Below are 129922 nucleotides of genomic sequence, written 5' to 3'. Positions count from 1 at the left end.
AATCTTGACAAACACATCAGTGACTCAACAGGGAAGTGTTGCAAAGCTGTAGTCCAAACACTGGTATTAATTTCAGAGGCCATTAATGCTATTAAAAAAGGAACTTTTGCTAACCAAATAATGGAATGCCCTTAATTACTTTTCAGTTCGAATACAGTCCCTGACACCCTGAACAGACCATTTTCTTTCTTTATGTAAAGTGACCATAGAACTTGGCAACAAAGACTTTAAGTATTAAACTCCCAGGTATGACAAGACATCTCAAATTCAGTTATCACTGCAATTGAATGGTAAAGATAGAGAATTTACTTATAAAGGAATGTAACTATCTGTTACATGTCTGCTGTAGCTCTGTAGCTTTACAAATCTGGTGACTTAGTTTAAATCAACTCTTTTTTTTTTTTAATTTTTTTTTTCAACGTTTTTTTATTTATTTTTGGGACAGAGAGAGACAGAGCATGAACGGGGGAGGGGCAGAGAGAGAGGGAGACACAGAATCGGAAACAGGCTCCAGGCTCCGAGCCATCAGCCCAGAGCCTGACGCGGGGCTCGAACTCATGGACCGCGAGATCGTGACCTGGCTGAAGTCGGATGCTTAACCGACTGCGCCATCCAGGCGCCCCTAAATCAACTCTTTTAGGGCTCCTGGGTGGCTCAGTTGTTTAAGCGTCTGGCTTTGGATCAGGTCATGGCCCCACGGTTAGTGAGTTCGAGCCCCATGAGGGGCTCTGTGCTGACAGCTCAGATCCTGGAGCCTCCTTTGGATTCTGTGTTTCCCTCTCTCTCTGCCCCTCCCCTGCTCATACTTTGTCTCCCCCTCAAAAATAAATAAACATTAAAAAATTAAATCAACTCTTTTACTTCTACTTCTCATCAACACATAAAAATGGCACAAATGGAAAGATAAGTTTCAAATCTATAATTAAATTGCTCTGTCACCATTTTTATTGGCATACTTTTTAATGAGTTTTTCAGTTGTTTAAATTCATATGAAAATAGGGGCGCCTGGGTGGCGCAGTCGGTTAAGCGTCCGACTTCAGCCAGGTCACGATCTCGCGGTCTGTGAGTTCGAGCCCCGCGTCAGGCTCTGGGCTGATGGCTCGGAGCCTGGAGCCTGTTTCTGATTCTGTGTCTCCCTCTCTCTCTGCCCCTCCCCCGTTCATGCTCTGTCTCTCTCTGTCCCAAAAATAAATAAAAAACGTTGAAAAAAAAAAATTTTTAAGAAAATCAATAACAAAGAGTTAGCTGTCTATGTGACCTTTATTTGGAGCCTAATTTTTAAAACTTGTGTGAAAAATAAGGTGTTTGTGATTTTGATGAGTTAATTGGGAAAGTGAACCCTAAGCAAGTATTTAACATTATTATGGAATTTTTAAAGAACAATAGTATGATTTTTTTAAAAAAAGAAGAATGCGTGGACGGTTTATTACATTTCATCATCGTCTTAATCATCGAACATTTGTTTATCTTCTGCTGTATCTAGAGCTCTGTGCTCCAGATAAAGTAGTTGATATTGGGTCATTACCAGGTAGTAATTATTCCACCTCTGTTTGAAGATCATGCCAAGCTCAACTGAGTACTTTTAATTTAAATTCATTCTTGAACACCTGCCACTGTATTCCAAGCATATTTGAATGTCAAAATACACTCTTTATAAAGTCAATTATAATATGTGTTTGTTGTTTTGCAGTAATTCACTTGATGTGAATATGTTATGCAACTTTAATATCATCACCAAAGGACCTCGTAGTGAATGCAACAATTTGGCCTTAGTTCTTTTTTAATATATATATTTCATTTATATCAAAGTAATACATGTATATAGTTCTTTATTTTATGTTTATTTATTTATTTTGAGGGGGGGAGCAAGAAAGAGCATGTGTATGTGTCTGCTAGCATGTGAGCGGGGGAGGGGCAGAGAGCGAGGAAGAGAGAGAATCCCAAGCAGACTCCCAACGCTGGGCTCAATTTTAGGAACTATGAGATCATGACCTGAACTGAAATGAAGAGTCAGACACTTAACCGATTGAGCCACCCAAACGCCCCGATATGTATATAGTTCTTAAGAATCGATAACATGATAACAACTTTAAAGAAAAGCAACAGCACTTGCTCCTTTCCCACCTCCCACCTGAAATACCCAAGTATCTGTCAATGATCTACAGTCAAAGGCCACCAGAACACAACTATCATCGAATAGATAGAGCTAATTACTCATTTCAGCAACAGAGAACTCACATCACAGGGAGCCGTGGGTTATCTAATTTAAAGAGACTTATAGGATTGGGTTTGGGGGGAATTTCTTGCTCTGCATAAGAATTTGTTTAGACATGGGAACAATGCAGGGCACCTGGGTGGCTCAGTCCGTTAAGCATCTGATCTCAGTTCCGGTCATGATCTCACAGTTTATGGGTTTGAGTCCCTCATGAGACTCTGCACTGAAAGCTTAGAGCCTGGAGCCTGCTTCCGATTCTGTGTCTCCCTCTCTCTCTGCCCAACCCCGCTTGTGCACACTTTCTCTGTTTCAAATATAAATAAATAAATAAATAAATAAATAAATAAATAAACAAACAAACAAATAAATAATGAAAAAAAAGAAATGGGAACAATTCTATGATTGGATATTCCACTAAATCTTCTCTATAGGGATGGAAGACCAGAGAAATACTAAAGCTTAGTTGGTAAGAAGCAGCCTCAGCCACATGAGCTGAAATAGGGACATGTTGGGTATTTTGTGGCTAGGTCAGTGCTCATATCTTGTCTGTGTTTAGACATGATTATAAAGTGGTCTTCATTGTGTCTTGATTCATTATAGTCACAGAGTGTCCTTGTATGATATTCATGTTCTGTGAAATGTTTTATGTTCAACAGGAGAACACCAGAGCCTAGCAGTGAATGTCAGGCGGGTCCCTAGCAACACTACGGCCCAGCAGATAGCCCTGGACTAGCCCCTGTGGGTCAGGAGTGGCTTTCCTCTCTCCCACATCACATTCAATTTTTTAGCAGTTTCTTCTGGAACTTACCTCCAGATTCTTAAGTACTAGTTTCCTCTTATTCTTAAAGTTTTGATTTATTTTTAAATATTTGACTTCCTGCTATAGAAATAAGCTTTTTTGGGGCACCTGGGTGGCTCAGTCAGTTGGGCCTCTGACTTCTGCTCAGGTCATGATCTCACAGTCCATGAGTTCGAGCCCCGCATCATGCTCTGTGCTGACAGCCCTGAGCCTGGAGCCTGCTTCGGATTCCCTCTCTCCCTGCCCCTCCCCAGCTTGTGCTCTGTCTCTCAAAAATAAAATAAACGTTAAAAAAATTAAAAAAATAAAAGAAAGAAGCCTTTTGGTCTCTTATCTATCCCATTTATACTCATTCTCTACATACATGCCTCCTGTCGCCATCCTGGTATGTGCTGATATCACCAATATTACTTAAAAGTAATTATAGTTATTTTTGTTTTTATGGCTATGAAAATATTACCCAGAGCAGTACTGTACAGAATACTATGATTATATATCCTTTCCTTTAGAATTTAATTTTATTAATTGTCTTATTTGATTTGATTTGCTCAGTTACCAATAATTCTTCCCCTAAATTCTCCAGTAGAATTGCAAAACTTTTCTTTGAATGGTTAAAACATCAGATAGTTCTTTAGTTCCATTTTCCTCTTGTAGACAGCCCTCCTGAACGCTCAGATGACTGAGGGACCCTGGAGCTATTTTTTTTTAATTAATCTCTACACTCAACGTGGGGCCTGAACTTATAACCCCAAGATTGAGAGTTGTATGCTACACCAACAGAGCCAGCCAGGCACCCTTCGACTAGGAGTTCTTGAAGCCTATCACATTGCTGTAACATTGCGACTTCCCCTTAAGCATTTAATTTGTTCCTCTCTTTGCTGGCTTTTCTATTTCCCAAGCCGTTTTCTGTCTGTTCACTCTGCTGTTTTTGATGGACACAACCCCTAGTAACTTCCCAAGAAAGTGTATACAGGAAGCAAATTTTTTGATATGTGCATACCTGAAAATGCCCACCCTGCAAAATATTTTCTTATTTTTTTCCAGTTTTATTAAAATATAATTGATAGGAGGCTTCATTATGTAGGCATAATTGATAAAATCATTGGCCAGTAGTGATTGATTTAAACTCCAGCCCTTCTAGCCTCTCTGATGGTAGGATTATGAGGGTGGGACTGAAACTTGCAACCCTCCAGTCTCCTGGTTCAACCCCTGACAACCAGCCCTCTTCCAAAGGGCTATCCTATAGCCACTTCATTAATATAACAATGGCCACCTTATTGCTCTCACCGCTTAGGAAATTCCAAAAGTTTTAGTAGCTCCTGTCAAGAAATGGGGTCTAAATCCTAACATACATTTCTTCTTATAAATCGCAATATCACAATATGGCTACATGATTTTCACCATAGCGTTAGCCAATCCTTCCATCCCATCACATTAATTACCATTTCTTTTTCGTGTCACTGCACACTTGCATGATAGTTTGGGGGAAACAGAATTCTAAATTACAAAGAGGTTTTCCTCTGAATATTAAAGTCACAAATCTGTTATTTTCTAGGTCTTCATGTTGCTGTTGAGAAATTCAGTGCCTTTTGATTTAAACGTAAGCCTTTTTCCTTCTTCGGAGGCTATTAGGATCTTTGTCCTTGGTGTTTTGAATATTCATTATGACATGACTAGCTATGCCCTTTTTTTTTTTTGCATGTATTTTGCATGTATTTTTTTTTTGCATGTATTGTTTGCATGTATTGCCCTTTCAATCTAGAATATGAAATTCTTCAGTTCTGGGAAACTGTCTTGTATTATTTCTTTGATATTTTATTTCTTTCAGTCTTTTCTCTCCAGGGAAAAGACTTATTATTTGGACCACCTGGATGAATGACCTTAACCTCCTTTTTTCCCTCTTGTCTCTTTGTCTTTTTGTTTGACCTTCTGGGCAATTTCCTCAACTATTTATTTCTACCCGTATACCAGTTTGAAAAATTTCTGTTTGTTATCCTATTTTAATTTCGGTGAGTTCTTTCCCCTTGTCCAAATGTTCCTTTTTTTAGAAAATCTTTTTGTTTTGTTTTGTTTTGTAGATGCATTATGTTCTCTAATCCTAGACTCTAAGGATGCTAATTATAGATTTATTTCATATTTTCTCCTCTTCCCTATGTTAGCTCTATTTTCTCAAATTTTTTATTCATGTTTGCTTCAGTGTCTAATGTCATAAAAGAGGCTTTTTCAAACGCCTGACTCACTTGTCTATTACTCCATTCTTTTTTTTTTTTTAATTTACATCCAAATTAGCATATAGTGCAATAATGATTTCAGGAGTAGATTCCTTAGTACCCCTTACCCATTTAGCCCATCCCCCTTCCCACAACCCCTCCAGTAACCCTCAATTTGTTTTCCATATTTATGAGTCTCTTCTGTTTTGTCCCTCTCTCTGTTTTTATATTATTTTTGTTTCCCTTCCCTTGTGTTCATCTGTTTTGTCTCTTAAAGTCCTCATGTGAGTGAAGTCATATGATTTTTGTCTTTCTCTGACTAATTTCACTTAGCATAATACCCTCCAGTTCCATCCATGTAGTTGCAGATGGAAAGATTTCATTCTTTTTGATTGCTGAGTAATACTCCATTGTGTGTGTGTGTGTGTGTATGTATGTATGTGTGTGTGTGTATATATATATATATATATATATATATATATATACCACATCTTCTTTATCCATTCATCCATCGATGGACACTTGGGCTCTTTCCATACTTTGGCTATTGTTGATAATGCTGCTATAAACATTGGGGTGCCTGTGTCCCTTCGAAACAGCACTCTTACTCCATTCTTAAAAGTGAGGCATTAGGAGAAACTTCCAGTAACTTCTTATGCCTTAGATGGGGTTTATGACAGATTGGGTCCTTCACTGTTGATGGGACATGGGGTCAGGGATGGGGGGTGGGGAGGAGCACCAAAAGTTTCACTATTAATAGATTTTTCTCTTTGGATGTTCAATTACTCTAGAGAGGAAACCTCTAATCTTCTGCCTGAGAGGTTATGCCTGCAGGCCCCTGTTCTTGGAACTGAGCAGAACGGTCACGGTCGCATGGGACCTCACTATTTAACATTGTCAGATTTCTCTTAACCCATGCCATCATAGCACTTCCTTCCAGTTCTTGGCGAGGTCCAGGCCTCCTACCTTCCTGCTGCAGTTTCTTCATAGAGAAAGTCTGTAGCTTCTGCTGTGTGGGAGAGAGACGTATCTGGCTATTTGGAACAGAGGAAGGGATTTAGGAATCTACCTGCTCCCCAAACTGAGTTCCAGTAAAAACTGGCTTATGCCCCCCCTTCACTCTCACTGTCAGAGGTACTAGATGTCTCTAATTCCTGGTACCTTCTGAGATTACATGGCATGAACTGGCCTATTTTCGCCCCTATACATGCTCTCTTTGCCTGTTAAGTCCTTTACTTAGTCCAGCCGCTTTTGCTGTTCCCAAAGTTTGTTGACATCTTTTGTCTGTCACAGTATCACCCATTCTCTCTGTCCTTTAGGGATTATACATTCTCTTACCCTCTTCAGTGGCATTTTGGGAGAAGCAGAGATAGAATATATATCTAGCCTACATTGTTTAACCAGGAACCTAAGCTTCGAATTTTACTACTTATTCTCTAAATACTCTTAAAAATTGATAAGCACACTGGGAATTCTGTAACAAAGGACTGGGGGAAACAAAAACAAAACAACTACTTTTCCTTTTTCCTTCCACACATCATTCAGTTGTATGAGCTTGTCCTAATCAGATAAAAGATGAACAGAAATTCAACAAGAGTTTTCGAATGGGGCAAATTTAGTCTGTGCTCACTGTACCCAAATCTCTGATGGAGCCAGCTACAGGCACTCAAAGAAAATAACAAAATCAGATAACAGGACTTGTAACAGTGACTCATAGTACCTTATGCCTATGTAATCCCTTTGCTTACATCTGATTTATCAACCCTGGCTCACTCTAATTTCCATGGAAAGTAGCATACTTTATCACACTTCAAACTGTGTTGTCCTCACCTCCTGACTAGTATCAACAGGTTGTTCAGTCCATTGCAGAAGTTTCTTTCTCCTGTAGTACACAAGTGACCATCCACTTCACTTGAATTTCATCTCTACTCACCGTGATGCTTTTCATGTTAAGGAGAACTGTTGTTTTTCAACAATACAATGTTGCATAGGAATTGAAGGCTGCCTGCTAGTTGCTTTAATGTCAGTGGAAGCAAAGAGTTCTCAGTAAAGAAAGTAAAAGATAGTCTTAGTAGTGATAAGAGCTAGTAGCCACAGTGAAGATGCTAATCAAATGTTCAACCCACCAAGATAAATGTTAGGAGCTAGTGTCTGTGGATGTCACAAATCTTGATTGCAAATGTCAGTTCTTTCCATGGTTAGTGACTTCAATTACCTGGAAACAAGATGCAGGAACATGCAGATGCTTGTTTTAACAAGTAAATGTAGCAATGGCCAGTGGTAGGTCTGACTTTGCAAATATTACATGTACTTGGGAAGTCAGACAGAGAACAAGTTTGGACTTGAGGATAGCAAATGTCAATGAGGCTGAAGAAAAATGTTTTTGGGTGATTTTTTTTAATCCCCCCTGCCCTGAGAAAGAAATTTACAACATATCTAGAAGGAAAAAAAAGTGTATTGGTGTATTGGTCCAATGTTCAGCATTTCACTATCAGTTTTACTCAACAATTAAAACGTGCATAGTATAAATCTCCATTGATCTCTTCTACTTCCAGGGACTCATCCATCACCTATTTGCTGATGACATTCAAATATGCCAATATTATTCTTTGTTTTTAATTTATAGTACATTTCAAACTGTCCTAAGCTATCTCAAACTCAGCAAATCCAAAATTAATCAAATTATCTACTCATCCAGTCTAACGTTCTTCCTAAATTCCTTAGCTCATTGAATTGTTCTCTCATTTATTTGCTCATCTCAACTAAAACGTTTTAGTCTCATGCTCTCTCCAAGCACAGTGATTCCACCAATGGCCAATAAATATTTCTTAAATCAATGAATGGATTTTCAATGCTTTTGATTCCTCTCCCTCTAATGACTTAGTGAGTTCTAGTCACTTGACTTCAACCCCCTTCTCAAGACATCTCCTTCCCTGCCTGTACTGTTGCTGCTCTAATATGGGCCCTCAAGCCTTCTGCCTCCTGGGTCTCTACCATCTAAACTGTCTGCAGCACAACTTTGGTCATATTTTTAACTTAGTTTAAAAATACTTAATTTCTCTCTTTTGCCTGCCAAACAAAATTCCAACTTCTTCTCCTGACTCTCCTCAGTTATTAGATCCTTCTTTCATCACTTTCTCCAACTTGTTTTTGAATCTTCCTGTAAAGCCAGGCTTTCCCATGTTTGATTGCACTGGGTCATTTCGTGCCTCCATGCCTTTGATCATGTGATTATTTCTTACCCTAGAATGTTCCTTTTCTCTATCTTCTAGCCTGCTCAAATCCAGACCATCCTATAGCTCCTAATCCAAAACCTCCCAGGCCTCTAGATGGACTTACTTTTTTACTCCTCAAAGCTTGCATGACCTTTTTATGTACATGTCTGCTCTATCTCTCACAAAGTCTGAGTTGCATTTTCATAATCTGCTAGGTCCCAAGTCCAAAAAGGCCCTCTTGCCTAGCCCTTAAGCCCGGCCCACAGAAAATGTTATAGAAAGTTTTCAGAATTGGCATTGACTGAAAGCCATTATATACACTATTACTGAGGATTACATACATATTTCAGGAGTTAAAGGGAAAAAAAGTAAAGAAAAGAAAAGAAAATTGAAGCAGAAAGCGTTTAGTATTGAGAAGATGGTGAAAAATATTAAAACAAAGTGGCCCATGATGTATGAACTGATATCTCAAGAAGAAATCACCTTTTCAGTGAACCGAGGTTCACAGAGGCCCTCCTCTCGCGGCCACCCTGCCACCATGCTTCATGCCGTTCCCTTTCTTTTCCTGAAGACTCTTCAAACCACAGGCAGCGTGGGCAGTAATGAGACCTGTGGTTCATTCTTTATTCTTTATTCACTGGGTTTTCTTTCCCTATCTTGTCATCCAGGCATCATGAGTGTGGCTCTAAGAATCGCAGTGTCAAATGAGAAAATGTGATGGCTTGGGGAGAAGCAGCCTGGTCCTCCCTTTGGAAAGCTTTCACTTCATCCCAGTATCTCTGAAAGAATATGAATCTGGAATGCACTGCCCTCTCCAGGTGCTATGTTCTCTCTAATCAGGGGAGGGGGATTGGAGAGGAGGAAGCGGGGGGAGGGGGGATTCCTTGGCACCCCCCCCCCAGGTTCTCTTGTATCAAGTCCTGTATTGCAATGGCCTCATATATAATGTGCTACCTGAAACATCAGTAGTGGTGAGAAACTGTTGTATGTGAATTTTAATTATACATGGTGAAGAGTCCTTGCTAGTTCAGAGAGAGCCACTCTTCATGTTTGCTTTATTTTAGTGAAGGGGCATTTTATCTAATTAGAGAGAAATTATCACAGAGGAAAGTGGCCAGGCACCTGTCTCAATCCCACTGCAGGCTTGCTGTATAAAAAGGTACTAATTTGACTTACCTAACCAATGGTAATAGATGTACTCTAGCAGAGGATTCTGTTTTTAAAGCTCTTTATTATAAAAGAATTATAAATATATGCTAATTAGAGAAAAATCGTAAAGACCCTCCCTGTAACCACATCCAGCTTCAACAATTAAGTAGCAGCCCATCTTAACTCATCTCAACACCACTCCAACACTTCCTGATTGTTTTGCAACAATTCAAACATCATATTATTTCATTCATAAATATTTTTAATTATCACATAGGAATCTTATTGACAATACTGTTAAACAGTTTACCTTTGATTAATAAAGTTCTCATCCCACCATAGAATCTATATTTTTTTGCCTCAAAACTTGAAAGGCACATAGGGCTTCTCATATACATATTGAATGTGTAAAACTTCCATGGAGAGTGGGATTGTGTGAGCTAGCTCTATCCCTGTGATTAATCTACTCTGTACACAATGGCAACCAGGGTGTGGGAACGCCCCTCCTTTGGTCACCTAGTAACTTTTCACTGGTCAACAAGAAGCTGAATAAACTATTATGTTGCGAGAAAGTGCCTGGCTAGCTGACTTGGATCATCTCCTAGATTTTAAGAGAAGTTCCATTGCCAAGTTTGAATTCGCTAAACCTTCAAGGCTTTGCTGGCAGAAAAGAAGCGTTCCACTCTTGGAGCATAAATGGATTCAGAAGACATGGGCTCAGGTAAACTAGGCCAAATATTGAAGCAGATTTGGAGACAAAATCTGATGCTAAAACAGGCCCTCCTGGGAGATAGCCATTGTGAAGGGGCTGGAGGGGCCACTTGGATAGCCACAGTGGTCTTTCTGGGGCAAGAGCTCAGTGGGGCCCTTCACCAACTCTTGGAGCACACTGCAGGGACTCTGCGCTCTACCTGCCAGCAGCTGTATGTATTGCTTGACAAGGAGAATCAGTGTATCTGGAAACAAGGCAAGTATTTCTTTTTATTCTTTCTCTAAGAAATGTTGATTGAGTAGTCACTTTAAGAGGTACTAAGGAGCATGCGAAGAAGGCTAAGATAGAGTCTTGTCCATAAGGGACTATTCGGGGAAATAAGGTAAGACAAATGCACGATACTGCAAGAGATATCAAAACTAGTTCCATTCGAGAAATAGAAAGAAAGTACATTAAGAGTTCAGAAGCTAGAATGATTCCATTTTTAGAATGGGAAATTGGGAATTTTGCTAGATCAAATGTTGTATTTTAAGCTGAAGCTTAAGTGGGGTGCCTGGGTGGCTCAGTCGGTTGAGCGACTGACTTCGGCTCAGGTCATGATATCACAGTTTGTGAGTTCGAGCCCCGCGTCAGGCTCTGTGCTGACAGCTCAGAGCCTGGAGCCTGCTTCAGATTCTGTGTCTCCTTCTCTCTCTGTCCCTCCCCCACTCATGCTCTGTCTCTCTCTGTCTCAGAAATAAATAAACATTAAAAAAATCTTTTTTAAAAAATAAATAAGCTGAATCTTAAGGAATGAATTGGATTCATGCAGCTGGAAATTAGGAATCTTGAAAAAGCATTCCAGGCAAGGGTATTATTAGCAGGATCCACAATTAAGAGTAGGAAAATTGGGGTACCTGGGTAGCTCAGTTGGTTAAGCAACCAACTTCGGCTCAGGTCATGATCTCATGGTCTGAAGGTTGAGCCCCATGTCGGGCTCTGTGCTGACAGCTCAGAGTGTGGAGCTTGCTTTGGATTCTGTGTCTCCCTCTCTCTCTGTCCCTCCCCCACTCATTCTCTCTCTCTCTCTCTCTCTCTCTCTCTCTCTCTCTCTCAAAAATAAACAGTAAGAAAAAAATTTTTAAGCAGAAAAATATTCCTGTTTTGAGACAGAACAAGCAGTTTTTCTATATTGGAATATGATGAAGTTCTATTTGTAGAATTATTTGAGCTTGAATCCATTAATTATAAAAACAGTAGAAAGACTGGGGTGGGCTGGGCTATAGAATTGGACACTCCCTTACACACACACTGAGAGGGGAGCAGGTTCTTGGGAATAGTCCCAATTATGGGTGCTGAGAAGTATGACAGGAAGAATATTGTATCTGATGAATATGATCTCAGACAACAGTTACTCTAGATAAGAAGATGGGTGGTATCATGAAATCGAACTCTAAATAATATAGTGTCAAGGTAAGTGGGCAGGTCTCATCAATCAGGCATCCAGGGCAGATAATGTTAAGAAATTATCTAGAAGGCAGATGGTAGGCATTGGGGAAATCTGCCCAGAGGCAGCATGATCCAGACAATGGCAGCTGGAGCTCATACCTAGGACTCTAGTCTCTGGAGCGAGTCGAATATGGTCTTAGGCAACATATCAAGACAAATGCTTATTCATGGAAAATGATAAGGTCACAGCTACCAGAATAGGAGATCAAAATAAAGGTGGTCTTGGGTACAAGACAAAAACACAAGTTGTGAGAATTGGAGCCCAAAGATAAACCTAGACTTGTAAAAGGATGATTTAATGATGATTCTTAAGATACTGACCTATGTATGGGGCCCTAAATTACACATTCCTTAGTTCAGAATTGAATTCTAAAGATTGGAGAACTGCTAAGCCTGCAAGAAGTGATCAAATGACCTGAGCTATGAGCTATGACCTCAGAGGAGGGATGAACAAAGAAGAGAATGGTAGGACATGGGGATGGAGTAAAATATTATTTCAAATAAGATCACGAGGATCTTCACTAGCGTGAAGAGGTTTCACTTGGTTTAGTAGTCCTTGAGTAGCTAATGCAGGTTCTAATCAGAGAATCAGAAGCTGTACAATTAAAGCTATTCTTTGGAAGGCTGATTAGAAAACTGTAAATGATCACAAGCTCAGCAGGAAGAATAGTATAAATTTAATTTCATTCTTATAGCAGCCAGAAAAGTACCTAAAAAAGTATAGTTTCTACACCAGTAAAAATAATGTAGCTATGGTATGCCTGCTACTCAAGTCTCCTCTGAAGTGTTTTGCTGAATTTCAGGGAAATACTTTAAGTGGATCACTGATAAACAATATAGTACCTTAAAAGGAGAAGGAACAAGTCTCAAAGTCATACTAGATCATCAAGGAATGATTGAGGGAAATGTTGAGTTCAGTTGAATAGTTTTGTCGCTGTGTAGGGGAGATCATGGTACCCGCCTGCAAATATTCAAAGTATTTTCATGCGCAGAAGGTATTAGACTTACTCTTTGCCACTACAGTAAAAAACAATTTGTCCCCAATTCCTAGACATGTTAAAAAGAATGACAGTTGTACAAATGACTTCTCCTTCAGGAGGGAGATGGGCTTAAATGACTGGTAAGGGTCTTGGTAGGCTTGTAGTGTTATCTTGCCATACCTCAGTGGAGAAATATAATTTGTTTCAGCTTTGTATTTTATTCTTTTTATGTATCTGTGTGTGTGTGTGTGTGCGCGTGTAGAAATGACTACTTTCATAGACTGCCTCATGAAAATAAATGAATATTTGGGGAGCACTGCTACACTTCTAAAGAAAGAAGAAAAGGAGATGTGTAATTTATGCGGCATGCATGATGAATGTACCCCACTGCAGACAATGTCCACCATTCACGATATCAAAGAATCAGACATTGCTGCAAGAAGGGAACAGAATGTCATAGAAACAGCTACTGTTTCTTCCACAAATGGAGAGCAAAGTCATTATACGAACCAGGTCCAGTTAAAAAAAAATAAAGCACATATGAATTCAGACTTAGTGGAAAAAGAAAACAATACATCATTGAATGAAGATATAACAGAGCAAGAGGAAACAGAGAACAAAATGTTCCCAGATAATGTAGAAAATGAAGATGATAAACAAACAGAACACATGACTGTTGAGAACGTAAATGGCAACAGGGAAGAGACGCATGACATAATCCAGGCAACAGAAAGAGAAATACAAGAGACCTCAGAGAACCAAAGAGAAGAGATTACCACATCCTCAATAACATGTGATATCTCCAGCAGATATCTGAATAGTCTCCTTTCCAATGATTCAGAGAGTCTAAAGCAAAAGAATAACATAATGGAAAAGGAGTAAGTAAATGTAATGTGAGTGGTGCTTATACAATGCCTACTGATACGTGTGTTTCTATAGTGATTATACGTAGTATTTATACATGACTAGAATTTTACATTTCCCTTTCAGATCATCTCCAAAAAACATTACAAATCAATAATTCAGCTTAAATTACTCTTAGCAACATTTATATGGCAGCTATTACTAATTTTTTTTTATAGTTTTAGGAAACAAACACTCAATGTTTCTTTAGAGGGAGAGGAGTTGACTATATATGGAAGCAGTTTAAATGAACAATTGTCCAGAACCTGAATGGTATTCTAAATCACTACTCTTTCAATTATAATAAAAAGAAACTAGGAGATTACAGAGAGTTCATATACCGGAAATGCATTTTCTAGCCTCAGATTTGTTTTAGTTATATCCTCAAATAAATCCTCACATGTATTTTATTTATGAATTATCATAAATTCTTAACCTGTATCTGTAGTCTCTAGGGGGCATGGGTAAGCTTTAAGCAGTTTTTAAAACTAAATGTGTATTTTCATACCTATTTTATCTCTTTGAAGATGGTTCAAAACTTTTACCAGATTCCCAAAGAGCCCATGACATGTGAAAGAATAAAAGTGGAAATTGACTGATATACTTCAGGAATTATCTCCCCTATACAAGGGAATAATAATCCCTATTTGTCCAAATAAAATAAAATATTCACAAGCCATAGTTTTCTAGCAAATAAATATCACATCCTTGCAAGGCAATGGAGAAGAATGAAAACAATCATTGCTTTGGGAATCAGAAAGACTTAACATTTTATATCCTGTTTTATTACATAATAGTTCTGTGACCCTGGGCAGCTTGCTTCATCTCTTAGCCCTATTTTCTTCTTTGTAGAAATTATATATACTTGCTGGGATTATTTGGTAAGGTCAAATGGGAAAATCACGTAAAGGGCCTAGCACCGCGTCGCTTTGTAGCCGCTCACGCTGGCCTTCATGTTAGTATATAATCGATCTCACTCTCAACAACCCTCACTTTCTCTACCTCCCACACGCTTCCAAACTTCATTTAACCCCTCTCTGCCATGACGTGTGGTGTTGTTTTCAGGTGTACGATACCGTTTCCAGGACAGCACCACAACTGAGTCAACGACCTCAAGCAACTCATTTCGCTACTTTGACCTTACCTATCTCATCAGTAAAATGAACAGGTTGAGTTAGGTTAGCAGTGAGGTCCCTACATGGCTGAGAATCTAATGAATTTTGTAGATGTCATAGGAGTGCATTCAATGCATGAAAGACCCCCATAGTTTCAAAGAACTACTGCCCCTGCAAAACAACTATTAAGTTAGTTAATATGCAGTTACCCACTTTACTGGAGAAAAATATTAACACTTCATATTCTTATATTCAGAAATGACTCAAAGCATCAACTAATGAGTCACTGCTGAACCACTCCCTCTAACACCTCCCTAGGTGTTCCCTGGTTAGTGATTTCCTCTTCATAGCATCCAAACCAATTGTGCTTGGCATGCATATTTATAAAGATGATGACTCCTTTAAATCCCTCAGGCTAGAACGCCATCAGATCACTTAAAATATGTATGTCATGAACAAAATCTTGCTGGGAATCTGTTGTGATTCCTTGCTGGATAGTTTTCTGTAAGAAACCTATCTCTTCTACTGTTGTCCTAGTATGTATAGACTCAAAGGGAAACAAGACTAAAATAAACCAATCTGATTATTTTAGCTGCTGGACTAGATCTATTTGATTAAGCCTAGAGGAAATGGAAGCATTTATAGGTCTCTTCACTCATTTCATCTGTCTTTTAGAAGAGTGTATGCAGATCATTTCCAGGGCACAGAAGAGAATCATTTTTGAAGTTATACAAGGCTGAGTCACTGTATTCTCTATTAAACAATTCCAAAATTGTCTCTCATTTTCTGAAGTACCATTGTTACTGTCATCAGAGAATATAAAAACAGACCAATGTACTGGGTAATTTTCTTTCTAAATTTACAGGTTCGGAAGTATCAATATAAATGACCCTCCCTACAATTTCAACATGTTTTGTTTTGTTTTGTTTTGTTTTGTTTTTGATATCTATGTTAAAGGGCACTATTAAATCCGATCTACTAATAATTGAAAAATGGTTAAAACCTTATTATTCTAGAGCTGGGTATGAATGCTGCATTTTATACTGATCGTCTTATATATTTTCGCATTGCCAACATTTCAGTCATTTCACTGATGAGAAATGTGAAGTAACCAGAAGAGGAGAAACTACAGCTGGTAATTTTAATGTAGAGATCTAACGTTTACCGAGCACATATTTTATGCTAACCCCTTATTATGAGAAGTTTAAATATTTTATCTCATTCCATGTTCACACCATTGTGAATTAGGCATTAGTTTCAGTTTGTAATGGACAAAGAAGCCAGTGCTTTGGAGTGATTTGAGAATATTATGTTAGAACATGTGGGCATTTGTACTAAAGACAGATGGATTCTTGTATTGGTTCTGTAGCTTGCCATTGGTGTGATTTTCAACACATGAAATTTTCTAAGCCTCAGTTTCCTTACCTGTGAAAGGTGATGACAGTAGTACCTGCCTGACACCCTAGTGTAAGGATTAAATGAAACAACGTGGGGACCCCTGGCTGGCTCAGCAGGTAAAACATGCAACTCTTGATCTCGGGGTTGTGAGTTCAAGCCCCATGTTGAGTGTAAATATTATTGAAAAATAATAAAACCTTGAAATAAAAAAAAGAAATAATGTGTAGCCTAAAATCTGGTCCATAGAGAGAGCTGACATATTAGCTATTTTAATAATTATTATTGGTATTTGGGCACCTGAGTGGCTCAGTCGGTTAAGCATCAGACTTTTGGTTTTGGCTCAGCCCGCATCTCAGTTTCTGGGTTCAAGCACTGTAGCCATCTCTATGCTGTCAATGCAGAACCCACTTGGGATTCTTTCTCTGTCTCTCCCTCTGGCCCTCAAAATAAATAAACATTTAAAAAAATAATTATTGATATTTAAGGTCAAGCAAATAGTAAGGGACTGACCGATCTCAAATCTGAATGTAAATGTTTAAGACTCTAAAATCTTTGGCAAAAGTGATAGTTACAATAAGCAAGAGTATAACAAATGGTCAGAATAAGTGTTTGTATTGATTCTTTGAGGATTGTAAATATTCTGCTTCTAATTACCTTGATTAATCATAAATTCACAGTATTTTTGTACCTTTATCAGTGTTTCACAAAAACATAATAAACATCATCATTTGATGTAATGTGTTTGGATAATTCCAATAGCAGATATGTATTTTATATATATATATATATATATATATACATATATATATATATATATATATATATATATATACATATATTTGTCTCCTTCCCTTAAATTCAGTAAATGATTCAGGTATATGTTCTTGGTTTATCAAAAAGAATTAGCAGTCTTCAGATTCATTTTGTAAAGTGAACAAAACTGAGAAATCAACCGCCTAAATAATAGTGGTAATGTCAATAGTAACAATAGCTAATATATATAATATACAATACCAACTATGTCAGGCATAGCTTTCTAGTTACTTAACATATGCTAGTTTATTTAATTCTCACAGCCTTCTTATGAGACAGTCTGTGAGAATAAACTGAGTTGAATTGTCTTACAGTTGAATAAACTGAGGCACAGGGAGGTGGAGTATCTTGCCAAAGGTTACAGAGTTACTAAGTGGAAGAATTGGGATCCACACCAAAACAACGTGGCTCTCGAGCTTGTGCTCTTATGTATTTAGCTATACAGTACACAAACTAAATAATTGCAAAAATTGTGTCTTTTTTTTTTCCCTGCAGGTATTTTGATATACTGAGTGATACCAGCCCCCAAGTGTCTTGTTATATTACAGCACCATCAAATGTTCTCCAGCATCTAGAATGCCGGATTATTAATAGCATGAGTTCTTTAGTAGTGAGTGATAACGAAGAGTTGGTCAGTAATGTCATCACTGTTGAGTGCTCAGATGTAGAAAAGGAAATTCCATTTCCAATATGCATTGCAATTCCATTTACTGCACGTTACAGGGGAAATTACAGAGACATCATGGTGAAAGTGTCTGACGTAAACCTTGGATCAAGTTACCTAACTCCAAATTCACTGGAAGGAATGAGAAGAAGTTACAAGGTTGGTAAACCATTGGCTATATCTACATTTGCTGTTTGACTCCTCTACTAAATATTAGTCAGGCTACCAGATTGTGTATAGATATAGATAGATTGTGTAATAAGTGGAAAGGCTGATTAGGTTAACACCAGTCAATTCACAATTTTTATTTATTTTTTGCTATCTATAAAGATCAAAGAGCAGAAGTTATTGACCAAACTTAGGAATGAAGAACTTGTGTCTAGGACCCAGCAAATGTATTTTCACCTGGAAAACAATACCAAAATCATGGCTTACTCAGCTTCATGCCCTAGACTAGCATTAGACTAACATTTCTAATGTGATGGACCTCTGTCTAAATTTAAGAAGATTGGTATCCCCAGATAATACTAGTTTTATTTTTATCATTCATGAGTTGGGAAAATATGTTTAAAAAAATGAACAATTGTGTGTGTGTGTGCGCGCCTGTGCCTGGCGATAGTTATTAAGTCTATAAATTGTGTTTTGTTTATACACAGAAGACAGTATATGTGGTAGTTAGGATGTGGGTTGTGGAGGAAGGCTGGCTGGGTTTGCAGAAGGGGTCCTACACTTTCTTGCTGTGTTAGTGTGGGTAAATTATGTAACCTTGCCAAGACTCTATTTCTTTATCTGAAAATGAACACAATAATAGTGTCTACCTGATAGGGTCATAGGGATCAAATGAGTAAATGCACTTAAGATAAAAGTAGCCTATAAACATGTGTTAGGAGTTAATAAATTAGACTTTATTGTAATAACTCTGAACTTCTCTACTGTCACAAATTCTTGTTTTGAAGACAGAATATAACAATTGTTAAATTAGCATAAAGTTGACGGGAACTAAGGTTAAAGATTTTTCTGTGGGCCACCGAATTTACCATTAAACAAAATATTTTTCTTCTTAGCTTTAAGTAAGTCATCATTATTTGAAGACGAGGGCAAGGAATCAACGTTTAAAAATTCCACAAAACAAGAAATTCTTTATAATACATCTCTTCTTTTTCTGATTTGGGACTTTTCTGAGTTACAAACAAGGTTATACAGTAGAATATGAAAGCTAAGCTTGTTCTAATTATTTATTCCAATTCATGTCCCTGATACATTTTATATTTAGCCTAGGAAGACTGCATGTATAATAGTCTGATCAGCATTGCCCTTGATTGTGGCTTTTTCATCTTGACCAGTCTACGTGACTGACATTATAAAAGCAAAAACTGTTGATAGTGCATGTGACTTTCACAAAATGGGCAGGCAAGATGTTTAGTAAATGGATAATCAAAGCAAAAAGGAAAACAAAATAAGAGGTCTGTCCTCTACTAAAAATACAAAAGTATATGCTTTTTATAATTTTCCAAGGGTAGTTATCCCCATTCTTAGCTCAAAAATTTTAAACTCTGGAGTCCTTCCAAAATTTTATGTGGTTCATCCAACATTTAAGAATGCTAATTCTAGAGTCAGATAAACAAACCATCATCAGACTTCTGTTCATGGCAACTCCCATGCTTAAAAACACTTCTGGTTCCCAGCATCTGCCAAATGTGCAGAAAATGCACAGCCACCACCACCAGCTCTGGGAAGACTTTTCTTTCTTACTTCTCACCATTTTCCCTTCAGCCAATGAAGACCATTCATCTTGCCCTTAAGTTTCCCGATGACGGTTTCGTGACGTGATATTGTGAAATGTCTTCCTCAGTTTTTAAATGATAGATTATTTTCCGTTGTGAGTGTCCCTGAAATGTTTGCTTATGTGTGTGTGTCTGCATATTATCCACTCATGCTGGGGTGGAGCCGGAATGGGGGGACACATGAATAGACCAAATTACCAATAGACCAATAGAGCCTTCCTCCTCATTTTAAGCTTTGGTGGTTACACGAATAGATCATTTTGCTTTCCTTCATGTGCTCAGTTCCCTTTTGTATGATAAAAAAAGCTTCAATATGTGACTGCATATATGCATTAAAAATGTAAATGTCAGTATATAAAAAATAAACACAAATGTCTCTTTCCAGTTTTTTTTGTTTTTTTGTTTTTTTTGTTTTTTTTTTTTTGTTCCCACTGCATGAAGGGGAAGAATAGAAAAAATGGCTTTGCTAAGAGATTGTGAGCTGTCAGAAGGAAGAATTTGCTGACGGTACAGGTGCTTTAGTGTTTGCATAAACTACCCAAATAATGAAATTTGGAATTTCCTAAAACAGTGTTGAATTTTCTGGATAAAGGCCAATATCTATTAATTTTTTTAAGTCTATTTCTTTATTTTGAGAGAGAGAGAAAGAGAGAGAGAGAGAGAGAATACCAAGCAGGCTCTGGGCTGCCAGCGCAGAGCCCAGTGCGGGGCTCAAACCCACGAACCATGAAATAACGTGAGCTGAAATCAAGAGTTGGATGCTTAACCAAATGAGCCAACCAGGTGCCCCTAAAGGCCAATATTTAAAGTTTATTCTGGTAAACATAGGATTCCACAAATAGTTAATATTTATGAAAACACTAAATGTGATTGTTCATTCACTATACATCTTGGGGGGGATTTAATTTAAATTTAAAAATATATTTATTTCTCTCTTTTCTATCACGTAGTCCAAATTTGAGAAACTAATATCGACTTCCACCTCATCTCATGAAATGACCAACCCTTTGGTGTTAATGAAATCTTTCTCAATTGTGAGAGATTACAGGGACAGCAGATAGACTTTTTTTCTTTTTTCTTTCTTTTTTTTTTTTTTTTTTTTTTTTTTCGCAGCAGAGTATGTACAGCAGATACTCCCTGAACAGTGCTGCATTAATGTCCTTTCATGTCCTCAATCCATACAGGGGACTTGTGCTGAAGTCAAAGTGTACAAGTTGGGTATCTTTTCTGTTGTGTCTTGTTTAAAGAAAGAGTCCTTCACAGTAACAAAGAAAGGCCATACTCTTAAGCCAAGCATGGATTCCCGAGTGTCCTTAAATTACCCTCCAGGAGTTTTTGGCTCATCAGTACTGGTACAATTAAAGGTAAATGCTAAAAACTGGTAAGTTTCTTCTCATAGATTTTGTGGGTCATCAAACATAGTCCCAAAAGGATAAAGAAGATACCACTATTTAATATAACAGTAAATGAATTCTTCTTATACTTTTCTTTTTTATCCTTTTTGTCTTTTATTTAAATTTTATTTATTAATTTATTTCAATAATAGAATTTAGTGATTCATCACTTAAATATAACACCCAGGGCTCATCCTAACAAATGCCCTCCTTAATGCCCATTACCCATTTATCCCATTGTCCTACTCAATACCCCTCCAGCAACCTTCAATTTGTTCTCTATATTTAAGAGTCTCTTATGGTTTTCCTCCCTCTCTTTTTATCTTATTTTTTCTTCCCTTCCCCATGCTCATCTGTTTTGTTTATTAAATTCCACATGGTGAAATCATATGATATTTATCTTTCTCTGACTGATTTATGTTGCTTAGCATAATACACTCTAGTTCCATTCATGCTGCTGCAAATGGCAATATTTCATTCTTTTTGTTTGCCAAGTAATATTCACATATATATACATATATACACATATTCATATGTATATATATATGAATGTGCCCCTTCAAATCAGCATTTTTGTATCCTTTGGATAAATACCTACTAGTTTAAGTGCTGGGTCATAGGGTAGTTCTATTTTTAATTTTTTGAGGAATCTCTATACTATTTTCCAGAGTGGCTGCACCAGTTTGCATTTCCACCATCAGTGCAAAAGTTTTCCCCTTTCTCCACATCCTAGTCAACATCTGCTGTTGCCTGAGTTGTTAATTTTAGCCATTCTGACAGGTGTGAGGTGGCATCGCATTGTGGTTTTGGTTTGTATTTCCCTGATATTGAGTGATGTTGAGCATCTTTTCATGTGTTTATTAGTCATCTGGATGTCTTCTTTCAAAAATTGTCTGTTCATGTTTTTGCCCATTTCTTCACTGGATTATTTATTTTTTGGGGTGTTGAGTTTGATAAGTTCTCTATAGATTTTGGATAGTAACCCTTTATCTGATATGTCATTTGCAAATATCTTCTCCCATTCTGTCAGTTGCCTTTTAGTTTTGTAGATTGTTTCCTTTGCTGTGCAGAAGCTTTTTATTTTGATGAGGTCCCAATAGTTTATTTTTGCTTCTAGTTTCCCTTGCCTCTGGAGACATGTCTACTAAGAAGTTGCTGTGGCTGAGGTTGTTGCCTGTTTTCTCCTGTAGGATTTTGATGGCTTCCTGTGTTACATTTAGCTCTTTCATCTATTTTGAGTTTATTTTGTGTATGGTGTAAGAAAGTGGTCCAGGTTTTTTTTTTTTTTTTTTTTTTAATGTTTGTTTGTTTGTTTATTGAGAGAGAAAGAGCATGAAAGGGATAGGGCAGAGAGAGAGGGAAATACGGAATCTCATGAAGGTTTCATGTTCAGCACAGAACCCAATGTAGGGCTTCAACTCACGAACTGTGAGATCATGACCTGAGCCAAAAGGAAGAGCTGGACGCTTAACCGACTGAGCCACCCACCCAGATGCTCCTCTTATATTTTTAATGACCTAACATACTGTGTTATCAGTGATAAAGTGGGGATTTAGAGCATAATGAATCTCATTCCAAAGTACATCCCTGCTTTATTTGAAAGCTTTCTTAGCTGTGTGTGTGTGTGTGTGTGTCTTGATAATTATTAACAAAAACATATGTTGAGTATCTATGATAGAATTGATGCCAGAATTTGGGACATTCATGATTCAAAATTTGCATCTGAGAGGATGGCAAAAAAAGAGGCTAACCAATTTAAATATTTATGATTATGAATATTTGGTTATATTTAATTATAAAACATCCCTTTTCGGGAATGAGGATTTAATATATACAAACACCATTTGCAAAGTATACACAAGATATGATAGAGCATCAGTGCACATTTTAGAAGATACACTTTCTCAATATTTTCTGTTCTTCCAGTCTAGACTCTCCCCTCATGTTCTCCTGTTTCTCTCAGTTATTATAAGTGGTTAACGGAGAAGAAAAAATAGGGGAAAAACCCATATTATGAACTATGTATTCATAAGTATTTTCCATAAACTTTGAAATTTTAGAATTATGCTAGCTATTTTTATTAGCCACTCTTGTGTGAGAGGAAACAAATATAGTCTTGTTTTTCTAGTTTCTAGTTTCTTGTTGATCTAACAGCAGTTCTAATTAGAAATTACGTAAAATGCCTATTTTGTTTTCTAGGTCATTTTGTTGCCTACAATGAGTGTTTCTCAGTTATTTATAACATTGGACAAGGAATCTAAATTCAGAAAGACTTTGTAAAAGGGGGGCCAAATGCTGTGTTTTTTAATAAATTAATTCAGTGTTGCTTCCAGTCAACAACACATAGAGAAATACATAAAACTAGATTCTGTCAAATTTTCAGAAAATTGGCTTAGAAATGTGCTGATACTTTGCATCTTTTGCTATCAAAATATAGGAATATATGCATTTTTTTCCTTATTTAGGTCCAACCAGTTGACCCATCTTTGGTGGCATATTTAAAAACACAGCAAGATACTTCCTACCCGGTGATATCAACAAGCCCGCTGATCCACATGAAGCACCCTTTGGTACATCCTTTCCAGAAGCCAGTCACTGTATTCCTACCTTGTTCTCCACACCCTGATAAAAAAAATCTTGCATCTGAGATAGATCATAAAAGAATGGCTAGTGCTACTACAAAAAGGATCATACCACTGTACCTCAACCGGTGAGCTAAATCCTTGTATCTCTAACTGAGTTGATGATAAACAAAGAAATGTAAATAATTTAAAAATGTAATTTGATGCCATATATTTAAAAATCATTATTGAGGGGCGCCTGGGTGGCTCAGTCGGTTAAGCATCCGACTTCGGCTCAGGTCACGATCTCGCGGTCCGTGAGTTCGAGCCCCGCGTCAGGCTCTGGGCTGATGGCTCAGAGCCTGGAGCCTGTTTCCGATTCTGTGTCTCCCTCTCTCTCTGCCCCTCCCCCGTTCATGCTCTGTCTCTCTCTGTCTCAAAAATAAATAAACGTTAAAAAAAAAATCATTATTGAAATATCATGTAACATTTTACTATAGATATAAAATATTGTAGACCCATGAAAGGTAATGATTTTAGACCCACAAAAGGCCCCAATGTATGCTATGTGGTAGGGTAGACACAGAAGAGGTAAAATTAATCTTTGCTTTCAAAGAAATTATGACATGGTTAATTATAAAGAAGTGGTACAGTGATTTTAACTTCTATATTTAAGAGTGTGCTCTTAATATAGGAAAAAGATTAACCTGAACTTTTCTAAAACAAAATTAAATTTGAGTTTGTATTCGCCATATCGGTGGAATACAGGTGGATAATCCCTTAATTTTTATGATTACGCAAAATCCCCACCAATGAGACAAATATACATATTGAGTTACTTGTCAGAAATGACATTGGCAATGAAATGCTAGCCTATTTCAGAAATGACATTGGAGATGAAATGCTAACAACAAATAGGTTACACAGAATAATCCCGATCTTAATTCCTGTTCTTTCATTTAATGCTTATTTTTTCTTTTCTAATGAAAAATGTAGAAGGGAATGTTTCTGTTCTTCACTTCTGAAGGAAATACTTTTTTTCTTTGAAAAACGAAAGGGAGAAACAACTTCAGAGACTTAATTGAAATACTATCTACTATTAATTGAGAATCTACTGTGTACCAGATTTCCTGTGTATATGGTCTTATCCAGTTTCCCCCACCCCACTTTATCTCCATTTTATTAGTGAGAAGACTGAGACTCAGTGATATTAATAACATGTATAAGTCACTATACCTACCAAGTGACACAATCTTGGACACCCTTGCATATCTCTGGATTTATTTATGACTCTATGTAGCCATCCTTTATTAAGTTTGAAACTGCAAGGCTGGAAACTGAGATGTGGATTATTTGTCCTTTCCCACAATGTTTGCGATTTAGGGCAATAGTAGAATATTAGGTTGAGGCTGGGAGAGGAAATTAAACTTTCCCTTGTGTTAGATTAAGTGAGAGAACATAAAAATAGACATGATCCAGTTATATATACTTTTGCTACTTGGGATGGAGATCTATTTATCTATCTATCTGTCTGTCTGTCTGTCTATCTATCTATCCAACCATCCATCCATCCATCCATTCATTTATATCTATGTAGATATAGATATATAATCTTCCAAATGGCAGTTTAGTTAATCCATGTTCCTGTGTACCAATGTAAAGTAAGATTTAAAACCAGAAATATCCTGAAGCTTCAAATTTAAAATGTACCAGTCTCATAGATTAAAGACATGCTATTTTAAATATCCCCTGAGATACATATATATTTTTTATTTGTTTTTATTAATTTTTTAAACATTTATTCATTTTTGAGAGACAGAGAGAGACAGAGCATGAGTGGGGGAGGGGGCAGAGAGAGAGGGAGACACAGAATCCAAAGCAGGCTCCAGACTCTAAGCTGTCGGCACAGAGTCCAATGTGAAGCTCGAACTCACTTACCATGAGGTTATGAAGTGAGCTGAAGTTGGATGCTTAACCGACTGAGCCACCCAGGTGCTCCCATATATAGTTTTAAAGATAAGAACTTAATCCTAAGAATGGATTCTTACCAGTAACCTGTTGCTGGAACCTAGTATTTCTACTATATATAGAGGGTGGATGGCAAAGGATTAATAAAAATAATTTGTGACTGATATGTATTTTCCATCATAAAACAAAGCAGATCCATTTGCAATAAATATGATAGAAAAATAATTAGTTTGTCCCTGATGGTCTAATCCCCTAGTCTGAGAAATAGAAATTTATCCCTGTAACATACAGATACCATTTTTGGATCTGATTAGATCAGTGCTCCTTTGCCCCTCTTTTGCTATATTTGCACATGCCTCAGAAATGACAGAGCAGAATGCAAAGAGAAATTGGAAGCAGCATACTGCATTGTCAAAAATGAAATTCCCACAGGTATAGAGATAAGAGCAGAGGCGAGAGGAGCCCCAGTAGAAATCATGCTGAGGGTGGCACATTTTCATACATTTAATTGATTCGAAACATTTGAAATCCAGTTTTTTTCAGGTAGAAGATTACACAGGGGTACTCCAGATAAATTATACTCAGGAAAAACGATTAGACACTGAAAATTGATTTATAAATTATACACATGGATCTGCTTTCCAGATCTGAGAAAGAGATTCAAGTGGCTACCAAAGCGAGTGGACAGATATTCATTCAAGATTAAGGGAAAAAATACAAAATCCTACATGATTTCCTAAGGAAAAAATTGTAATATTAATCAAAAAGATTTGAAAAGCGGAATAAAAACACCAAAGAACATACTATGGAAATAAAGAAAGACAGCATCATTCTGACATTTCACAGTAACTTGAATAATGAGAATCACAGTTACCTGCAGAGTATTTTAGAAATCCGTTTTGTAAGTGTAGTATGATCCAGTAAGCAAAATTTCTGAGAAACAGAAAGCCATCAGGATAGACTAGAAAAAGACAAGAGGACAACAGGATAAGATACAAAGATAACAAGCAGAGATGAAAAGGGACGAGTGTTTGATAAGGAGTCATTTGAAGTGATGTCACCTAATAATTACAGGTATCATCAAAGGAGCAACCAAAACAACCATAAAAGAAGCAATAATCAAAGGCATAGTTGAATTTGATTTTCTGACGTTGATTAAAGCCTTGACTTAGAAAGTGCTGATTGATTACTAGACACAATTTATGAAAAAAAAAAAAAAACCCATACTTAGGCATAACATGGAAGATTTGAAATGCACATTTAAATAAAACATAATTCTTTAACAATCTGTTTAGCAGAAGCAGATTAAGTAAAAAGGAATAAAATCAGTCTTGCCTCAATCTCATTCATAAAAGTACAAAGCAAAAAGTAAAAAGGAAAAGTTTATATGGCAAAAGGATAACAGAAGGAAAACAAGAAAACAGCATGGTGATATTAAAGAGAAAAGATGATATAAATAAAATCATCAGTTATATTAAACAAATATAAATGGAGTAAACATAATTTATACTGTTGTTCATCTTACACAAACCTTTAATATTCTTTAAAAGCTTCTATGCTGTATTTGAGATGATTTCCTCATATATTTTACCTTTTTTATATTTTGCTATTATTTATTTATTTATTAAAGTAAATTAGGTTTTCTTTTTTATTTTTTTCAGAGAGAGAGAGAGCAAGTGGGAGAGAGGAGTAGAGAGAGAAAGGGCGGGAGAGAGGGGCAATGGGAGAGAGAGAGAGATAGAGAGAGAGAGAGAGAGAATCTTAAGAGAGAAAGAGAGATCCTGGGATCATGACCTGAGCCAAACTCAAGAGTCAGACACTCAACTGACTGAGCCAACCAGGCACCCTTACATTTTTACTGTTTTTTTTTTTTTTTTAAATCAGTAGTTTCAACTGTTCATTTCAATCATTGTAACTCTCATTTCTAAAAAAAGAAAAAAAAAGATATCGATATATTTTAAAAATCTTTTGTTCTAAGATGCTCTGTTTTTTCACTATGCTTTCTATTTCTTTCGTTACCCCCTTAATCATTGTAAACATACTCATTTTATAGTTTTATTGAGATTATTCTATCACCTACCTATTAGCATGATGTTTAAAATTATCTATTAGCCTGGTGTAATCTAGTACCTTGTCTATATGCTAATTCCATCCTTAGAAATTCATTTCCAAGTATTGATTATGATTTTTAGATCAACTTTTCTTTTCCCTCTCCCTCCTGCCAGAGCAGCTTTGTGTGTTTGTTGCTTTCTTGAGCCAATATTCAAAGAGATTTTGGTTGTTTTTATTGTTTCCCATTTTACGGCCAGTGCTGCCCTTTTGGGATTCCAGTTTTATGACTGAGTTAGTTCCAGCTAATAGTTAGAGGCTGTATCTGATGTACCCGGTAATATATTAAGCTCCAGCCCCCACACACCTGGTGTGTATGCACAGTTAGTGGGGCAGGGTGTGCGTGTGGAGGAGACTGATGAGGGTGGGAGCTTCCATAGAACCAGTTGGTCATGTTCTGTGGGGAGAGAAGAGAATTCCAACTTTTTGAAGTGTGTTTGTTTGTTTGTTTCCAGATCTAAGGGATTTTTTTTTCCAGCTTTTGAGTTCCTCTACTTTCCTGTGTGTGTGTGTGTGTGTGTGTGTGTGAGAGAGAGAGAGAGAGAGAGACAGAGACAGAGACAGAGAGAGAGACAGAGATTTTGTCCAGCATTCCTGTGTAGTGGGAAGATGGCCATTTGTCATCAATTCAGTTGGCCAAAGTACTAATTTCTTTTTTTTTCCCTCCATCTCTTTGCTCCAGTGTATGGTCTTTCTGCTAGAAAATTCTTTTTCTGTCATGTTTAGGTGAAGAACTCTGGTTTATTCTGTAAGTAGTAGCTTAACTGTGTCCATATCTGTCAAGACATTCTAAGATCTCTAGGAGGGATTGATTTTTCCTCTCTTTGCGTCAGCCACGTTCTTTGCGCACATCCTGTGTCATACTATAGTATCATTCTCCTTTCCATTAATCATCACTCAGCATAAGCATAACATTGTAGGTGTTAAAAAAAGTTGTGTGAGTTAAATAAATTAATGAATACATTTATGGAAATGTAAATAGTATTAGTAATCCTATGCTTTTTAACAACACTGAATTAGTGTTTTATACTATGCTGTTGCTATTAGTGCTAGATATGGTAGATGCATTTCTCTCTCCAGTAGAGCATATTAAACAATAAAATGAGAACCTGTGTCAACTATTTGTTTAACATTCTTTCATGCGCTTGCTTTGGCAGCACATATACTAACATTCTTACATCAAAGGGTGAAAACAGTTGAACATTTTCTATGGAAATAGGAACACAGTGAAGCACTCCATGCTTCATAAAATAAAAAAAAAAAATGGTAAAAACTAGGTGAGGCCAAAACATGGTCTAAATATGAAGAATTAGTGGTCTTTATTACATTACATTCCTCTATGTCTGAATGGTTTCTGGGGGAAAAGATGAGAGTCATTTAATTATGAACCAGAAAAGATTTCTTAACAGTGGTGAAAGGTGAAATTAATTTGTTAAATAAAAACTTATTCCATATTATATAAGAAATGCTTTAGAGAGTCAGATGGGTAAATATTTTTGCTCATGAAAAATACTATTTCTACATATTGCCATTGGTTTTAAGATTATTATGTTCAAATGTAATATGTGAGTCTTATATGACAATATCTGTAAAATATATGCATCATAGGGATGATAATAAAATGAACACGTTGGTAAAACTACCACATAACTTAAGAAATCAAAAAGAAACCATCACAGAAGAACAGAATTGGAAGACTGACACTATGTGACTTCAAGACTTACTACAAAACCACAGTATCAACAGTGTAGTATTGGTGAAAGAATAAGCAAATAGACCAGTGGAACAGAATAGAGAGCCCAGAAATAGATCTACATAAATATAGTCAATGGATTTTTGACAAAGAAGAAAAGGCAATGCAATGCAATAAAGACAGACTTTTCAACAAATAGTGCTGGAACAAGTAGAGGTCCACATTAAAAAAAAAAATGTAGACAACACTTATGCCTTTCACAAATTAACCCAAATTGGATTATAGGCATAAATGTAAAATGAAAAGCTACAAAACTCCTAGAAGGTATTTTCACCTAATTGCACCTAATAGGTGAAAATCTAGATGACCTCGTGTATGGCAATGACTTTTAGATACAACACTAAAGGCACAATCCACGTTAGAAATAATTGATATGCTGGACTTCATAAAATTAAAAGCTTCTGCTCTGGAAAAGAGAATATTAAAAGAATAAGAAGATGAGCCCCAGAGTAGGAGAAAATATTTACAAAAGGTACCTCTGATAAAGAAATGTTATCCAAAATACACAAAGAACTCTTAAAACTTAAAAACTTGATTAAAAAATGGGCCAAAGACCTTAACAGACACCTTAGCAAAGAAGATGTATGATTGGAAAATAAGAATCTGAAAAGATGCTCCACAGCATATGTCATGACTGAGATGCGAATTAAAACAAAAATCATACAAATACACATCTATTAGGATGGCCAAAATCCAGAACACTTACAACCTTAAATGCTGGTGAGGATGTGAAGAAGCAGGAATTCTTATTCATTGTTTGTGGGAATGCAAAATGGTACAGCTATTTTGGGAAACTTGTGGTTTCTTACAAAACTAAACATACTCTTATCATACTATCCAGCAATAGCACTTCTTGATATTTATTGAAAGGAGTTGAAAACATGTCCACACAAACACCTGCATATGGATGTCATATAAGATTTATTCTCAACTGTCAAAACTTGGAAGCAATCAAGATGTCAAGAATGGATAAATAACATCTGTACAATAGAAAATTACTCAGTGCCAAAAAGAAATGAGCTATCAAACCAAAAATACATGGAGGAATCTTAAATGCATATTGCTAAGTGAAAGAAAACAATCTGAAAAGGCTACCTACTGTATGATATATACTGTATAACATTCTGTAAAAGGCAAAACTATGAAGACAGTAAAAACGTCAGTGGTTGCCAGACATTGGAGTGAAGGAGGGACAAATAGGCAAAATATAGAGGGTTTTTATAGTGGTGAAAATACTTTGTATGATACTATTATGATGGCTACATGTCATTCTACATTTGTTCAAACCTACATAATGTACAACACAGAGTTAACTCTAATATAAACTATGGTCTTTGGGTGATCATGATGTATCAATGTAGGTCCACCAATTGTAACAAAGGTACCACTTTGATGGGGGATATTGATAATGGAGGAGGCTATGCATATGTGGAAACAGGAGGTAAATGGGAAACCTGTGCATCTTCCTCTCAATTTTGCTGTGAACCTAAAACTGCTATAGAAAGAAAGAAGAAAGAAAGACAGAAGAGAAAGAAAGAAAGAAAGAAAGAAAGAAAGAAAGAGAAAGAAAGAGAGAAAGAAAGAAAGAAAAAGAAAGAAAGAAAGAAAGAAAGAAACTATCCTTGAAAAGTTTCCAGTAATGCCTATTTCTACTTGTAGAACCTTGGGATATAACTTCTTTTCTTTAAAGTTTATTTATTTATTTTGAAAGAGAGAGAGAGCACAAGCAGGGGAGGGGCAGAGAGAGAGAGAAGAAAGAGAGAGAATCCTAAGCTGACAGTGCAGAGCCCCACACAGGGCTTAAACTCACGAACCTTGAGATCATGACCTGAGCTGAAATCAAGAGTCCAACGCTTAACTGACTGAGCTACCTGGGTGCCCCTAGACAGATAGATCTTTTTTATTTTGGAAAAAATCTTCTGAGTGTCTTTCAGTGGTGTGGCATTAAGGCATTTATCTCAGAACAACATACCAGGGCACTGTTAGACCTGAGAAAGGCAGCTTGGAGTGGACATCTGTTGCTTTGTCTACCCAGCCACTTTAATTTTTGGAAATTGTACCACAAATTCTGGAAAGTGTTCTTTCCATCCATGTGGATCTAATGGGAGTTTCCATGTTTTTTAATGTCCTTGTTAAATATAATTGAGCACTTGACCCAAAATGGGCCAATTATAATTGCCCCAATGCCTGGAATTTTGGGTACAGAAAAAGTTTCACCTCAAGAAAAAAGCAAAATCAGTAATTCTTGAATAAACAAATTTATTTAATGAAGATTATATTTTATGGAACTCTTGGTACATCAGAATTTTCTGTGGACTGTGATCAAATGCTAGCCATTGCTAGACAATAGGAGATGTGAAAGTTTGCTAATAGCATATATAAAAGGAAGAGTTTATTTGCAGAGTTGTCAAGAACAGCTGGGATAGATAAGGATGCTAGCAAATCATTTAATTTCAAGAGGAGGTATAATCTATTATCATATTAAAGTCTAAATGTGAGATTATGGATGTGTTAACTATACGGTAATAATCATTTTGTAACATATCCATGTATTAAACCATTACATTTTACACCTTAAACTTACACAATGTTATATGTCATGAAATCTAAATTTGATCTTTATATCATTGAGGACTCTTTTGATTTTGAGTGTCAGAAAAGCAAGCCCAAAGTTTTAAGGAAAAAGGAATTCTTTGGTTCATGTAAACAAAAAGCCTGGGGATATATTTATCTTTATATACTTCTTCAACCAGAAAGAACCTAGTCTCTCTCTTCTCCTTCTGCCCTCCTCTGTGCCAATTCCATTCTTTGACGTGCTTGTCCCTCATGCTGGCAAGACAGTTCCATCTTGCTATTCCAAGTTCAGTAGAAGGTGAAGCTCCCCATGGATATGCATAAAGGCCCTGAGAGTTATTCTCACCCTAAATCAGTTACAAACCCATCACTGAACAGATCACTAGGACTGGGAGGAAGATGCACTCTACAGGGTAGGCTAGGCTAACAAAAACTTGAATTCACCCGGGGCTGATGACAACAACCCATATCTCACACATGCTGTGTTGTCCTCAAAGGCAGGCTGTCTCTTGGTTATCCTCACTCCAGTACCCAGGCTGAAAGGCAACCACTTTCTGGCTGCTGTCATGGGTAGCAGAAGAAAAAGCTTTGAGTAGATGCACATGAGCAATTAAATGCTTGGTCTCCAAGTGACATTCACTGTTTATTAACTAGAACTAGTCATATGGCCCCCACTCAATCACTGGGGAAAGGAAGTGCGATCCTATCACGTGCTCAGAAATCAGAAAAAATGGGATTTTTTTTTAAAGCAAACTTTGTTAATGAATGCCAAATGCACTATATGCCTCAGGTTTTAGACCCACCTGGACGGGAGAGTAGGGTTCAGTTCTGCTACTGCTGAGAACCTGTAGGTCCCCAGAAATGTTTAGACCACTGGGAGAAAAAAGTTAGGAGTTGTCATCAGAAAAAAAAAAAAAAAAAAATCAATCATGCATTTAATTAATTTTCTAGTAAATGACCAGAGTTTTGGATTCAGTTTCAGTGTATTTTCCTGTGTTAATAAATTATTAACTTCTGGCGTGCCTGGGTGGCTCAGTTGGTTGGTTAGGCTTCCTATTGTTGCTTTCTCATGGTTCCTGAGATCAGCTCTCCCCTCCCCCCATCGGGCTCTGTGCTGATAGAGCAGAGCCTGCTTGGGATTCTGTCTCTCTCCTTCTCTCTGACCCTAACCCACTTGTGCTGTCTCCGTCTCTCTCAAAATAAAATAAATAAATTTTTAAAAACTCCATAAAAAATAATTAACTTCCATGTGTTACAAAATTTACTCTATTTGTGGTTTTAAACCAAAAGCCAAAAACTAAATGTTATTTCTTCCCCTATTCTCCATATTTTAAACTGGCTGATTCCCTGAAGGAATCAATAGAATCTAAAAATTTCAGAGTAGACATTTTAAATCAAGTTTAGTTCCTAATTTATGGCTTATTGGACAGCTCAACCTGTAAAAACTAAGGTGGTTTTAGAGCCATAACTAATCGTATTCACAAATAAGGATGTGGGATTCACACTTGGGTCTTCATTCTTAGTAACTAGCTAACATGGTTTTTACCCCTTGTGACTTGTACTATCATTAGACCTCCCCCCCGCCCCCCACGATGTTCAGTATCAAGAACTTTTCTTCCTTTCTGAGGAACAGGTATCCATTTATGAATTCAAGAAAAGAGTTTATTGTCAGGCTATTCCATCTCTAGGACTACATGGATTCTTTCATTTTGATTTCTCTCCTTTTGTCTCTTAGCATCTCCTCTATTTTTTTTTCCTTTATTAATACTCGCTGTGCTAATTATTTTTATAGCCCAGGGTGCCGTAGCTAAATGACAGCAGTGACAAGTTATAATCTCTGGTCCTCTTAGTCAAGTTCCGAAGAAAAAAGATAAAATTTGCTGAGTGTTGAAACTTGGCCTACTGTGAGTAAATTCAGCTCTGGTTGGTGGAAGGTATCACATGGTACATTCAAATGCAGGTTGAAAAGGAAGGGGGACTGTGCAAGAAAGCTAATGGGCTATGTCTGCTGTAGGAATTAGGATAAAAATATTAATTCAATTGATGTAGATACTATTTAACTCTATGATGTAGATACTATTGTTACTCTCATACTATAAATAAGGAAACTGAAACAGAGAGATCAAATAACATGCCCATTGGTCATATAGTTAATAAGATTCAGATCCACCCAGGATTTGAAAGTAGAAAGTCTTGCTCCAGAATCTGTGGTCTTACCTGTTAGGTGCCCCCCACTACTCTTGGCTCCCCTGAAGCATCTGGGTTTTCACCAGTGACTTTATTAATGTTTTTGGGGTGTTCCCTAAACTCTCTTGCCAGTAATAAAATGCTTCTCATTTTCCAAAGTTCACGTCAAATATTAACATTTTCACTTTGCAAGCTTCCCTGAGCACCTTCCTTCTGTTTTCTAAACCACCTTGCGCATTCCCTTAATTATCACACCGATCACCTTGCCCCATATTTGGGTAATACTATAATACTGTACTCTTCAGGAGAGTAAGGGCTATATGTTTCTTATCTTTGTGTTCCCCGTGCATAGAGGAATTATTGGCACATAGAATACACTCAATGTACTGTTATTGGATTATTTGCTTACTGAAAGAATTAATGCATTAAATAAGATTCATGCTACACAAATTTTACCAGTTTCTCCTCTCCTACCATTGTACAGGACAAAAAGCACTTCCATGAGGAAACCTGGGAACAATGGCTGTGAATCTTTGAAATTACTGGGATTCAGAAGTGGAGACAGTGGTTGGTTTGGGCTTGATAATGTTGTAGTGAGAACCATGCAGAGTGGCTTGATATCATTTGAATTGCGCGAACATTTAGAGAGGTAATACAATACCTGTAAACAATACAAGTTGACGGTATTATATCCTGATGAATTATAAGTGATGCTTACTGAAATGAAATTATAGGATTAGGTTTTTATGCCTCATATAGGAATATAAATAGTTCTTCAGGGTGTGCTGAAAACACAAACCAGAATTGATATGAATATGCTATCTATAATTTCATTCATGATAGTTTAATAAGTGCTTTTGGAAATCACTCATAACTTAGATTTATTTTTAGAGACTTCCTTTAACTCCAAAATAGTTTTAAAACAGCACTTTTATTTATGAAATTCCATGAAGACAGTAATTAACTGTTCATACTATGCTAATCTCATAAGCATGTATATGTAAACTGAATTTGTTATTTCCGTGCCCTTATTTTGCCTTCCTCATTTCCATGTTTTCTAGACAGCTAATTATGAGAAGAGTTTTAGACAGTTTTAAGGCTCATGAGGAGCAGACACTCATAAAGAGAAGGCAATCATATGTCTAAAGATATTTACTTTTATTTCAAAATGGAAGATCTTACTACTACAGTTGTCTCAGGTCAGAAGCAGAGTTTAATATGAGGATTTATTGATTTATTGAGGGAGAACTCTTAGGTGAATCCTGTAAGGGAATGAACAAAATGAGTAAGGCAAGGGAATAAGCTGAGAAAACCTATGGTTTCAGCAGAAGTTTTACCTCAGCCTGGTACTCCGGGAAGCTCAGGAGTGTGAGTACCAAGGAGGCAGGTATACACCCCTGCATCAGTGAGTCCTTGTCTGTGGGTGCAGGGATTCTCTGGCTGAGGGCGATCATGTAAGGCAATTTTTGTGGAGAAGAGTTGGGGGATGTGTGTGAGGCGGTAAGGATCCAGCCCAGAGAGGGATGCCTATATTAGTCTGCCAGGCTGCCATAATAAAGTCCCACAAACTAGGTGGCTTAAACAACAGAAATGTATTGTCTCATAGGTCTGGAGGCTGAAACTCCAAGATCAAGATGTCAGCAAGATTCATTCCTTCTGAGGACTGTGAGGGAAGGATCTGTTCCAGGCTTCTCTTCTTGGCTTGAAAGTGTCCATTTCTATGTTCATGTGACATTCTCCATGTATGCACATTTCTGTACCCAAAGTTCCCCTTTTTATGACACCAGTCATATTGGATTAGTGTGTATCTAATGCCCTCACATTAACTGGATTACACCTGTCAAGACCCCATGTTGAAATAAGGTCACATTCTGAGGTACTGGGGATTAGGCCTCCAACATTTAAATTTGGGTAGAGTGGACAAGACTCATCTCACAACAGGTCTATTCATAACGATTCTGACACCACAGTGACAGAGAAAATATTTTAATCTCTACTTAATTATGACATCTATTCTTTATCCTGTTGGTAGTAAATGAATTATCTTGATTATCTTTCTCTTCTATAGTTGGAAATTATAACCCTTGATGATGCTAGTTAAAATACAATTTAAAATATGCTGCCATATTTAGAGCTGATCTGACCCTGGGGGATTTCTTGGTGAACATCTGTTTAGAACTTGGTTTGGTTTGAATGGTTTCCTCACTGCCAGGAGGTTCATTAAAGTCATTCAGGAATCTAACTAGTTGGTTATTAGAACGCTTGATTTTATTTATTTTTTTTTTAATTTTTAATTCTTCTAATGTTTACTTATTTTTGAGAGAGAGAGAGAGAGTGAGACAGAGCGCAAGCAGGGGAGGGGCAGAGAGAGATAGAGACAGATTCTGAAGTGGGCTCCAGGCTCTGAGCTGTCAGCACAGAGGCTGATGCAGGACTCGAACCCACAAACTGCGAGATCATGACCTGAGCCGAAGTCAGACACTCAACCGATTGAGTTACCCAGGGGCCCCATGATGTTTTTTGTTTTTTAACGAAAGCTTGGATGATAATGGGTGTTATTTGCTATCAGTGATACTTTTGAGACTGTATGCTTCCCTCATGTCACGCCTCTTTGCTCCCGCGCAGGTTTATTGTGCTACACCTTTCTTCCGTTGTGGAAAATAGCCTCTTGGTTTCTTTTGTGAAAGCTCTAGAAGAAGCTATGCTCAGCACCACTGCCTGTGTTGTACTCTGTCACCAGAAAGACAATCCACATAAAGTAGTCATTCTAGTGGTTCCTTCTAAAGATTTAAACCAGGTGCTTCGGAACTTGCGCTTGGAATCGTTCAGTGGCCCTCCAGAGTCTTCACGTGGCTTCCAAGTCAAAGAAGGAGAACAAATTCTTTTAAGATTTACTGGAAATATATTTGCTTCAAGTAAGTACAAAGACACCTTTTTGTATGCTCTATGGGCTAGCAGCCACAAGCTTCTGAAGGCCTTCGTTAAACTTGTATCACCGAGGAAAACTTCAGAGAACTGAGGGGAGGCTTATGAAAAGTAGGGAAAGAAAAAGACTTATTTGCTTTTTGCTTCAATCTCTTTCTTCCCTTATTAGGGATGCATCTTCCCTTACAGGCTGACTCTAGAAGGTGACACTCTTCTAGAAACAGTCTTCTCCGTGAATACTCTTGAATCCGAGCGAGGATCATCTCTTTCATACACCCTTGCAATTGCCTCCTAAACGCTCCTCTGTCTCCACTAAGAGCCATGTGAAGTCTATTTCTACACAGGAACAATAGTGATCCTTTAAAAATATAAATCATGCCTTATTGCCCTCCCCCCACATTAAGCACTTGACAATTATCTCTTATTCTACTTAACATAATATCCAAACTCTTTCTTATGTCCTACAAAGAATCTAATCTGGGATCAGCAGACTGATCACGACTCCCAAGAGATGTGTGTCTAGAACTATATTCCAGTATGATTGTCTTATTTATACTTCCACACATTTTATTTTATGTATTTAAAAGTCCACTCTGAGAAACAATTGAGAGGTTTCACCAAACTCCAAAAGGGTTCATGGCACAACAGTGGCTAAGAACCTCTGAGGTAGATGACGTACCTTGCTTACCTCTCATCCTCATATTTTTCTAGGGCTTTTTTTTTTTTTTGCTTCCATTATAAATCATACCACAATGTGAAATTATTTTATTTATTTGTTTACTTACTCTTTGCTCATACGCTTATGTTCTTCCCCGGAATGTAAATTCAGGAAGGTACTGGCTACGTCTTTCCTGCTGTGGATCCCTGAGCTTAGAAGAATGCCTGGCCCAGGAAAAGCTTTCAATAGGAATGTAGTGAATGAGTGAACCTATGGAAATACTAAGACCAACAAACAGGGTGAATGAATACGGGAGGTTGCAGGATAAGGTAGGAGAAATGAGGGAAGAGATCAGAAAAGGATATAAAATAAAGAGAAGAGGAAGAAAAAAGGAGAACACAGAGAGAAAACAGCTGTGTGAGAGAAGAAAGAAAAAGATTTTTCGAGAAGTTGCCATCCCCCCCCATTTTTTTTTTTTTTTTTTTAATTCAACTGCTTCTCTGTAACTTATTTCCTTGGGATGGAATAGAATCTAACAGGTAATGTATGTAAAGGTGAAGTGTAGGGGAGAATTCAGGCTTGGGGTTCATGGGGATTTCCGGCCCAGGAATCTTGCAGTAGAATTGACTTGAAGTAATATTCTCTGTTCACTTATAAATCGACACAGATCTCATTGATTTTTAATGGTGCCTATTTTCTCTCTGATTCTGGAAGTTAATCCAAGCTCTGTTGGCTCTTTGTTGTCACAAAAATGATGCAGCTTGAAGCTGAGGCTGCCCTTTTTCTGTATCTCAGAAACGAGACCCAAAGTGTCCCAACGTGAACTGTCTCTTTCACTTGCGCATGCGGAGTCCCAGCCGTCTGAGTCAGCTGGCAGGACTTAGTGAGTGAGTAACGAGGGTATCAGAAAAAGGGAAAGAGAAGGGTGAAGAGATGAAGGAAGGAAAGTACTGGGCTTCTGAAGCAGAAACCACAGTGTCCACCCTGGAACAATCTCTCTAGGAGACAGTAAAAAACTGGAAGTGTCCCACCCAAACTAAAGATGCCAATGACTTTCCTGTAATATTTAGGACAGCAGCTGTGTTTACCTAGTGCCATAAACAGGAGTGAGTTGCTATGCTTCTCACAGGCAGTGGTACTGAGGGTAAGAGTTCTTGAGGTTAGCCAGCCTGTGTGCAAATTCCTCCATGTAAGGAATGGGGAAGGACTCATCTTCACTCAAGGGAAATGAATCAGGCACGATGCCAGGTTTGTTTCTGCTTTGCCTTTCCTAGAGACCTATGCTCGGATCTGCGGCCTCACTGGATTTTTCTCCATCTAAGGGGAGCAAGATGCTCAGGAAAAAATGGACACCTCATCCTTTCATTAGAGCCTGGTGTGAATCTCAAAAAGGCATTCAATCAGATAATGCCTGCCTGGAGGGTTCTCCACCCCACCCATCTACCCCGCCCACCTCCAGTTATCTCTTACTGTACTTTCATATCTCACCTTGATGATCATGTTTAGAAAAGTGTTCCCCATCTTTTCTGATTATGTCAGTTCTTATCTTACTCTTTTGTGGACATGACCATAGATACAGTCTTTATTCATTTAATTGTTTGATGGGTGTCAGTTTCTCTGACTATTGTCCCATGAGAACAGGTCTTGTCCTGTTAGTGGTCACTATTCCATTCCCAGCACCTAGTGTGGTACCTAGCAATTCCCAGCACCTAGTGTGGTACCTGACAGCTAGAAGTATTTGTTGGAAGAATGAAGACAAAAAATTGGGAAAGATTAAAGTTATTTAAAAATTTAAAAGTATTAAAAATATTTAAAATTTTAATTAATGGATCCAGACATCTGCCCTTTGAGAAATGTTAAACATTTTATATTTATTTATATAGAATACATATAATTCTTTTGAGTGAGGTCATGCACCATTTACTTTACTTCTACGAAAAACTAAGATAGGTGTCCCGCTTGCTTTTTACATCAGCCTTTGGTATTCTTCTGAACATAAGCTAGAGTATGCCTTCATTCTCCAGGTTAGAGCTGTTAATTCAGACTTAAACTTTCCACTACAAGTCACCTATACCCCCCAGTGCTCACAGAATCCAGAGAGTGCTGGGAAATAAACAGAAAATTTTATATAATGACACTTTAGCATGACCTGTAACATCTACTAATGCCCTGAAGAGGTTTGTGTGTGTCAAAGTGGCCCTGAATGCCCTTTAGCCCAGAGAAGTGACTTTCCCAGAAATGTGTAGGATGTTGGGATAACCACCCTTTTATTCATTCAATGAAAATTCCTTACCCTTGTGTGCATTATATTCTACTAGGGAGAGACAGAGGAGCAAATAAGTAAATAAAATGTGCAGTGTGGTGGGAGAAAAAGTGCCTTATAGAAGAATAAAGGAAGGAAAGGACATCAAGAGTCTCACAGAGAGTGGCAGAATTGCAATTTTCAATAGACTCATGAAGGAAGCCATCTTTGAGAAAGTGACATTTGGACAGAGACTTGAAGAAGGTGAGAAAGGAAGCCATAATCCTATAGCAGGGGAGTCTGTCCCAGGCAGAGGGAGTACAAGTGCTACTTAGCAGCGGCAGACGCCTACCTGACATGTGTGAGGAACAGCAAGAAGGCTGAAATGGGTGGTAGACAGGGTGTAAGAGCAAATGTGTAGGAGAGGAGATGAGTACTGATCATTCCTTGAAGGCAACGAGTTTGCCTTTTATTCTGAGTGAAATGGGCAGCCATCTTGTTAATAGAAGAGTCACATGATCTGAGTCAGCTCATAGAACAGATTTTCAAACAGTTATAATCTCAGAGGCAAAGGAAGGATTGGGGAGACAAGTTAATGAGCCATTGTAAAAAGCAAGCAAGGAATGATGGTGGCTTAGGGGTAGAGGTGGTAGAGAGGTGTTAGAATACAGAAATGCCCTGAATCAATGGTTCTTGTAAGATTCATTTGGTTCCCCATTTTGCTACCTTTCACTTATCACTTACTCATCTGATGTTTCTAAGCAAAAACATATATCTCTACATTTTTACTTTCTATGTCATCTTTGAAAAATATTCCAATTCCCCTCATTGAGAACAAAAGATATCTCTATGAGGTATGCCTAGTAGCTCATAAAATATAAATAAGTTTTGTATTTCTTCATATGACAAATATTTATTGAACAGCTACTGTTCCAAGTTCTTCTAGGAACTGTATACATAATACTGAGGAGAAAGAGGTTCTCAAAAGGTCAGCTAATGGTTGATTTCATAATTTTGGAATGCAGTAAATGGATTTTGTTTTTACTTCTCCTCTAAATATGCCAATGTGGGAGGGAAAAAAAAAGTAGAATAGTGCAATTTCGGGGTGCCTGGGTGGCTCAGTCAGTTAAGTGTCCAACCCTTGATCTCTGCTCACGTCATGATCTCATGTTTTATGAATTTGAGCCCCGTGTTGGGCTTCTCCACTGACAGCATGGATCCTGCTTGGGTTTCTGTCTATTTCTCTCTGCCCCTCACCTGCTATGCGCTCTCTGTCTCTGTCTCTGTCTTTCTCTCTCTCAAAATAAATAAACTTAAAAAAAAAAAGAATAGTGCAATTTCTTTGTGCTGCTTGTCCCCCCCTACCCCCCGCCCACTGTGACAGGGGTATTCAAAATATAGTGCTATGTCTTGGCAACAATGAAATTCCAACTTAAAAACATGTAAGGTTTCTATTTATAACACTAAAATCATGCTATTTATTACTGTAAATCCTCAACACTTTCATCTTCATTTCATATTTACATTACAGATCTTTAGTTTAAAAAATTAACTGGCAGTGAGAGGCAGATAAATTTAAGATCTAAATTGAATCAATGTAGCTCTGCGTCACCTTCAGTCTTTATATCCTGCATATAAATATTCTTCATGAATAATTGTGTACACGGCAGGGAGTATCTTTCAAAGGACAGAAGAGATTTATTAAGTTGTATTCTATTGGGACCAAAGTAGCAACTCCAGTAGCATGGCGAAGTTTGCCAGGTGTTATTCTAGTGATCTAAAAATTCTAATTTATCTAATTTACTAGATGACATTTTGGTGACTTCAAACATTTATCTTTTTTTTTTTTTTTTTTTTTTTTAACCAGCAGGAAACATTCAAGAAGGCAAGCCATGGCTTGTCATTCCTTTCCTAGGACGTCCTAGGGATCATTCTGTTCAAGTAGCCAGGTTGTCTCTTAAATACAAACTTTTGCAGAGACATACTCTAGCACCTTTCCTAACCTGGAGTTATTCAAATTCTAGATTTAACTGTGTGCTTTAGAGATTCACCAAAATGACCTCTAGCAGTCCAACATGGAGAAAAATATTGGTGTCATCTACATCCCTTATTGAACTCTGATTTCATTGGGAAGGTTTTCTCAAAGTGGGAAAGCTTTTCACGAGAAAGAGCTCTGGGTCGTCAATGTTCAGGCTTCTAGGTGTAGGAGGAAGCTGCAACTTAGATATAAAAGCTTCACATTGATATATTTGAAAAAAATGTGTTTTTTGTTTTTTTGTTTTTACCATACAAATTCAAAAACAGTTGAAGGGTCCTGCTTCTTTCTTATCATTTGCTATTATTACTATCATTTGCTGAGCACTTATTATGTGCTACGCCTTGTGCCAGTCATTTTATCCATGTTATTTCTTTTCATTCTCAGAACAATCCCAGAAGGTAAGTTTTATTTATCTTGGTTTAAAGATAAGTTAAGCCTCCAATAAGTTCAGAGATGGGAAAGAACCAGATAAATATTACAATGTAGATAAGTAGCTGGGGCTGGAGCTGGATCTGGATCTCAACATTTGAAACAGTCTTATCTTGACTGCTACAATGTAGCTTACATTTAAATTTTGCTAAGGGTAATGCGACATGTCTTAGGGAAAATGGCATCGCTATTGGAATGGCAAGGTAAAACTGTCATGGTAAAACCCCATGAGTGAAAGGTTATCTTCACTAGAGCTCTTGTATTTTCAGCGAGCAGTTGAGAAGATATACCCTTATTTTGGGGAATTAATCAGGTTTCAATAAAAATTTCAGTAACATGAATCTAGTAGCTATTTCATTTTGAAGTTTAGCTAGAACACCTCTATTTTTCTTTCCATTTATTTATTTATCGAGAGAGGGAGTGAGCACAAGTGGTGGAGGGGCAGAGAGAGAGAGAGAGAGAGAGAGAGGAAGAGAGAGAACCCCAAGCAGGATCCTCAGTGTCAGTGTGGACCCAACGCAGGGCTCGATCTCATGAACTTAAACCGTGAAATTATGACCTGAGCTGAAATCAAGACTTGGACTCTTAAGCCACTGAGCCACTCAGGTGCCCCTAGAACATCTCTACTTCTGTGATCCTGGACATGTTTTGTATCTGCACTGTCCATAAGTGCATATGTTGTTATGAAATAGACATATGTTGCTATGAAATATTTGAAATGTGGCTAGAGTGACTGAGGAGTAAATTTCCAATTTATTTAATTTTAATTAATTTCACCATTAATTTTAAAAGCCACATGCTGCTAGTGGCTACCACATGTCTAGAATGCCTATTGTGAGGTCATGATAGGGTACAGTATGCTATGAATAGTTAGGGGAGAGACAAAAGACAATTACTGAAAGATAAATGTAATTTTCTAACCCCAGAAAGAACGGAATATTTTCAATACTTTTTTGTTAGAGTAAAATGGAATGGAAAGAGAAAATTAAAGATTATTAGGTCTAGAAGCAGCCAGAGAACACCTGGTCCAATTACAGATAAGAAATCTCTGGGGTACCTGGGTGGCTCAGTCAGTTAAACATCCGACTCTTGATTTTGGCTCAGGTCATATCTCATAGGTTCTTGAGTTTCAGCCTCGTGTCGAGCTCTGCTGACAGCACAGAGCCTGCTTGGGATTCTCTGTCTCCCTCTCTCTCTCTGCCCCTCCCCCACGCAGGCTCTCTCTCAAAAATAAATAAACACATAAAAAAAAAAAAAGAAGTCTTTTTAGTAATCTACAGTTTCAGTCTACTGCTGCTAATATTTTGGCAAGAGTCAGTGATACCAAAAAAGCTTAAATTGTATTAAAAATGGAGTAAGAGTTTGGATTTTAAAAATTTAAATAAGGCAAAGTGGTATATCTTAGTAGCAACAAATGCATTTCACTTCTTTTTAGGCAATGGAAAGGATTATGGAAAAGATTACAAGCTTATTTTTCATTTACAAAGAAAACCCAGGCTGGAACTCCAAATCAAAGAGGTGGATGAATTTGGAAACTATAGCTGCCCTCATTATAAGGGCACCATTGTAGTTTATAAAGTACCTAAAGAAAAGATAGTCCACAACTTGGATCAATCTCCTATACTGGATGAAAACCTTTGTCAGTTGCCAATTTGCAAATTGCCATTGAAGTTGCCAAAGGTAAGTTATTTTACTTCTCTAATTACCATATTTTGTTAACTCTTCATGATTCTCCACCACAATCTATACTTCAGGCACATGGATACGCAAGGTGAAAAGGGAAGGCAGGAATAAAGATAAGGAAGGAGTGGGTATATAATTTTAGAGTGGTGGAATACACTTCAGGATTTTCACTTCCTTTCATATCAGCTTTCTTTAAAATTTTTTTTTTAGCGTTTATTTATTTTTTGAGAGACAGAGAGAGATAGAGTACCAGCAGGGGAGGGGCAGAGAGAGAGGGAGACCCAGAATTCGAAGCAGGCTCCAGGCTCTGAGCAGCCTGACGTGGGACTGGACCCATGAACTGTGAGATCATGACCTGAGCCAAAGTCAGATGCTTAACTGACTGAGCCACCCAGGCGCTCCAGGATCTACCCAGGTGCACCTCAACTTTCTAATAGCAACAAGTCAAGTTGATGCGGTCTTGACAACATGTTCTTAATGATTATAGAAATAATGTCATTCATTTTCTGTAACTGCATAAGAATAACTGGGAAAGAACTTATGAAAACACAGACTACATTTAACAACACAACACTTTTAGGAAATGTCATGTGGGGAATGGGAAAACAACATCAAAATATTTTCATCCAGGCTTATAAAATCCTGTACACTTGTTTTAAGAGTGAATTACTCTTACCTAAAATTCTTATTCTTTTCAGGAAAGTAGGATTGAATTGTTTCTCCTAATAGGTCAAACAAATAATCTTATTGCTGTATATACTATTTTCTTCTATGATCCAGGATTTAGTCCTTCCAAACTATATTCTTAATGAGAAATATAATTGAAAAACTCACTTTATCACTTCAAAGAGTAAATGTATTCTTTAAAGATGCTAAAATTACGTTTTCGTGGTTTTACTTTTTACATTATGAATAGTAGAAATGTGTGTCATGCCATTAGATATGGTACTGATTTTAAGTTAATCAATAATTAATGAATTTGACAGATATTAATTGAACTCCTGAAATAGGGAATGTATTATGCTAGGCATTATGAAAAATACAGAGATATAGAGAATAATACATGCCCTAAAACTGTGTTGTCCTAAACGATAGCCACTAACCATATGTGTCATGTGTGGGGCACTTGAAATATGGCTAGTCCAAACTGAGAAGTACTGTAAGTATAAAGTACAGACCAGATTTCAAAGACGCAGTACAAAAAATATAAAATAACTCATTAATCATTTGTTTATGTTGATTTTGTAGAAATTATAATATTTGGTTATGGAGTGAAACAAAATACATAATAATAAAATATAGATATAAATAATATAATAAAACATATTATTACTTACTCCATAAAGTTAATTTCACCCATTTAAAAAACATTTTTTTATGTGGCTAACTAGAACCTTTCAAATTGCTTGTCTTTGTCAAACTATATTTTTATGGCACAGTATTGCTCTAAATGATTTACAATCCAGCAAAGTATGTAAAATCTGTACAGTTGACCCTTGAACAACTTCGAGGTTAAGGGCACCAACCCCTGCATAATCAAAAATCTGAGTATAACTTTGACTCTCCCAAAACTTAACTATTATTCTCCAATAGTTGATTGGAAGCCTTACTGATGACATAAACAGTTGATTGACCCATGTTGTATATTACATGTTTAATATACTGTATTCTTACAATAAATGAGAAAAGAACATTATTAAGAAAATCATAACGGATATATCCAAATACTATATTTTAGTAGGTGGGAAATCATAGCTCCCTCTTATATACAAATCAGCAGAAGTAGGTGCAGTTTAATATTTTTACCCTATTATCAACTTTTAAAATAAAACTGAGACAGAAGGGAGCCTGTTTAAGATTATCCAGATTGGAATGAATTTTGTGACTTGAATATACTAGAAAACGGGAGTTAGACCCTCTAATGAGAGTTGTAAAGCGTAGTTGTGGGCCACGTCCCAGACTATTCAAATAATTTACTTTTCTGTTTAGAGTCATATCCGTGATTGAGACCAAAGTCTGGGAGGGGGGTGGGGCACGACGTGGGGGTGTGGGATTAAATAGCCAAGGTGCTATTTCAAGCCTGACAACTTCATTCTGTTGTATATTTCCAGTTGTGTTAATCCTAAAGCTACTCTAAGAATCTGTTTTCCATTTCATAGTAATTTTCACTCTTTCTAGATGTTATTTTCTCAGCATTTTTCAGAAATCTGCTTCTTGATAGAAAATTATCTTTCTGTAGATATAACTCGATTTTAACTTAATTTCACTAATATGCATGTTTGGAAGAAAAGTAAAATTGCTGTAAAGGACAAGTCAACTAGTATTTGTGGTTTAGATCTTTGTAGCTTTATTTTATTATATCTTATTTTTTTCCCTTTGGCAAAAAAAGAAAATCATAAGGAAAATGCATTTGCAGTAATGTGATGTATTTATAAATAAAAATCAGTGTATAAGTTGACCCAAGCATTTCAAACCTGCGTTCTTCTAGGGTCAGCTGTATATAAAATCACCTTGTAAGATAGTAAATGATTAGACTAATGGGAAAAACAGTGTACTAATAGTTGTTCAGACGAGGAAAATAGCTTTTCCGGAAGCTGGTACCAATAGGAAATTCATGGTGGTTATGGCATGTTATCTGAGCTTTGTAAGTTGGTAGAAATTTAGCCAATGGAAAGGAAGAAAAAATATGTTATGATGATGGAATGGAATGAGTTGGACTTCGGGCGGGTGGTAGGCGTAGCTTAGCATGAATTCATAATTCATGTAATAACCATTATAATAATGCATAATGTCCCAAAAGTCTTTCAAGTGCTTTACATGCCCTATATTATTAAATTCACACATGAGGCTTTACCACTGTTCTCATTTTATAGGAAACTGAGGCATAGAAATTTTAGTCAACTTGCCCCTGGTCCCATAGCTAAGGAAGTGTCTGAGCTAGGATTCAAACCCACAACATCTGCTTCCCACAGGTGCAACCACTGTCTGCTCTTGTCTCTTGAGCAGATAAAACTAGGATTTAGATAACCTCCCGGATATAAGATGGATTTTAGGACTTCCATGTTCACCCCTGAAGTTGTACAATAATTTTATGTGTATTATGCCTTAGTTTAAAGGTGATATTAAAATTAAAAACTGATATGGCATGGATTCTGGCTACATTGAAAGTAGCCATATCAACAGAGGTGCTGGGTTATAGAGACATTAACTCTTTACTTGCTGGTTTGGGGGAGATTCTGGGGTTCCTGGGAGGCACTTGCAGGGTAGCAGAGTCTACTAAACCATTTATACTTAAAATTATATTTAAGAACAGTGTATCTATATAGGTGTGTACCCACCATCAGTTTTTCCTCTGTGCATTTTCACTTCTGTCTTAGGGCCTTTGTACTTGTTCACTATGCTTAGGGCTCTCTTCCCTCAGTCGAGTAGCTGGTTCTTTATCATTCAGGTTCAGCTCATAAATCACCTCCTATAATTATCCCCCCCATCTCCTTACCTAAAGCCACTCTTTAACCCATTAGCCCTTTAAAATTTACTTCATAACACTTACTATTAATTGAAAGTAATAGAGTCATGTATTTGTTCGTGAACTTTCCATTGGCCTTTGCTCCTTGAGAAAGCAAGCTCCGCGAGTGAAAGACCTTGTCTCCTTGTTCTGGCTGTACCGTGGGTGACTAGAACAGTGCCTGGCACATCATAGGAACTTTAAATATTTGTGACTGGATCAAAGAGGAAAGGTCTGTACCATTTGTTAGGTTCTAAAAATTAGAATTAAAATTAGATTTTAAGAACTATGGACTTAATACTCCAATTCTCTTGTCCAGTGGTTCACAGCCTCATTTATAAACACTTAGCTGGTGGGCCAAGGAGTTGATTTGGATCAACACGAAGATTTGGGAGCAGAGCAAGAGAGGAAGGAGACACTGGGGGCCTTCTCCAGGTAGCTCCACTTAACACATTACCTCCTAAGGTCACTATGTTGTTCAGCTGCTATAGGGAGATCGGCGGGAGACAAATAAGGAGGCTTAGAATTTTCTGGCAGGAGGTGGTGAAGGCCTCACTGTGATAGTGGCAAACAATGGAAAGAAAGCCCCTTATGTAAGGGAGGACAGACTTGAAGTCCAAAATGTGATACAAATTCAGCTCTCAGTTTTTGGTATTTTCTCTGATTTCATGAATCAACTGGCCAAATTAGCCAAGCCATACAATTTAAGGTTTTATATGGATTTTGCTCAGTAAAAGTCTGTGTGAGTGATTGTCTAGGTCTTTTGCACAAGTTCTTCCTCTGCCTTGATTCTGCTTGCCTGAACAAATCCTACTGGTCATCCTTTACAGCTCTGTTGAGGTGTGACTTCTCCCAGGAAGCCTTCCTTGATTTCCCCTTTCATATCGACTTTGATGTGCTTGGTTTCCACAACGCCTGTACCTCCCCTATTGCTGCAGTTACCATATTGTATTATCATCACTTGTTTCTCAGTAGATATATATCTCTCGGTCTTTTTGTTTGTTTTTGCCCTCCTAAAGAGTCTCTCTGGACATCTTTTCCTCTAATCAACCCTCCCCACTAAATTTTAATATCACAGATACAGAGTATGCATATTTGTATTTTATAAACTAAAAGTGTAAAACATTTTCATCTTGCCCAAGAGCTAATTTTCTTTCAATTTGCATTGCCAGTGTCAGGCATACAGTACATGCTTGATAAATGTTTGTGAATAATTAGAGGGATGAGACGATTTCTTCAAATCTTAAGACTGACCAGTTTTGACACTGTGGATCTTGAAACTGTATGGACATTTAAAAAAGATGTTTATTTATTTATTTTGAGAGAGGGAAAGAGAGCAGGGGAGGGGCAGAGGGAGAGGTAGAGAGAGAGAATCCCAAGTAGGCTCCACGCTCAGTGCGAGCCTGTTGCTGGGCTTGATTGCACAACCTCAAGATCACGACCTGAGTCGAAATCAAGAGTCTGGCCCTCAACAGACTGAACCACCCAGGCGTCCCTGGCTTGCTTAAACATAGTACATTTTACTCCGCTGATCTTCATATATGAATCTACTGCTCATAGCCTTTGGTCCTTCCTTTTTCTTCCAGATGGGTTTGTATAGGGCTATCCAGATTCACCCTTTTGGTCCTTTTACATGCTTAAATCTTTACTAGAAGTTTCTTGGGTTCAGAAAAAAATCTGTGGCTATACAAGCTTTTCTCTCTTTTCAAAGTAATATACCCAAATGGGAATTGAAACCAGACCTTTAGTCTGTGAGGACAGATTTCTTCCAAAAAGTTCATAATTAAAAAAAAAAAAAATTGACCTCAGCTTCACAGTAGTAGAATACCCTCTTTTTCAGGAAATGAAAATATCCCTATTATATGGAGCTTGGCATTAATGAACACTACATTATGCACACATTTGTACATGTAGCATAAATTACATGAAGGCATTTGTCAAAATTAAAAGTGCTTTTCACACAGAAGATAAGTAGTAACTATTTAGATGTATGTATATAAACATACACATTCACATACACATAATTATAATCTGTGATCTTAATGTACTGCCTGATTCCCAAAGATGTGAAAACATAGGACCCATTACTTCATGCTTGTGAAGGACTCTGTCTCATCCTTTAGCCTCCAAATTCCATTCATGCATAGATTAATTCATTCAACAAACACTTTTGTACCCCATGGACCAGACATACAACAGTGTTCCTTTAGGTACGGTCTCTTCCTCTTACCTCTCCACAGATTATTGTCAACCCAGAGGGCAGAATGAGCCTCTAAACCATCAGTCAGATCATTTTCTGACTTTGCTCCAAACCTTGCAATGGCTCCTGGTTTCACTCAGAGTAAAAGACTGTGTCTGAACTTGACTCCCATTGATGCTAAGACCTTCTCTCCCCCACTCTTCACTTGTTCAACTCTCGCCACAACACCCTCTTGATGTTCTTGGAACTTGCCACACATGCTTCTGCTTCAGATCCTTATGTTAGTGGTTCCCTGGCCTGGAATGTCCTTCCATCCATCAGATACCTACGTGGCCAACACCCTCACCTCCTTCAGTTCTTCGATCAAATTTCACCTTCTCTCTGAGGCTTACTCTGATTCTATTTCTTATTGCAATGTACTCTTACCCACACAAACCAACAATCCTGGTCCTCTTTAACTTGCTCTGTAGTTTTGCTTTCCTCTAAAGCATCGATACCTCCTAACATTTATTTCCTTGTTGATTATGTTTATCATAGGAACACTTACTTCACCACTAAAATGTGAGCTTCTTGAGGGCAAGGACCTTTATCTGTTGTCCATTGCTGCACCTCAGGGCCCTAGAATAGTGCCTGGCATAGGTTAGGTGCTCAGATACATTGGTTGAATTAACTTTCAAATAGAGCTTGTATTTTCAATACCCAAAGTGCGAAGAGCAAAGTGAGAAGTGCCGAGAAGGAAAGTGAATTAGCATCAGAGGGTTGGCAGAATTTGTAATATATGCTTACAGATGTGATAGCCAGCACAGGCCTCACTGTGGAGCCCCTTCTGGGCCAAAGAGTAACAGTGACAGGAAGCTCATCTGCCTGTGTGGCCAAGAGAGCACCATGGTGAGGGAAACAACATGTTCCCAGACTGCCATGGGCATGAGATTTTAACCAAGGACTCCGTAGCAAATGCTCATGGGAGGAGCAGAGAGAGGTGATTAGGTTTGAGAGATAAAGAGGATCTTCATGATAATTCCATTTCAATCTAATCTTCCGAAAATGGTCACATAATCAATACATGTGAAAATGTATGAAGGAAAAGAGTAAGGATTGGTCTCTAAGTCTTTCTAAAGTTGTGCTTCCAACTTTCTTCTTTTACAAAATATTGAAGGAAACTCAGTTCACACCACGTCTATGTGTGCTTTGGCAGAAACAGGGCAATTTCAAAAAACTGTCAAAGATTCTTTTTTAGGTGGAAGGAAGTGGTGTGTGCGTATGTACTTCTGAAATCACGTCACAAAGGTAACTGTGCCATTTGGTTATTTGTGCTAGGTTGAGTTGTGACTGCCTTTCATTCTTGTTTGTCTGCTGGGAGGCTTTGCTTTGAAGGAGAGGGGCGCTCTGGGTCTGGTGGCTGTTTTCTGTGGGAGGCTGTCAGGGCCGTAGTTTTCTAGTCATATCTACCCTACATATTTACGTAAGCCATCTGTTGACCCAAGTTTTGCCTAGTCTGAACTTCCTCTTTTTAAAAAAAAAAAAACTGAACTCATGACATGTGATTTCTAGTAAATAATGATACTGCTTCAACACTTGCTTTCTCACCACATGAAGTAACTTGCGTTGTCAAAGAGAGGAAGCAGGCAGAGGCAAGTGCACCATTTACCTCATTAGAAGTGATATACTTCACCTTCTCACCACTTCAGATTGCCATCTCCCTGTCCTTTCAGGAATGACATGTTTTTCAGTGATTTTTTTCTAGGCATATGAGACACTAAGAGACGATCTCAACTACAAAACTGTGAAGACCCCAAGCTATTGAACATCTTTACACTCACAGCCTCTTCAATTCTACTTAGGCTTTTATTTGTAATAATTTACAAAGTTGGATTAAGGCTCAAGAATGGAATGGGACTTAATAGTCCATTGCTAGCTATGAATAAAGCAGATTTTTTTTTAAGTTTTTTTATTTTGAAAGAGAGAGAGCAGTATGAGTGGGGAAAAGAAGAGAGAGAGGGAGAGAGAGAATTCCAAGCAGGCTCTGCACTGTCAGCACAGAGCCCAATGTGGGACTCAAATTCATGAACCATGAAATCATAACATGAGCGGAAATCAAGAGTCAGACACTTAACTGAGTGAGCCACCCAGGAGCCCTGAAGAAAGCAGATTTTAAAAGGTGTCTGCTTTTAAAATAAAACTGTGCAAGAGGAATCAGAGTTTGTTGGCTTTTGCATGTGAGTGTTTGGGGGGGGGTAGTGGAGCGGAGACATTGTAAACCTAATGGTGATTTTGGAATTTTCTGTAACTTAGTTTCATGCTTTCTATATTATAGTTAATTATAATAACATTTATGTTGCTTTATGCACCACCCCTGTCAATTATGGAAAGAAGTCATTAAAATCTTGGTAAGGAGAGATATCACGTCAATTTTCTTTCTTAACCTGTGAAACGTTTACAAAGCCCTCTCTTTACAGTGTTGTAAGTCTGGCTCTCCTTGGCTCTTTGCTGACATGCCCTCTGTGACTGCAGTCTTACCTTCCTCTGAGCCATCAGAATGGCCTTCAAAGACAGTCTTGACTATGTCACTGAAAAATCTAGTTTATATTGTACATGAGATGTTTGAGGGTGAAAATGATCAAAACTGGTTTAGTTAGAAACAGGATCCTTTTCTGGAAGCAGCTTTGCCCACCAACTTAATCAGAAGAGCACCTTTCCCTTCTCTTGCCCTTCTCCTTCCTATTCATCTACCCCTTCCCTTTTCTTTGTCCTCTCCCCTCTCCTCCTCTTCTCCCTCACTCTTCTCTATCTTCCCCTTTCTCTTTATCTGTCCATCTTGACCCTTCCTCCTCATTCTTCCTCCTTCATGGTCTGTTCATACAAGGGAAGGTTTTCTGTGCTCAGCAGGCAGTATAATTAAACCAGGAATTGTGCCCTACAATTCTTGTGCCCAAGAATTCTTTTATAAAGCAAACTCATATATTCTTGTCTCTCTGGGAAAATTTAACAAAAAAAGTAATTGATGTGTTTGCACTTATTCTCTTAAAATAATGTTTACTGAGCAAAAGATGATGTTCATTAATTCAAACAATTTCTAGCTTATGAACTCCAACCATAATGTTTTTGTGTAGAAATGTCAGTCAACATGTCAAATACTAATTAAATACCAACTATATATGAGATACTATGTAGGGTCTAAAAGATAATAGTAATATTGGTCAAAGTCCTAGCGTTAGGAAATTACAGTCCAGTTCAGGAAATAAAGCACAAACACTTTAAACATTATAAAACAATGCAAGAGATAGATCATAATAGAATACAACAATCTAGTAATATCACAGGACAGACACTGGTGATTAACTGCAAATGAATGGTGGAGATGTTAAGTGCCAGGACATTTCAGAGAAGGGAGTGATTTCTGTGGCCGAGGTAACCTGGGACACTTCACAGAGCAAGACAGTTGTAGAGAATGCTTAGGTCCTGGAAAGGACAGAGAAAAAAGCAGCAAGTTCCACACAAGAAGGATAGCTTGAGCTGAAACTTTGAAGTGGCAAAGCAGATGATGTGTTTTATGAAAGGACAATGTGTAGATCTGTGTGGTCATTGGAAATAAATTGGGGAAAGATTATGGAGGGCTTTGAATGCCTTGATAAGTCAATCAAATGTCTCCGTGATATTTTTACACAATTTGTCAAAATTTGTCGAAAGAATGGGATTGGTTTCATGATACAAAGGACATGTGTGAAGTAGAGATTCAAACCAGAAATCCTTAGCGTATAAGCAAACAAAAATATCCCTTGGCCACTGAGGATGGAGAAGTAGGTATCTTATTAATTGATAACTAAGCTAATCTTTTATCCTATAAATAATTGGAAAGTGTTAACCAGGAGGGTGACATGATCAAATTTCATTAGCGTATCATTGTGACAGGGTATAAGAATAACTATGAAAGAGATGAGTTTAGCAACAGTAAAATAGAGGGCTAACGAAATAGTCCATGGGAGAGGTGGCCTGATATTAAGACCATGGTGGTAAGGATGGCAGGCAGAGAACAGAGTCAGAGAGCAATTTAGGATTGGGGACCAACTGGACTTGGTGGTAGAGTGAATTTGTGTGGGGATTGGGAGGTAGCAGGACATTCAGAGAAAGTTGCGGGGAGGGTGGTGCTTCCTAGGGTGCCTCCTAGGACACCAGTTTGAGTGATGGTCCTGTGATACAACATAGAGTTTCACTGACTTTAGTATGGAATTGCGTTCAAACTTGCATTTCATTTCCGTTCCCCCTGATATTGCCCTAAACAATAGATGGTTGTTACTTCCTTTTTGAAGGCTTACCACCAGCTCCCTTTACTGCTCTACATCACACCCTGGCAGGGTGGTTTTCTCAAAGACAAATGTGGTTTTATCAGTCTTATACATAGCATATAAAGCCCTTCACAAATCACCACAACTTACCCTTCAACCCCTTCATATTACATTTACTCAAGTGACATTTTTTCTCCAATGCCACTTAAAGACTCATTTCTTTTACACATTATGGTCTTAACTACCTCAGAGGCTCTTCCCACAGCTGCCCTTGGGACAGCACTGACTCCACACTTAGCTCTAAGATCATCTCTTTAGAAGAAGCACAGTTAGGTAGTGGGCCTCCTCGGGGCTGGAGGCATAACTCGCTTAATTTTGTAAACACATCTGGTAAGCATTCAATAATGTTTTGTCGAACTATTTAACGAATAAGTGAACGCATTTATTAAATAAATGAACGCTGGGGAAATTGATAAGACAAATGAAGGAGCCTTAACAGCTGACAAAAGCTTTACCTGTTTCCTTTCCCAGCTAACAGTTAACATTTAGCAAAAGCCTGTGTCATGCCCTCAAAGGAATGACTAATATGGGGATTTTACAGCTGTGGTCAGACCTGGAAGATGTTTGTGGCTATCCAGGCCTTTCCCGGTAACATTCGTATCACTCTTTCTGGTAGAAAGTCTACTCCTATCTATAAGCCAAAAAAGAAAAAAAAGAAACAAAAAAAAAAAAAAAAAAGAAAAAGAAAGAAAGAAAGAAAGAAGAGAAAAGAAAAGAAAAAGAGAAAAAGCAAAACAAAAAATCATCAGGAAGTTAGAAAACAAATTCGAAATTGGATATTAGAATCTAATTCTAGAATCTTGAAATCAGAACACACTAGAGAAAAATAATGCTCAGAGTTGAACAGGCACTTTGACAGGTCTTGAGGATTGACCAAAACTCTCTGGGATTGTAATTTAAAAGTGGAATAATAGAGAGAGGAGGTAGAACTTCATAAAAGTGTTAACAGTGCTGTGTATGTTTGACTTGTTCGGCTGCTTTTAAAATGAAGTGTCTCCCACGTAGCTGCATTTATAGATCAAAGGCGTCTGCTTTTGCCAGAATTGCTTGGAATAGTGGGCAAAGTTTTAAGCATATTAAGAGTAGTTACCATTTACCCAGTGTTTGCTATGTTCCAGGCATATTTGAAGTGCTCTGTATATTTTGTGTCACTAAAACCTCACTGTAGTTAGGGTACAGGTACCGCTTTGCCTATTGGTAGATACAAAAAATGAACACGGAAACATTAATTTCTAAATTATATTTATCCGTTCCAGACTGATTTTGACAACTTTTCTTTATTGACTCAATGTATATACTACATATATCTTCTGAATTATCCAGAACCTTTCTCAGTCTATCTGTAGCCATCTCTGAAAGCCTCTTCCTTCTATCTGTCCAAGCTCCTTAAATCAGTTGGGGTTTCCTGAATTGGTCTTTCTGGTGATCAGGGTCCTGAAGCTGTCTCCTTTTGTGACTGACTCCTTCAAAGGCTGAGAGATATTTAATCTCTTCCTCTTGACAAAGCCACAATCAAATTAAAGCCTTAAAAAGAGCCATTTTCCAAGGAGCAATTGAAAAAAAAAAATAATGAAAATAAAACATAAGCTTGGCTGCAAGCAAAATATGCATGGTTTTAGGACTAAGAAAGACCGGAGCTTAAACAAAGGTACGGATTCGGGTTTCTTCTGGGATTGGTAGTGGTCTGATTTCATTTTGAAAAAACTTAATTTCTAGATTTATCTCTAAGTTAGACCGCTCTTGGTCAGCTCTTCTTGTTCTGATCTCGGTTCTTTCTCTCTCTTTCTCTCTTTCACTTTAATCTTACTTCTCTGTGGGTTTATGCTGGTCTTCAGATTTCTCTACATAAAGGCACTTCCTTTTATTGTGTGGGCCAAGCACTCTGCCTAAGCTTTCAGGAAGTTCTACACTGACTGTGCTGTTACAACAATATCAAGATGAAAACAGCAAGAGGCTATGTATTGGCTGATATTGGTGTCTTTTAATTTATTTATTTTAAAAGCCTGTGTAGAGAATATTTTGAGGGTATCGGAGTTATAAATCATCATCAAAAAGCAAGGGGCGGGGATTTTCAAAAGCACACAAAAATAGAGAAAATAATAATGAATTTACATCGACCCATCATCTTCTGCCATTCTTGTTTCCTCTAATATCCCTGGGTTTTTTTCTTTTTTGGTTTTTTTTTTTTTTTTTTTTGGATATTTTAAAGCAAATCACAGATACTATGTCACTTTACTTGTAAATAACTCTCTCTGTTTCCTAAGAGGTAAGGACTTAAAAAAAGACCACAATACCATTGCTACCCCCAACAATATTAGCAATTCTTACTTGATTTTCTCTTTTTATAATTTTCTCTTTTTATAGTTAATTTGTTCAAAAACAAGGTTCAAGAAATGTCCACACATTGCATTTGTCTGTGTCTCTGCCACAATTGGTTGAATTTTCAGCGTAGCTCGTGTGCTTGATTTCAAGCTACCCTCCCAGCATACTTTGCGGGTAGGAACCATCGTCTCTGTCTCAGAGAGTGTAGTAAGCGAATTTCAATGACTTGCCTCAACTTGCACGACCTCACAGGGCCAGAGGCTGTGTCAGGACCCACTTCAAAGTCATTCCCGTTTCATGTAGTCCCATGTCCCTTTTTCCCTGAGCAAGCCAGATCCTTGCTTACATTACATCTGCCACTTTTATTACGATGTCATGCTGCCTCTCATACCCTCTGCCCCTTCAGGGTGTTTGGCAATTCCAGACTTTTCAAAGAGCCAGACTGGCTGTACCTTTTGTCGAAACTAAGTTTTGGAATAGAGCAGCCATAGACTATGATGGCGGTTTCCTTTGCTATTTGGAATTTTTCAGAAGCAGATTTTCTCTGTCAACTTGGTGTTAAATGCGCAGTCACTTCTGAACAGCTCAAAAAGGTCTTCTGTTTAACTCACGGGTGACATCAGTTCACAGAACCTCCTTTCCAGAGCAGAGATCATCACTGTCCGTTTAATATGATGAAGGCTCCAGCTTTCTCTGGCTTAGGTCATGAGTTCACATTCCTTGCTTTTTGTTGGTGATTTATAACTCAGATACCCTCCAAATATCCTCTACAGTTTTAAAAGAACAAAAATACATTACATATATGTTTATAGCAAAAGATGGTTCCTAGCAAATAAAAGGGAGTGTTCAGTTATACTGCTTTTTTCTAAATTTTGGAATTGGAAGAACTTTTCTTTTTGAAGGACGATAACATACCAACTTGAATAAAATGGATTCACATGGTGAGAGAGTTATTCTCTTTCTAATCCTTTCCCTGATCTTCTGAGTAGATCTCAGGTTAGTGTTAGCATATTTTCACATCTCTCTAACACAAAATCTCCCCTGTTAACAAGCAGAGAATAATTCTTAGGCTCAGAAATCTTGGCTGGCAACAGAATTCAACAATATTGTTTAATTGTATTCATTTTTAAGATTTTCATGTGGTTATTTAAGTGAAATGTTTTTTCCACTTATGATTCAAATACGGGTTCCTTTTAAAACTGTATTTTGTAGGTTGGGTGCTTGGGTGGCTCAGTTAGTTAAGTGTCCAACTTCAGCTCAGGTCATGATCTCGCAGTTTGTGGGTTCAAGCCCCACATTGGGCTCTGTGATGACAGCTCAGAGCCTGGAGCCTGCTTTGGATTCTGTGTCTCCCTCTCTCTCTGCCCCTTCTCTGCTTATACTTGCTCTCTCTCTCAAAAATAAGTAAATGAACATTTTTTAAAAACTGTATTTTGTAGGTTAAAAGCAGTACTTCTACAGAAAAAAATTAAGTAATGACAGCTATTGTTTTGAGCACTTATTACATACAATGTCCTGCTTTAAGTTACCTGATAGAACCCAGGGTTTTCAGGGTGCCTGCCTGGCTCAGTCAGTAGAGTGTATGATTCTTCATCTTGGGGTTGTGAGTTTCGGCCCCATGATGACTGTAGAGATTACTTAAAATAAATAAAATAAAATAAAAAAGAATTCAATGTTTCTGTCAATGACACTACGAAGCAGGTCCTATTATCATGTTGTAAGTGAGGAAAGCGAGGCACGAAGGAATACTTCCAGATCACAAGTTTAATAAGTAGAAGGGTTAGGAGCTGAGCAGAGCTCTTTCCCTTCACCTAATACTGGCTCCCAGTCTGGAGCAGTAAAGTGGATATATATAAATGGTGAGTGTAACACAAGAAGTACTAGAATCGTTCAGAGAACATCTTGCCTTACAACCTTCACGTTCCATACACGTTTTAACTTACAGGCTAAAAATAAATGACCTGTATTCTTACAAATGTTATTTTACATATGATATCCAACTCTTAGTGTGTACATTTTTGGTCAAACTATTTTACCTCTCTACACCTCAGTTTTCTCATTGTAAAGTACCTCATTGTAGTTGTACCTAACAACTACCTCACAAGGTTATGGATATAGCAGACTATACCAAGGTCATATGATATACTTTACATGGCTGCGGTAATTACCGGTACATGATAAATAGCACAAAATAGTAGCTGATATCATTATCTGGAGGCAATAGTATTTACTGTTTGGGTTAGGGCTTTCGACAGACCCAGGTTTTAAGACCATGTTACCTCAGAGAAGTGACATCTGTGAAATGGGGATGACAGTTATTGAAATTCTTGTCATGCGTTTGGAATGAAATGATAATAGTTACCTGTTTAGCCCAATTCCTCTTACATTGCTTTGGATCTCTAGCATTCCTTTTCGGTTCTTTCTCAGAAATTCCATCTCTCTGCTTATATTCCCCATCTGTTCTTACATGCTGTTCACTTTTTCCATTAGAGCCCTTAGCACATTACTCCAAGTTTTCTAAACTTTTTGGCTTGATAATTCTAACATCCTTGACGTATCTGGGTCTGGCTCTGACACTTTTGTTTCCTCAATTTGTGGTTTTGCCTTTTAGTAGATCTTATCATTTTTTCTTGATAAGTGATCCTGATGTACTGGGTAAAAGGAACTACTTTAAATAGGCCTTGAGTAATGTGATTGTAAGTGTGGGGGAGGGGAGCTGTTCAATAGTCTTATGATGAGGTCTCAGTGTTCAATGAGCCTGCACCTCTGTCTATGAACTTCACATGTGCCTCTTAGCCCACTTCCTAACTTCCCCAGCCTGTGGAACAGGATGGCTACAGGGGGTTGGAGTTGAGTAGTTCCCTTCCCCCATGGAAAGTGTTAGAGGGACCAGGGAGGCAAACCATAAGAGACTCCAAAATACAGAGAACAAACTGAGGGGTGCTGGAGGGGTGTTGGGTGGAGGGATGGGCTAAATGGGTGATGGGCATTAAGGAGGGTACTTGTCGGGATGGGCGCTGGATGTTATATGTAATGATGAATCACTAAATTCTACTCCTGAAATGAAACTAAATAAATAAATTAAAATTAAAAATTAAAACAATAAAGTTAAAAAAAAAAAAAGTTAGAGGGACCTAGATTTGGGTATTTCCCTTCTCCAGGGTCAGTTAGGCTCTAATAAAACCCCAGCAGATCAGGCTCTGGTTATACAGTTTCTACTAAGGATAGACATTGTTAAGAAGAACAGAAGTCTCTGGTATGTTTCAGAGCGGTTCATTTCCCCCTATCCCTGCTGGAAGTAAGGGGGATTTCTCTTAGCTTTCACCATGAGAACCTGGCTGAGCTCCTGGAGGTAAAATTCATAAAAGTGTGTCAGTCTCCCTTGACTGGGTCCCTGTGAAGTTTTTAACTCTTAAATTTGTTCACATTAAGCCTCCAGCAATTTGTCAAGTATAGTTCAGGCTTCCTTACCTGGCACTGATCTAGAGGCAGTTTCTACCGATGGGTTTTTCTCTGGTAAGTTGTAACATTCTGTACTCAGCTGTCAGTCTCTTCAGGTATGGGGACAGAGGTTCGTCCTGTGACCTCACTTGTCTGATGGATCTAAAAAGAGTTGTTGATTTTTTAGTTTGTTCAGCGTTTTTTATGTGTTAGGACAGAGTGGCAACTTCCAGCGTCTTACATGACTGATTGGAAACTGGAAGTTTAGCCCAGTTCTTTACACCAGTACATCCTTGCTCAACCCTGGTATTAGCTCCGATTTGATTTGTAATAATGTTGGACCCATAACTGCGGCACAAAGTTTTTTGCTAACGTTAATCTTTTGTACCAGATTACTTCTTTGATCAATATTCTATCTAAGTTATTTACAAAGCAAAGCCATTAAGAACTTTATAGAAGTTGTACATTATAAAGGTTGAGAATATACAGTTTACTATTATGATGCAATAAAGGAACTCAAGTTAAGCAAATGGCAGTAATTAGTTACAGAGACCTCTATGCAAGATAAATACAGAGTAAGAGTAGGCAGTGAAAACCAGTACTCAGTTATATTATCTCAAAGGCTTCTGATAAAATCTGTGCTAAAGATACACAAAAACATTCTAATTATATATACTTCCTTGATCTATACTTTCACTTGCATATCTTCTAACTACAAAATAAATGACCAATTTACCAGAAACGTCTGCAATATGTGTATGGGGGTGGGAAGGGTGTGGAGGTTAAGGCTGGATGGAGGAGTTGTTGCCACAAGATGTCATGATAATTAACCAGTGAAAGTCTCTTTATGCAAAAGTGTCTTAGAGTAAATAAAAAATAATATCAGCATGGCATTTTTGTTTGTTTGTCATATTTCACTGACTCACATTGATCTGCGGTGCTTGGTGGCATCCACAGGAGATGGAGCTTCAAATGTCAGAAAGTTTTCACATTACTTTACATAAGAACTCATTCTACCATAGGGACCCTCCTCCCACCCTCCAAACTAGCAGACAGGTAGAAATTAAAGAGAAAATCTCTACCTCTTATTTCTTTTTTTCCTACCTCTTATTATTTCTATATCTTCCCAATAGCAATGGTATTATTGTGGGTGCCCTTACCATTGGCACCACAATTTAAATAGGATACAATTTAAAATAGGATATTGCTATAGGATTCAAAGATACCGTCATATTATGTCACAGTTTCCACCTAGCACTTCAAAATATGTGTGAAATAGTGGGAAGAATCCATAGTTGTTCTGACTACCCCCCCTTTTAAAATTTCACATTAAGTTTTGTGGATTATTGTGGTGATCCCTGTAGGAATTTCCCCCCAGTGTCCTTACTGAATGAACTTCCTAATTTGATGCAAGTTTGTCCTAGGCTGGGAAGTGGGTGCACAGTGGTGACTTAAGTTATCAAACAAATCAGTCCTAAAGCCAATCCAACATGGCAGTTGTTTGCTCTGCATTGTCTGTCACTCTGCTTTTCATGCACACGTTTCTAGAGTGAGGTTAACTTAGTGAACACGACCACCATCCTAAGCATCCTGAAAGCACAATATAATGAGGGTGAATCCTGGCCAAGATTGAAACATTATGCTTCTTTCTAAGTCCTGTCAAAGACTAGATGGGCAGCAGTGGCTGAGCCCAGATTGGCTGTGAGACCACAGGGAAAGGGATGGTCTCCAGTGTTTTTATGTCATGGTAACACTCAGATCAAGTCTTGCTATACAAAAAGCTATAACACTCAGATCAAGTGTTACAAGTATGGATCAAGTATACACAAAAAAGCTATACTTACAGGATTAGTTTTAGTTACAAATGGATTTTTGGGCAATCATCTCTGTATTGGAATTTTGGAGGTATATAAAGCCTCTCTGCATCCAAAATGGGTCTCTAGTTCTGCCAAGAGAGGTCTGACAAAAACAAGTAACTTTTGTGTCCCACTATGTTCAAGGAACCCAGCCAAGCTATTCCATTTTATTTCAACTAAAGTTTATTATTTTATTTCACTTAAAATTCATTATAAACCTAAGAAATAGATAAGATAATGACAATAAATTTAAAGTTTAGGAAACTAAGGCATGGATTAACTCTCAGGAGCCAACAATTACCGAGGTTGTCTAGTCTCACCTGAGAGCTCGTGTGCTAGAGCAGCCTCGTATTAGGGAAAGAAAGCACCAGCTTTAGAGTTAATCACAGCTGGGTTCAGCCCTCCACTCACTCTCTGTGAGATCTCAGCCGTGAGACCTCAACCACTCTGGAGTCTTTGTTATCCTCACAGATCACAGAGGAAACCAGTAAGAGCTCCTTCATTTTCCTCACAGTGCTTTTGGAAAAGATAGATCAGATAATCAAGAAGAAAAGAATTTGTAAATAACTTTGAAGCAGACTCAATTCTGAGAGTTTCAGCCTTGCCTGATAAATGGGTACTGAGGGCTTACCAGCCCAGAAGATTGTTTATGTGAGTGTTGAGGTAATTTCTGGGTAAGAAATTGACCTTGTTCATTGGGTCTGAAGTAATGAAGTAAATGAGATATGACTTGATAGAATTCTATTTGCAGGGGTCAGGGTAAATTTGCCTAAAACCACACATACATCTTCATATAAGGTTGGCCCTTGAACAATATGGGAATTAGGGGTGCTGCCCCCTGCACAGTTGAGAATCCACATGAAACTTTTTTTAAAAATGTTTGTGTATTTATTTTGAGTGAGAGAGATGAGAGAGAGAGAGAGAGAGCGCCCATGCAAGCAGGGGAGGGGCAGAGAGAGAGGGAGAGAGAGAGAGAGCCACGCAGATTCTATGCTATCAGCACAGAGCCCAACATGGAGCTTGATCCCACAGAACTTTGAGATCATGACTTGAGCCAAAATCAAGAATCAGATGCTTAACCAACCGTGCCACCTAGGTGCCCCAAACTTAACTACTAATAGCCCACTGTTGATCAGAAGCCTTACTGATAATATAAACAGTAGATTAACACATATTTTGTATGCAATATATATTACATAATGTATTCTTACAATAAAGAGAGCTAGGGAAAGGCAAATGTTATTAAGAAAATACATTTTCCGAAGAGAAAATACATTTACTATGCTGTGCTATATTTATCGAAAAAGTCCATGTACAAATGGACCCATGGAATTCAAACCTGCATTGTTCAAGGGTCAACTGTATATTAATTATATAAATATATTTTATTAAATACATATAAATATATGTTAGATACTCTATGTTAAATACATAGCATATTGATATATATTTAAAGCATCAGATGTTATCAGAATGGAGTGCTGTAGCTATTAGTGAAATCTCTTTCTCATGTCAGCCCCTTGGATTCAAGATTGTGTCCTAAAGGGAAAGGTTTTAATTTAAAAACAGAAGACCCATTTCACTGACCTCTGTGACACATCGGGGCACAATCAACATCACTCTACTGTCATGTAACACGATGGGGAGGGGACCACTTTCTTCATCCTATCACATTTTACCACACGACGTACGTACCAGGAGGGGGCAGGGTGGCCACTAGTGGAGAATTGCTTTGCTTAGGAGAAAACGAGGGAAAACCATGAGCTGCATATGGAGCAAATTGGGATCCGGCAGAACAATGGCAGGATAGCAGTAGAAAAAACCCGTGGTCACCACTGATGTCCAACAATGTGCCCCTATGATACCTCCGGAGCACAAGTGCAATATGGGTAGAAGCCATCATGGCACACTACATGGTAGGCCCAGGAAGGGAAACAGTGATGCCTGTAAGAGCAACATGGATGGGCTACATTGCCTGACATTGTGGGGTTACTAGGACAACACTGTAGCTACCAAGAGAGTAAAGCCTATGGGACTGCCAGAAATACTTAGAGTGGCCTGTGTCAGAAGCTAGAGTTTCTGGATGAGGAGATGGGCACCAGAGCTAAGTCATCTGTGTGACACCTGCAAGGTAATTTATGAATTAGAAATTATTATTCTTGCTGCCTTCTTATAGTGTTCTGTAGGTAAGAAACAATCAGAATTTCACTTTGGTCCTGATACGATATGAGAAATCTTCATCACTTTTTGGATAAAGGTAGTTCTTTCATTCTTCTGGGAATCCATTAGGATATATTTGGGGGACAAGTTGATAAGTGATGTAGGTCCTACTTGATAGTGTTTTTCTAAGTGCAGCCACCATACTTTAGTGTCAGAAACACCCAGTTCACTTGTTACAAATATGGCCTTATCTGAGACAAATTGAATCAAGCTGTATACTTACTTCTTTTTGCCTTTTTCTTCAGAGTAATTTTCATGAACACTAAGGTTTGAGAACTATTGCTTTATTTTCTCAGTGAGAAGATAAATCTCCTAGCTGAGAGAGTGGAAATTAGGGGAGAAGTAGAGGTCTTGCAAAGACTGGTAAAAGTTTGAAGTATCCTCTGTAGGGAACACTGGATAAATCTTCAGGGATACATAAAAACGTGGCGGAGCAGCCCTGGTCCCAGCTGAAGCTGCAGACCTTACATTTAAGATGATAATAATCCTCATGGATTGTCCGCAAAGCGTCTTCATGGTTATCATGTATTTATTGAGGGCATAGTGTGGCAACCATTTGGTAAATATGAGCATTGATATAAAAGAGGATACAGAAAAGTATATAATAGTTTCTATGAGCAGCGTGTCCATGAAGAGGTATTAAAAATGATTGAAGAAGACAATTGAGGTGATATAAACCTTATTTAATACTTCATGAAGTAGACAGTCTCAGAGAACTACAAAATGGGGTGGAAGGCAAGAAGCTTTTATAGGATGAATAAAAAACAAGGAGAAACAAATGGAAAATATCTGATTGGCTGGAGCCATGGGGTCAATCTTGTTTAAGGTAAGAGGCCCAGAGTTGGCTTGATCTTTGGGGATTGGCTAGCTGGATATAGTGCATTTCTGGTCAAGCAGAACATTTATAGGGACACAAAAGTTATCTCAGTTTTGGTTTTCTGACATAGTAGTTTCTGACCCTGGGAAGAAGCACCTCCATCAAGGGTCTAAAAATGTATTTAAACAGAGGCACAAGTCATGTCTTGAAAGAGGCCCCAACATGCAGAGCTCGGATTGACAGCGAAGTCTCCATTTTGTTGACGCTTCTCTACTCACATTGATACTATAGTTCTTGAGTAGCAAGAAAAATGCAACCGTTGGTCATCATCAAACTGTCAGAACCAGAGAGAGTGGATGTGCTGGAGTCTAAGGAAGATGTCAAGCAATTTCTGCTTCCAGTCATCAGCAAGATGCAAGAGCCTATTACATCTTGCACTAGAGTGCAGTGGAGAGCTTATGTGCAGAGTTAGTTGTGGAAAATGGGCAGTCTACTCATCCGAATAAAAAAACAACTGAAGGCCTCAGAGGAAAGCACTCTGAATCATCTTTAGAATCCAAATGATGGAGTTGAGGATTGAGTGACTAAACGATGCAAAGGCCAAAGATAAGGCCAAGGAGATTCTAAAGATGGCAGTGAGGTGTTGATCAACCTAGTTAGTCTGTGTTAAGGTGCTTTGCTCTTTCTTGTGTGACTGAATAGCTTCCTGGAATTTTGGGTCTGTGTGTAACACATGATACTTAGAATTGGATTTCTCCAGCTCTGGAGGTGCTGAAGGAGCTACATTATTTCTAGAAGCCAACTCCATGAAACGACTGCTAAAAAAGCTGAACAAGGGACCAGACTTCAGCTGGGGGTGTGAATGGGGCTGATATGGCTAGGATGGATGGCTCAGACGAAGGAGCAGAAGATAGTATTATCGATAATTTGAGACTTAAAATTCTGTGTGAGGCCAAAGAAGGAGAGATGTGTTTTGTCCAAAATTTTAGTTTCATGTGACTCACTAACTGAGGTAACTGGTCAGTTTGTTTGGATAGCCTGACTCAGCTTTCTTTGAGATAGAAACTGGAATAGAACATAAGGTCTTGGTATTCTCTACAAGTTGATGGAATACCCTGGTGCATTTTTGGGGATTCTGGGCCTCAAATGAAAGAAGTATTTATAAAGACCCTTGAAGGGTTGGGGGAAAAAGTGAGGACTGTCTACATTGGACCCTACAATGGAGAGGGAATAGGTATCTTCAAGGTTCCATAAGTAGTCCAGCCATAAGTTAATTTATGGAGCAGATGACAAATATTTGGGGTCGAAACCCTACCATGAAGGGAAAAAACTGTTGCCCTGTTAATAAAACTATTCATTTTCTTGAAAAAGAAAAAGGATACAATAAGTATTGAAAGCCTCATTGGGGAGGGAAAACAGGCATTTATGAATGGCATTAACAACACCACAAGATAATATTAAGTTAAAAGATATATTGAGTAATAGTGTGTAAATTCTCCAATAAGAAACCAGGCACTAGAGTAGCTGATAAAATAGGTGGCATTTGGTGCCTTAAAAATATGGTAGGATTTGTAGGAGATCATTCAAGTCAAGAGAAGATATCATCACATAAACAGTTTATACTACCCCATGCATGCAATACCATTTACAGCACTGTGAAGAATTAATATAGGAACAAGATACCTTATTGGTTCCCAAAGACATTACAATCTAACAAACAGAGCCCAGACTGATCATGGCAAGTTCTTGGAGTGGTGAAAAGCACAATGAAGGGAAACTTTTGAAGGTGCTATGGGAAATAATGTGGGGTAAAATAATAAACAAACAAATAAATAAATGGTATGCTTCGTTTCAAGAGTTAGTAACAGGGTTGTATTTAGGCAACATGGAAAGAATAGTCAGCAACTGAGTCTTAACAACAGTGGCCTATAAAACTAGACCTAACACCCATTTCAGGTGTGAATACTTTTCTTTGGTTCCAAAAAAATTTTAACCACTTTTAATTTCATGAGGCCTGTGCTTCACCTAGCAGTATAAATAAGACACATCTGTATATATTTGAGTTACTAATAATTTTACATTGATGGCTTTGAGAAGTTCATAGGGAAGGGAAAAGTGCTACCCACACCCGACTACACCCTTTTACAAGGTAGATGTGTACTAGGGAGAGCTTGGGAGACAGGTTTAGATTTTGCCAACCATCTTCCTGAGCAGTGACAAGTTGAAGATGGCATTTAAGAAATTGCATTCAGCAAAATAAAATACACAATATTAACATATATAGCAACCCTTCCTTTAGCAAATAGTAAAACCTGAGAAAATGCAACAGAATGACACCTGTGGATTGGAACAGGGAAGAGAGAAAAGTAGGAAAAAATTAGAGCCACTGCCACCAAGGAAGGCATCCAGGGATCCACACGTAGATACTGGGGATCTGTGGGAGGGAACACTACGTGGGACAAGCAGAGACTCCCCTTTCAGCCGGGACCTGACCTTGAGCACCAGTGAGATTTGAAAGATGGTGAGCAAGGCAAAAATAGTGCAGAGACAAAAATCATGCAAACAAAAGAAAAAAAAAAAAAGGAAGGGAAATGGAGGGAAAGAGAAGGGAACACTAAAAATCCCTGATGAAGGGGCAGGGTGGGAGACCCAGCATAGTGCCTTCAAGTGTCCAAGAGTCCGAGATTTCCATGCTGCTACAATCCACTCTTTCTAAGGTTGAGCCCCAAAAGAAGGACTTGGCTTGAATTTTCACGTATGGGAAAATAATACATATATTTAAACACTAGAATCACTCTCAGTGCATCATGATGCTATGAGACATTTCTGAAGAAAGAAGGACAGGGGTAGGAGGTCATTATTTATACAAAGAAAAAACAGTATCTCTTGTCCCAGGCTCAATGCAGGCCATATGCCCTTTGATGGGAAAGAGAATCTGTTTCACTATTTAAATTGCTATTTCTCAATTTTTTTTGAGAGGTTTAAGCATATAGTTGATGTTTCACAAGTTATGTCTGCTTATTTTGCAATTCGGTAGTATTAGTATACTTGAACTTTTGCTGTTCTTATATTTCCTAATATCCTCCCATTAAAACTTAAATTTTTTTTAATGTTTATTTATTTTTTTTTGGGGGGGGGTGCAAGCAGGGAGGGCAGAGAGAGACAGAGACACCAAACATGAAGCAGGCTCCAGGCCCCGAGCTGTCAGCACAGAGTCTGACACGGGGCTCGAACCCACGAACCGCGAGATCATGACCTGAGCCAAAGTTGGAGGTTTAACCAACTGAGCCACCCAGGTGCCTCAAAACTTTTTTTAATGTTTATTTATTTTTGAGAGGGGGGAGGGGCAGACACAGAGAGAGACGTAGAATCCCAAGCAGGTTCCAGGCTCTGCTCCATCAGCAACAGAGTCCGACACGGGTCTCCAACACACGAACCGTGAGATCATGACCTGAGCCAACGTTGGACGCTTAACTGACTGAACCACTCAGGCACCCCTCCCATTAAGACTTCTTAAAGGAAAATGTATACACATGTTTATATGATGTATGTGACAAGAATACTCAGAAAATGTGACATTCACATTTAATCCACTTGTATTGAAATCTTCCTGTGAACCAGTGTGCGACGTGTTAGCATAACACACTTAGATTACCCTTGTATCATTGCTGTGAAGTAAGCGCTTTAAAAAAAGTTTTTATTTTGAAGATATGTGAGGATTGCCTTTGACCAGGCACTTGGCAATTCAGTAGTTTAGAGAGGAAAATATTCAAATGTAAGAAAAATTTCAACTCTTACATTAAATGGTAGAGGCATTTGCCTTGAGCGCGTTCTTACAGGAGTGAGGCATTTATAGCTAATGACATTTTCACAATAAAAATTGATGGCATTAAATATCGTATGAATACATCGTCATTAAAAATTAACTTTGATTACAGGTCTTAATTTTCTGAAATTCTGTAACATATTAGTGTGTATGCTTTTATACGTGTGTTATTTTGACCATTTGGACGGTATCAATGAGAAATACTAGCTTATCAACAACTTCATTGTTCATACCAGTACCTTAGGTAGGATCACTGAAATATTCTTTTAAAAAAAATTTTTTTTTTACATTTATTTATTTTTGAGAAACAGAGAGAGAGCATGAGCAGGAGAGGGGCGGAGAGAGAGGAAGACACAGAACCTGAGGCAGGCTCCAGGCTCCAAGCTGTCAGCACAGAGCCTGACATGGGGCTCGAACTCACGGATAGTGAGATAATGACCTGAGCTGAAGTCGGACACTTAACCAACTAAGCCACCCAGGCGCCCCTGAAATATTCTTTACAGTGAACGCATGCAAAACTTGTTTCCATTGTAAATCACTACGGTAGCAGTTTCTGTCATGAATGCTTGTGCATGTATGTAAATCTATGTCAGGTTTTACAGACCACCTTCTAAAAACCTACATGAAACTTGGAAAATTATTTGTAGAAGGTATTTTTTCCTTCAGTATTATCTGTATGTTCCAAATAATTAAAAGGTAGTTAAACTTGCTCCTTGGAAAAAAGGTTTTTATTGCAAAAATTATGGATCCATAGGAAGTTGGAGAATACAGTACAGAGAAGCCTGGTTTTCCTCAGTGGTTACATTTTACATAACTATAGCACAATGTCAAAACCCAGAAGTTCACATTGATCCAGTGTGTGTGTACAGTTCTAGACACTGTTCTAGACACATTTTATCACATGTGTAGGTTGTGTAACCACTGCATTCAAGACACGGAACTATTTTCTCACCACAAAGATCTCCTTTGTGCAACCCCCTTTATGGTTGTCTTCCACCATCTGTAACTCCTGGCAATTGCTAATCTATTCTACATTCCTATAATTCTGTAATTTCAAAAATTTCATATAGATGGAATCATAGAATATGTGATCTTTCAAGACTGGAGTTTTTCACTCAGCATAATTCCCTGTGGTCCATGCAAGCTGTTGCCTGTATCAATGCTCTGTCCCTTTTATTATGGAATAGCATCCCGTAGTGTGGATGTGCCTTAGTCCATTTGACCGTTCACTACCGCAGAAACTTTTAGGTGTTTCCAGTTTGGGACTGACACAAATAAAGCTGCTCTGAACATTTGTAGACAGGTATTTGAGACTTTTTTTTTTTTTTTAATAAATCACCTTTCAGAGCTGAGATAGGAGAAGCAAATAAATTGTCCAGAGCACTGAGAAATTTTCCAAACCCAGGTGTTGTTACTTTATCTCCTGTGCTATTTCCATGATCCCCTGGTAACTGAGAACAAACCGTTCTGCAGACAGTGGAGAAAAGTAATGATTATATATTTGAATATTCTTGAAAAAAATGTTGGTTTTAGAATAATATCTGCTCAAAAACATGATTATTTTTAGCATCGTGTATGCACATTGATTCACTCATTCATTTACAAAAATTACTGTTTGAGTTCTCAGGCCCTGTGCTGAGTGCTGGGACAAGGTGCCTTCCCCATGAGGGCTTTTACAAAATACTGCATTTGTTGCACAGAGGTAGCTTGCTTTATGTTTGCTGCTTTTAAGAGTTTCAAATTTTATTTCATTATATTATATTATATTATATTATATTATATTAATTATATTATAATTTTATTTTTTAACAGCTTCAAATTTGAAACTGGAAAATATTTATTCAGAGTTAATGTGACTGCTATAATAATATTTAAATATATAGTTTTAAATTTGCTGAAAGATCTGGGTTAATATATTTTGCTTTATCATTGGAAAGCAATTCTGAGCATGCATGCCTAAATACAGAATCTATTTTTGCAAAGTGTGCAGTTCAGTACTCCTTTCAAACAGAGGTGAGGTTCAGATGGATTTTTACTTGTAGCTTGTTCACAAATTAATGATTTCTTCTGCTTATTCTGTGTTCCTTTCCTCCAATAGCATAAAAAATTAATCAGCCGTCCACAGAGTACCAAAAGAATTTCTACAGATCCTGTAGGTAAGAAATATTCGCTTTGTCCTCATTACAGTGGTGCTATTTTTCCTCTTATATTTTATATGTATATGAATCATTGTATACAAAAGGATAGAAGGAGTGACTTTGCACAAACAATCATAAACAACAAATAAATGAGTTTTCCTTTGGAAGTCATGTGCACATAAACCGTGTGCACAAAACATTCTTAAATGTGAATGTAATTAAAATGGTTAAAATCTACAAGAAATATGAACCTGCTAAGTATTATTTTACAAAGATACCTAGTAATTGCTTAGTTTGGTAAATAACTACAGTTTGTTCTGAAATGTTTTCTATTAAATTGTGAGTTAAGATGTGGTCACTTCAATTCTACATTTGAGGCCAGTAGATTTTAATTTTCCTTTACATTTATTTATTTTTGAGAGACATAGACAGAGCACAAGTTGGGGAGGGGCATAGAGAGGAGATACAATCTGAAGCAGGCTCCAGGCCCCGAGCTGTCAGCACAGAGCCCGACGTGGGGCTCGGGCTCACCAACCGTGAGATCATGACCTGAGCCGAAGTTGGACACTTAACCAACTGAGTCACTCAGGAGCCCCAAGGCCAGTAGATTTTAAAGAGAGGTATATTGGTATGAAACCACAAAAAGGAAAGAAACATCTAGGAGTTGATCATGGTTATGCATTATTCAGTTACATAACAGTGATAAAGGCTTCAGGGTAGAATTTAACATTTTTATTCTGCTTTAGGCTTTGAAACAATTCATTTTATAATGTTAATGGTCACTAAGGCAATACTTTATTGGCCTTCAAAACTTGAGTATCTTTCAACTACCTTGTGTCAGGCCCACGGCTGATGGCATAGCATTCCATTCAGGGGTCACCTTTGCGAATTTGTACAGAAAATGTGCAGGCTTTGCTGAATTACTTTAAAAGTGAGGATGGGCATACACCTTAGGGTTATGCACCATCTCAGAGGCAATAAAAACCGTTTTCAAAGAAAGAGCAGATGATGTGGCAAAAACAAAAGTAAACGTACCAAAGCCAAAACCAAGAAAACCCAACCACAAATCTAAAAAAGCAACAGTGGTAGATGAAAGCCTGGTAAGTTTAGTCGTGTTGCTAATGTTTGAAGAGTTTGATGCCCACAGAAAAGCGTTCCCTCTACTATTGTCAACAACCGCCAGAGACCACAAGGCTATAATCTTTCCTATGTGTACTAGGAAGTCCTAGGTTGCGACAGTGCGCCATCTCTCAAAACCAAGCTGCTGAGGGAAGGATGGCGGTAGATGAGGTTATAGCAGGCTAAAACTAGAAGTTTTAAATGCCAAGTTAAGAAGTTCAAGCAATAGGAGGAAGCTACGTGACACGTATTAACAAGAAATGGGTAAAATCAGATTAGACTTTGCAACCGTCTAGGAGTTGATGGAGGACTAAGGTGGGTCAGCACTGGTAGCAGGGATTTAGACTCCTGGTGCCTGCAATACTCCAGAAAAAGAGAGGTGGGACATGACTGAGATTGTCAGTAAGGCTGGTCAGGAGGGGAAATATGTGAGCTATATTTAGAGTTAGGACATGGGTGTGGGGGTTAAGAAATAGGCATTGAGAAATTTGAATAATGTTACATGTTTCAGCTTACTCAGCTGAGTGGTCATATTCACTAACAAGTGCACAGAGTGAAGAAGGATCAGGTGCAGACAGAAAAAGCCCAAAGCTGATTGTGACTTTAGAAATACGGAGCTCGGGTTGGCTGTGATATATACTGGTAAAGATAATTAGGAGATGAATCGTCCCAGGGTTTAGGGAAACAAAGCCAAGGATGAAGATATACCAGGGCTGGTATATTTCACATTAGAGGAAATGGTTATGAAAGTGAATGTTGATGAATTCATTCAGGGGAGAGGACAGAAAAAGAAAAGGCCAGATAGAGGAAGTAGTAATTCAGCAGAATCATGAGGAAGAGAGTCAACGAAAGGGAAAGAGAGGTGCGGAGAATGAGGGCAGGCCACGGAACCCGGGGGAGGGAGTGAAATGCTTTCTGGAAATCAGAGAAGGTGCAGACTGAGAATCGTTTGCTGTGAGATGTAATTAGGAGAGCACTAGGAAGACCAGAAAGAAAGGATTCCGCAGAGTTTTAACAGACGGGGAGAGGAAGGCCTACCCATGTAGCCTGAGTATATTGCATGAGGGAAGCAGAATGTTGGTTCTAAAGTGACAATGGAGAGTGAGGGTGCGTTGGCTCTGTTTCCTGAGTAGTTTTCACACCAAAGTGGCATGATTCATAGTGTGTTAAGTGCAGCGTATGTGAGTAGGTATCTACTCACAAAGGAATCGTTGAGTGAAAGGTACACATGCAGAATGCTTACTGACATCAGACCAGACAAGAGTTGGGATAGTAGTACGGGCTTGGGCTGGGGCACAGAGGCAGGAGGATAGGAGGACTTAGGGGTTTCACTGGGAGTGATAACTGGGAGTAACACAATGGAAAAAAAAAGATAACAACCAAACAATAGAAAAATGGAATCATGAGTTTAGGTGGTAGACCTAACCATCTTCCAGGATGTATTCAGAGGAGATGTTTGTGGTTCCAAATAGTTCAAAGGTCAGGGGAAATGTTGGCATAAAGGACCTTCTACAGAACTGCTTTTGGGATTGAATCTTGGGGAGTTTGTGTGTGTGTATAGTTGGGTGGTGATGAGAGGACTGTGTAGTGGGTATAATTTTTTTTTTAACTTTGTTTGCTTATTTATTTAGAGTGTGAGTAGAGGAGGGGCAGAGAAAGAGACGGGGAGAGAGAATCCCAAGCAGGCTTTTTCAGAGCAGAGCCCAATACCGGGCTCGATCTCCCAAACTGTGAGATCATGACTTGAGCCCAAATCAAGAGTCAGACACTTAACTGTCTGAACCTCCCAAGCGCCCCTCTGCTGGTATAAGTTATGTATCAGATCGGTACTAATTAAGAAAAATAGTTTTGAACCTAGAAGTATCCTTTAACATGGTGCTACTTACTCAAAGTATGGTTGGGGACCCCAGTGCCAGCATCACCTGGGAACTTGTTAAAAATGCCAAATTTTACCCCTACCCTAGTTTTACTTCATAAGAGTCTCTGGGGCAGTGCCTAAAATCCATCTCAACAAGCCCTCCTGGATCTCAGGGGAGTTAAAACCTGAGGAGCATTTCTAGTCCCCCTGAAATAGGTGATTCCCTCCGGGAGAAGACCCCCGAAATGGCAGGGATCCAAAGGCTTTCAACAGTGGGCCGGAGAGTTTCCAAATCTTTCCACTGTTCAGAGGCCAAAGCAGAGAGCCCTTAGACTTCCCATGCACAGGTGTGGATGGTTAGATAAACACATGGCCCGAGAAAGTGTCCTAACCCTGCGTGTCCCTGTGTGCCTGACAGAAGCCCTATGGGATAACTTGCTGTACTGGCTGGCAGAGGAACTCTCCGAAGAAAATGCCACCCGCCTCTCCTCCTCCCTCCCTCTTCGCCACAGCACCGTCCAGCTCATCAAACTGAAGACCCCTGGTGACCTCACAGAACAGATCCATGAACTTCTTTGCTTCTGGAAAAAATCACTCCCAAATTCCACCGATAAACTTCGCCTGCTGGCTCGTCATCTCCGCAAGATCGGCAGGAATGATCTTTCCGAAGAGCTCAGATTCAAGTGGGATAATAGGTGTTCCCTGAGCCACAGCACTGGTTTGATACAACCTAGTAAAGCCGGGTCACTCTTTCTTTTGCCCTAGAGAGGGGTCATGGTAGGTTTTAAGGCTTTTTCTGCCAACATTTTACTGGCGGTTTCCAAGTAAAGTTGTTTGAAAGGCGTCTTTTTGATAGCTGTGCTATTTGAGACAGGTGGAAAAGCACGAAGCAGATCATAAAAGGCGTTCTTGGGTTTGAGGGCTCCTCTGTGGTTCAGAGATATACATTCTGCAAGAATTATTGTCTTGAGTTCAGCCAAATTTAATAGCATTTGTGATAGAGCTTGCTCTGTTTACATGTTAACAGTTGAGGTCGTTTTCTAAGTGGAAAGGAAAGATAGGCTATACAGAACCCCCTTTTTTATCGTTATCTACATAAAAGTAAACTAGTTGTGCCAGACTCCAAGCAACAAATTCACATTATGCACATGCTGTAGAGCCTGCAGCTAACAACACAAAATAAACTGGGTTGCAGCGACCTGATGCTGATGATAGCAAATCAGTAAGAAAACAGAGAAGCTTGGAATAAATTAAAAATAGAATAACATCCACCATCCGCTGCCACCAACTTTTCTTTTCTTAAAAAGGTATCTTGAAATAGGGAAAATCTCGTGTTTTATTAGTAGTGAAATGAGGCAGTGCAGAGAACATGAAGTACCATTGGAAGAATTCAGGGCCTTTTTACCTTTGGAAAACAACCTACTCTTAGATCAGTTTTCACGGAAATCTTTTTTTTTTTTTTCATTTTTTTAAATGTTTATTTATTTTTGTGAGAGAGAGACAGAGAGAGCACGAGCGGGGGAAGGAGCAGAGAGAGAGGGAGACACAGAATCCGAAACAAGCTCCAGGTTCTGAACTGTTGGCACAGCGCCCGTCGCAGGGCTCGAACTCACAAACTGTGAGATCATGACCTGAGCCGAAGCTGGACGCTCAACTGACTAAGCCACCACCCAGGCGCCCCAGTTTTCACGGAAATCTTATTAAGTAAGCCCTTAAGTAAGACTCATCGTTAAAAAAAAAGCTGTAAAAAGCCACAAAACTAAAAGAAAAAAAAATAACAATTACCAAAGCCCCTCCATCACTGATGAACCCTGTTGATGTCTAGTGCATAAGCTTTGAGACTTTGGGAAACCTGAGGCTTTAGCTTTAGCTAAAACAACGTGATATGAATGGGGTATGACATGAGTATTACCATTTCATTCATACAAAAGCATCACGGCCTGGGCTTGTCAGCATCAGTAGTGATTAGCTTTGATTATTAAATACGAGAAGAATTAATGAAATCACATGAAAAGTTAAACACTTATAGGGCTCTGAATTTCAAACACCAGATTTCCTTCTACAAATTAACCAAGGAGTTAGATTCCCATTTGGTTACACATTGAAAAAGAGGATTCCAATTTTCAAATACATTCCTGTTAAGAAACACTTAGTCAATGTTGTACTATTTTTACATGTTTCCAGAAAGGTACAATATTTTCCAGGTGTCCTTGGAATGAAGAAAACAGATTGGAATATCCAGTTTTTTGAACTACAAAGTAACAGAAAAGTGAAGTTTATTGACCTGTAATGCTTTATGCTTAGTCCTTTACAAGCACTGACTTGTTTAATCCTCCCAACTGCTCTGTGAGGTAGGTAGCTCCCCGCAATTTACAAGAAAGGAAAGGAGATTCAGAAGATTGAGTTCCTTGCCTCACGTGGTAAGTGAGTGACATAGCCAGGATTCTTGTTCCAACACTAGAGAATACTATTCTGAACATTTTGGAGTATTTTCTCCCAGTTTTTCTTTTGCTCCTGGAAGGAAATATTTCTATTTCTCTGTGTATAGATATCTATAAACACACTCACCTATGTGCTCACAGGCACCCACACACTATCTATAAATCCCCACACATGCTGCACACTCACCCATCTCCTTACTTACACACGTCTTCTCACCCCACCATGTCCTCGTACCCTGCCCCCCAGGCACCCCCACGCATACACACACCCTCCCACGCACATCTCGCAAATCCCCACACAGTCTTACCTCCGCGTGTACATCCTCACATGCATGCATACACTATCACGCACACACTTTCTTCTCACGCATGAATTCATTCACTTACTTCATGTACCTACCCTCACAGGCACCCATCCCTTCACCCCCACACACTCTCTGACCTTTCCAGAATTAAAAAAAAAAAAAAAATGGCATACATTATTGCAATAGTCAAACAATATAAAAGTATATATAGAAAAAAATGGGTCATGTCTTGGGTGTGGCCTCTCACCTAGGTTATCAAAGGAATCAGTCGTGTGCTCTCTCTCTTTCTCTCTTGCAAAATAAACACATAAACTTTAAAAATTTAAATAAAAAAAGAGATTACTTACTGAAAGCATTTTTAAGGCTCTTGATACACATTGCCAAATTGCCATCTTATATTATAATCACTAGGTCATGAAGATTCTTAGGAAAATGGTACTTTTAAGAATACATAAAAATGAATTAACTTGAGGCACATAACATGAAACTCTACATCCTGGGTAAGCCTGGACTGTCTTCAATTGCTCTATTGAAAAAAAAAAAAAAAAAGACATTGGCTTAAATCTTTACAGTAATTCCTTTACTAATTAAGAGGGTATATTCCATTGACATTGCTCTTTTAAAAAGCATCAGAAAGAGAAATAATACAGCAGACATCTGGACAGATTCCAAAATGTCAGTTTCTAGTGTCAAACTATAGCCAAATTCCAATGAAAATAATGTTAAATTCAATAGGTATACATTGAACACGAACTCTGGGTCTAGCAGTCTGTTAAATGGTACAAGTACAAAAGAGAGTAGGAGCCAGTTCTCTAGGGTTATGTTTTCTGCATACAAAAAGAGTAAATGAATGAGATCAACATCTAGTTTATCGCCTAGAATGAACCAGGCTTTTTATGCTTAGCCCTTTATAAGCACTGAATTATTGAATCCTCTCACTGCTCTGTGGGGTAGGCACATTGCCCCCAATTTATGAGAGGAAACTGGAGTTTTGAAAGAGTGAGTACCTTGCTTAATGTCACAAGTGAGTGACATAGCCAGGATTCAAATGTAGAATGTTGGCTTGGCTCCCACCATACCATGTTGCTACCAACCTACGGAGAAGAAAGGAAGGGAATGGACATATCTATTTCTCCATTATCTTATTTATTATTTTGCGAAACAAAATTTCTAATTCATATCTAATACAAATAGACATGAGTTTTAAGAACAGGGATGGGGAAAAGAGCAGGAGGTGGGAGGGAAGTGTGATGTTGACTTCATTGATATTTGTCCCAGCTCAATTAGTTAAATGTTCTCTTATTCTTGTTTAAGAGACTGACAGTTTAGGATAATACTGCAAATTGATCAAACACAAATTGGTGATGCATAAATATTGAGTTATAATTAGAGCTACTGTGCCACAATTTAGCTACCCAGGAACATCAAGAACCCTTCAGAGTAGTGGCTGCAAAACAGGACCATTTACTTAGCAATTAATAATAAATAATTATTAATGTTAATAATAATTATTAATTATTATTAAAATTCTTACCTCTCTGTGGTATAAAATTATTTTCATAATTTTATAAAATTATAAAATTTTATAATTCAGACCAATCTTACCTTATCTTGAATAACATCAATTTCATTAAGGAAAGCCCATTATATCCATCAATTTGCTAACTATTAAGCACTAAATATTTCAAATAAAAAATTCTAACATTTATTATTCTATTTAACAAAACGTACAATGTTAACCATAGTTATCTTAATCAAATTCTTATTCATTCATGACTATAGCAATTGATTATTTCTAAAAAAATGTAGCTTAAATGAACACATAGGCAATATCACATTGTATATTCTAAAGTATTTTATTTAAATTTATTTATTTTTATTTTTATTTTTTAGAGAGAGGGAGAGTGAGAATGGTGTAGAGGGGCAGAGGGAGAGAAAGAGAGAATCCTAAGAAGGTCCCATGCTCAGTGCAGAGCCTGTCACAGGGCTCAATCCCATGACCCTGGCATCACGACCCGAACTGAAATCAAGAGTTGGATGCTCAACCAACTCAGTCACCCAGGTGCCCCTATTTTGAAGGTAAAATAGAAACATCATAACAACTAAGTTAAGTAGACTTTGAGGGTATCATAATCCAATTTTCAAAATATCTAAATTTTGTGGAGAAAGTTCTATTTTCCTAACCCAGTGTTTGTTAAGGAGGTGTTATTGACATTTTGAATGGAATATATATTTTTTTAAGTGACTTGAACTGGCTCATGTCCATTTGGCATCCCTGACCTCTGTCCACCAAATGCACAGACCACTCCCTCACCTTAGTAAATGTGAGAAGTAAAATTCCTTCCGCACAGTTTGAGTCATGGGGCGGGTATTGGGAGGGTACAGAAGTGCCATAACTGAACTCAAGAATAGAGTGCTATAGACCTTAAGGGAGCATGTTGAGAACCACTGTTTCAGTCGAATTTTGGCTTGAATCAGAGAATCAAAGAAAGGGGGCAGAATAAGCCAAGGGCAATTTAGAGCATTATAAGCAAAAAAAAAAAAAAAAAAAAAAAAGGCCCAACTTGAAATTCTCCAACTGGTACCAGTGTTTACAAGAATTGTCACCCGTTGTCTGGTAGCTTGCCCAGAAGTATTCTCAGAGAGGAATCTCCTCTGAGTTGTACCCCAGGGTTATGCTATAAAATGAGAGTTTTGCTAAGGTACAAATTCAGGCTCACTAAAGTTAGAATAGTGGTAGTTCACAAGACAAGGGAAATACTGGGGTGAGGTCAAAGTCGTGGCTAAGTGATGTGCAGGTGTAGGGTTTCCCCTTTCTCTGAGGCAAACATAACTTGTGTGATTGAATGTCATGAGAATGTCCCTGTGTAATGTCTAGGCATTTGGACGGACGTCATATCATTGAATCCTCAACCTGCCTCTTCTCCTAGGTTTTCTCTACTGGTATGTCCAACTTCCTTCACTCTGCATTTATGACCTAACATACCAAATAATTTACATTTCAATGATGGTTATTATTTATTTTTGGTAACCCTGCACCTTAGTGCATGCTCTGTAAGGGGCAGAGAGCTTGTCTCTTGTTCGCTGATGGAATCCTATTACTTAGAACTCTGTCTGGCACTCAGTGAACGTTCCTCTGTTTTGTTTCCCTTACTTCCCAGATGAGAAGCTGCAATTCAGAGCTAGAGTGATACCCAGTCAGTGGATTAGAGGCCAGATAATTCTGTTTTCAAAGTCTTGTTCCATCTGCTACCACTTTCTGGTCCTGGTTCCACCCCCCAGCCCCACCCCCATAATCATCCATCTTCTATAATCTCAGATAACATTTTTTTTCCAGTTCCCTAAATACCCAAGACTGGGTTAATTGTTCATGGATATTCTAAAGTCTAGTTACAGCTCTTCCATACTCTGTTGCAATTGCTTATATGTGTTTTTCTCCAACCAGCATGTAAGTATCTCAAGGGCAAGTACTGAGTATTGTTCATTGTTAAGTTTGCAGGATGCTGCCAAGGTCCCAACACAAAGTAGGCACTCAATAAGTCTTGCTGAATTAATGCATGGGTGACATCTACATGGTGACATGCTATCACCCTCTTTTCCTGTTCCATTTTCCTTCTGGAAGCAACCCCGTGGGGCAGATGCCATTTCTAAACAACTAAAAATTAGTTTGGAACGTAAACACTGCCCTGCCATTTATGAGGCTAGAATAATAGAGAGGAAGCCGGCTACAAAATTAACAGGATTCAATATTTCTCCCAAGGACATACTGCATCTGTAAAGTGTCTCTTCCCTCTCTTTGAGTGACAGCTGCTTTTGTACACACTGAAAAAACTTTGTTCTTCAAAATCACGGTCTGTCACAAACTTTGCCGTTTGGAATCCTGTCGGTGAGAAAGAGATATTCCTCTCTTGCCTGGAGGATCTAACACACTTTGACACAGAAAAGCAGTCCTCACTGACAATCAGGGTGCAGAGCTTCAGAGGAAGGGTGTCTGGAGACAGCACTGCACATCTATCTTGACATTATTGTCTTCAAGGGAGCAGGACTTGGGGTCCACTTTGCAGTGCAGGCCCATGTTGGTTCGTTTACACACGCTCTGCTTTGCTTCGAGCCCATTCAGACACTCAACCCGGCCCTACTTCTGTGTCTTAAAATAACTCAATTTGCGTTTGTTCTGTGGGACACCACTGTTCCTTTGGCACGCCATCCCCCTCACTGCAATGAGTCCGTAAACCTGACTGTGTGGAACTTCAGGTGCGTCTCTGGTAGTTTGAGGCAGATTGAAGTCTGACATCCATCCTTCTGTGCTGTGGCCCAGTAGTTCTCAAATTGGCTGCACATTAGAGTCAGTAGGGGGGGTGCCTGGACCCATCCTGAGAAATTCTGATTGAAGTAGTCTGGGGTGGGTCCTGGGCATGAGAATTTCAAAGCTCTCCAGTGGATTCTGCAGCCGGGGCAAAGAATCATTTTCTCTAGCTAACTGGCCCCAGAAAAACTTGGAAGGGATGTTAAAATCCAGTTTCACAGAACCACAAGTCAGCCCCGTAAATCAGTGTCTTTGGCTGCAGAACGGAGGAATCTGTATTCTTAGTGGACATGGAAGTTTAAGGACAACGCCTACTATTTATTTCCTGTCCAAAGCACTACCCATTTCTATTTTAATTTTTCAGGATTAGCACAGAATCAAGAGTAACATAGGAGGGAGAGGGAAAGGGAAAGGAACAGAGAAGGCTCTGTTCTGTGTTGAATATACAAGACTTTTTCTCTCCGTTTATGGTTGCATTTTGAGACAATTTATCTGTTCACAAGACTAAGCAGGGTGGGGTTGGGAGCTGAGGCAAGGAATTGGAATTGGGATAGTTAGGAGGGAGGAGCACTTGACCCAGGCTTCATAAGAACAGAGGAACTTAAATATGGGAGCTTTATTTATTTTAAGTTTATTTATTTATTTTTACAGTGAGAGAAAGAAAAGAAGAGAGAGAGAGAGAGGCAAAGAGAGAGGGAGGGAGAGAAACCCAAGCAGGCTCTGCAGTATGGAATCTGACACAGGGTTCAAACCGGGCTCAAACCCACGAACCATGAGACCATGACATGAGCTAAAACCACAAGTTGGACGCTTAACCAACTGAGCCACCCAGACGCCCCCAAATATAGAAGTTTTAAAAGTCTCAATGAAAAGAGCTGTGCCGCAATCACAAAGATGGACTGACTTCTCTGGAAGCTGATTCTCATACCTTTAAATTTGATCCTATTAACAGACTGCACACCAATCATACGCTGTGAATTAATAGTTCTTTTTAATCTCTTCTCTCATTTTAAAGAGTGAAACTATATTCCATTGTATTTTTGTTTGTGTGTGCTAAAGAATTTAAAATGCACTGTATTATATTATATCATATTATATATTATATATTTTTAGATTTCTTTTTTGGTAATTTTTTACAGACGCTGAGGACCTCAGAAATTCAACGTGCCCCAGGCTATGCTCCACCTGAATGGCTCTGTGCTTCCTGCAAAGTCAAACTGTTCTTTAGAAATTGTATGGAAACCAATTTGACAGTAAATTTCATATATTAAAAAATAAAAAATAAATAAAAAAAATAAAAAAATAAAAAAATAAAAAATAAATAAAAAAAAAAATAGAAATTGTTAGTGCAAATGCCTAGAGATGGCCACAAGAGGGCCTCTGTGTTTCAGATAAAATTAAGGAATCATTTAAAACTTTATGGAGAAAAATCCTTTATGTTGCCAAACAAGTGTTTTGCATGATTTAAAAAACTAAAGTTATTTTAGGGTAGAGGGTGTAATTTGATCTATGGTCAATATATTGTTAACGTAATAATACATCATTTTGTGGCTAACTTCTCTAATATTCAGAAACATCTGATTCTTTTTTTTTTTTTAAGTTTATTTTGAGAGAGAGAGAGAGAGAGAGAGAGAGAGAGAGAAAGTAGGGGAGGGGCAGAGAGAGAGGGAGAGGAGCCAAGCAGGCTCCGCATCATCAGATAGAGACCTACGTGTGGCTCAAACTCACTGACCATGAGATCAAGACCTGAGCTGAAATCTGACGCTTAACTGACTGAGCCACCCAGGCACCCCCATCTGATTCCCTTTCGATATGAAGAAAGGAAGTATATAGAAATTTCTGCATTTATCCAGGTCTCTATGTTATGTCATACCTTCTGTTTCTTCAATCAATGCAATAGAAATAACAATGCAATCTATCATTGATCATTGGAACTGATGTGTATAATTTTGTTGAAATTATCAGGAAATAGAAATTGAGAGTATAAACTATTGATAGTACCGTGGAACAAATGTACTTTTGACTCACTTTACTTTCCAATATATGTTATTGATGAATGTGATTTCTGAAGAATTGCCTTCTCATTTTTGAAAGGTTTTGAATGGAGTGTTGCTTTGGTTTGTCAGTAAACAAAAGTGGCTAGCATGCTTTAAAAATAAATCTCTAAATTGATTATTTAAAAATAATCAAGTGATGTTTTTCGGAATATTTGTGTTAGCTGTGATTTTATTAAAAATATATATTTCCTGAGATAAATTCTAAAATAAGCACAATATTACTACTTCCACAAAACATCACAAACACACATGCACCAATGATATTGTGATGGCAACAGAACCGCCCCTGATATAGAAAAAATGAACAGCACAACTGAAAATAGTCAAATACACAAAAATGACACTGAAATGTGATGAGTATATTAAACGTTTGCTTCTCCTCGTTGTGGAAGGACTACATATTCCTATCCCATTGATGTTCCCCTTGATGGTGTGATTTAGAGTCCCCAAGGAAATCTGAGTGCCATGTTTGAGCAGAAGCTTAAGAGCCATTGAGTTGTTGTACCATGTTTCTCCTTTCTCTACCTTGAGATCAGCATTGTCCCAGTGAAATCTCTTCCATCAGCCTGGATCCTGATACATGGATGAGACCCACAGCCTACTTGCAACACATTGCATGAAAACTAGATATGAAAAATATGTATTTTTGCTGTAACTTCCCATCATCTGATTGATATAATTAATTTCCCAAGCATAAAAAAGAAAACAATATAATTGGCTGTTAATGCTATGAGACTTTAATAAAAGTCATTGAACCATAGAGTCTATAAACAAAGCAAAAGAAGAAAAAGTGATTAGAAGGTCAGCAAAAATTCAAAACTTGGCATCCCTATTGATCTTAACAGCAGACTGCCACAGCAAATGGGGGAAATTAGAAGTCATTAAAGAAATGGTAAGCCCAGATATTATGCCACTATAGAAAGATTAAGAATAGATACTGATTTATTGAGTGCCAACTATGTACCAAAAGCTTTTTATGTATAATTTCATTTCATTTTTGTAAGTTTTCTTCAATTAGATGCCATTATTTTCCTTTCCTAGAGGGCGAAACAGGTTTTGAAAAGTTAAGTTCACTTATTTGCACATTTCCTTGTTTATTTGTGCATTTATTCACATAGTCATAATTCAATCAACAAACATTTATTAAACACCTATTACGTACCAGATCATGAAGTTAGGTTTTTCAAACCCTTTCCTATCTGACTTCAAAGTCTATGTTCTTACTGTTCCTTATAACTCTGTGGTAGGCAGAATTCTAAGATGACCCTCAAGATTTCCCACTCTCTTGGGGCGTCTGAGTGGCTCAGTTGGTTGGGTGTCCAACTTCGGCTCAGGTCATGATCTCACAGTTCGTGGGTTCAAGCCCCGCGTAGGGCTCTGTGCTGACAGCTCAGAGCCTGGGGCCTGCTTCGGATTCTGTGTCCCCCTCTCTTTCTGGCCCTCCCCAACTCACACTCTGTCTCTGTCTCTCAAAAATAAATAAAAATGTAAAAAAAAAATTAAAAAAAAAAGATTTCCCACTCTCCTGTCATAAACAGTCTATGAATATTATGAATATAGTGGATTTAATTCTCAGGAATAGGCTATGCTATAAGACACAGTTGGCTTTAAAATAAGAAGATTATTCAAGTGGGTTTGACCTAATCTCCTGCGCTGGTTTTGGAGGGAAGTTAGAAAGAATTAAAGCATGAAAGAGATTTGAGATGCAAACCGTTCTCAATCCCTGAAATAGAGGGGACCACATGGCAACGACCCAAGTGTAGTCTCTAGAGAAGAAAGCAGTCTGTGAAGACAGCCAGCAAGACATTGGGGACATCAGTCCTATAATCACAAGAAAGTGAATTCTACCAGCAGCTAGTTAGTTGACAGAATATTCCTAATCATAGCTCCAGATGAGAATACAGTCAGCCAACACTTTGGATTCAGCCTTCTGAAACCAAGTTTGCACCAAGGACTAACTAAAATGTGATAACTCCTGACCCATGGAAACTATAAGCATATAAATCAGTGCTTTACAGGTCACTAAGTATGTGATAATTTGTTACACAGCAATAGACAACCAATGCACTCATCTTTAGGTTGACAAGTTTGAGTCATTAATAAAAATACAATTTATGTTCAGATTTATCTAGTTTAGAAGGTAGGCAAGTATGATGGTAGAGTTTAGAAATACCCCTAGACAATAGAAAGCAAGGCAAAAAAAGAAAAAAAGTGATAAGAAATTATTATAATACAAGATCACTAAGCTCCCTTCTAAATCCAGAGATTATGATTATATTTTCTATGATTTCATGACTACTCAAGTCCTTTCTTTTCAAAGTTATGTTATGGGTTTGACTAATTTTGCCAGAGATTCTAATTGAGTTATTTGTTGACTCTAGGGGAAGGTTTGTGGCAGTTGTAGTCCATTCAAAATATAATGACTATGAACTTGAGATATTTTTCAGGGTCATGATTCATTTAATTTAGACTTTTTCATTTAAAAAAATTGGTATGACTGCAGTTGGATGAAACTTCTTCATTCTTTCTTTTATATGAGATTCAAAAATCTATTCAAAAGCCTTTCTCATGAGAATAATATGAACAAATATAAGGGCACTTTCATTGTTATAGTTTTTTATTTCAATGCACATATTTCCTACACTAACCTTACCTCTCCCCACTGTGCTTTTCCTCTGTTCTTATTTATGTAGCAAAGGTTAAATATTCTTTGACCATTTGAGATATTTTTCACAAGTCCCCTTAATTCTCGTGCAAGATCCTTTTTAATTTAACCTTAGTATTCTTCTGTGGCAAAGTCTTCATGAATAATTTTAATTTTCCCTACTCATAATATGTACCTGTAAGAAAATATCATTTAAATAAAATCTATGGAAATCAATGACCTTTAAAACAATTCTTTCCCTATTTGAAGACCTATGTTAAATGTTACTTGGTATTACTAGAGGGGTTTGAACAATATGCTATCTTAAAGGGTTTAAATAACATGATCTTACAAGTTTACCAGGTTTGGGGCACCTGGGTGGCTCAGTCGGTTGAGCATCCAACTTCGGCTCAGGTCATGATCTCATGGTTCGTGAGTTTGAGCTCCGCATCGGGCTCTGTGCTGACAGCTCAGACCCTGGAGCCTGTTTCAGATGCTGTGTCTCTGCCCCTCCCCCACTTGTGCTCTGTCTCTCTCTGTCTTAAAAATAAATAAACATTTAAAAATTTTTAAAAAAAGTTTACCAAGTTCACAAATAAGATACAAAACCTGCAAATGGGTCATCTGACCTACAATTTTATGAAATAAAATCTTGCCATGAGAAAATATTCTGTTTCCTAAGTAATGGATCTTCTAGTGTCTTCCCTGAAGAGCACTCCATTATTCGTTAGTATTTACTGTCCTCCCTCCAGGTTCACTTTCCTTTCTTCCATTTTAACTTGTCCCATTGAGTTATGTGTCTCAGTTCAAGAAAACAATCTCCTTCTTGCTTCTTCTTCTATGTTTGAGAATGTAATTATCTTTGGATTCAGTAACATTGTTTCAATTAATGTCCCATGATGTCTTTCTAGAAGAGAATTTTTCATGTCTTGTCTGTTTGGGGTTTTCTCTCTTTAGACTAGCATATGAAGAATTTCAATTGCCAGTCCTAAGTCAGTGAATAGAATATCGCAAGCAGCTCTAAAGTTATTCACCGAGTGTATAAAATCTTGCTGCTGGAGGAGGTCATTGAGAGGATGTGACAGCAAGTAGATCTGTGATCTGGACCCAACATCTGGAGGTTCCTCACCCCTTCCCTGGTTTTTAGAACTTATGTTCTGTTTACCTTCTCCCTGCTTGAAGCTGCCCAAGGATGCAGCCTTGAGATAGAAATGTGTGGTTGAGGCTATCTGGATGGTATACATGACTGCACCCAGTTAAGGCCCCTGTGTAAACTTTTCAGACTTGGTGGGCATGTGCAGAGATCTACTCCCATTGCACCTCCCAAGACAAGCCTCCTATGTAAGTTCCCTTGCTTTTTAAACCTGCCACCTACCAATACGGAGTGGCCTGCCTCTTTCTGCAGTCTCTCCTTGCCCTATGTCCACAGGGGGGAATTCTGGTTTCAGATTTTACCTGGCAAGCTCCAGAGATTGCAAACTGACATTTGCTAATTACTCTGAATTAGAGTATATAAAAGTTGCCTAGTACAGGCTGTGAAGCTACTAACCTCTGACATATGAAAGCATCTGTATTAGACAACAGATCGGATGTCCTGAGTCCCTATTCAGGCTCTGAGACGAATTCACCATTGACTTTTGGCAAGTCCCTTAATATCTGTGTCATATTTTTTTTTCACTTTAAAGATGAAAAGATTGGATATATTAGGGATAACATATATATTACTTGAGGGTTGTTATTTTTCTCCCATCCCTATGTATATCCATAACAGACAGTTGATGGTAACATGGTTCATTCATTCATTTGTTCAAAATTCAACCAAAATCCTCATGTTCAAACTCAGCAGTTTTGAAAGTACTTATTAACCCAGCGAAATTGCCATTTAGCATGAGACAATATACCACTCCTGGAATGGATGCTCTCAGTCCTCTTCTATTTCTCTAGTGTTCCATGAGTCTTGCATGCATCTTTCTGTGCAAGGAATTTTACTTGACCTTAACAAAGGTTCCATTTTTCTCCAGGTCTTGACTATGTACCTTGCTTGCCTCCACTTTCCTTGATATACTTTTCTCCTGAGGAAAACGAACTGCTAGGACATTAGTGTGCATCAGTATCTGTTGAAACACAGATTACTGGACCTCACCCCCAGTTCTGATTCAGTAGGTCTGAGGTAGGACCCAAGAACTTTGCATTTCTAACAAGGTTCCAGGTGACCGTGATGCTTCTGGTCTTAGCATCATGTTTTGAGAAACATTGTTCTCTAGAAGAACATTCCTTAACCTAGTGTTCATAGATGCAATGGCATCTATAAATAGAATCAGAGAGTTTATTAAAGATGGGTTAAAAAGGGCACCTTGGTGGCTCAATCGGTTAAGTCTCAGACTCTTGGTTTCAGCTCAAGTCATGATCTTATGGTTCATGAGATGGAACCCTAGCCCTGGCTCTGTGCTGACAGAGCGGGGCCTGCTTGGGATTCTCTCTCTTTCCCTCTCTCTGCCCCTACCCTACTAGCACACGTTCTCTCTCTCTCTCAAAATAAATAAACTTAAAAAAATAAATTAAAAAGTTATAAAATATGGATTAAAGAACAGCATTTACATTTTTACTAAGCCACTCTGAATGAAGCCAACAAACCACAAAAACAGTAGTAGCACCAGACTTTGTCCCAGTAGAAATCAGAGATATTTTCATACCACCTTACCATTGTTTCAGATCTCTTGAAATATGGTTTGTGCACATGATGACTTCGACGTGATATTGTTATTTTCCTCTCCTTAGATTTTGTTACTTTATGGGCTACTAAAGGACTATTATATCCCAATGTAAAATATATTGATGCCTATATTTCAATATATTTTCTCCTTTGTAATTTTATGTATTTTATTTTAAATGTGGAAAACATCACCTTGAATGGAATTTATAGACTTTATCTGCCTGAAGCGTCCTTGGCAGAAGACATGAACTCCCTTCCTAAAGGATGGATATAATAAAGACTTTAAGAAGATCAAGTCATAGTCCACCTACCAGAACCTTCTGGTGGTGCAAACACCATTTAAGGATCTAGTAGCAACAGAACTGGAGGTGCTGGGTGAAGTCTGTCTCTAATCATCTTTGCACCTGAGCAGAAACATATCAAGCTACATCACTGAGCAAATGACACCACACATTAAATTTTACCTTTTCCATGCCATTCTTGCTATTGTAGATGGCTCTACAGTGAAATGCCACTGATATTTCTTTCTGTTTAATTATCACTTAGAATAATGGTTCTCAAAATGTGGTAGTGGGGGTGGGGTCCCTGAAACTCTCTCAGGGGATCTGAGAAGAAGCAGCAAAAATTCATTACAATGTAACTAATATTTTATTTGTCCTTTCTCTAATAAGCATGCAGTGGAGTTTTCCAGAGGGTACATGATGTGTGATGATTGAATGCAGAAGTACATAGGAGACTCCAGCTATATTTTTTCAAATCATACCAGATATTTAAAAGATTTGCTATAATTTAAACAATGCCAGCTTTCTATATTTGGGGAGGGGGGGATAGTTATTTTTAATGAAAATGTTATTTAGGTTAACATAGAATGGATTTATAATTGCCTTTTTTGAGATGAATTAATCAGTAAATGTATCAAAAATTTGTTTTAATTTATAATATGGTCAATACAGCTAGATAAAACCAACATTGAAAAAAGCACTTTGAGGTCATTCATTCTTAAGAGTGGAAGGGGTCGGAGCACCTGGGTGACCCACTCGGTTAAGCATCTGGCTCTTGATTTCAGCTCAGGTCGTGATCTCACGGTTGTGAGTTTGAGCCCTGCATCAGGCTCTGCAGAGCCTGCTTGGGATTCTCTGTCTCTCCCTCTCTCTCTGTTCATCTCCAGCTTGTGCTCACTTGCTCTCTCAAAATAAATAAATAAACTTTAAAAAAAAATGTAAAAAAAGAATGGAAAGAGGTCTTGAACCAAAACATTTTTCCTTACACAATTTGGAGCCCAAAGAATATAATTATTAAAATATCAAAGAGCCTTTTAGTGACTGTGCTGCCAGGTCCTTTGGAATGTACTAAGACCATCTACACTGACAAGAACTAATATGAAAAACAAAGAAAAAGATCAAACAGTGAACACTAATGATTGAAAGAAGTTTTAGAAAACCTGTAGGGGATATGAGGGTTAAATGGAAGCAGGGTTGGAACATACAGGGTGAGTTGGTGGCCACACCTGGGGTGTGAACCAGCATGCCAGGATGCTTTCCTGCCCTGCGAGTCTCTTTTACCTGCTTGCTATTATTATTGGAGATGAAATAAGACAGAGTACAAACATTCCAGACATGAAATACATTGAAAAACTTTCTCACTAACGTATGAATAATTGTCATTAAGTCATTATCTTTGGGCAGTGGAAAGCCACACACCTGAGGAGCCAGCAGGGAATATGGAAGGGCAAGTCCTCGAGGTGATGGACCATACAGGAGTGTGAGCAGATTGGACCTCGTTCAGATGCTGCCCAAGCACAAAGGGCCCTGGCTACAGTCTTCCCAGGGAGCAACGCATCTTAATGATCCTTCCTCTTGAGGAAGTTCTGATAGAATTGAGTAGAAGATGATGTAATTCCCATTAGGGGAAAGCCAGCCAGTGGGAAAGAGCAGAGTCCAACACAACCTGTATCTGCTTCAAAATGTTTTCTGCAAACACTGGCAAATCTAAAATCATGACGAAGAGTTAAAATAATGTCTGTCCTTTTATAATATAGGAGGAAATCTGTAGGAAGTTGAAACACGTAAAACTCTTTATCCTCATTCAAAGTTCCTCCTGGAAGCAGAGGTATTTGGACTGTGTTACAATAATCTATTATTTGGGAAAAGGAGCACATTACCTAAAAAGTACATTAAAATGGATTAATTAATACGATTGGTTCATTAGACTCCCATAAATCATTACTGAATGAATTATCCTATTAATCCAATGACTAAACTTATTAGCCAGGTACAAACACTATAGCAGCTTCATCCTCAGAGAAGCAACTAGATAATTATTTCCTGTTATTAATAACTTGTGGTATAGCTGTGGACAACTGGTTACCAAAACCCAGAGAGTTCTCTCTTTTTGTTCATTCATATTTTCCAAGTGCTGAAAGCAGTACATAACTGATAACTGTTCAATATTTAATGAATGAATAATTGATTAAGTCAGTTTAGATTGCAAATAACACAAAATTTAACTCAAGCGAGATTAGACAGTAGAGTGAATTTATTAGTTCTCATACTGATAAGTGCATAGATTGGGAGAGATTTAGAGCATCCTCTCCTATAAAGGAGAGCTTTAGAGTTCTTATACTGATTCTCGGTGATTCTCTCAAACCTACTTTTATTAATGAGTTATCTTCGTCCACAGGCTGTCTTTACCCATGGTTGTAGCATACTAGCTTCTTTCACATGTATCTGAAGGGAAGGAATCTCACTCCAAAGCAATGATAAAAAACCTTCATCTCACAGTATTTGAACCATCCTGAACATATTCTCATGACCAGGAGAGTGCCAGGTTCTGTGGCACTTCGTGACAAGGTACAAAGCAATCAACACATCACCCACTCTAATGCTGACCATCACCTCTTCTCCCTTAGAGTTCTGGTAACATCCAGCCCAGCCTTGGGTAAGAGATTCACCTTTCTCCTCCACTTAAGCATTATGAAAGGAATTTCCCTCCACACTGTTATAGTTATGTTACCAGAAGAAAAGAATAGGTTAAACACAGTCCTTTCCAGTTGGTTAAATTCTGGCTGCCAAACCCAGCCAATCATCAGAATCATTGTTGAGTTTTCTAAAAATCCAGATTCCTAGGCCCAGAGCTGGCGATTATGATTTAGGTGGTTCCTCAGTTAATTCTGACAATCAGGTAGGTTTCAGAATCATTGCTTAAAAAGCACAGCAAAAAAAAAAAAAAAAAAAGTATGGTAAAATATTTGAAACCACAGAGCATGTTTGTATCGGGTCAGATAGTCATCCTTACAATACTGGGTACACGCTTCTCTTTGCTTTTCCTAAAATTGTTAGCATGTCAAAAGCAAAAGCTGTTTCACTTCTGTTTGTGTGTGTCTCACGTATCATCATGCTTGACATTTTGTGAATAGTGTGCACTCAACAAATTTGATTGAGTTTGACATAACACCACAAAGGGGGTTAAGACCAGCACATCTGGAAGATTCATCTGCTTTCAGCAACAAAGCGATCTTGCTTCACATTTTACCTAGAACCCACTCTGTAGATTAATCAGGATCACCGCTCTTTCAGATAATTAAGGAATGCTCACTATGACAAGACAGCAATATGGTCAGTTAAAAACCTGTATTTTACCTGCATAAATGAAAATATTTTCTCACATATATTATATGGAATTCACATAAATTCTATGTTAGCATTTATCAAATAAAGTTAGAGAATAAGAAGAGACTCAATGTAGATTTAAAATGTGATATTACTTCTGGAGATAACCAGTGAAACAGCAAGCTAAGGAAAAAATATGCTAGCACATACTTTCTACTATGATAAATTATATTAAATCTTGTGTTTTCCTATTTTAGGAGAGCTTCAAACAAATCATTTTTACTTATGCTTGGAATCAAGACTTAAACTGAAATCTTGAAGATTAATATTAACACTTAACTAAGTGTAGTATTTATTTGAATACTCCCTTTAGTATGAAAAATGGTAATAAAGGGAACACATAAATACGTATATTTCATGAAAGTATTCATATTCTGGATAATTTGATCTTTCATGTGAAATATAAACTCACCTTCCTCTTGGAAATCTGAAGTACAATTCTATGGATAATGTCCAGGGAAAACTTACTTTTTACTAAATTTTTCATTTGTGGAATTACTGTTGCCTACATTTTGCCAAAAATATAATCAATTGTTGAAATTAATGGACTCCTCAGCCAGTAAAGCACAGGCACTTTCTATGGTCTGCTTAATATCTTTACTTCTTAAAGTAACACTTAGGATTCAGTGCAATTTATCAAGTACCTAACTTGCTTCCAGGAGTAGTTTGCTTATAGGAAAGATTTGTCTTTCTGAGGTCTAACTTTAACTCCCTGTTCAGTAAACAATGTACGTTCAATTATAAGCAAAAAAAAAAAAAAAAATACATGTTTTGCTACCAAAAATATGAAATACAACAGAAGTTGGAACTGGAAAGAATCGTAGAGATCAATGTAATATGATATCTTTATTTTGCATATGAGATTACTACAGTTTCAAGAATTTAAATAACTTTTCACAACCTGTACAACCTAATTATTGACCAGGCAGGGGGTAGAACCCGGGTTTCTTGATATCCAGTTCATTTATCTGACAGTATAGTAGCCTTTTTCAAAGTCTGATTCTTATAATGCTGGTGGCAAAGTAGATGATTCCAGGTGGATATGGATAAACATTAAAAAATTACTATGCATTCACTTTCAAATGATTAGGGACTTCTGGATTCTGCTTAGGATATAAAAATCTGGGAAAGGCGTTGCTTATAACCCCAAAATCAGAAAATGCACAATAATCTACAAAATCATAAATATTCTTACATCCATAAGAGAGATGAGTTTACAGGTACATCAACTAGTCTGAAGTTAAAGGAACAACAGGTAGCTTCAAAGAGATATATGTCATATGCACTGACCCAAGTGAAATATCATGGGTGGAAGATGGGACTTCCATGCAAGTTTTCAGGAAGAATTCAGCCACAAATAAAATAAATTTTAATGAAAAGTTGCTAAAGATGGAGTGTGGGCAAGTGTGAGAGTATAGAACCCCTAGAAACAAAGATGCAAGGGGAATTTGCACCCGCTCAGATGTTCTTCTCCACAGCTCTCCACTGGGCACTCACAAGAAAGACGAAAAGATTAAGGGCAATTGGGAAAAGAGAAAAATCATTCCTCATGGTCCAGTATGGAAAAGTGGAGGAGTGACAACCATAAGAAAGGCAGAAACTCCACCTAGATGCTATTCCCTGTGTGTGTGTGTGTGGGGGGGGGGGGAATCCCTATGTTATTGAGGGAGGGCAGTAAATCCTATCACACAGGCCAAGGCTCTTCACAGCTTAGAAAGCAGAAAAGAAAAACACTCTCTATATCTTGGCAGGGGCAGGAAATCTCATAGGCCGAGACCATAAGAAATCTCTTCCCCCCGCCGAGGGAGGGAAAGGATCATTGAGAAAGACCTGAGATGCAGTGAGACATAGTCAGTCTCAGACTGAGGCTGAATCAAGTGAAGAGTGGACTCTGCTTCCCTTGCCCATTAGACTAGCAAGCACTTAGTAACATGCTATTGCAATATTCTGTTGGAGGAAGGACAAAAGTTTGGAGAGAGAGCCTCTCTGAAATATAGGTGTATAGGGAAGACCTAAAGTTGAAGGTGGAACAGGAGAATTGTGTGAACCCCTCCAGCAAGCTAACCCACACTATAAGCACAAGGTGACAGGAGAGGAAATTGAAGCCAGCAATGTACTGAAAGGGTACCCCTGCAATAATAAAATCCTTTTCCTGGTTCTACTCACTAAAAGACTAGCAGAAGAAGAGGTGTGCCCTTCTTATTATAGTATTATTCCAGGAATAAATACTATCTACTTCAGTTTCTACTGTCCTATAACAATGTTAAATTTTCAACCAAAATTACAAGACACACAAAGATATAAACAACAAATAACACATTGTTAATGGACAAGGCAATAAATAAAATCATATTCACATATATCCCTGAACTTGGAACTATCAGACAGCAATTTTAAATAATATATCAAAAATAATGTTAAATAATATATCAAAGGCTCTAGTGGAAAGGTCAGGCAATATGGATGAATAAATGGAGAATTTCAGCAGAGAGATGAAAAGTAGAGGAAAAAGTCAAATGGAAATGCTAGAAATAAAATTACAGTAGCAGGGACAAGAATGCCTTCCATGGGCTCATCGATAGAGCTGACACAGCTGAGGAAAAAAATCCATAAACTTGAGAATACGTCAACAGAAATTGCCCCAATTGAAACACCAAAAATAGAGTGAAAAATGGATTAGAAAAACATAAACAGCTAGCCAAATGTGTTATCTTAATTCTACTAGTTAGATAAGGTTGCAGTGAAAAGTAAGTAAGTTAATATTAACAGAGACGTCATATTGAGATTATATAATCTTAATATGATTATATTAAGTGATGAGAATGGGCACTTTGCCTCGGTGGTTTTCCTCACAAAAGCCTATAACCTCACAAAAGCCTATAATAATCCTATTTCCTCACAAAAGCCTATAATCATAAGAAAAACATCAGACAAATTGACACTCTACAAAATACCTGGATCATCCTTTCCCAAAATGTCAATGTCCTCAAAAATAAGGAATTCTGAGAAATTGTAGTAGCCAAGAGGAGCAGCCTGGGGGGATATATGATTAAACATAAGGTGGGGTTGTGGACGGGGCACTGCAGCATAAAAACAATGTTAAATAAAAACTAATAATTTTAAAATAAACTATGGTCTTTAGTTATTAATATATGAGTAACAGTTCATGAATTGTATCATACTAATGAAAGATGTCAGTAAGAGGGACATTGAGTATGAGGTATATGGGAACACTGTACTATCTTCACAATTTTCTTCTAAATCTAAAACTATTCTAAAATGAAATACCTAAACAACTTTGTTTTAAACCTCAAATAATATGTAATTTATGCATAAATGATAAAAACATTGTGAAGGGAGTATGAGAATAACTCAGGTTTGGGAAACACTTCATTAAAACAATTAAGTGTTCATACCATGCCATGCTATTTGCCAATTTATATGAGAAAAAAATTGAATTTCTCTGAGTCTATGTTAGTACAGAGTTCCTTAGTGGTGCTTTATGGTCCTGTAGCTCAATAGCAGAACTTTCTCTATGATTAGAAGCTTCATTAGGGCAGAGCCTATGCCTGTCTTCAATTCCCTTGGGATTTTGTATGACAATGTTCAAAATGGAAACGAAACATTTATTCACAAAATTGATTCATATGAAGATAAATGCTTCTTTGTGCTTTTATTTTTACACTACTGATTTCTCTCAAGTGTTAAGAAACTCATATTACAGCTTATTTTTTTAGAGCGACTTTAAGATTTTGAACATTAACAATCACAAAATTGTCATTGTCTTATTTCAAGACCAAGGCAGGTCAATCTCTTGATCTCTGTCAGCTCTTACTAAATCTGCTTAGAGCTGGGAGAACAAATAGGTATCATTTTGCAGACCAATCCCAGTCCTTTCATGATGGCTGCCCAGGAATCTGTCCTGAGGAGTCTGAGGCCATGTGAGCTGTGATGGGCTTAAGGGTGAAGGAGAAAGAATGATAATGCCATGATGGCTCATGTGTCACATACCTGGCAAATTCATTTTGAAGACTGACACTAACAAATGTTACCACTCTCAAAAGGAGGCTCTGAAAGCTTGAAAAACTTAATAATATTAAAATATATAGATTTCTATGGGCAAATTCAGATACTTTGGCAGGTGGCAGATGGTAGGGCTACCCGTTTTGGTGGTTTTTCATAAATTTTCCCCAAAATCTTTTATGATACATATATAAAACTCAATTAGATAAAAATTATGAGTGAAAACATATTACCATTATCATTACTGATAGAAAAAGACAAAAAATTTAGATGAACAAAGAGAACTATTATATAGTACAGGACATTTTTTATTGGAAAAGAGAGACCAAATGTGAATCATTCAAATTAAAACAAACAAACAAACAAACAAACAAAAACATTTTCTGGTTAGCCTGGCAATGATCCCAGGCCTGATTTCTGGGAAAGCTCTGAATCACCTGTGACTTAGCATGCATGACAATTTAAGTATGGTTCATCTTAACCGAGGCCGACAGCAGTCAATTACTTCCTTATCTCACTTCACCTACCACCCTGCTTATTCCTGATTGAGAAGGATTTTGCTGTGATCACCAACCAGGTGCAACTCTCCAAAGACTTTTAGAATTTCCATTTACAGGAAGTGTTTGCAGAAGGTTAATGAGTGAGCAAATTCTCCATTGTGTCACTTATCGGCTAAATTGTGAGTTCTTTGAGAATTGGAGAGATGTTTTATTTATCTCTATATCTTTGGGACCTAAGGCAAATAAATGAGATTTATTCTCACACTGTCTCCATATGGAGGGCTCCTTAGCTCTGGTCTTTGCAGGTTCCCTCTCATCTGTCCATCTGTCCATCTCCCTATCCATCACACTAATCAATCATTTATTGAGCATCTATTATTTTCAGTTACAAAGAGATGAATACATCAGTTTTTGTCTTCAAGAAGATCACATTCTAGTATGGGAGAATTATAATACCTCTACTTCAGCTTTTTGTAGATAGGGGAGTGCAATTCGTGTCTGCCTGGGGATCAGGGAAAGATGTCTAGATGTCAATGCTTTTATAAGAAACATCACTTCTGGGCAGGATCTGCCTAGAAATTGGGAGTCAAAGTACAGAGAACTTATGGCTAACTATGAAGGGTGTTCCAACTGAATGATGATTCCTATCCAGTAGGAAGCACCTAGATCAATGTTGAGGCCAAGTAGATAGGAATAGGAGCGTGCCTTGCCCTGAGCTCTAGCAGAAGCATGACATGGATGGACGTAGTCCTTGCTTTGGAGAAGGACACCCACTCTATCATTTTTTTCTTTCTTAGAAGACATAGCTGCTCCATTCATTAATCTAACAATTGAACACCAGAGACATGCTTGAAAACATATCCATCTCTCCCTGGAATCTGCAAACGTACTTTCCTTGGCTGCTGAAGTCAGTGAGTGTACCTGTGATGACACTGGCCCCATGAGCAATAGTAACAGATGCAGAGTCAATCTTGCCATGGGTAGTTTGCGAGCGTCAACGGGAAGTACTCCATTCATCAGTTTGCAGCCTGGGACTTCTGTAGCACTCTGGCCACCAGGCAAATGGGAATGTATTTATTTGGATCTATTAGGATGATAGGGCCCACAAATATATTAAAATTTTTGGATATTTTTTTCTATTAGACAAAATATCGGAAGAAAATAGAGGTAGTATCCATGACTTTTGAACAGCTGTGCATTTTTTCAATGGAGATAATTTTATTCATTCGTCAATGACTGATTATTTTTTCATTAAATTAATCACCAAATGCCAACCAGCTCAGTCATATGCAGTGCTAGATGTTGTGACTTCAACATTTTGAAAAAGTTCCTTTTCCCAAGAAGCTTTCATCATTAATCATTTCATTCAGCATATATTATTTGAATGTCTACTACAAGCAATCAATGCTAGGTTCTGAGGATAGGACACTAAACAAAGCCAGAGGTGACTAGACCTCTCCCCCATTATTTTGGAGTTTTCTTTTAATATTTCACCAAGAATAGTAATAAAATTTATCAAGTTCTCTGCCTGTGGCTTGTGGGTGGGGAAGGAGACTAGATGCTGCCAGCAAGGTAACTCACTCTTTTAGAACTAAAGAATCAGGGAGAGAAAGACAGTCTCTTCAGTAAACGGTGCTGGGAAAAATTGGAGAGCTACATGTTAAAGAATGAACTTCGATCATTTTTTTAAATATATCATACACAAAATAAACTCAAAATAGATTAAGGACCTAAATGTGAGACCTTAAACCATTAAAATCCCAGATGAGAGAACAGGCAGTAATTACTCTGACATTGGATGTAGCAAAATTTTTTAGATATGTCTCCTAAGGCAAGGAAAATAAAAGTAGAAATAAACTACTGGGACTAAATCAAAGTAAAAAAGCTTTTGCAAAACAAGGGAAACCATCAATAACAACAACAAAAGACAACCTACTGAATGGGAGAAGATTTTTGCAAATGGGATCAATATCCAAAGCAAGCAAACAAACAAACAAACAAATAAAAAAACCACCAAAAACCAAAAAAACTTCTTACAACTTAACACCAAAAGAATCCCAAACAATCTTATTAAAAAATGTGCAGGGATACCTGGGTGGTTCAGTCGGTTGGTTAAGCATCTGACTCTTGATATCGGTTCAGGTCATGATCTTGTGGTTCCTGAGATCAAGCCCCATGTTGGGTTCTGTGCTGACAGCACTGAGCCTGTTTGGAATTCTCTCTCATTCTTTCTCTCTGCCCGTCCCATCCTCACACACTCTCTCTCTTTCTTAAAATAAATAAATATTTTTGAAAATGGGCAGGGGACCTAAACAGACCTTTCTCCACAGAAGACATAGAGATGGCCAATAGACATAGGAAAAGATATTCAGTCCCACTCATCATCAGGGAAATGTAAATCAAAACCACAAATATCACCTCACAACTGTCAGAATGTTCAAAATCAAAAAGACAAGAAATAACAAGTGTTGGCAAGAATGTTGAGAAAAAGAAGCCCTCATACACTGTTGGTTAGAATGTATATGGGTAGAGCCACTGTGGAAAAGAGTATGGTGTTTCCTCAAAAAATTAAAAATATCAATACTGTGTGATCTAGTTATTTCATTACTCAGTATTTACCCAAATAAAATCATTAATTTGAAAAGATATATGCATCTCTATGTTTACTGCAGCATTATTTACAATAGCCGAGATATGGAAGCAACCCAAGTGTCCATCAATAGACAAATGGATAAAGATATGGAACACACACACACACACACACACACACACACACACAGAGGAATATTATGCAGCCATAAAAAAGGATGAGATGTTGCCATTTGAGGCAACATGGATGGACCTAGCGGGTATTACACTAAGTGAAATAAGTCAGACTGAGAAAAACAAATAGCATATGATTTCACTTATATGTGGAACCTAAAAAAAATGAATAAAAAAATAAAAAGCAGGATCAGACCTACAAATACAGAGAAAAAACTGATGGTTACCAGAGGGGTGGAGAAGGATGGAAAAAATGGGTGGAAAAAAGGGATCCTGGGAGGTACAGGATCCTAGGTTATGGAATGAAATGTCATGAGGTATAAAAGGCACAACATTGGGGCACCTGGGTGGCTCAGTCAGTTAAGCAGTTAAGCGTTCAACTCTTGATTTTAGCTCAGGTCATGATCTCCCTGAGTTCGAGCCCTGCATCAGGTTCTGCAATGACGGTATGGAGCCTGCTTGATGTTCTCTGTCTCCCCTTCTTTCTCTGCCCTTCCCCTGTTCTCATGCACTCTCTCTCTCAAACTAAATAAACTTTAAAAGAATGGCACAGCATGAGGAATACAGTCAATGGTACTGTAATAATGTTGTATGGTGACAGATGGTAGCTATGCTTGTGGTGAGCAGAGTATAACCTATAAATTTGTCCATTCACCATATTGTACACTTGAAACATAAGGTAACACTGTGTGTCAACTATACTCAAATAACAACAATAAAAACAACAAAGAATCAGGGAGAGAAGAAAGGAAGGACCTCTTTACTACATGGGAGAAGAATCACAATCTTTGCCTTGGAAATTAAGGTTGTTGGGTAAACTGATTAATCTGATATATTTACCATTATCAGTTATGTTATGCTGAGACATATATTAGGTTCAATGCAGAATGAGTTCTGGAAAGTATAATTATAGGTATAAAACTGATGGAAAAACTCAGAGACACAGTAATAAATACTTTAAACCCTCTTTATTAAAATATTTTTATTATAAAATTTATTGTCAAATTGGTTTCCATACAACACCCAGTGCTCATCCCAACAGGTGCCCGCCTCAGTACTCCTCACCCACCCTCCCCTCCCTCCCACTCCCCATCAACCCTCAGTTTGTTCTCAGTTTTTAACAGTCTCTTATGCTTTGGCTCTCTCCCACTCTAACCTCTTTTTTTTTTTTTTTTCCTTCCCCTCCCCCATGGGTTTCTGTTACGTTTCTCAGGATCCACATAAGAGTGAAACCATATGGTATCTGTCTTTCTCTGTATGACTTATTTCACTTAGCATCACACTCTCCAGTTCCATCCACGTTGCTACAAAAGGCCATATTTCATTCTTTCTCATTGCCACGTAGTATTCCATTATGTATATAAACCACAATTTCTTTATCCATTCATCAGTTGATGGACATTTAGGCTCTTTCCATAATTTGGCTATTGTTGAAAGTGCTACTATAAACATTGAGATACAAGTGCCCCTATGCATCAGCACTCCTGTATCCCTTGGGTAAATTCCTAGCAGAGCATTTGACAAAATTCAGCATCCTTTCTTAATAAAAACCCTCGAGAAAGTCAGGATAGAAGGAACATACTTAAAAATCATAAAAGCCATTTATGAAAAGCCCACAGCTAATATCATCCTCAATGGGGAAAAACTGAGAGATTTCCCCCTGAGATCAGGAGCACGACAGGGATGTCCACTCTCACTGCTGTTGTTTAACATAGTGTTGGAAGTGCTAGCATCAGCAATCAGACAACAAAAGGAAAACAGAGGCATCAAAATTGGCAAAGATGAGGTCAAGCTTTCACTTTTTGCAGATGACATGATATTATACATGGAAAACCTGATAGACTCCACCAAAATTCTGCTAGAACTGATACATGAATTCAGCAAAGTTGCAGGATATAAAATCAATGTACAGAAATCAGTTGCATTCTTATACACTAATAATGAAGCAACAGAAAGACAAATAAAGAAACTGATCCCATTCACAATTGCACCAAGAAGCATAAAATACTTAGGAATAAACCTAACCAAAGATGTAAAAGATCTGTATGCTGAAAACTATAGAAAGCTTATGAAGGAAATTGAAGAAGATATAAAGAAATGGAAAAATATTCCATGCTCATGGATTGGAAGAATAAATATTGTTAAAATGTCAATACTACCCAAAGCAATCTACACATTCAATGCAATCCCAATCAAAATTGCACCAGCATTCTTCTTGAAGTTAGAACAAGTAAGCAATCCTAAAATTTGTATGGAACTACAAAAGACCCTGAATAGCTAAAGTAATTTTGAAGAAGAAGACCAAAGCGGGAGGCATCACAATCCCAGACTTTAGCCTCTACTACAAAGCTGTCATCATCAAGACAGCATGGTATTGGCACAAAAACAGACACACAGACCAATGGAATAGAATAGAAACCCCAGAATTAGACCCACAAAAGTATGGCCAACTAATCTTTGACAAAGCAGGAAAGAATATGCAATGGAAAACAGTCTCTTTAATAAATATTGTTTTTAAGATACTTGTTTTTTACACTGAAATGACATTAAACAAGACAAAGGGACTAAAAGGAAATAGAACAGTGATACAGCTAGGTTTTTTACATGGAAACCTCCCGCCAGCAGACTGGATTGTTCTGTGACATTTGGCATTCCTAAAAATCTGAGCAGGAAGTTAGAATTAGGGTTTCTTTATCTTACACTGTTCATAGAAGATAGAAATTTAAAAATAATAATAACATATTTTAGTAGAGGCCATATCAAGAAAGTGACATGAGAAAAATAAAAACTATGGCTGGTTTTTATAACTATTTCTGATTTTTTTTTCCAGAAGAAAAGTTGGAAAGTATGGTTGAGACAATTGAAATGAAAATCTATTAAACTGGGTTGAAAGGGGAAAATTCTTAATAAAAGGAGAGGTCATCCAATTGTTCTCCTCACTGTCCTGCAAACATGTCACATACAGCATTGGTCTGTGGCACATGCTAGTCATCTCTACCTAAAATAAACTCTTCCCTTCCGACCTATTTTTCAAATCTTCCCTCCTTTATGGCTTTTCCAACCACAGTGATCTCCTCTGAACTCATACTTGTTTCTATCACCTGTTTCTCCATTTAATCCTATGCCACTTTGTGACTTTTTGGACCACTTATTTGTTATCACTATTAGTGTCCAGACTGGACTCAAGATAGAGTCACTTATGCTAAGCCCTACATCACAGACCAGAGGAAATTAGTTAAATTTCTATGTTCTGCTCTCCCCAAAAAAGGAAGGCCTAGGCTTGCCTGCTCAGCACAGGTTACCTGACCTACTCCAAGTCCTCCATGTGAGTGCCATATGAGGAAAGAGTCCTTCCTTTAACCAATCAGCAAATGACCACTATAACTTCCTGGTTCTTTCTCACATTGCACTATAACATTCTCTCACTTTCTACAACCCTCGGAAGCTCTTTTTAATTTTCTAGACTGGATGCTTCTCAATTCATGAATCACTGAATGAAGTTGACCGGATCTTTCAAATTTTATGATTGTTGGACTTTTCCTTTAACATGACTTAGATCTCCCAAGAGTACATTTTTCATACGTTTCCCACGTCAATCATAAACTTTAAGGCATCAGGGATGCCTCTCCCACGTATGTATTTATTTATTTATTTATTTATTTATTTATTTATTACGTTTATTTATTTTTGGGAGAGAGAGACAGAGCACAAGTAGTGGATGGGGAGAGAGAAAGTGAGACACAGAATCCGAAGCAGGCTCCAGGCTCTGAGCTATCAGCACAGAACCTGATGCGGGGCTCAAACTCATGGACTGCAAGATCATGACCTGAGCTAAAGTCAGATGCTCAACTGACTGAACCACCCAGACGCCCCCCCCCCTTTTTTTAATGTTTATTTATTTTTGACAGAGAGAGAGAGAGAGAGACAGAGCATGAGTGGGGGAGGGGCAGAGAGAGAGGGCGCTCTCCCACATATTTCTATATCTGTCACATGGAAGCCGCTCCATGACCTTGGGTAACTGAGAAACCACTCTCCACATTTAGGTCAAATAGATTTAGGATCCAGCTGGAATATAAGCACATTTGCATATTCCATCTGAGCCTCATACATCCCTTGTCCTATTCGGGCTTTTTTAATGAATAATTTCTGCATCTTCATAATATGTACTTGTTAAACAATTAAATAAATGAATGAATTTTACCCCATCTGGAAGTCTTGTGATGGCTCCAAAGACACAAAATATTTCGGATATTTGAGGAAAATCCTTAAGGAACCTTTATTTAGTCAGAAGTCTTGCAAGAAACAGAGGGTGATTTCCCTGACCTTTTGTCAAATATGCAAAATGTTGTAATTTAGCTTTTGCTCAAGATAATGTTTTGTCAGAATTTCGTAGAACCTGGAAGAGTATTCTTCACTGCCTCCTTCAGCCTCTCCCTCCTATTGCACCATGTCTAAACTGAGAGGAATAAACTCTAGTATATTGAACTAGTTCTTTCTTCCAAGGAAGAAACTAGCTAAACTACCATTTTACTCTAATTTTACTGTCTACTTTAGGGTCCTTTTTTCTTCTTGAGTCTTGATAGTGTAGTTACTAGAAAATTTTAATAACGGTGCATCCAAGAACTTGTCTAGTATAAAGTGGAAGGAACTCAACACTACCAAATTGATTGCATCTTTCTTTGAAATTTCAGAAGGTCCATGAGCCTCTTGATAAATTTTAGAATAATTATTATGAACATAAATTACATGTTCTTTGGGAAGAAAACAAGTGCTTTGAGTCTCCAATTTTTTGATCACTATATATATGGGGCTTTACTATTTTAGTATACTGCAATGAGGAATATTTATTCTCTTAATCTCAATGATGAAATGAAAAAAAATTATACAAATATAACAATAATAGTTAACATATATCAAGTACTGTACTTAAATTTTCTAATTACATACTTTACATGTATTATATTTGTTGTTATAAATTCTCACAAATATGCAATGAAATACTATCTTTTTATTGTAATTATGCAGATAGGGATTGAGATATGTAGAAGTAACTTGCTCAGTTACATAGTTGGTATACTGCAGGATCAAGATTCAAATCCAGGCATTTGACTCTAGAACTCATGCTCTGATAATAAAGTTCTGATAGCAAAAACTAGTTCTTTTTGGTTTACAAGCTCATTGTTAGATTACCAGGAATTTTGTGAGCCAATTGGTAACTTGAATCTGGCTATGATGGGTGTTTTAGACAGAATAATGGTCTCCCAAAGTTGTCCATATCCTAATGCCTGAAATTTGTAAATGCATTACTTTACATGGCAAAGTGGAATTTGTAGATGTCATTAAAGTTAAGGACACCGGGGAGATTATCCTAGTTTATCCAGGCAAATTATCTAATTGTGTGAATCTTTAAAAGTGAAGAATCTTTCCCACCTGTAGTCAAAGAAAGAGAAGTAAAAACAAAAGTAGGGTCAATGAGATGCAGTATGGGAAAGAAATTGCTATGGCAGCAATGTAAAAGTAAGAGTTTAGTGGCAGTATTCACACTACAGAAATCAGTAAATGGAATAAATTGGCTTTCATGTTTTGCTCTTGGAGAGACTGTGTTAAACACTTATTAACACATCACTGTTCATAACCATTATATTCTGCTGTATCCTGTTAAATACATGAATAGAAACATAGAGAAGTAACTTAACCAAAAGACAGGAGATTCAATTATCTTCATAAAACTTTCCATTGTAATTAATAAATAAGCATGTTTTTAATCTTTGCAGTAACCAGGAAGTTTAATTTATTGTTTTATTGCTGTATAATGTATTTACTAGGTTAAATGTATTTACGTAGAACCCTTGCTTATTACAGCTCATTTTTCAGAGTCCCCTGTTTTTCTTAAGCACGACCTTAGGATATACCACTGTGTCCTCAAGAAGTAGGATAGTATCCAAGGATATGCAGGTCATTTGAAGAAAATAGAGAGTCAGTGATTATTCATCCATCCATCCATCTATTAATTTATGCATTCAAAAAATAATAGTTACTTCTTCAATTTAATAAATACATACTGATGAGCTACTATGAGCTCAGCTCTAGACAGTTGGTTACTAGTGGACAAAACAATCAAAAAGCAACAACAAAAAACCCCCAAAACTACCAGGCTCTCATAGAGCTTAAGTGCTAATAGAGCAATACACAAAAATTATTCCAGGCACAGAACATTAATTCGAAGGGTAGAGACTTTCACATAACCAAATGTCGCCATTTTGGGAAAGCCCATGGCCAAATAAAATCAGTATTGTGTCCACCTTTGTAGCCTCTTGACCTTTTATTGCCCTTCTTCCTTCTTATATTCTTCTTATCCTTCTTATGCTTCTTCCCCTTTATGTAAAGTGGGTCTCTTTTAAAAAGAGATTGTTCAAGGTCCGGGCAAATAAAGATAGGGTTTAAATAAACAGCCATTATTGAAGCCACTACTTAAAGAGGCATGATTAAAGCTACGGGCATAACCAAGGATGGTGAGGGAACTCAGAACTAACAATGACAAGTTCCTGAATCCTAAAGGAAGAGGCTTTGGATAAGGAGCTATGCTCATGGAGAGACGCAGCTCCTGCCAAAGACCCAGAACCCAAGCAGAGAGGCAGTAAGGAAAAAGACCATGATAATCTACCTCCTCCTGTCACCTGTTCTCATGCTGGTGCCTCCCATTGGCCAGACTAAGAAGCCAGACAGCAAGGGAGCCTGACTGATACAGCCTGCTGTGATCAATACCTGGGACTGCAGAGTTCAGGGACTGGATCTGAGGCAAATGGAGAGTTACCAGCATAAAAATAATTCAAATTATGTTGCAAATGTATCCATTATATTATTTACATATTAATAGAGGGAAGATATAATCTTCTAGTAGTAAAATGAAAGGTAATGTTAAACACGTTGGGCTGATGAGGGCATCACTGTTGATCTCTTACAAGTTGTCAACCCTCCCACATTCCTGTGTTACTAGAACTCACTGCCTGCATTCAGTCATTCACTAACTTTTTTTATTTAAAATTTTTTTAATGTTTATTTATTCTTAAGATACAGAGAGACAGAGTGCAAGCGGGGAAGGGGCAGGGGCGGGGGGGGGGGGGAGGAGTGGTGGGGAGATACAGAATCTGGAGCAGGCTCCAGGCTCTAAGCTGTCAGCACAGAGCCTGATGCGGGGCTCGAATCCACCAGCCATGAAATCATGACCTGAGCCAAAATCAGACAGTTGACCGACTGAGCCACCCAGGTACCCAGGTCATTCACTAACTTTTAAGCAAGCTTCATTTGCCAGTTAGATAGGTTAATATTTCAGAAGAAATGCCATAGTGTTCAGAAAATAATGAGATAAGAAGTGCCATTAGGATGTCCCAAACTCTCTTTCCTTATTTATTAATATTTATTTGTGTAAAATGAAACTGTGGTATAAAGACTGGATCTAGGTGGGGGTGCCTAGGTGGCTTAGTCAGTTAAGCGTTCAACTCTTGATTTCAGCACAGGTCATGATCTCACAGTTCTTGAGATTGAGCCTCTTTGGGCTCTGCCAGTACAGACCTTCTTGGGATTTCGCTCTCTCTTTCTCTCTCTCTCTCTCTGTTCCCTCCCTGCTTATGCTCTCTCCCTCTAAAAAAAAAAAAAGAAAGAAAGAAACTTAAAAAAAATAAAGAATGTGTCTATGGGACACTTTGGGTGAAAGGGAGCCTCCCAGTCCTGTGAGAATTGTCCTTACATGGGTAGCCTTGGGGAAGTTATCCACTGATGTATTTGGAAAAAGAAAAAATGAACATTTGTATCATGTACACTCTTAACCAGCAGATGTCATGCAAAGTCCTGTGCATGTGTTTTTCTGCTTATTGTTGTCAGTAGAATAACAATAGTGTATGAAACTCAAAGAAAAATTCCCAAAGGCTTATAACACTGAGAAGCATCCCCATTTTTTTAAGAAATTATAAGTTTAATAAAAATAGTTAATATTTTAAATATACTCAAGGGAAAGAGAAGGAATCAGATATATAATACCTTTGGGAGAAGAGAAGCAATCAGGAAAATAAGTAAACAGATATTCCTAGATTTGTACCTTAACCTTAAAATACAGCTGTTCTAATTATTCTCCGTTGGTATGCTAGCCTTTATAGTTTAGTAAGTATGCTATGTATGGAGGACAGGATAAATTTAGAATGGCTTTCATTAGCATCGATTTTGTTTCTTTGATTAATGGTCTGGGTATTTAAAAAAATAAATCATATAGATTTATGACATGTGGTTTATACAGAAGAAATGCTATTATTCCCCAACAAAACTTCAGAAAGAGAAGCTTTTCCACAGACACATGGAAAAGGACAGTCACTTCCTGGTCTAAGGTTGCTCATATCTTACTGGATTTTTTTTCTTCATTTAATACTACATTCATATGGGACTTTTCTTCATATTGAATCCTACATTGTTCGTTCTGAATCAATTCCCACCCCACCTCCCTGCAGATTATGTTTAATCCATTTTTCCCCTTTGCTGTCAGCTACATTTAAAGCTTTACATCATTCCCATAGTTTAGGAGTTTACTATTACCTTTCTCTTCAAGATCCTTAGCAACTTGATAGACATCATTGGGTTAAGAACTAGGTTTTGTGTTACCTTATTGGCCATCTCCTAAATATTTGGGGGAAAAATGCAATGAATCACTATGATCTAATATATGTGATTATGTTTTCATTCAAGCTAGTGTGAAACACAGAGTTTATATTCAGTGGGTCAATAAACCAATAATGGAAGACCAAATGCTCCATGCTAAGCAAGCAGTGACTGTTGATGGCAAATTTTTAGGATAGTATTCTTATTAGGTCTTCATACATATATTATATATTTAATATATATTATATTAATAATTAATATTTAATATTATTAGCATTAATATCTAATAAATATTTAATATTAATTAATATTTACTTATTATTAATTAATTAATATATTATATATATTGCATTTAGTCAGAATGTCAGAGTTACAGACTATTAGTCAGGATTTTCCAGAGAGACAGAACTAATAGGATGTATATACAGAAAAATGTACTACGAGAATTAGATCATACACGTATGGAGACTGACATGTTCCAATATCTGCATTTAGCTAGCTGGAGCTTCAAGAGAGCTCATGGTGTAGTTCTAGTCCAAGTATAAAGAACCGACAACTAGGAGAGCCAATGGTATAGATTTAGTCCCAAACCCTTCAGGCTTGAGACTCAGGAAGAGCTGTTGTTTCAGTTATGGTTTAAAGGCAGGAAAAAGCCAATGTGCCCGCTCAAAGGCACTCAGGAAGGAGGATTTTCCTCTTATTTGAGGAGAGGTCAGCCTTTCTGTTATATCTGGGCCTGAATAGAACAACTGATTGGACGTGGCACGTCCACATTGCTGAGGCCCGTCTGCTTCACTCAGGCTACCAATTTCAATATTAAACTCATCCCAAAACATCCTCACAGAAACATCCAGAAATATCTGGGAACCCCATAGCCCGGTGAGACTGACACATAAAATAAACATCACAGACCATAAGACCCGTTTCTCTTGCTCAGTTTCCTCATTACAAAACGAAATGTTTGTTCCCGATCGGTGTTTTCCAAATCTAGCTGAACTTCAATTGGATGCCTTAAAAACATAGATTTTTGGTGTTTATTTGAGGTCCACTGAATCAGACATTCCACAGAGTCCAGAAATAAGTGATTCTGATTCTATATGCTGCATATGATGTTTGGGACTCTGCAAGCTATATTTTTTCCATTGTCAGCTGGTTTCTTACCATTTCTTCCAGTAGAGTTCACTAGGAAGAGACTGAAATGTGGCAGTAGGAAAGGGGGATTTCTTTTTTTCCTATTTGCTTTCTGTTCCTGTCAGCATCACTCTAGAAATGGCCCTTTCACCCTGGAAGAAATAGTTGATTCCAGTCCTTAACTTTTATTGGCACTTTTAGAATCAGTCTCATTCTGATTCCTGAGAGCTCCCATCTCAGAGAACCAGGTCTCAGTTCTCCAGGTACTTCATTGGATCGATCCTCTGAGGCATCGATGCAGATAGGCAACAGTTCTTCCTCTGAGATACGAGACCAAGCCTTATAGGACTCCTCTGAACTCCCAAGGTCCCCAAGCCAACTGATCTGTGTCCCCTCTTCAGATGTCTGAGCCTTGACTCCACGTCCACTCCCCTGAGCTATTAGATTCTGAGAACTCTGCACCCTTGCATTTGTTTCTTCTAGTTGTAGAGGTATTAGCTGCCTCCTGCCTTTATATCTAGTGTTAACCTTACTGTTGCCTTTGGCTGTTCCTGTCCTTCAACACCTGCTTCACCAATTCTACATTGAATATTCTCTGTTAAAAGGCTTAATGTCTTTCATCAAGACATTTCATTTTATATTCTTAATGTTTTCTGACTGATAACTGTCTGTATCAAGCCAGTGAACTATCCATGCGAATGTCTATGTGAAGAACTGTCCACTCAGTGCAAAGAGCGGGTACAAAGCCCTTGAAGTATAAACATTGCCTGGAATATTTGAAAAACTGCAAGGGACTCATAATGGTTGGAGAAAAGTAAATGAGGAACACGTGTTTAGAGATTTCCAAAAAGGTCAGATCATGCATGGCATTCTAACTTACAGGAAAACAAAGAACTTTGGCTTTTTAGTGCTAAGGGAAGCCACTGAAGCCACTAAAGTCACGAGAGGATTGATATGACATGAGTTTTGTTTAAAAAATACTACTGTGGCTGCTGTATTTGGAATATATTTAGGAGGACACAAACAAAACTAGAGATATCTGTTAGGAGCTAGTTGTAAGCAGGCAAGAAAGAGATGATGGTAATTTTTTTAGGGTAGTAGCAGTGTAGGTAATAACTAGTGAAACCGTGAATATATTTTGCCAATAAATTGGATGAAGAAAGAGAAAAGGTATCAAAAAATGACCTCGAGTTTTTGGCTCACACAACTGAAATAATGAGGCTACCACTGATAGAAATGGAGCTGTTTCTTTTGAGGGAGATGGACAGCAGGAGCAATGTTTGTAACATATTAAGTTTCAGATGCCTATTAGACATCACAGTTGTGAAGTAGACAGTTATATATGAGGGTCTGAAGTTCAGGGTTAGAGGTCCAAGATGGAGATATAAATGTGAGAGACCTCAGAGTACAGATGATATTAAAAACCATGAGAATGGATCAAATAATGAAATGAGTGTTGAATAGAAAAAGTAGAATATATAGAACAGAATAGAGAATATATTCTCTATATAGAACACAGAAACGGTACAGGAGATGCCAACATTTAGAGAATGAGAAGGAACCATCAAAAGTGGCTGAAGATCCAGAAAAGTGGGAGGGATACCAGGAGAGTGTGGTATCCTGGGAGCCAATGATGAAGAGGTTTCTAGAAGGAGATGGCATAAACAATGGCAAAGGATGCTAATAGGTCAACTGAGACAAAGCCTGAGAACAGACAAAGTAGCTTCAGTGATGTCATTGACGACCATGACAAAGAGCAGAGTGGTGCAGTTGAAAATCTACTCAGATTGAGATTGAGAGAAGGTGAGTGAAGGGGACTAAGAGGTATAAACTATCAGTTCTAAAATAAGTCACAGGAATGGAAAGTACAGCATAAAGAATATAGTCAATAATATTGCAATAATGTTGTATGGTGACTATACTTAACATAGTGAGCACTGAGTAATGTATAGAATTGTTGTGTCATTATTTTTTTAGGCTTATTTATTTTGAGAGAGAAAGAATAGGGGAGGGGCAGAGAGAGAGGAAGAGAGAGAGAATCCAAGCAGGCTCTATAGTGACAGAGCACAGAGCCCGATGGGGCAAAATCTCCTGAACCATGAGATCATGACCTGAACTGAAATCAAATGTCAAATGCTTAACTTACTGAGCCACACAGGCACTCCTAGAATTGTTGGATCATTATGTTATACACCTGAAACCAATATAACATTGTGTGTCAATGATGCATGATTCAGTTAAAAAAGAGAGAGAGAATGGAAGTAGCTAAACTGCAGAGAGTACAGACAACTTTCAAGTCATTTTCTTTTTAATTTTAATTCTAGTATAGTTATCATGTTAACATACAGTGTTACATTAGTTTCATGCATACAATATACTGATTCAGCAATTCATTACTCAGTGCTTATCATGAAAAGGGCAATCTTAATTCCCATCACCTATTTCATCCCCACCCACCTTCCCTCTGGTAACCATCAGTTTGTTCTCTATAATTAAGAGTGTTTTTTGGTTTGTCTCTTCTTTCTTTGTTTTGTTTCTTAAATTCTACATGTAAGTGAAACCCTATGGTATTTTTTTTTCTCTGACTTATTTCATTTAGCATTATATCCTCTAGATCCATCAATGATATTACAAATGGCAAGATTTCATTCTTTTTTATGGCTGAGTAATATTCCTGTGTGTGTGTGTGTACACACACATATATATGTATATATACCACATCTTCTTTATCATTGATCTGTCAATGGACCCTTGGGCTGCTTCCATAATTTGGCTATTGTAAATAATGCTGCTATAAACATAGGGGTGCATGTATCTTCTCAAATTAGTGTTTTCATATTCTTTGGCTAAATATCCAGTAGTGGAATTATTAGATCATATGGTATTTATATTTTTAACTTTATGAGGAACCTCCCTAATATTTTCCACAGTGGCTGCACCAGTTTGCATTCCCACCAACAATGACAGATTGTTCCTTTTTCTCCACATCACCACCAACATGTATTTCTTGTATTTTTTTTATTTTAGCCATTTGACTGTTGTGAGGTGATATATCTCATTATAGTTTGCATTTGTATTTCCCTAATGATAAGTGATGTTGAACATCTTTTCATGTGTCTGTTGGCCATCTCTGTCTTTGGAGAAATGTCTGTTCATGTCTTCTGCCCATAATTTAGTGGGATTTTGTTTTTCTTGGTGTTGAGTTACATAAGTTTTTTAAAATATATTTTGGATACTAACCCTTTAGCAGATATATTATTTGCAAATATATTCTCCCATTCAGTTATTTTCTTTCTTTATAAGGTAAAGTAAATGAGGGAAATAAGATGATAACTGAAGCAGGAAGAAGGTTGATAGTTTTTTTGTTTGTTTTTTAAAGATGGAAGGGGAAAAAAAATCAGTGTATCTGTGTGTTGCTTGGAAAAATCCGCTAGAGAGGAAAACTTGACATCTTGATCGAAGGCAAAGGTGGAGAGATTTGCTTTAGAAATATGTAAAATTCATCTACAGTATTTTTACATCATAAAGCCTATTATTTCATTTCCCCACTTAAAACCTATGAATGATTTCTCTTTATTTTAGAACACAATCCACAATCCTTACCCTTATATTCCAGGTTGAATCTGACTTGGATTCTGTCTTTCTTGGCTGCATCATCTCCTACCACCCTTCCTGCCACACCGAATTCCAACCAGACTGGCTTCCTTTCTGTATCCTGAAATCGAGCTTTTCTTGTGCTTCAGGAACTTGCACTGCTATTCCTTCTGCCTGGTTAACTATTTTCTTGGCTTTTTATTGACTTTCTCTTTTACATATTTTACATTTCAGCTAAAGTCTTTTTTTTTTCCTTCCAGAAAATCCTTTCCTGATAGGGGCACCTGGTGGCTTAGTCGGTTAAGCATCTGACTTTGGCTCAGGTCATGATCTCATGGTTCCTGAGTTTGAGCCCTGCATTGGGCTCTCTGCTGTCAACGTGGAGCCTACTTTGGATCCTCTGTCCCCCTCTGTCTGCCCCTCCCCCTCTCAAAAATGAACAAAAGTTAAAAAAAAAAAGGAAAATCCTTTCCTGATAACCTTAATATGTACTCAGAAATTACTCTCTATCATTATGCACTTTCACTGACCTTATCATGATTTGTAAATATCTTGTATATATCTGTTTACTTGCTCATTATGTTTCTCCCCCACAAAGCTAAGTTCTAGCTGTATGTGCAACACTTACTAAAGTGTCAGGCTCACACAGGTGATCAATAAATAATGTTTGTGACATAAATAAATCTTAATTAAAATAATAAAACCTTAGTGTCCAAAGTTCTCTAGGCCTCTAGTGTATTTGTTACTTTAAATATACATACAACAATATGTGAACTCCCATACTGAATATAGGAGTCTAATTCTAGAAAGTCTAATTCTCTTCCCAAGTTTTTTTGAGATCACTCCTTATGTGTCCTCAAAAGCCACCCTGTCTTGCTTGTCACTGCTTTTTCTCCCTTACAGAATACCTCCAGCTGTCTCTCACTACTTTCTTATTCCTGAGCATGCTTCACCCCAAAACATGGATGAAGGTGCCTAAACACAGCTAGAGCAATGCTCTCATGTTTAAGAATTTATTAGCTCTTGGAGATAACCACATTGCTGGTAATAATAACAACCTCATAGTCAGCACTTGCTAGGATGAGACACTAGTGTGTGTGTGTGTGTGTGTGTGTGTGTGTGTGTGTGTAGTCACTTAATTATCCCACCAATCCTATGACACAGCCGTTATCCCCATTTTCTAGATAAAACACTGAAGCATTGAGAGGATATATGAACTCCCCAAAGACATGTAACTAATAAGTGATTAATTCAGACTTTAGTAACAGGCAGTTTGACCAGGGAGTTTGTCTTAAACGGAAGGAAACTGTAATGTAGAAAAGAAAAGGTTAAAAATTGGCTCTCTGATAATGTTCTTTCTCTAATGTATTGGCTGTTCTCTTTGATTCAAGTTCTTCTGAGTCACATCTTTCTCAGGTGCTGGCTTATTTCCATATTACTTGGAACAACTTGGGGCTTGACTCTCTCTTTGGGGTGAATTCATTTTTCTCTCAGCTTTTAATTTCACCCTCACTACTTGTCCTTACCAGAGAGAATCCATGTATCTTAAAAACAGAAAAATGTCTGCAAAGACTAACTCAATTCAAACTAAGCAGAGCCTTTTGCGTGATTACATACACAGCAACAGCTCTATCAGAATCATGTGCATTTTCAGTTCGCCACTCCCTATAAGGGCAAAGGGAGGATGTTGACATTCACCCCAGACTGTAGAAGTGGCTGTAGCCTTTAGAATGGCACACTCTGTCCCCACTTTATATGCAAGATATTGCAAGGGTAACATGAAACAACGATGGCATTTGCTATTCCTAGGAGCTAACAGGAAAAAAAAAGAAGGCAGCATGACACATGACTGCAAGTGTTATAAAATAGCTTCTGAGAGCTGGGAAATAACAGCATTTTGTTCAGCAAAGAGATGCTACAGTGCCCGAGGTCAGAAGTAAAAATCTAAAGTGACCACCACAAGCCTTTAAGAGAGCATTCATGTGAAGGGTTTTTGGTGGGGAGTGCTCTTGAGGAATAAGAATGTTAAAAAAAAGACTGACTCCACTCAGAATGTAGAGACCCCGTTATATCGAAAATCCAACAGCAAATCTATCTCCTCTAAACTCCTTTAAACACCTAGGTGGGTTGAAGATTTAAAAAAATGTGATATCTGTTCTTAGGAATATTGTCCACCTCATCACCTCACATTCACAACAAATACAAAACAGCAATACAAGCAGACGCCATTAATTAATTAATTATCTTAAAGGCTGACTAAGTGCCTGATGCTGAGGATTTACTAATGAACAAAGCAGATAAAAATTCCTGCCTGCACTGAGCTTATGTTTATGGAGGACTTACTCCGCGCTGGACATTGTGTGCTGGGTTTTTACAAACATTTATTATTCTTCTTAATAACAACTTTTGAGATAGTTTCTCTTTTGGCAAGTTTTATACAATTCTAGAATGAAAAAAGTAAGGCTTAGCAGGACTGATCAGGGTCCAGTAACCAGGAAGCAAAGGAGCTAAGCTGCAGTCACAGCCTATCTGAAGTCTATGATGATCAGCATAGTCATAGCGTTTACACACTGTTGATGTTGTCTCAGACGATACCAGTTTGTGTTCTGGGACTTCCTCGGCCCTCCACTTCTAACTGCAGGCTACTAATTTGCCTTCGTGTCCTCTGATCTATCCATAGACATTTCCACTACATAATAGTATTTTGCCCACAGGTATATCTGCTGATTTCACTCAGACATTCACATGGTCATAGCAGCTCCAGTAGTGTTTCTTATTTTCTTTCTTACCTTTTTGATGAGAACATTCATGAAACGGCAGTATTGTGAGATCTCAACGTGTATGGTCCTCACTAAACATAACATTATCTAGGTCCATTCAGTTGTCTAAAAGAGGATGCATTCTGGTACTTAAAAGGCCAAAGATGTCTGTTTATGTGTTCTGCCCATTTTAAAATTGGATTATTTGTTTTTTGAGTGTTGATATTTTTATATATTTATATACTGCATATTTTGTGTATGTAGTTTGCATATATTTTGGATGTATATTTAATCAGATATGTCATTTTCAAATATCTTCTCCCATTCCATAGTTTGCCTTTTAGTTTTGTTGATTGTTTCCTTCACTTTGCAGAAGCTTTTTATTTATTTTTATTTTTTTTATTTACTAACTTTATTTATTTATTTAAATTTAAATCCAAGTTAGTTAACATATACTGTAGTAATGGTTTCAGGAATAGAATTTAGTGATTCATCACTTACGTATAAAACCCAGTGCTCATTCCAACAAGAAGCTTTTTATTTTGATGTAGTCCTAATAATTTATTTTTTATTTTGTCTTCCTTGCCCCAGGAGATGTACCTAGAAAGAAGTTGGCTATAGCCAATGTCAGGAAAATTGCTAGCTGTGTTCTTTTCTAGGATTTTTATTGCCTCACATTTAGGCCTTTACTCCATTTTGAGCTTATTTTTGTGTATGGTATAAGAAAATGGTCTAGTTTCATTCTTCTGCATGTTGCTGTCTGGTTTTCCCAACACCATTTGTTGAAGGGACTCTCTTTTTTCCACAGGATATTCTTTACTGCTTTGTCAAAAAGTAATTGACCATATAACTATGGGTTTATTTCTGGATTTTCTATTCTATTTCATTGATCTATGTGTCTATTTTTTTTTTTGCCAGGACCATATTGCTTTGATTACTATAGCTTTGTAATATGACTTGAAATCCAGAATATGATGCTTTGCATTTCTTTTTCAAGTTTTCTTTGGCAGTTTGGGGTCTTTTGTAGTTCCACACAAATTTTAGGATTGTTCGTTCTAGTTCTGTGAAAAATGCTATTGGTGTTTTGATAGAGATTGCATTAAATGTGTAGATTGCTTCAGGTAATATAGACATTTTAACTATATTTGTCCTTCCAATCCACGAGCATGGAACATCTGATTTCTTTGTGCCATCTTTGTCCAAAGAAGATATCTGGATGGCCAACAGACACATGAAAAGATGCTCATCGTCACTTATCATCAGGAAAATGCAAATCGAAACTACAATGATATATTACCTCGCACCTGTCAGAATGGCTAAAATCAACAACACGAGAAACAAGAGGTACTGACAAAGATGTGGAGAAAGGGGAAACCTCTTACACTGTTGGTGGGAATGCAAATTGGTGCAGCCACTCTGGAAAACAGTAGGGAGATTCCTCAAAAAATTGAAAATAGAACTACCTTATGATCCAACAATCAATCACACTACTGAGTGTTTACCCAGAGAATACAAGAACATTAATTAAAAGGGATACATGCACCTTTATGTTTATAGCAGCATTATTTTCAATGTCCAAGATATGGAAATAGCTCAAGTATCCATTGATAGATGAATGGATAAGAAGTTTTATATATTTATATATATAATGGAATATTATTAAGCCATAAAAAGAATAAAATCTTGCTATTTGAAACAACATGGATGGAGCTAGAGAGTACAATACTAAGCAAAATAAGTCAGTCAGAGTAAGACAAATACCATATGATTCCACTCATATATGGAATTTAAGAAACAAAACAAATAAGCAAAAGGAAAAAAAATAAGAGACAAAGAGACAAAAAAAACAGACTCTTAATTATAAAGAACAAACTGATGGTTACCACAGGGAAAGGAGGTGGGGGGAAGGGTTAAATAGATGATGAAGATTAAGGACTGCACTTGTCACAATGAGCACAGGGTAATGTATGGAATTGTTGAATTACTATATGGTACACCTGAAACTAATATAACACTGTATGTTAACTAACTAGAATCCAAAACCTTTAAAAAAAGCCAAAGATGTGTTCTAATATCCTGAACATAAGTAAACTAAGATTTTAAGCACAGACACACTTCATAGCTTTATCTGATTTTTTACAAGGACAGAGTATACATATGACATTTACTGTAGTGAACTTCATTAGGCTAGGAGCTATATTTCCTTATATTCTTTCAAATTAGAGTTCATCAAAATGACATATGTGCACTTGGAATGCAGAAATAAAGCAGCATCTATTATTCTCTGAAGGTCTGTTCCCAATCATATATGGTGACAGGCATTCACTTAGGTGCTTGCTCTTTATCCAATGAGGTCTCCAGACTCCTGGCCAGGGCCAACAGTGACCTTGGCTCTCCCCAGGCACTGGGCTGTGGACTCATTGATTCAATAGCTATTTAGAAGCAATGGCTTCTCATAGGCTTCTCCACAAGCTCACCTTTTATGGTTCTAATCTATCACTGGTAGTACGTAGTTTCTCTGATTTACTGGTTGGTGACTCAACCTCTGATCCAACCCCTTTTCTGGATCTATATTTTCCAACAATTGTCTAAGGTCTACTTCCTATAATAACTCTCTTATTCCAAAACATTCAAATTGACACATCTTCCACTGGTTTAACTTGGGTTGATTCATCAACAAGAAATGAATGCTGGGGCGCCTGGGTGGCCATGATCTCAGGGTTTGTGAGATACAGCCCCACTTTGGGTTCAGTGCTGACAGCATAGAACCCACTTGGGATTCAATCTCTCCTCTCTCTCTCTGCCCCTCCCCTGCTCACACCGCTCTCTCTCTCAAAATAAATAAACTTAAAAAAAAAGAACGCTGATTATGAATAAAGTGGGAAGAAGACGGCAATTATTTATTACCACAGAATTTTCAGTAAAAGTATTTATAATCTCTTTTTGAGAATTATTGTCCCTATCTTGAAGAGATATCTGTGCCACCCCCATTCACTACAGCCTTGTTCACAGTAGCCAAGACATGAAAGCAACCTGAATGGATAAAGAAAATGTAGTGTGTATGTGTATTTTGTATGTGTGTTCATTTGTGTATAATGGAATACGACTCAGCATTAAAAAAGAAGGAAATCCTGCCATTTGTGACAACACAGATGGGTCTTGAGGGCATCATGCTAAGTGAAATGAGGCAGACAGCAAAAGACAAATATTACATGATCTTACTTATATAGGTTTCCCCTGCCATCTGAATGTAGAGTATTCTTATGACACATTCATAAACTAAAGCAGCATAAAGTGAAGAAGTGATTATCATTAATTCATATGGAAAAATTTTGAGCATTCCCAGACCTAAAAAATAATCTCTCTTAGGCTTTCCCGATACCTTCAGATAAATCCTGCAAATAGATGCACAAAATAAACTGAGATAAAGCACAGATGCTCACAGACACAGTTCAAATGTATGGTGGCTTGATGCTGAGATGTTGAGTGAGGTTCCCAGGAAGGAGCTTGGTGGATCCCTCTTACTGCTCAGCCAAGCCCCCAGTGTGGCTCCCTGCAAAACAAATACTGAACCCAGGTTTTGCTTTTCACTTTTTTTGGTAAAAACAAAAATCCTCTTCATATTTCTTGCAGTTAGTGAAAACAGGTACTAATGTAGGTCTTTTGTAAATCTGAAGTGACATAACATGAACTTACAAAAAGCAGGGGATTAAAGCTGAACTTAGAAATGGAGAGTTGAATGGTGGTTGCCAAGGATTGGCAGTGGAGGAAATGGAGAGAATGTCGGTGAGAGGATATGAACTTTCACTTATAAGATAAATAAGGTTTGGGGATGTAACGTACAACATAGTGATTATATTATATACTTGAAAGTTGCTAAGAGAGAGTAGATCTTTTTTTTTTTTTTTTAATGTTTATTTATTTTGAGAGAAAGCACAAGCGGGGGAGGGACAAAGAGAGAAGGAGGGAGAAAACCCCAAGCAGACTCCACACCATCAGCGTGCAGCCTGATGCAGGGCTTGATCTCATGAACCATGAGATCACGACCTGAGTTGAAATCAACTGTTGGAGATGCTTAACCGACTGAGCCATCCAAGTGCCCCAAGAGTAGTCTTAATGTCTCCACACATAGAGGAGAAGCTAAAAATGAAAGAAAAAAAGAAGTGCTGTCCTATTGGGAAAATTAATATGCCACACACGACTCAGTATTTCATTGCCTCAGATGTTTTTCCAAATGGTGTACTTGACTTCTGTTCATTTTAAGAAGTGATAACTTGAAATTGACAAGGAAAGGGATGACAGAGCAAGTCTGCCCCAAATCCCTAGACACGTTTGATTTTGCTTATCATACAAAAGATAAAAAGATTACTGATAAATCTTGACTCTGCTCCTTTAAGTCATTACTGTAGAACATAAAAAAAATTGTTCAACTGAAATGAACCACAAGTTGTTTATGTGACTGTCTGAGAATAATACATCAAAGAATATTATGATTCCTCATAAACTGACAGGGAAAACAATTTATTAGGTATAGTTTTGAAAGGATTAAAAAACTGTTGGAGATTGTGCTTGAAATATACATTCTGCATCACTGAACTGAACAATTTATGTCAATAATTTATGATCACACTATTTTTTATTTAATGTGCATTTTAGCTTTTATAACCATGTTGGGAATTATTGCGAACTGAATTTCATGTAAAATATACCTGTATTTCACATTACTTTGTTTTATGCATTTTAAGGATGTTACCAGATGCGAGACTGATCCATTTCTTTCATTTATTTTTTAAATAAACATTTTATTTTTGAACAGTTTTGGATTTATATAAAAGTTGAGAATACAGAGATTTCTTATATAACCCATACCCAGCTTTTCCCTATTATCAACATCTTATATGATAGACTTGTTATAATTCATATTGATATATTATTAACTAAAGTGCATAAGTTATTCAAACTTCCTTACTTTCAACCTGATGCCCTTTTTTTGTTCTTGGATTCCATTCAGAACACCACATTATATTTAGTCATCGTGTCTGCTCAGGCTCCTCTTGGCTTTGACAGTCCCTCCACCTTTCCCTGATTTTGATGACTTTGATAATCTGGGAAAATACTGGTTAGGTTTTTGGGGGTTTTTTTGTTTTTAATTTTTTTCTTTAATGTTTATTTGCTTTTGAGAGAGAGAGAGAGAGAGAGAGAGAGACAGAATGTGAGCAGGGGAGGGCAGAGAGAGGGACACAGAATCTGAAGAAGGTTCCAGGCTCTGAGCTGTCAGCACAGAGCCCGATGCAAGGCTCGAATTCAGGAGCTGTGAGATCATAACCTGAGCCGAAGTTGGTGGCCAACAGACTTAGCCATCCAGGCGCCCGTAGGTATTTTGTAGAATGTCCCTAATTGGGACTTGTCTGACATTTTTCTTAGGAGTAGAGTGGGGTTATAGGATTTTGTGAGGATGACTAAGTGCACTTTTCATCACATCATATTAAGGGTAAATATGATCAGTGTGACTTAAAACTGTTGATGGCAACCCTCATCACCTGGCTGAGACAGTGTTTGTCAGGGTTCTCCACTGTAAAGTTACTTTTTTTCTCTTTCCATACTCTTACACTTTGAATGGAAGTCACTGTATTAGGTTGCTAGGGCTGTTATAACACACTACCACTAACTGGTTGGCTTAAATATCAGAAATATAATGTTTCAAAGTTCTGGAGGCAAGAAAGTCCAAGATTAAGGAGTCAGCAAGGTGTCCTCCTTTGAGGGTGATGAAGGAAAATTTGCTCTATGATTATTGTCCACATGTCTTCCTTCATGTTCACTTTGTTTTCTCACTGTGTTTGTATCTTGTCCAATTTTCCTGATTTTGAAAGGACACTAGTCATGTTAGATTAGAAGCCCACCTTACTCCAGTAGAATCTCATCTTAATTACATTTACAATGACTCTACTCCCAAATAAAGTCAAATTCTGAGGTATTGGGAGCTAGCACCTTACCATACGAAGTTTTGGGGACACAATTCAACCCATAACACTTAAAGTGTGGAACTATAGTCTTATTTATTTATATTAGTATGGAACTCATGGATACCTACTTTGTACTTAGGGTTAGAATCGAATACGACTGTGTTTTGTTGCTCAGCTTTTGCCATTTGAAGCTTTTTCATTTGACTCCTATGTCCCTTTAACATACTCCCATCAAAGGTTTTGCTTTTTATTAAAAAAAATTAGCATTTCTTCCTTGGGTGCCTGGATGGCTAGGTCGGTTAAGCATCTGACTCTTGATTTCAGCTCAGATTATGATCTCACAGTTCCCAGGTTCAAGCCCTGCATTGGGCTCCACACTGGCAGCATGGAGCCTGCTTGGGATTTTCTTTCTCTCTCTCTCTGCCCCTCCCCCACTCATGCTCTCTCCCTCTCTCTCTCTTTCTCTCTCTCAAAATAAAAAAAATAAACATTAAACAAACTTTAAAGAAATTAGCATTTCCTTACACTGTCTGACACCACAAAATGCTCCAGTCTCATCTTGTACAATTCTTGCCCCAGTGTGATTATCAACCCTTTCTCCAAGAACTCCAGGAGCCCTGGATCCTTTCCTTGAGAATGCTTTTAGCAACCAGGATAGGTCACCAGTTGTGCTCAGTGCTAGTGAGTTGCTTCTAGCTGAGGGAGAAAGGACACAACGTGTGTATATACTATCCTATGTATAGACACATACCTATACATATTTCCATATGTAACAATTTGAATCTATGTTCAGCTAAATAGGTTCATTCTACTGTGTCCAACTCTAATACAGTACTACATGGATCATTCTAGGCCTTTCTCCTTGCTTATCTGTTACCTTCTACTACAACAGCAAGAAACCTGGCACCTACCACCCACCATCCATTCACTTAATTGTCAATCCTAGTATCCATTTATAGTAGGTTTTCATTTACTTTTAATCCACAGAATTATTGTAGTATAAATATTTATAAACCAATCATAAATATTTAAATATGCAAAAAATCCCACACAGCAATAGCTTACATTTCCTAGGAATAACTGCAGAACTAATTGAAATGTAGTTTCTTCTCTGGATCATTGTTAATGAGGACAGTTCCATTATTTAAGTGCAACTGGTTTTCTATTTAATGTAATACATTAAGATATGCACTAGGCCAATTAGAATAAATGATACAAACATCAACTTCATGTTTTATCAGAGTAGTAAGGAATAAAGTTTATGTAATCTCCTTCCCTGTGGATATGTTATTTATATCCGTAAGTTTTATACTCATATCCTCATATACACATATAATAAAAACTTCAATAATATTTCACAAGTAGTAAAATGATTCAGTTTCTAAAATAGAAATATAAAGGTAAAAGCTGAAAGGTATTTTCAGTATATTAAATATCCTTGACTATAAGAGGGGAAGGAAGCTCCTGATGCCAGAAGTTTGTGTGGGGAGAATTCCAAATATCTCAAATATATCAAAATGTAAAATTTTCTCTTTGTTTACCATATACAACACTGAATTTTGCCTGCCCTTTACATACTATATACACTATAGTATTTATCAGTAGTGTTTTTCTTTCCTTTCCTTTCTTGGTGTTATACGTCTAGTTTTAGTTGCAGACCACTGCTTGCCTCAAGGACAAACAAAAAATTGAGCAAGTTTGTGCAAAGGTACAAAAAAATAAATTAAAAACAGATGGAGTTAATATACAAAATGCGTGGCATATTTCTCCGCACTGGTTACCTACGAATTTGGATCTGAATTTTCCATCAGTCACTGTGTATCAGACATCTCTTCTGCATTGCTTCAGAGTCTCTCAGCCTCACTTATTTCTTGTTCCAGCTGCCACTGTAGTGACCAGCTTTGCAAGGACCTGGACTGACTTCACACAGATGCAACATGACAGCCCTGCGCCCTGGACCAAAGCCACCCCCCCACCCCCACGCCCGTCTCCTATCCTGTGGGCTGCTCTGTTGACATTGCTTTGGGACATTAACTCTGAAATCTCATCACTGTCATCAATAAAAAAGCATGGCAATCTGTTCCTTTTCAAAATTTAATCCCTGATGCCTTTTTTTCCCCCTTCTACTGCTCTTTTCTTAACAAACTTATGCATCTGTATGTTTACTGTGATAATAGACACAGCATCAGAAATCAAATGAGAGCCTGTAACACAAGAGCCTCTAGGTCTTTTATGGAGAGAATATGGTAGTTCATTAAAACATTAATAGAACTGGGAATAGCATTTTTTTTTTTACCTTCTTTATTTGTCTTAAGGTTGAATATGAAGCTGTGAAGAGCTGCATGTATGTCAGGAGAAAAGGCTAGTTACTTTTGGCCGGTCAAGAAACAAGGGATTTAAAGTTTAGTTTAGGCTCCCTGAGATCTCTCAGAAAAAAAAAAAAACAACAACAACAAACATTTGCACACTGCATTTCTATGCAAACCCAAACCCAGTTACCTGGGCCGGTGTCCTTGAGCGAACTGCTTTTACAAAGGTATTCACTTTCTATCCCATCACTTGGAACTCATTTACTTAGCCTCCTTTGTCACTAACTGACTGCTTTTAAAATAAAACTTATGTCCTGCTAGTTCTTCTGACAATACCCTGAGACAGCAGGGGGCATTCTTAATGCAAACTGGAGAACAAAAAAAAAAAAAAAAAAAAAAAAAAAGAGGGAGAGAGAGAGAAGAACATTAAGACTTCCTCCCGAACCAAAGTAAAATTCAGGCTGTGAAACAATGATGCTTTCCCTCCAGTGGGGACTTTATAACCTTTTATTCATGGGAAATTCAATTAAAATGTGCATCTCTCCTGTTTCCTGAAAAATTTAATTTGCATCTTAACTTGCTACTGCTGTGCCCATGATTTTCAAATCAAATATTAAAAATGAACTTGTCAACTCCAGCAGCTTTATGCTGTGAGCTAAACACTTCATAAATTCTCTTTCATTTTGTAGTCTATTAAGATACACTTATAAGTGAATGTGTAGTGTCTTAAATTGTTAATAAGTAAATTTTACAATCAGTTTTAAATTAGATTCTCTTTCCTTACTCACTAATCCACCTCATTTCCTGTGTGTATTTTTGTCTTCCTGCCCAATTCATGATCTCAGAATGCAACACAATCCATTATGTTGTTTGAATCATCTCCAAAGTCCTATAATCTAATATCTCATAAACTTGCTTTTCTCTTCCATGTTTCTGAGCTATTTTACATCTAAGATAATCAAGAAGGCAAAAATAATCAACATTTGTTAGACAAGTCTGCTTTTGCATGAAGAAATTATGATCTTATTATTCCTTTATAAATATTCAAGATTGTAATTCAAGATGATTTTTCTTTTTCTAATGTATAAAATGTGTATCTCAAATGTATATACCAATTGTAACATTTTTTACATCCTCTGTATAATTCAGAATTATCTTTACTTGCAAGTGGGAGGGGTGGCTAGATCCTGGGTCTCCTTCAGATTCTATATCTTTTGTTATCTCTTCTGTTCCGGTGGTTTGTAAACTGGCTACCAGAAAGCCTGCATTCATATCTTTCAAACTTATTAACCACAGTGGAGGGATAATCTCTCCAAATACTCCTTAAAGAAAAGTCCACAAAAGGCATATTTGTTTGACTTGGATCACATGATATTTAGAACAAACTACTCTGGTCCAGGCTCCACAGAGCCAGAACTAGGTCACAGGAATGTCCCTATGGCTCCAAAGAATCACATGTAATAGTTTTTACCAGAAAAAAGGGCAGGAGCTGGGGGGGGGGGGGGTTGTCACCAGAAAAAGGAGGGAGAAGAAATACTGAAAAAATAAAAACAATGGCAGCTATCAAACTGCTTACTATTCTGTTTTAGTCTTTTCTCACACTTGACTTTAGATTGTGTTCTCCTAGATTATAGAATTTACCATGTTGCATTGCAATTATTTTTATATTTCTTGCCCCAATCAAACCCAGGACATCCTAAACATAAGATGCCAATATTATTACTTTACAAAGTATATATTTTCATTATTTCATTTTTGGAGTCTAATCCAATATTTGGTGCTTCGTAGCTCTTCAATAGATGGTTACTAATTACAGTAAACAATTATATGTACTACTATTCTATTTTCCCTGTCTCTGTTTTGGCATTCTTTTATCTTCTTAGTGAGCCCTCATAAGTCCTTTTTTGTTGTATTTTCTTTAATTTTTTCTTTTCATTTCATCTAGTTCTCAAATCATTTTCCTAGGAAGCCAGGTGAAAATATATACATAAGCTTAATAATATATTTTATTTATAATAAACATTTTCATGCTTGAGAGGGGGTGATTTCTCAGGGCAATAAAAAGAAGCAAAAATATAGCCAATTTAATTATTTTGTTCATGAAGCACTCTCAAATATACCTAACATCTCTGATCTCTCATTTTCTGAAGTTCATGAGAATACCTTGGTTTCCTGTTGGCTTTCCCCCCTAATCTCCAGTACCTCTGAGATTACAAATTGTCATTCTTACTTAAAATGGAAGTAATTTTGATTTTGTAGTGTTATGATGCATCTTTTGTTCTGGAATTTTAGCATATTTTCTAATTTATTGGCAGTTTATGAGTCACATGTATTGTTATTTACTTATTACAGGCCCTAAGCTAGCCTCACTGTAATTAAGCCCAGTGATGTTTACTATGTTTTAGCAAGCGACATTTCAAGTCTTACCCCAAAGTTTTATGGCTCTAGCCTGGTCTTGGGGCTGTTGTAAGTTTGAGGTTACTCTGGATCAGGCATCAGGTTAGCAGATACATTCCAGAACACCACAAAGAAAGGAAAATTAGTAGAGCTTCTTACGCAGTCACTTTCCTATACCAGTTCATCTTTGTGATTACACAGTTTTTCATTCCTATATCATGCCATCTTCAAGTGAGTTTTTGTTTGTTTCTTTGTTTTGCTTTTGTTTTTTCCCAGTTACTTTTCTCCAGAATGTCTTCTAGAGATTTTTCCCCCCAAGTGATATCTATTCATCCTTATATTCTCCTTCCTCAGAAAACTTTTTCCTAGACTCTAAAAAATAATTTTTACCCTACCGTGTACTGTGACATCACTTTGTATTTTATTTACCATTTTATCACTGATCATAATCAGACATTTAAAAATTATATTTTTTTGTTCCCTACTATAGTGTAAATTTAATGAAACAAGACCACCTTCTCACCTTGTCTTGGCTACTACTGACTCCCCAACCCATACATGGCACACAGTAGACTTCTTACTCCCCAGGATTTAATTATTTCTGTTTAATTTTATTTTCTTGGGGTAAGAACATTTAACAAGAGATTTGCCCATTTAATAAATTTTAAGTGGACAATATGTGATTATTGACTATTGGTACAATGTTGTATAGCAGATCTCTGAGTTAATTCATCCTGCTTGTCCGAAACTTATGCCTGTTGTATGGTAATTTCCCATTTCTCCCTCCTTCAAACCTCTGGCAACAAACATTTCACTTTTTGATTCTTTGAATTTGACTACTTTAGATACTTCATATATGTGGAATCATGCAGTATTTGTGTTTCTGTGACTGGCTTAATTCACTTAGCATACTGTCCTCAAGGTATACCCATGCTGTTACATATTGCAGAATTTTCTTCCTTTTTAAGGCTGCACAGTATTTCATTATATGTATATGCCACATTTTCTTTTCCCATTAATCAATCTAATGATGGACATTTAGGTTGTTTCTACATCTTGGCTATGAACAGAGCTGCAATGAACATAGGAGTGCTAATATCTACTTGAGATTCTGATTTCAGTTGCTTTGGGTATATACCCAGAAGTGAGATTGCTGGATCAATCACATGGCACTTCTGTTTTTAAGTTTTTTTTTTTTAATTGTTTTTAACGTTTATTCATTTTTGAGAGACAGAGAGTGAGCAGGGGAGGGGCAGAGAGAGAGAGGGAGACACAGAATCCGAAGCAGGCTCCAGGTTCCAGGCTGTCAGCACAGAGCCTGACGTGGGGGTTGAACCCACGAACCGTGAGATCATGACCTGAGCCAAAGTTATACACTTAACCTACTGAGCCACCCAGGTGCCCCGTTGCCTGTGTTTTTAGGGTCGCATCAGTGAAATCACTGTCAAGACCAACACCATGAAGATTCCCCTTATGTTTTCTTCTGGGAATTTTAAATTTTCAGGTCTTATGTTTAAGTCGTTAATCCATCTTGAGTTTATTTTTGTGTATGGTGTACAATACAGGTCCAATTTTATTCTTTTGACTTTGGATATTCAGTTTTCCTGGCAGCATTTCTTGAGGATACTATTTTTTTTTCCATTGTGTATTCTTGACGTCACCTTTGAAGAGCAGCTGTGGCCTTGTTCTTCTTTCTCAAGATTGATTTACCTGTCCTGGTCCCTTGTGGTGCTATATGAACTTCAGAAATATTTTTTCTATTTCTGTAAAACATGTCATCAGAATTTTGATAGGGGTCGCATGAAATCAATCCATGGCTTTGGGTAGTATGGACATTTTAACAATATTAAGTTTTCTAATCCATGAACATGGGATTTCTTTCCATTTGTGTCTTAATTCTAACCAGATTTAGGCTGTTTCAACTCATCGTTTTTGAGTGACATCTAAACAAGATCGGTGGTAGAGACCTTATTTCTCTTATTCATTATGGTATCCCCTAGAGCCTAGAAATTTGCTCCATCCGTAGTAAGTGCTCAGTGAAAGTTTTTTGAATAAGTGAAGGAATCTTAACGTATCAAATAATAAAATGCCTTAGCATCAAAGAACTAGTTGCTGAGCGAGTGGTGCCCTCTGGTGACCAAAAATCATCATTATAGCCTTTTTCTTAAACCAAGTGACTGGCTTTTGGGTTTCTCTTTTGTGTCTAGCCCTTCATAACATAATATACCTGGGGGTTGTCACAAAGTGATTCCCTTAAAAGCTCTAGTGCAATCGTAGATGTATAAGAGTAATATAAATTTGTTTCATTTTACAGTTTTCTAAAGTCTTGGGACACATATGGATGTGTTAGGGTTCTCCTGAAAAACATTACCCATTATATACATTCAAATGCCATTGGTATATTCAAGGAAGAGTAAGTAAGCTAGTGGGGCTAAAAACAGAGTGATGAAGAAAGAGATTTTCAAGATTGGATATAGTCAGGGGACTTGAACTTTATTTATCTCTAATCAACATTAGAGGATATTTAGTTAGCTTAAGAGTTGTTTCAAAAATGACTTCACTAATAAAGTGAGTACGGGCCGAGGCTTGTGAAGTAGAAACACTACAGAAGGACTGGCTGTCACATGGATAGCAAGGCAGCAGTCTGTGTGGCTCCAATGGCTCCTGATTTTTTATTCCCAAAGAGTCTGGTATTCAGTCAGTAATTTAAAAGATTCTTGTTGTCTGTTGCTTACAAGCAGAGAAACAGACCCCTGTTTCGAGCATATTGGTACGTTTTCTTCCAGAGGAGCTCTCATGCTAAGCATTTAAAAGGACAGACAGCTGGGATTTTATGGAGCTTAAGGGAACAGGTTGTATAACTGTCTTAGTTCCCATTTGCTAATAAACATTTGTACGTGTACAAAATTCATTCTAATGATTGCTTTGATACCTGGCGTGTGTCTGGAAGAAGGCGCTTAGCTCCTACCTACAAAAATTAGATGCTTTGATAATCAAAATGCAGCTGGAAGTTATGAGGGCCCGTACTGGCTTAGATCAATTTACAACTTAGACCAATTTGCTGGTTTCCTTGGAATTCCCTTCCAAAGTGATGATTGTGAATCTACTGTCTTCTGCCTTGTGTGTACCGTAGAACTGTGTATGAATGACACTATTATAAGACATGGGTTATTTAATGGGAAGAACACTGTTATGAAAATAAGAAGACAGAGCTTTATTCCCAAATCTACCGGTACTTGATTGTTTACATCAATGGGTTAATTATCTCTTTGGACCTCCCTTTATTTTTCTATCAAATGAATTTCTATAAAATGAAACACATAGATTCTTATCTCTCTGGAAGGATTCTGTTAGGGACTGAATCGGGCTCCTTCCACAGTTCATATGTTGAAATCCTACCCCCTCCCCGCCCCCCTGCCTCCAGTGTGACTATTTTTGGAGACTGGGCCTAGAGGGAGGCAATACAGGTTAAGTGAGATAATATGAATATGGCCTTAATCCTAAAGGACTGGTGCTTTTATAAGAAGAAACTCATTTTCTCTCTGCAAATGCTCAGAGAATAAGGCTGTGTGAACACACACAGTGAGAAGTTGGCCTATTACAAGTCAGGAGGAGAGGTATCACCAGAAACTAACCATGATGACTTCTTGATCTTGGACTTTGAGCCTCCAGAACTGCGTAAGAAGTAAATTTGTGATATTTAAGCCTTCCAATGTATAGTATTTTGTTATGGCAACCCTAGTCACCTAACACAGAAGCACTGCACATGATACAGCATCAGGGAGTTTAAGGCCATTTTAATAGAAAAATATATAAGACTCAGAGTCGGAAATGTAGCTAAACGCTGTGTGAAGTTGGGCAAGGGACTCAATTATTCATTCAATGTTTCAAATTCTTCTTTTTAAAAATAGAGGTAATAAAACCTAATTTATTGGATTATTGTGAGGCTTAAATGAATAAAATAATTTAAGGAAATGGTTTGTAAACTGTAAAAAATTATATAAATATACTGGTTTACTCCACCCAGCCTGGGAATCTTCTGTTTCAGAGAGACAAGAATAATATCTCCTTACAGACACTAGCTCAGGTCTC

At 37.6% G+C, this 129922-nt stretch overlaps 1 protein-coding gene and 1 long non-coding RNA gene across 2 annotated transcripts; both read left to right on the top strand.

The window, feature by feature from the left end:
* The first annotated feature begins 10172 nt into the window (after positions 1 to 10172).
* Positions 10173 to 75118, top strand: DTHD1 (death domain containing 1). Its single transcript, XM_007098918.3, is given in 11 exon segments — positions 10173 to 10555; positions 13031 to 13646; positions 17493 to 17820; positions 20630 to 20809; positions 23305 to 23549; positions 34476 to 34640; positions 36617 to 36906; positions 43719 to 43963; positions 70595 to 70652; positions 74030 to 74302; positions 74305 to 75118. Coding segments are annotated over 11 exon segments (2712 nt in total). The 5' UTR covers positions 10173 to 10284; the 3' UTR covers positions 74346 to 75118.
* Positions 75119 to 116467: 41349 nt separating this feature from the next.
* LOC122237751 lies at positions 116468 to 123204 on the top strand. The gene is made up of 2 exons (XR_006216376.1): positions 116468 to 116505; positions 123005 to 123204. It is a non-coding gene; the product is annotated as an uncharacterized LOC122237751 (long non-coding RNA).
* The last annotated feature ends 6718 nt before the right edge of the window (positions 123205 to 129922 follow it).

This window comes from Panthera tigris, chromosome B1 (assembly GCF_018350195.1).
Source record: "Panthera tigris isolate Pti1 chromosome B1, P.tigris_Pti1_mat1.1, whole genome shotgun sequence".
Lineage (NCBI taxonomy): Eukaryota > Metazoa > Chordata > Mammalia > Carnivora > Felidae > Panthera > Panthera tigris.
The sequence above is the reverse complement of the archived record's forward strand: the minus strand, read 5'-3'. Positions and strand labels throughout refer to the sequence as shown.